General features: G+C 36.4%; 5 protein-coding genes across 5 annotated transcripts; 3 read left to right on the forward strand and 2 right to left on the reverse strand.

Annotated features, from left to right (window-relative positions):
* Positions 1–14,464: 14,464 nt before the first annotated feature.
* LOC144349704 (Golgi-associated plant pathogenesis-related protein 1-like) lies at positions 14,465–77,652 on the reverse strand. Its single transcript, XM_085494842.1, has 7 exons — positions 77,584–77,652; positions 18,307–18,370; positions 17,989–18,031; positions 16,766–16,906; positions 16,141–16,416; positions 15,519–15,596; positions 14,465–14,673 (listed from the first exon to the last, which is right to left on the reverse strand). The coding sequence occupies exons 2-7, from the start codon at positions 18,340–18,342 to the stop codon at positions 14,501–14,503; spliced, it is 747 nt and encodes a 248-aa protein (XP_085350968.1). The 5' UTR covers positions 18,343–18,370; positions 77,584–77,652; the 3' UTR covers positions 14,465–14,500.
* LOC146729784 (uncharacterized) lies at positions 62,601–71,811 on the reverse strand. Its single transcript, XM_085494843.1, has 3 exons — positions 71,789–71,811; positions 66,392–66,663; positions 62,601–63,309 (listed from the first exon to the last, which is right to left on the reverse strand). The coding sequence occupies exons 2-3, from the start codon at positions 66,641–66,643 to the stop codon at positions 63,238–63,240; spliced, it is 324 nt and encodes a 107-aa protein (XP_085350969.1). The 5' UTR covers positions 66,644–66,663; positions 71,789–71,811; the 3' UTR covers positions 62,601–63,237.
* A 5,458-nt stretch (positions 77,653–83,110) lies between the features above and the next one.
* On the forward strand, positions 83,111–86,786 carry LOC102807729 (von Willebrand factor-like). Its single transcript, XM_006816550.3, has 8 exons — positions 83,111–83,238; positions 84,366–84,384; positions 84,751–84,891; positions 85,055–85,205; positions 85,388–85,455; positions 85,783–86,027; positions 86,131–86,417; positions 86,570–86,786. Exons 1-8 carry the CDS (start codon positions 83,176–83,178, stop codon positions 86,577–86,579), a joined length of 984 nt encoding a protein of 327 aa, XP_006816613.1. The 5' UTR covers positions 83,111–83,175; the 3' UTR covers positions 86,580–86,786.
* Positions 86,787–95,427: 8,641 nt separating this feature from the next.
* Positions 95,428–101,480, forward strand: LOC146729785 (uncharacterized). The gene is made up of 8 exons (XM_085495066.1): positions 95,428–95,724; positions 96,293–97,362; positions 98,054–98,212; positions 98,618–98,697; positions 98,869–99,088; positions 99,559–99,768; positions 99,904–100,123; positions 101,035–101,480. The coding sequence occupies exons 2-8, from the start codon at positions 96,295–96,297 to the stop codon at positions 101,478–101,480; spliced, it is 2,403 nt and encodes an 800-aa protein (XP_085351192.1). The 5' UTR covers positions 95,428–95,724; positions 96,293–96,294.
* Positions 101,481–114,224: 12,744 nt separating this feature from the next.
* Positions 114,225–129,944, forward strand: LOC144352011 (uncharacterized). The gene is made up of 8 exons (XM_085494963.1): positions 114,225–114,273; positions 114,398–114,461; positions 120,553–120,595; positions 126,543–126,683; positions 127,512–127,652; positions 128,012–128,287; positions 128,833–128,910; positions 129,618–129,944. Exons 2-8 carry the CDS (start codon positions 114,426–114,428, stop codon positions 129,788–129,790), a joined length of 888 nt encoding a protein of 295 aa, XP_085351089.1. The 5' UTR covers positions 114,225–114,273; positions 114,398–114,425; the 3' UTR covers positions 129,791–129,944.
* The last annotated feature ends 14,235 nt before the right edge of the window (positions 129,945–144,179 follow it).

A 144,179-nucleotide genomic window follows, 5' to 3' on the forward strand; every position in this document is an offset into this window, starting at 1 on the left:
TCTGTCTTCTTTATCCCCATGTGTCCACCAAATATTGAATCATGGGCAATCTCCATAACACGAGTCCTCAACAGTTTCGGCACGACCACTTGACGTACCGTCTTGCCTCCTGGAACTGAACGATCCCGATACACATGATATAGCAAGCCTCCATATACCTGGAACTCGGTTGTATGGTTCTCTCTTATTATAATATTTCTTCAACGATGTGTCTGCTTGCTGCATCTCGATTAAATTGTCTTTTGTTACATGTGCTCCAGTCTTTACATCACACACTTTGAGCGGCTTCACCTTACCAGATTTCTTCGCTTGCGCTCTGGTTGTTACTGCTCCACTCACATTCCACACTGGATCCAGGTCATCTGGTGGTCTTGCTCCGGGCACATTCCCAACAATTAACTCATAGATTGGGTCCTGCACACATAATGCTTCAACCGTGCCTCTCAAATATGGCGTATCAATTTCCACCATGGCGACTGGAACCCTTCTTACAGTACGATCAACCATCAACATATGACCCATCTTTTTTGTCAACTGGTCATCTGGTACCAAGCTTTTCTTGACTATAATGCCATTACACCCAGTGCCTCTCAACATGGTCACAACTGTGTCACCAACCTTCCCTTGACCCACAGGCAAAGTCCTGTCCTCCACAACGCCACTCTGTTCCATACATGCACCATTCACAACCTTTAACTGCTCCCCTGATGCTAACAACAAATGGTCCTTCTCAACCATTTTAGGCACGTCACCGTTAATTTGAACAGCACAGCTAGCACTGATATTAGACTCCTCTTTAACCACTGCAGCTGCACCAGTGGTAGTGCAGGGTTTAACACTCTTTCTTTCTTGACCCATGTGTTGTCCACTACGGCAGAGCTTAGCCACATGTCCTATAGCACCACACTGAAGGCACTGTCCACCTTTGTCATGGTTGACATCAGTAACGCGGGATGGACATTGTACTGCTCGATGACCAACACCCTGACATACATAACACCGGATACTACTACCCTGTCCCACATCAGTATTTCTAATGGCCGTCTTATTATCGTTACGCCTCACCTGGTCCTTTGTGGATAACTGTCGACCATGTGCCACTAGGTACTGCTTTGCTATTACTGCCAACTCATCTAAATCTTTGGGTGCTCTTTCTTTAAGATAAACTGCAAGATCTTTTGTACAGGCACCAATAAACTGCTCCTTCACCATCAAGTCGGTAACACCATCATATGTTGCTGCAGTGCCTGACAACTCAACCCATTTAGCAAAATAATTCCTAAGCCGCACAATTAAGGACTCTCAGAACTTTCAGGTTTAATTTCACGGAATCGCTTCCTGTACCCATCCTCTGTGAAATCGTATCTTGTCAACAGCGCCACCTTCACACGATCATAGTCAACTGCATCAGTGTCGGACATCCTGAAATATACTTCCAGCGCTCTACCAGTCAACAGCGCACTCAATTTTGTGGCCCATCCATCTCTATGCCAACTCGCATTCGTTGCAAACCTCTCAAACCGCAATAAATAACTATCAAGTTCGTCCTTACCATCAACAAATGCAGGCAACTTTGGTGACTGTGCATCACTGACCACATTTCGTTGACCGCCAACATCAGCCTGTTGGAGCCCCGGCATTGCTGCTTGCAGCTCTAATTTCCTCAACTCAAATTCTCTTTGCTTTTCTTCCGCTTCCAATCGTAACTTTTCCCTTCTTTCCTCAATCTCCCTTTCCTTTTCTCGTTGTTCTGCTTCCGCTTCCAGCCGTAACTTTTCCTTTCTTTCCTCAATCTCCATTTTCCTTACCTCTGCTGCCCTTTCCTTTTTTCGCTGTTCTGCTTCCGCATCCAGCCGTAACTTTTCCTTTCTTTCCTCAATCTCCATTTTCCTCACCTCTGCTTCTATTTCCATTTTTGCTTTTCTCTCTTCCCTCGCCGCTTGTCTGTCAGCCCGCTGAGAACTCAATTGCTCCAAAATAAATTTCCTTTTGTCTTCTCCATTCATTCCCAGTTCATCCGCCCATTCCATCAACTCTTGTTTCGACATATCTTTCATCTCGCTGGCCATGTTGTCTTCTATATGTCTTCACTGTTCCTGGACGAGCCCCCAGATGTCACACTCAACGTAATATTACCGTGATTGGTATAGTACAGGTGTGATGGTCCAAATACCAAAATGGCAACAGTAACAAAAAGACGTCCCTGGCGGCGATGATAAAACACGAACACGGAGCCAACAGATGAGGTTTCAACTGGTACTGGTATTATTATACTCTGCAAACATCAAGTACAATAACTCGGTAAAACTCCACTACTCCAATAACTAGATACTTAAACTCCAATACAATTCAACGAGATCTCCGAATAAATTTCTAGAATGTTCCATTACCTTCTATTGCCTCCTACAGTGTTCTATTACCTATTCAACCAGTTTCTAAACAAAATCTAGAATATTCCACCCAGACACAGTACGTTTCTAGAACATTCTCAGTGACACAGGAGTGGTAAATAAGTCGTATGCGACAACATACATCTGTAAAAATCACATTTTCCATATGAATACAAGTACTAGTGTGACTGGTTTAGGTCATCAGAACAAAATGTTTACTAAAATAAACCAACTAGCAGAACAATGGATCGCTTTACCAAGAGAGATATACTTACTGAACACACATTGTTGTATAAAATAGTAAACTGTCATAGTTACATTGATATTTAAATAAACAAACATCTTCTATACCTAATTAACATATGAATAGAACTGTAAGGATTTCGAATATCAATGAAAATTTTGAAGATTTACTTATTGCAAACAAAAATAAATGGTAACATCATTTATAAGGAAACATAAATATATTTTCTACAAATTGAATAGTATGCAGCAAGTGGAAAATTTTCATAAATACTGTAGAGAGCCCGACCTACAATATACTTGTATGCCACAAGTTAGTGTTAATTAATTCTATATCTATACCAAACGATTAGTCATTCATATCACCACAGGTAATTATCTCAGACAAAGAGTCATTGGAACGCTGACCATAATAACACTTTTGCACATGTTCTCAGCAACTCATCCTCCAATGTATTATCCAAAATTGAGGTCTTGCCCACTTCATTACTCCTTCATTCAAGGTAAAACCATCTGCATAAAAATCTTCAGCTCCAACTTAAAACCACACCACGAATATTTTCTTTGCATGTTTTTGACTAGCACTGAGTAAATTAATACAGCATTCACACATGCTGAATGTACTTCTGGCTACATAATGTGCTCAGGTGGCGCTTGCTTCTACTATTAATTATTGTGAATGCCCTTTGTTAACAAACATACTTATGAACCCGTCATCTGTCGTCAAAAACTGAATACACTATGGATATAACTCTGCTTCTATCAATTTTGACTCAACTAAGTGGTCATGCAGTTTTCCCCCTTTTTAACAAGCAACCTATTTTATCATATTGTCACACGCAACGTAATATTACCGTAATTGGTATAGTACAGGTGTGATGGTTCAAATACCAAAATGGCAACAGTAACAAAAAGACTTCCCTGGCGGCGATGATAAAATACGAACACGAAGCCAACAGATGAGGTTTCAACTGGTACTGGTATTATTATACTCTGCAAACATCAAGGACAATAACACGGTAAAACTCCACTACTCCAATAACTAGATATTTAAACTCCAATACAATTCAACGAGATCTCCGATCTGATCTCAGTGCTGAACAACTCCCCTATATATACCCACACTGTCTATAAATAGACCATTACATCAGCATACATAATGAGTCTGGAACTTACTACAAATTTCTAGAATGTTCCATTACCTTCTACAGTGTCCTATTACCTATTCAACCAGCTTCTAAAAATTCCACCCAGACACAGTATGGTTCTAGAACATTCTCAGTCACACGGAAGTGGTAAACAAGTCGTATGCGACACATATATTACAATCAGGTTAAATTATTCATTTTTGTTTCGGTCAAAATCGAATAATCAGAACAGCGAATTCCTAATCGACAAAACTATGGCCAATGTTGCTAGCAACCAACACCAAAACATTGTCACAAGCTATGCACACAGCAATACTTTCTGGATAGGAACAGTACAAGTAGCGTGCAATGATATATCTTATAGTCAGACACCCAAGCTAAATCCGCCATAACTTATTGAATAAATAGAAGAAACAACGTATATATATATATATATATATATATATATATATATATATATATATATATATATATATATATATATATATATATATATATATACATACGTGGACAGAGAAATTAAGACACGACTACATGAGTAAAGTTCACTCTACAGTACTGTTTCGTAAGATACATGGAGTACCTCACTCATCAGGAGTTAAGACTTTATTAAATAAACCACCGAAACAGACTACGTTATAAGCGCTACAGATTTGCATAACAATGGAGTGTGTTTACGATATTAAAACTAGTTGTTGCATAGCAACGATTTGGCTCTGTGTCTACAGGAAGAAAAAAGCTCATTTCTTTTATTTAAACTACAGTAATGTGGTTGGAAAATTATAATATATTTCTCTCTAATACATAAGTTGCAACGTTTGCTTGAAGTATTGTATGGTGCAGCACGCGATAACACTCTCCATTTGATGTCGTAATCGATGTTATTGTCTTTTAATGACCAAGCGTATTTACGGCGTGACTTTTGTTGACAAGTTGGTCTTGGAAAGTTGCTATGTGAGTGACGTCATGATTTCAACACGCGTAGGGCATGACCAGTTGTTTTTTTAGAGGGTTTTGCTGCGCACCGCTAATGACTTTGTATTGTGTCAGCGCGTTGTTTTTTTTTGCTCCATAGGTTGTATTATTTTATAGTATTATTATAATTTTAGATGATATAAATTTCGTAGTTTAGGGTTTAAATATTTAGAGTTGCAGAGATTTTAGATTGGTCCCCCGGCCTTCTTGCAATTGGTACGAGCCTACCTAAGAGCGAGACGGAGGCAGGCGGTTATTATGGCGGATGTTGTGAGCTGACGTGCGACAAGAAGTCTCCGGAACATTTTGAATATTTCTACATTTTTGACGGACTATGTGCTCGGAAACTCAATAATCAAGCTGCAGAGAAACTCAGCGTGGATGTGACAGAAATTCCGGATCTTTTGAAGTTTTTCAAGCATCGTTTATTGTGCACGAAGAAATCAAGTTTGTGGACCGACAGAACCGCCGTTGAAGATACGTGAGTCCCGTATACTGTGTCCATAAAAACTTCAGTTGGACATATTTCGATAGTGCATGCCATATGTTTTATAATCTAAGGTTCCTTAGTAATTTCCCCGTATGAGTTGTTTTTATTGTAGCGTATAATTTTAATTTTTTGTTGCGACATTATTTTATCGTCCTTTGAATTTACCGCCCTATAGAGTACACTATCAGTGAAGAGTTTCGTGAGTACCGGATTCAATGAATAACTTGTTGCATTTATAGTGATTTTCTCTTGATTGTTCAATGAATCTGGCTACTTAGCGTTTATCGTGTGTTTTGACGTTTTCATTGTCTGTGCGACTGAAGTATATTTGGCCTTTCCGTCGCACTATTCAGCGTACCGCGCGCTCAATTTTCTGTTTTACATTTTCGGCCAATCCGGCTAAAATTGTTGTTATACGGGTTTGTGCGTTTAAGCGTTAGGGAGCATAAACCGTATTTCTATTGCGTTTGTTACATATTCCTGTATTCAATACTAACATAGATTGTTCTGTGGTATATCTTACGTAGACCCCTTTAACTATTCTTATGTTTGGCCTATTTGTTAAAGGGAGAGTACTAAATTTTTATACTTACTGACATTGTAGTAAGTTGTAAATTTTGAGTGGATTCCTGTTACTGATAGGAGAAATTGAATTGGACATTTAGTATTTTCTATTTTGAATTTACTAAGTCTAGTGTATACATTTTGCTGCTTTAGGCTAACCTATATTGATGTTGTGTATTGTTAGCCAGTGTGCAATTTTTTGTTGTTATTTATTAAATCATTCTTTGTGAGAAACTATTTCATGTGTGTTTGGTCATACACCTCCCTTGCACTGGTAAATATAGTGAAGCTGTCCATGCCATAACCCGAACCTGTGAGATAAATTTGTCTGCTTCGAGTGCCTCTACTGTGACGTTAGGGAGACCCGTTGTCACTGGTTACAAAGGTCACTGAGAGAGAGCTTACATTTTTTTGATACACTGTGGTTAAATTCGTAATATTAGCTCCGTAGTCCTGTGGTTTTAGCAGCATTTTTTTTTTGCCGATTTTTTTTTTTCGCCCTCTCGCATTAGTTTTGGGGTCTTCAGAGGATGTCATCCATAAAGTTAAATCAGTGTGGCCTTACAATGATTTTCATTCACCTGCTTTGACGGCGTGACCAGTAAAAAAATTATCGAGGAAACGATCCACGCCATTGAAAATCGCACAGCTTAGCGATAATGTTTTATCTTCACTTTTCAGTCGACGAAAAATTATACTATTACGACTTGAGTTACTTTTCTGTGCTATTCTTCATGAAGGCAGAAATAACTCGGAAATCGCCTATGATGGAACTTATTTTGCATAACCGATGACATAGTTGAACGACCAGTGTATAAAAGTTAACTTAGCTTGTGTACCCACCTCAATCTATCTCGTACATGCCCTGGCCGATTACATACAAATTCCATATAGGCACCTCCCGCGAAATGGCGTCTAACGACAGTAGTATATAACTGACTGGGACGCGGTTTTGAGTCACTTTAATTTTAGATTTGAGTTGCGGAAAGTGTTTTTGTTTATGTCACACACTTCACAATGCATCAATCGATCAATTTCAGATATTTAATCGAGGAAGTGACGTTGAGTAAAGTAATATCCCTGTCAATGCGAACCACTTTGAGGTTTTACTGCTCGTCTATCCTATCTTCTGCTGAGTAATAATCAAAATGTACTGGTTATCCGATTTTACTTTGGTCATTTATCTTTTTAAACTAGACTCTTTACTTCATATCTCCTAATAAATTGTTTCTTCTCTCAGTCTCCTTAAATTTTTGATAACATATTTGATAATCTATTTTTGTTTGTTTTTTCTCTGGCATTTATTCCTTGTCTGTAGGCAATGTTATTAGAAATGTTATATTACGTCAGTGGCTTTCGACGCTAAGTTTCGTCCAGCCCCAGAAGTTCTTATTTTTTGGCTCAACTTAGTATACCCAAATACTGTGGTTAGTTGTCCTCTTATTCCATCTTGCTGATTTTCTCTTTTATATTTGATTTGGATGTCGGTTTTTGTCAATGTAAGCCCTGGCTCAACGGCATTGTCACGCAGTGTCCTTTTATTACTGATTTTACTATACTGTAGTGTACTTATTTTGTTCGTGGGAATTGTTCTGTCTTCTTAATACAGGTATACACCAACTTCCGAAGACATACACACCTTCCAAGGTCATTTTTGATAGTCCTCGGAAAACATAATTATGCATCGAGAAAAGAAAAGAGGTCTGGAATAAACCTCAAGTCTGCATCTTTTGACATACTACAAGAGGCCGAAAGATGCATTGTGACTTATGTACAATCAAGGCACTTCTGAACAAGTTAGATATACTCCTAAAATATCACCATAGTAAGACTAGAATGACTTAAGAAGATAAGCTATGTCTATAAACTAGATCCAATTCTGGAAGATGGTGTTATCAGTGCACACACGATGAAAGGCACCCAATTGTTATACTTAAAAATTCTCCTGTAGCTAATCTAATTTGCAAGACATACACAAAACTGTTTGGCAGTGTGGGAGCAACAAGTCAGAACAGTATAAAAAGGTTTTCTTTGGATTGTTGAAAGAACAAGCCACATTTTCTGTGAAGTAGAGAATATTATAAATAGTGGGTCGACTTCAACGTTATCAGATAATCAAAATGACTTACGCCCAATCATTTAATCATTTGCTACTTCCCCAGTCCAATCAGAGTTTTCAGCCAGAATTGCTCAAAGTCATGATAATTATGTAGATGCAGACATGTTTTGAAAAAGGTAGTTGAGAGAGTATCTAACAATGCTGCAAGAAGACCAGCAGTGATTGAGACTTTGGAGAAACCTGGCGGTAGAATATATAGTTCTAATGGTAGATAATTTATTCCCAAAGAACACATGGTCGATGGGATGTGTTATTGAACCTATGAAGGGCTGAAATGACTTGGTAAGAGTGAAAACAATCTCAAATGTCCTTGAAAGTCTTGACAAGTTGTGCATAATTTTGACAGCTGATGTTTTCTGTCGTGGTACTTGACTTTCTGACGTTCCAGGGTGACTGTTTTAGTATATCTGGTTTGGAGATGCGGAAGTCTGCAGGTCGTGTTTTGCGTGCGCTGTTTGCATTGTGCATTGTGTACCCTTTCATGCTTGTGGCAATATTTTTAGCATCAACACATGTTGTTATATCTTATGGACTCATCAAATTCATGTTGATTTATTTGTCCTTCGCTTTGTTCCCTTTTTTAATTTGTGTTTTGATGCATTTGCATGGTTTCGACACTAAGCGAAGTTTATGTTGCTGGTTGCTGGGGTCTAGCTAGTATTACGGTGGGCATACATATGATTTCTTCATTACGAACTGTTGACTGTGTACAATGTTTGTTTGAGGTCATCAGCCCGTATACAAGGGATTCAGGATTATCCAAATTTGTTAGTTTTGAGCTCTACAATCTACTGCATATTTCAAAGACGTGTTGTGATATTTGTGCCTATTGTGAGGTAGTCGCTCACTGTGATGATAGTGATATTAGTGTATACTGTGCATATCGATTACGTGAAATTGTTTATTTATGTGCTTCATTTCTTGCGTCAATTGTTTGCGTCCTACATAACAGTTGGCGATGTTTTGAAGTAAGTTGTAGAGGAAGTGAAATGCGATACACGCATAGTACTTGACCAAATATAATTGACTTTATTGAACAATACTTTGACAAATGTTGTGATGTCAGCAGTTGTGTGGGTTTGCATGCCCGTAGTCTGGGGGGGGGGGGTTCGGTGGAACCCCCTAAATTTTGGAAGTGAATATATTTATGATCGTAGATTAGAACATAATAAAACAAACAGTATTAATTAAAATAAGTATCATTGTTTAAATCACTTGACTCCGTGAGGTAACTACCAAAGTAATGTAATGAGTAATGCATAGTAATGAGCATTTAGGTGGCAACGAGCTTTAAATATCAATCGTGAAGTTATGCCATCTCAGCTCAACAGCAGCCAACCAAAACAGGTTGTTATAAACAGGCATGCTTTTATTCGGGTTTTCCGCGATGGTGTAATGAAGATCGCGTTCACGCACCTGATGTTAAATATTAAAACAACATTGAAACAATAATGTAATGGTAGTCACTCTCTGAATGATGTGATGGTCCTGAATAGGGCAGTTTGTCTTGTGCTAATGTTCGCTCAGTTAGTAAAGTGTGGGGATCGAACAGGATTGACACCACAACACCACACTGTACTTTCCTAGTTTGGTTCATTAGTTTTGTATTCTTCAAGTTAATGATGGCATATCTACTGTTTTGTTTCAAGTGTATCAGCCAAATGTAGTTAACTTATTGTATTAGTACGTGTAGCCTATGTTATTGGACAATAGTGTACAGCTACGGGTTGATCATATCATTAAAAAAAATGCCGAAGATTTATCATCACGAGTTGTATAGGTCGAAGAGCTTCTTGCAGCCAACAATTTACCCCAAAGTGTTGCTTCGGCACTGAAACTATGCGATGAATCATAAATTGCAAACATATTTTTTTTACACGTTTTTTTTTTTGATGTCTCAGAAAATTTACTATATTTTTAGTGGGTTCATAAAAGGAGTTGTTTTGTAAACTACAAGTGTACATTATTAGGTAAAATAACATATTTGATTGATTGATTGAGTTGTAGTCATTGAAGTCTATTGAGACCGCTGCTAAACTGCCACTGTATGCATATTATTTTACCGCCCTCTAAAAACAGATTTACAGTGAACCAAATATATTTACATACTGTAAGAAACTTGGTAGTATGCCATTGGTTGGTGAATTTAATTTGTTTGATGCAATCATTGTGCCAACTATTTTATATGGTAGCGATATGGGGGAACGTAAATTTAGAAATCGAGAGGGTACAGATAACATTTTGCAGATATCTACCCGGTACTTAGCATTAATACATGTAGTTGTACAAACAATGTAGCGATGTTAGACAATGTGGAAGGCTGCCATTGTGCTGTGGTTATTTCAAGCGTTGTATCTCATATTGGTTAAAATTACAGAAACCCCAAAACATGTTATATCATGCTTAAACGATTAGACAAGACCGGCAGACTTGCTTGGGAAACCAACATAAAAATCTCCTGTTCAAATATGGTTTCGGCATTGTCTGGTTTGAAAAACAAATTGAAGATACTGCAAATTTCTTAGGGATATTTACTCAAAGAATAAAAAAATAGTGGCATGCATCAATTTCACAATCATCTAGGCTGTGTACTTTTGGAAAAATCAAAGTAGTATTATAACCTGGGAGATTTATTGGCAAGCAATTATAGACTAAAATATATACTGACGAGTTTTCGCTGTTTTGGCCATAAACATAATGTTGAATTAGGCAGACCCAAAAAAATACAGTTAGATCAATAATTCTTTAGTTTTTGCAGTGATACGTTCGAATATAGCATGGTAGAAAATGAAATTCACTTTCTTTTTATATGTCCATTTTATAATGATCTAAGGGCTGATCTTTTGTCAATAACCCAATGCAATTATGCAAATACTGACAGTCTGGGCTTACTTCGTCGCTACACAAACTGCCACACCATATATCAAATAGCTCTATATCTTTTAAAAGTTTTCAAGCGAAGAGATGAATATGAATTCAGCTTAACTTAGTACCATATGTTTACATGGAGGTTGTATTGTGTTTAAAACGTGCTATGCACTTTTCTACCCATTACATTTTACAGTATACGATAGGCTGAGGTCCTGTACAGAAATAAAATTACATAATACAAAATTGACTAATACTGAAAGGAATAATTGTAGACAGATTTCGATATGAAATCGTGTCACTTTTATGTGCGCTAACATCTGCGAAGAGCGAAAAATCTCGTAAGTAGCCTTCTACCTTAAAATACTTAGACATTAATGCTAAGATAAGTACAGTCTTGTCTTTTTTGTGTACAACATTTTGCCGTAGTGAATCAATGGTGTGGATGTGTTTGTCTGTAGGTGAGGAATGGCTACGGACCCCTTCTCTATTATGGTAAAATAGTTCAAAGATGTTATGTGAAATACCAACGTAACACAAAGTAAACCAATTGAATTTAAAACCGATAATATAAAATGTCTGTAATCTGTTACACACTTTTTGAATATTATAAAATTCACACATTTCACATCAAATATATAATTGTTGTTTTCGAACCCCCTATTCAAAAGTGCTGGCTACGGGCCTGGTTTGCAATGAAGGTCAGTTTGTAACATTCCTTTCGTTGGATAATTTGTGGTGTCAAGAAAATGTACTCTGTCGCTGATCTAATCTGCAGTGAATTAGATTCGCTGATGCTTAGACTTTGGATTTTTGAAAAATACGATAAATTGTTCTTCCTTACGAGTCCAGACTGCGAAAATGTCATCGACTGGGTGTTAAATGACATATCGTCTACTCTATCCATTAATAAGTTGATAAATCGTATCCATGGTAAATTTGTCTATAGTGCTTGTTGTTGAAGGTAAAATTGTTTCAGGTAATATGGTTTTTGGTGCATGATATCTTTATGAGTCGTGCAGTTCATGTAAGGCTGCATGGGTATATGCAGATACATTTAGAGTGGTGAGTAATGTGTTTGGTTGTAAACGTCTTTATTATCTCCTGACTTGATGGTGACAAATTGGGACATTTTTTCAGGACTGAGACATAACTGTGTCTTCCAGGATACCTGTTTTAGTTGGTATAGATAACAAACTCAAATGTAGTAGCAAACTCCACTGTGAGCAATTCCCATTTCAATTAAAGAATTAAAGATATCATCACGAAATTAACAAATTTGAAAGAGGTCAACCTGTATGTATAATATCAAGGCAGTAGGACTTTCACAGTTAACTTCTTGAGAAGTTTGTTGCCAGTTCCTGATACTTTGGGTTGGAAACCCCATGGTCAACTACATGTGCTTCTACCAACTATAGTATTCTACATGGTGAAGTCGCCATGTCTCCATAGCCGTGCTGCAACTTGTTTGTCAAACCGTCATCGAGACAAAATACCTAGGAGATTGTCAAACCACCATCAAGACATTAAATCGTGTGATTCAACGAACACTGTGCATGGAACTGAGTCAACTACAAAAATAGCATCTGACGTTGCACTGTTATTTCTACGTTACTGCGTTCGTCGTTATGGTACAGTGACTGATGTTAACAGTCTACAAGTGACGACATAAAACGTTATTTACTTGTATTTTCAGATTATGTATTGATTAAGTTGTTTGGGGCATTAACCATGGTTGTTTGCGTTTAAATGATAATGTAATTGTTGCTTTAATTATTTGTGGTCAAACTTGATGATTTGCATTACAAATATTATTTGAGATTATTTTATATTAAATATTTCGTTGACCACATATACTTGTGTTTCTTTAAGTGCGTTCATGTTTGTTGCCGGTGTGTGTGTTCTATCCCAAGGTTCTACGCTGGCGTTACTGTGTGTGATCATATACCAATATCAATATATCTTTACATTATTTACTTTGTGTATTTTGGGGTAAAGAACCCAACCACAAGGTCGGTGACTGTACTTTATTTAGGCCATTGCATTTCTGTATGACGTTTGGCGATTCTACCACACCATAATACTTCACCGTATAATTTACCTTGTGACAGTGTAGTAGACATAATATTTCATATTTAGCAATTTGTTTAAATATATACTGTCGACGGACTGCAATTTAAAAAGTTTAGATATAGTTGATCTGTCATTCCTCTTTGTACACCATTTACTTGTGTTGCGTTGTGTTATACTGTTCCTCAAAAATGTTGATGAATTGAGGGTGATGATTGATTGAATGAGTCTTTATTTGTATTGCATGATTATTAGGTATATGCTGCCGAACGTGACGACCCCCCTCCCGTCTTTGAAGGCGAGTACACATTTATGTAATTCATCACTAATATAATAATGAATTCTGCAAACAGAAAATAAAATAAAATGGTCCTCAACAAAAGTTAGGCAACGACAGCGACAGCGTACGGTTCGATTCACGTACAATTCGCGTACGATTCACTTTCGCATATGAGAATGCATGGGAGAATGTCTCAAAAGGCAATGAATGTAAATAAAAACATCGTCAACGTCCTTGGGTCATACATTGAGACTATATTTTTCATATGTGATTCATGATCTTTCAAATAAATGTATGCGTTTTCTCGTGTGTTTCTATAGCTGTTTTATAGCTATTTGGGCTCACGTGATTTCTGATCTGGGAATATTTATAACCATGATTTCCTCAAAAAATAGGTCGATCTCTCCTGACGAACATTATTATACATGGGCTCAAATTGTTATCTACATTTGTGTGAATTACTACTTCATGATTTAAAACGGCAAACCACATAAAACAACATTCAGTGGTTTAGTTTAGTAGTGGGGTTAGTTTGATGTTACAGCAGACATAGTCAGGTACACATATTCATGCCGTGGTTTACTACAAATTCTAAAAAATAGTTTTGAGAGATGAATTAATTCTCGTTATACTAAATTGCCAAATTTATATAGCACAGAATTATATAAATTCTGCAAGAAAAAGAAACCTTATCTTGAGCTTTCAAGGATATCGAAGATGAATTTGATCTCGGCCAGCTTGGTAAAACAATTACATTTTATCAATATAGGGACAACTGCAAAATGCTAATTGCAGAAAAGTCCAACACTCGCATGGATGCGAGGCGACACATTTTGTCGTCACTTTTGCCTGAAATTAATGGTAGAGAACGTGCTCAAGATTGTGTTGTGCTCTGAATGTTAAATACATAGGATATATTGACGAGGGCATACTGCATATCAGTAAAGGTGTTTAGAATTATCGACCTTGCAAAGTGCAGAGGTCGCCAAGGACACTCGAATTGGAGCATGAATTAAAATTCCCTAATTAAATAGTTTGCCCTTTCCGAGCAACTGACACCATGAAATATGCACATTGTCAAATTATATAAGCATCTAACTAGGTTAAAGTAGAATTAATATTACTGCAACCATTTGGAGACAAATTCTATAATGTAAGATTGTTTTTGTAAATTGATGTCGAAAGCTGAAATGGTAAAACTAAGTGGATAGGCAATTATAACTTTATAGGTAGCAGTTGTTCAGATTGGTATTCATATAAATTCATAATATAAAATTATCTTCCATGCATAGAAAAACAAGGGTAAGAAACAAATCGTACATTCGTTGTCACATTTTTATCTATGTATACTAATTAAACCTGTGGCATAGCTGTTGTAAAATTTGTCACAAGGGGTACGTTTTCAATAAAAGTACCATTAACATTGCCCTTTGGAAAAAAGTCACACACCACATATACCCACTGGCCTTCAGCAATTCCACAACCAACCCATGTGGTATTTCTCCAGACGACTTGAGTAAAAAAATCTGTAAATTAGAAAAAAATATACACTCAATATGTGTCATCGTAACACTGAACTCAGCACCTGTCGTTTGTTTGTTTCGATTGGAAGTCACGATCAACATAGTTTCAGCTGTGACATTTTCACGGTTACTATGCCATATCGGTAGTAACATTTCGTGTTAAACGACACGTAATGAAACCATATTTGTCATGGTTATATGATGAATTTAATCTATTTGTTTGATGCTTTACAATAGTACCGTTCAAATAAATGCACTTAGTTAAAATGCGTAACTTTATTTTGTATTTGTGTGTGTGACCCCTCGGCATAACCATACGGTCGCTATATGGGGAGTCTGTGATGAAGTCACACTCATTTTGGATACCAGGGTATTATATGAATTCCAAGTTTGCTGCGCTTTGTCACCATGTTGTTGTAATTGTCTTTTTCCGACTTCTTGTCCTTGTGCTATTTCATGGATTGACGTGAATTGGTGTACACGACGGGGACACTAATGTAGTTTGGCGGCCATATTGGATTACAATTAACAAAAAGGAAATGTGTGACTGTTTACGGTTAGTCACAAAGTTTGATTGCAAATTCGGATTCATATTTAAACAGTACACGCGTAGTTTTGTATTGTTGTTGGCATCTCCACATTCAACTTCTTAACATAATAATAAATAATTTAGACCAGTCACATGATTGTTATGCCTTGATTTTTGGATTTTTGTTAAAAGATCTGAAGATGTAAGGTATGTCAGATGGTCATCTTGCTAATACATTTCAAGTATTACTAAAGTGTTACTGCCTTAGAATTAATAGATATGCATACTAAACAACTCTAATGAATGTGTAACAACTCACCAGTGAGAGCACTAGGCTTCGGTTCATTCAAGTTATAGAACTGTATTTGTTGGTACCAATAGGCAACGGTTTCCATACCTAAATATATTCAGGAAATAAACTTTCTGAAAAAATAACTTGTGATATAACATGTAATATTCGTAAACTTGCAAGAATGTGAGAGAAATAGTTCAGTAGTAAGATAACGTAATGTCAATAAAGGTTACTGCTACATAATTGATTGCAGATGACAGAATCGTGATTCCAGTGATGTTTGATGATTTCAATTACATTTTTGTTTCAATGTGTTCTTAATACATTTATTTCAACTACGATCGATAGTCATATTCAATAAATACATATAATTGAAAATTAAGAGTATTTTTTGGCATTAGTAGGATGAAAATGTCTTCTGATGATAGAATGGAACAAATGCAAATTGAAATTTCAGAAAAGGCGAGAAAGCATTACTGTCATAAGTATCAATACAATCGTTACTGACTAATATATTTACTATGAAACTTATGATCCTTATTGGAAACGAACACCTAACTAAAAGTCTCATTCTTTATAGAATTGGTCAATTTTATATATTGGTCAAGGGATGATACATCAAAAATTAGAAACGCAAGATGATCTTTACCTGTTACTGCTGAAAAATAATTCATGTGATATATTTCATAGTTTCTACCAAAAGGCAAACATTGACAAGAAGGTATTGATGGTAATCCGTGTTTTAAGGCAGCTTCAGCATATACACTTGCTACACCTGACAGTACGATATCCAAAGACAAAGGTGGTACGCCATGGATACATCGATAGTAGTTAAGTGCTTCCAATAACTGGAATTTGTATTCACCGATGCTATCACGTCCTGTTTCTAGATTCGGCATTGTGCATGTGTTATTTCCCGCCATTTCTGAAAGTAAACATGGTTTTGAATAAAGCCCACAAATAAGTTTTTTTTCACAACATTCACCAAATTATTAATATCATTTATGTCAAATATATTTATGAAATTGTTGACAGTAGAACAACCTTTGTTCATTATTAGGGGTTCTCGTGGACTTGTATCATTTTTCTGTTCGCATTTGACATTATTTCAAATAAAAAGGCGAATGAAAACATTAATTTTTCTAATCGCGATTATTTCAACCCTCATAACTCTCATTGCTATCATAGCAATTTGCCTAGTCCCCTAAAAAAATGTGAGCTGGTGCAATTTCTAAATGTACTTGTAACACGTGCTTTGTTGAAATTATTCTTACCTTCGGAATTACAATTAACTTCATCACTAGAATCCAGACAATCAATTTTACCATCACATATTTTGTGTGATGACATGCATATTTGACCGTATGAACACGTATAAGGGTGATCAGGGGGACAATCTCCGCTATAAATAGCAGCTGTCAAACACAAAAATAAAAATAAAAACAGTGTTAATTGATTAAAGTGTATGCATCCTCTCAAAAGATCAAGACGTCGTATACGTTATCTACTGCAAAAGTTGAAGCACTGAAAATTGTACGTACTCATTTTTTTAAGATTCACAATTAAAAAAATAACATCAAAATTGTTGACAGAGGAGAAATAACAATTGTTTCATGGTTTCCAGACGAAATTCGATAAGCGGTCAAAACCGTTTAATGGCCAGCAAACCATGTGACCATTATTTTACTGTTGTCATTTCCCATTCGTGTGTACACTACAGATCTGCTGTACAGCATGATTTTGACAATATGTCACGATTGGAATAAGTAATTGAAGTATTTCTCTTCTAATTCAACCCAATCAAAACTACAGTCACGTATACGAACATATAAACATGTGATTTACTCTCACAACTCGCCTTCTTCTTTACGCCACTTATATAAGACGTATAATATACAGACAAATATAGCCAACTATGTATAAAATATTTTCGGGCACAAATATGTCACCATTCAGGTTAAGTAACTAAAATGACAGGCACATATATGAACATAAAACCTTGCTCCACGTTACATGGTTTACCATTTTCTTCAAATCAAATACTGGGTTATGAAACCACTGGTATTGCTATTAGAGACATCTAGTCATCATGAATATCACGAATATAATGTAATTTAACAGCTGTTTTTTGTGTGTGGATCTGGTATGTTTTCTACATACAACACTCGTAATAGCCATGGAACCTCTGGGTGAACAGCAAATTTGTACAATATCTAGCTTCTAGTTTACAATCCTATATAGTAACATGATTAATCCTGGACCTATTTAAATGAAGCACATTTGTACTGGTTGTATAACTAAAATAAAAAGCTTAGTGTCATTTTAAGAATTATTTATTGAAATCGTCATTTTTCAACTTAAATCAACCTTTTAGAGTAGCATCGACATTTTTATTTACTCGACATTTACATTATTGTTAGCGATCTCAACAAAAAAGATAATATCGTGAGTAATCAGATTGTCGTTTTCTTTTTTGTACATCACTTGTAATACTCACGCTTCAAAATCCCACTTCCAATAATCACCTTTGACAGTAACACCTGTCAACAAAATGGAATGACTATACATGAAAAGACTGATACATCTAAGACAATGAAGAAGAGACACATAAATCATGGTTTTATCCTAAATAAATGTTACAAAAGTAGCTATTTATGCGTTGTTACAATATGTTGTGTGCTATGATAATGGCATTTTCAGTTTCACCATCCCACCTCTATCTGTATATCAACTTTAACATGGCCTATTTACATATCATCAATCTTGTTTATAATTATAAAGAAGAATTACTCGGTAAGTATATAAATGTACGAACCAACAATATGTAATCTGCACATTTCATCTTCAACATGTTTTTGTTAGTCAGGATCTTTGAAATTCTACCAAAAAAAACACATCAATTTGGTTAACTTTGGTTAATTTCAATTTGATTCATATAGACATGATGTTAATCAACATGAAATATTGGTGATTTGCCATTGCGTTCACCTGCGGTGATGGCTTGACTCTATTTAGCTGCTGCTCATAGGTAGTGAATACACATAAATTGTCAGTATGAATATGAATTGTTTTTAGAATATGTTTTATATTTAGAATATGTTTAGGGTGTTTATAATATGCGGGTATGCTTTTATCTCTTCTTTAAAAGTGCAGACATTAATCTACTATCCCATTTCTGCGTCTTATGGATACAATAGGCTGCTCTGTCATTGCTTGCAAATATATTATTCTTGACAGAATGCTGATTTTCGTCAACCTATCTCACGATGCAGCGTAATATTTGTTGATCTCTTGGTTGTTCAATTATGGCTACAATTTGTGTGGCAGGTGTTGGTTATTGAGTCATTGTTTAGACACCCTGACGCTTGAAATGGTATGGTCCAAATTAAAATTTGATATGGCGGTGTCTTCTAAAAATATGGCATCAAAATGAATTCTGTTTGTTTATTACTGTTGTAGATTTTGAGTACCACTAAATATGATGTCGAGAATATATGGTATTCTGAACAAACTTTATTAATTATTGCTGGCAATATTCCAATATGAATTGGGAGCAAACTGTGACACCAAATCTAGTAGATGTATTGTTACGCTTCTAAAATAATGTTTTCAACTGTCTTGAAACAGATTAAAATATAAGGATATGGATTGTGAAATATTAAGATGAAATGGTGTCAACAAAATTAATTTGTATATAGTAAATTCATTTTAAAGAATTCAGTGAAAATATTACAAAATAATATAAATTAAATAGAAATATGTGTATTTTTGTATGTGGAGACTTGGCTGGTCCACTCAAAAATATAAAGTTGTGAGGTCTGCAGATCTTTTCTTTTTTTAATTTTTTTATTTGGGAAAAAACTGGTATTTTACAGACTGCAATCAATAAAACACTCACAGTGCAAGGCTAGTTCTCCAACATGTCTGTTCTCTTGCTTGAGTGTGAAAGTACATGGTTTAGTGACTACCTCCTATTTTTTTAAATATTAGAATTTCTTTTTTTTGGGAGGGTTCTTCTATAAAAATAGAACATACCCATTTTAACACGTAGCCAGGGTAGTGAAATTAAACGGTACCCACCGAAAAATACACAGGGTCAGAACCCTGACCAACATATTGAAATAAAGTCCAAGATTGGTCGGTTATGTACGTACTTATCCAAAATGAATTCATAACCATTTTAACACGTAGCCAGGGTAATGAACCAATGCATTGCCTGATATTAAATGTTAACTAACGTCTTAGACCATAAGTATAAGAATTCAGTAATTTTAATGAAAAAAAAAGTACATTTATCTTAGTAATAGTGACACCTGTTGTTTAGTGTGATGAACCCCCACGGTTGGGTACAGGAGCATAGAAGTTTATAATTAAAATTGTTTTCCATAAGAAAAATGAAACCATCATACATGGCCTTATAAACAGCCTTTTACTTCATAGTGGGGTGGGTGGAGTAAAGCTGTGATTATTTTTATTACTTTCTGACCATCTAGTTTGCCATTTACCATGTCCATATAAACTAAAGCTCCAGCCAATATCAGATTTGACTACTTGTTTCAAGCTATGGCACTTGGAAATGAGTGTTGTGACATGTGGCAAATGTCCAACTGTCTTGGTTAATAAGATTGCTATATTTCAACTAGAAACAGGTAAACCAGTATACCTGTATGTACGAAGCCAGTGAATGTTATTCAAGCCAAAGAAACTGCATCTATTTATATAAATACACATGGACAGAGAATATTTTCTTGGAGCACTAAATGTGACAATTGCCCTACTGTCTGTGATAAATATACCACACCAGCTACATAGTGCCCGACGAGGAGTTGGGTAGGTAGTGAAGAAAAACATTGACTGAAGCCTGGCAGAGGACTGAATTGTTGTCAACAGCAACAAACATACTGGGAAAGTCAAAGACAGTGAAAAAACAAACAAAAAAAACACACAGGCATATAAATACTAACTTTCTAGGATCTTTATTGACTCCAAGTAATCCAGAGTAGAACGAGATGAATCAACGCTATACTCCGCCATCTTTATTTTAATATTAAATGCAATCATTATTCTGTAGGGGACAACGGGTCATAACTTGAGGGGAGTTAACACCCATGATTTTTAAAATTCCTTGATCAATAAGAGTCTAAGTTACAGGGAACATTATTTTCAATTTTCAGTGGACCAATAAATGCATTTGACAGGAAAATAGAAAAACTCTACCACAACAGCAATTAGAACAGCTTGCTGCATTATAAGTATCACTTCCCTGTCAAATTAGTGGTTCATGCTTATTTGAATCTGAACATAACAGGCCAATTCTATCACACCTTGCTAGGCTTGAACTTCCATCCAATCAGAGCATTCCAAATGAACATGATTCTCCACAATACTAGAGGGCGCTCTGACCACAACATTGCCATGATCTAAATAAAAAGAACTGAATGTCCACAGTTATGTCTGTAGGTGTACCTTACCTGCATGCAAAATAAAGTCCAAGATTGGTCGGTTATGTACGTACTTATCCAGAGTGAATTCATACCCATTTTAACACGTAGCCAGGGTAGTGAAATTAAACGGTACCCACCGAAAAATACACAGGGTCAACACCCTGACCAACACATTGAAATAAAGTCCAAGATTGGTCGGTTATGTACGTACTTATCCAAAATGAATTCATACCCATTTTAACATGTAGCCAGGGTAGTGAAATTAAACGGTACCCACCGAAAAATACACAGGGTCAGAACCCTGACCAACATATTGAAATAAAGTCCAAGATTGGTCGGTTATGTACATACTTATCCAAAATAAATTCATACCCATTTTAACACGTAGCCAGGGTAGTGAAATTAAACGGTACCCACCGAAAAATACACAGGGTCAGAACCCTGACCAACATATTGAAATAAAGTCCAAGATTGTCGGTTATGTACGTACTTATCCAAAATGAATTCATAACCATTTTAACACGTAGCCAGGGTAATGAACCAATGCATTGCCTGATATTAAATGTTAACTAACGTCTTAGACCATAAGTATAAGAATTCAGTAATTTTAATGAAAAAAAAGTACATTTATCTTAGTAATAGTGACACCTGTTGTTTAGTGTGATGAACCCCCACGGTTGGGTACAGGAGCATAGAAGTTTATAATTAAAATTGTTTTCCATAAGAAAAATGAAACCATCATACATGGCCTTATAAACAGCCTTTTACTTCATGGTGGGGTGGGTGGAGTAAAGCTGTGATTATTTTTATTACTTTCTGACCATCTAGTTTGCCATTTACCATGTCCATATAAACTAAAGCTCCAGCCAATATCAGATTTGACTACTTGTTTCAAGCTATGGCACTTGGAAATGAGTGTTGTGACATGTGGCAAATGTCCAACTGTCTTGGTTAATAAGATTGGCTATATTTCAACTAGAAACAGGTAAACCAGTATACCTGTATGTACGAAGCCAGTGAATGTTATTCAAGCCAAAGAAACTGCATCTATTTATATAAATACACATTGACAGAGAATATTTTCTTGGAGCACTAAATGTGACAATTGCCCTACTGTCTGTGATAAATATACCACACCAGCTACATAGTGCCCGACGAGGAGTTGGGTAGGTAGTGAAGAAAAACATTGACTGAAGCCTGGCAGAGGACTGAATTGTTGTCAACAGCAACAAACATACTGGGAAAGTCAAAGACAGTGAAAAAACAAACAAACAAAAACACACAGGCATATAAATACTAACTTTCTAGGATCTTTATTGACTCCAAGTAATCCAGAGTAGAACGAGATGAATCAACGCTATACTCCGCCATCTTTATTTTAATATTAAATGCAACCATTATTCTGTAGGGGACAACGGGTCATAACTTGAGGGGAGTTAACACCCATGACTTTTAAAATTCCTTGATCAATAAGAGTCTAAGTTACAGGGAACATTATTTTCATTTTTCAGTGGACCAATAAATGCATTTGACAGGAAAATAGAAAAACTCTACCACAACAGCAATTAGAACAGCTTGCTGCATTATAAGTATCACTTCCCTGTCAAATTAGTGGTTCATGCTTATTTGAATCTGAACATAACAGGCCAATTCTATCACACCTTGCTAGGCTTGAACTTCCATCCAATCAGAGCATTCCAAATGAACATGATTCTCCACAATACTAGAGGGCGCTCTGACCACAACATTGCCATGATCTAAATAAAAAGAACTGAATGTCCACAGTTATGTCTGTAGGTGTACCTTACCTGCATGCAAAATAAAGTCCAAGATTGGTCGGTTATGTACGTACTTATCCAGAGTGAATTCATACCCATTTTAACACGTAGCCAGGGTAGTGAAATTAAACGGTACCCACCGAAAAATACACAGGGTCAACACCCTGACCAACATATTGAAATAAAGTCCAAGATTGGTCGGTTATGTACGTACTTATCCAAAATGAATTCATACCCATTTTAACACGTAGCCAGGGTAATGAACCAATGCATTGCCTGATATTAAATGTTAACTAACGTCTTAGACCATAAGTATAAGAATTCAGTAATTTTAATGAAAAAAAAGTACATTTATCTTAGTAATAGTGACACCTGTTGTTTAGTGTGGTGAACCCCCACGGTTGGGTACAGGAGCATAGAAGTTTATAATTAAAATTGTTTTCCATAAGAAAAATGAAACCATCATACATGGCCTTATAAACAGCCTTTTACTTCATAGTGGGGTGGGTGGAGTAAAGCTGTGATTATTTTTATTACTTTCTGACCATCTAGTTTGCCATTTACCATGTCCATATAAACTAAAGCTCCAGCCAATATCAGATTTGACTACTTGTTTCAAGCTATGGCACTTGGAAATGAGTGTTGTGACATGTGGCAAATGTCCAACTGTCTTGGTTAATAAGATTGGCTATATTTCAACTAGAAACAGGTAAACCAGTATACCTGTATGTACGAAGCCAGTGAATGTTATTCAAGCCAAAGAAACTGCATCTATTTATATAAATACACATGGACAGAGAAAATTTTCTTGGAGCACTAAATGTGACAATTGCCCTACTGTCTGTGATAAATATACCACACCAGCTACATAGTGCCCGACGAGGAGTTGGGTAGGTAGTGAAGAAAAACATTGACTGAAGCCTGGCAGAGGACTGAATTGTTGTCAACAGCAACAAACATACTGGGAAAGTCAAAGACAGTGAAAAAACAAACAAAAAAAACACACAGGCATATAAATACTAACTTTCTAGGATCTTTATTGACTCCAAGTAATCCAGAGTAGAACGAGATGAATCAACGCTATACTCCGCCATCTTTATTTTAATATTAGATGCAACCATTATTCTGTAGGGGACAACGGGTCATAACTTGAGGGGAGTTAACACCCATGATTTTTAAAATGCCTTGATCAATAAGAGTCTAAGTTACAGGGAACATTATTTTCATTTTTCAGTGGACCAATAAATGCATTTGACAGGACAATAGAAAAACTCTACCACAACAGCAATTAGAACAGCTTGCTGCATTATAAGTATCACTTCCCTGTCAAATTAGTGGTTCATGCTTATTTGAATCTGAACATAACAGGCCAATTCTATCACACCTTGCTAGGCTTGAACTTCCATCCAATCAGAGCATTCCAAATGAACATGATTCTCCACAATACTAGAGGGCGCTCTGACCGCAAAATTGCCATGATCTAAATAAAAAGAACTGAATGTCCACAGTTATGTCTGTAGGTGTACCTTACCTGCATGCAAAGTAAAGTCCAAGATTGGTCGGTTATGTACGTACTTATCCAGAGTGAATTCATACCCATTTTAACACGTAGCCAGGGTAGTGAAATTAAACGGTACCCACCGAAAAATACACAGGGTCAACACCCTGACCAACATATTGAAATAAAGTCCAAGATTGGTCGGTTATGTACGTACTTATCCAGAGTGAATTCATACCCATTTTAACACGTAGCCAGGGTAGTGAAATTAAACGGTACCCACCGAAAAATACACAGGGTCAACACCCTGACCAACATATTGAAATAAAGTCCAAGATTGGTCGGTTATGTACGTACTTATCCAAAATGAATTCATACCCATTTTAACACGTAGCCAGGGTAGTGAAATTAAACGGTACCCACCGAAAAATACACAGGGTCAGAACCCTGACCAACATATTGAAATAAAGTCCAAGATTGGTCGGTTATGTACGTACTTATCCAAAATGAATTCATAACCATTTTAACACGTAGCCAGGGTAATGAACCAATGCATTGCCTGATATTAAATGTTAACTAACGTCTTAGACCATAAGTATAAGAATTCAGTAATTTTAATGAAAAAAAAGTACATTTATCTTAGTAATAGTGACACCTGTTGTTTAGTGTGGTGAACCCCCACGGTTGGGTACAGGAGCATAGAAGTTTATAATTAAAATTGTTTTCCATAAGAAAAATGAAACCATCATACATGGCCTTATAAACAGCCTTTTACTTCATAGTGGGGTGGGTGGAGTAAAGCTGTGATTATTTGTATTACTTTCTGACCATCTAGTTTGCCATTTACCATGTCCATATAAACTAAAGCTCCAGCCAATATCAGATTTGACTACTTGTTTCAAGCTATGGCACTTGGAAATGAGTGTTGTGACATGTGGCAAATGTCCAACTGTCTTGGTTAATAAGATTGGCTATATTTCAACTAGAAACAGGTAAACCAGTATACCTGTATGTACGAAGCCAGTGAATGTTATTCAAGCCAAAGAAACTGCATCTATTTATATAAATACACATGGACAGAGAAAATTTTCTTGGAGCACTAAATGTGACAATTGCCCTACTGTCTGTGATAAATATACCACACCAGCTACATAGTGCCCGACGAGGAGTTGGGTAGATAGTGAAGAAAAACATTGACTGAAGCCTGGCAGAGGACTGAATTGTTGTCAACAGCAACAAACATACTGGGAAAGTCAAAGACAGTGAAAAAACAAACAAAAAAACACACAGGCATACAAATACTAACTTTCTAGGATCTTTATTGACTCCAAGTAATCCAGAGTAGAACGAGATGAATCAACGCTATACTCCGCCATCTTTATTTTAATATTAGATGCAACCATTATTCTGTAGGGGACAACGGGTCATAACTTGAGGGGAGTTAACACCCATGATTTTTAAAATGCCTTGATCAATAAGAGTCTAAGTTAAAGGGAACATTATTTTCATTTTTCAGTGGACCAATAAATGCATTTGACAGGACAATAGAAAAACTCTACCACAACAGCAATTAGAACAGCTTGCTGCATTATAAGTATCACTTCCCTGTCAAATTAGTGGTTCATGCTTATTTGAATCTGAACATAACAGGCCAATTCTATCACACCTTGCTAGGCTTGAACTTCCATCCAATCAGAGCATTCCAAATGAACATGATTCTCCACAATACTAGAGGGCGCTCTGACCGCAAAATTGCCATGATCTAAATAAAAAGAACTGAATGTCCACAGTTATGTCTGTAGGTGTACCTTACCTGCATGCAAAGTAAAGTCCAAGATTGGTCGGTTATGTACGTACTTATCCAGAGTGAATTCATACGCATTTTAACACGTAGCCAGGGTAGTGAAATTAAACGGTACCCACCGAAAAATACACAGGGTCAACACCCTGACCAACATATTGAAATAAAGTCCAAGATTGGTCGGTTATGTACGTACTTATCCAAAATGAATTCATACCCATTTTAACACGTAGCCAGGGTAGTGAAATTAAACGGTACCCACCGAAAAATACACAGGGTCAGAACCCTGACCAACATATTGAAATAAAGTCCAAGATTGGTCGGTTATGTACGTACTTATCCAAAATGAATTCATAACCATTTTAACACGTAGCCAGGGTAATGAACCAATGCATTGCCTGATATTAAATGTTAACTAACGTCTTAGACCATAAGTATAAGAATTCAGTAATTTTAATGAAAAAAAAGTACATTTATCTTAGTAATAGTGACACCTGTTGTTTAGTGTGGTGAACCCCCACGGTTGGGTACAGGAGCATAGAAGTTTATAATTAAAATTGTTTTCCATAAGAAAAATGAAACCATCATACATGGCCTTATAAACAGCCTTTTACTTCATAGTGGGGTGGGTGGAGTAAAGCTGTGATTATTTTTATTACTTTCTGACCATCTAGTTTGCCATTTACCATGTCCATATAAACTAAAGCTCCAGCCAATATCAGATTTGACTACTTGTTTCAAGCTATGGCACTTGGAAATGAGTGTTGTGACATGTGGCAAATGTCCAACTGTCTTGGTTAATAAGATTGGCTATATTTCAACTAGAAACAGGTAAACCAGTATACCTGTATGTACGAAGCCAGTGAATGTTATTCAAGCCAAAGAAACTGCATCTATTTATATAAATACACATGGACAGAGAATATTTTCTTGGAGCACTAAATGTGACAATTGCCCTACTGTCTGTGATAAATATACCACACCAGCTACATAGTGCCCGACGAGGAGTTGGGTAGGTAGTGAAGAAAAACATTGACTGAAGCCTGGCAGAGGACTGAATTGTTGTCAACAGCAACAAACATACTGGGAAAGTCAAAGACAGTGAAAAAACAAACAAAAAAAACACACAGGCATATAAATACTAACTTTCTAGGATCTTTATTGACTCCAAGTAATCCAGAGTAGAACGAGATGAATCAACGCTATACTCCGCCATCTTTATTTTAATATTAGATGCAACCATTATTCTGTAGGGGACAACGGGTCATAACTTGAGGGGAGTTAACACCCATGATTTTTAAAATGCCTTGATCAATAAGAGTCTAAGTTACAGGGAACATTATTTTCATTTTTCAGTGGACCAATAAATGCATTTGACAGGACAATAGAAAAACTCTACCACAACAGCAATTAGAACAGCTTGCAGCATTATAAGTATCATTTCCCTGTCAAATTAGTGGTTCATGCTTATTTGAATCTGAACATAACAGGCAAATTCTATCACCCCTTGCTAGGCTTGAACTTCCATCCAATCAGAGCATTCCAAATGAACATGATTCTCCACAATACTAGAGGGCGCTCTGACCGCAAAATTGCCATGATCTAAATAAAAAGAACTGAATGTCCACAGTTATGTCTGTAGGTGTACCTTACCTGCATGCAAAGTAAAGTCCAAGATTGGTCGGTTATGTACGTACTTATCCAGAGTGAATTCATACCCATTTTAACACGTATCCAGGGTAGTGAATTTAAACGGTACCCACCGAAAAATACACAGGGACAACACCCTGACCAACATATTGAAATAAAGTCCAAGATTGGTCGGTTATGTACGTACTCATCCAAAATGAATTCATAACCATTTTAACACGTAGCCAGGGTAATGAATCAATGCATTGCCTGATATTAAATGTTAACTAACGTCTTAGTACATAAGTATAAGCATTATGTCCACAGTTATGTCTGTAGGTGTACCTTACCTGCATGCAAAATAAAGTCCAAGATTGGTCGGTTATGTACGTACTTATCCAGAGTGAATTCATACCCATTTTAACACGTAGCCAGGCTAGTGAAATTAAACGGTACCCACCGAAAAATACACAGGGTCAGAACCCTGACCAACATATTGAAATAAAGTCCAAAACTGGTCGGTTATGTACGTACATATCCAAAATGAATTCATACCCATTTTAACACGTAGCCAGGGTAGTGAAATTAAACGGTACCCACCGAAAAATACACAGGGTCAGAACCCTGACCAACATATTGAAATAAAGTCCAAGATTGGTCGGTTATGCACGTACTTATCCAAAATGAATTCATAACCATTTTAACACGTAGCCAGGGTAATGAACCAATGCATTGCCTGATATTAAATGTTAACTAACGTCTTAGTACATAAGTATAAGCATTATGTCCACAGTTATGTCTGTCGGTGTACCTTACCTGCATGCAAAATAAAGTCCAAGATTGGTCGGTTATGTACGTACTTATCCAAAGTGAATTCATACCCATTTTAACACGTAGCCAGGGTAGTGAAATTAAACGGTACCCACCGAAAAATACACAGGGTCAAAACCCTGACCAACATATTGAAATAAAGTCCAAGATTGGTCGGTTATGTACGTACTTATCCAAAATGAATTCATACCCATTTTAACACGTAGCCAGGGTAGTGAAATTAAACGGTACCCACCGAAAAATACACAGGGTCAGAACCCTGACCAACATATTGAAATAAAGTCCAAGATTGGTCGGTTATGTACGTACTTATCCAAAATGAATTCATACCCATTTTAACACGTAGCCAGGGTAGTGAAATTAAACGGTACCCAGCGAAAAATACACAGGGTCAGAACCCTGACCAACATATTGAAATAAAGTCCAAGACTGGTCGGTTATGTACGTACATATCCAAAATGAATTCATACCCATTTTAACACGTAGCCAGGGTAGTGAAATTAAACGGTACCCACCGAAAAATACACAGGGTCAGAACCCTGACAAACATATTGAAATAAAGTCCAAGATTGGTCGGTTATGTACGTACTTATCCAAAATGAATTCATAACCATTTTAACACGTAGCCAGGGTAATGAACCAATGCATTGCCTGATATTAAATGTTAACTAACGTCTTAGTACATAAGTATAAGAATTCAGTAATTTTAATGGAAAAAAAGTACATTTATCTTAGTAATAGTGACACCTGTTGTTTAGTGTGATGAACCCCCACGGTTGAGTACAGGAGCATAGAAGTTTATAATTAAAATTGTTTTCCATAAGAAAAATGAAACCATCATACATGGCCTTATAAACAGCCTTTTACTTCATATTGGGGTGGGTGGAGTAAAGCTGTGATTATTTTTATTACTTTCTGACCATCTAGTTTGCCATTTACCATGTTCATATAAACTAAAGCTCCAGCCAATATCAGATTTGACTACTTGTTTCAAGCTATGGCACTTGGAAATGAGTGTTTTGACATGTGGCAAATGTCCAACTGTCTTGGTTAATAAGATTGGCTATATTTCAACTAGAAACAGGTAAACCAGTATACCTGTATGTGTGAAGCCAGTGAATGTTATTCAAGCCAAAGAAACTGCATCTATTTATATAAATACACATAGACAGAGAATATTTTCTTGGAGCACTAAATGTGACAATTGCCCTACTGTCTGTGATAAATATACCACACCAGCTACATAGTGCCCGACGAGGAGTTGGGTAGGTAGTGAAGAAAAACATTGACTGAAGCCTGGCAGAGGACTGAATTGTTGTCAACAGCAACAAACATACTGGGAAAGTCAAAGACAGTGAAAAAACAAACAAAAAAACACACAGGCATATAAATACTAACTTTCTAGGATCTTTATTGACTCCAAGTAATCCAGAGTAGAACGAGATGAATCAACGCTATACTCCGCCATCTTTATTTTAATATTAGATGCAACCATTATTATGTAGGGGACAACGGGTCATAACTTGAGGGGAGTTAACACCCATGATTTTTAAAATGCCTTGATCAATAAGAGTCTAAGTTACAGGGAACATTATTTTCATTTTTCAGTGGACCAATAAATGCATTTGACAGGAAAATAGAAAAACTCTACCACAACAGCAATTAGAACAGCTTGCTGCATTATAAGTATCACTTCCCTGTCAAATTAGTGGTTCATGCTTATTTGAATCTGAACATAACATGCCAATTCTATCACACCTTGCTAGGCTTGAACTTCCATCCAATCAGAGCATTCCAAATGAGCATGATTCTCCACAATACTAGAGGGCGCTCTGACCAAAAAATTGCCATGATCTAAATAAAAAGAACTGAATGTCCACAGTTATGTCTGTAGGTGTACCTTACCTGCATGCAAAATAAAGTCCAAGATTGGTCGGTTATGTACGTACTTATCCAGAGTGAATTCATACCCATTTTAACACGTAGCCAGGGTAGTGAATTTAAACGGTACCCACCGAAAAATACACAGGGTCAGAACCCTGACCAACATATTGAAATAAAGTCCAAGATTGGTCGGTTATGTACGTACTTATCCAAAATGAATTCATACCCATTTTAACACGTAGCCAGGGTAGTGAAATTAAACGGTACCCACCGAAAAATACACAGGGTCAGAACTCTGACCAACATATTGAAATAAAGTCCAAGATTGGTCGGTTATGTACGTACTTATCCAAAATGAATTCATAACCATTTTAACACGTAGCCAGGGTAATGAATCAATGCATTGCCTGATATTAAATGTTAACTAACGTCTTAGTACATAAGTATAAGCATTATGTCCACAGTTATGTCTGTAGGTGTACCTTACCTGCATGCAAAATAAAGTCCAAGATTGGTCGGTTATGTACGTACTTATCCAGAGTGAATTCATACCCATTTTAACACGTAGCCAGGGTAGTGAAATTAAACGGTACCCACCGAAAAATACACAGGGTCAGAACCTTGACCAACATATTGAAATAAAGTCCAAGATTGGTCGGTTATGTACGTACTTATCCAAAATGAATTCATACCCATTTTAACACGTAGCCAGGGTAGTGAAATTAAACGGTACCCACCGAAAAATACACAGGGTCAGAACCCTGACCAACATATTGAAATAAAGTCCAAGATTGGTCGGTTACGCACGTACTTATCCAAAATGAATTCATAACCATTTTAACACGTAGCCAGGGTAATGAACCAATGCATTGCCTGATATTAAATGTTAACTAACGTCTTAGTACATAAGTATAAGCATTATGTCCACAGTTATGTCTGTAGGTGTACGTTACCTGCATGCAAAATAAAGTCCAAGATTGGTCGGTTATGTACGTACTTATCCAGAGTGAATTCATACCCATTTTAACACGTAGCCAGGGTAGTGAAATTAAACGGTACCCACCGAAAAATACACAGGGTCAAAACCCTGACCAACATATTGAAATAAAGTCCAAGATTGGTCGGTTATGTACGTACTTATCCAAAATGAATTCATACCCATTTTAACACGTAGCCAGGGTAGTGAAATTAAACGGTACCCACCGAAAAATACACAGGGTCAGAACCCTGACCAACATATTGAAATAAAGTCCAAGATTGGTCGGTTATGTACGTACTTATCCAAAATGAATTCATACCCATTTTAACACGTAGCCAGGGTAGTGAAATTAAACGGTACCCAGCGAAAAATACACAGGGTCAGAACCCTGACCAACATATTGAAATAAAGTCCAAGACTGGTCGGTTATGTACGTACATATCCAAAATGAATTCATACCCATTTTAACACGTAGCCAGGGTAGTGAATTTAAACGGTACCCACCGAAAAATACACAGGGTCAGAACCCTGACCAACATATTGAAATAAAGTCCAAGATTGGTCGGTTATGTACGTACTTATCCAAAATGAATTCATACCCATTTTAACACGTAGCCAGGGTAGTGAAATTAAACGGTACCCACCGAAAAATACACAGGGTCAGAACTCTGACCAACATATTGAAATAAAGTCCAAGATTGGTCGGTTATGTACGTACTTATCCAAAATGAATTCATAACCATTTTAACACGTAGCCAGGGTAATGAATCAATGCATTGCCTGATATTAAATGTTAACTAACGTCTTAGTACATAAGTATAAGCATTATGTCCACAGTTATGTCTGTAGGTGTACCTTACCTGCATGCAAAATAAAGTCCAAGATTGGTCGGTTATGTACGTACTTATCCAGAGTGAATTCATACCCATTTTAACACGTAGCCAGGGTAGTGAAATTAAACGGTACCCACCGAAAAATACACAGGGTCAGAACCTTGACCAACATATTGAAATAAAGTCCAAGATTGGTCGGTTATGTACGTACTTATCCAAAATGAATTCATACCCATTTTAACACGTAGCCAGGGTAGTGAAATTAAACGGTACCCACCGAAAAATACACAGGGTCAGAACCCTGACCAACATATTGAAATAAAGTCCAAGATTGGTCGGTTACGCACGTACTTATCCAAAATGAATTCATAACCATTTTAACACGTAGCCAGGGTAATGAACCAATGCATTGCCTGATATTAAATGTTAACTAACGTCTTAGTACATAAGTATAAGCATTATGTCCACAGTTATGTCTGTAGGTGTACGTTACCTGCATGCAAAATAAAGTCCAAGATTGGTCGGTTATGTACGTACTTATCCAGAGTGAATTCATACCCATTTTAACACGTAGCCAGGGTAGTGAAATTAAACGGTACCCACCGAAAAATACACAGGGTCAAAACCCTGACCAACATATTGAAATAAAGTCCAAGATTGGTCGGTTATGTACGTACTTATCCAAAATGAATTCATACCCATTTTAACACGTAGCCAGGGTAGTGAAATTAAACGGTACCCACCGAAAAATACACAGGGTCAGAACCCTGACCAACATATTGAAATAAAGTCCAAGATTGGTCGGTTATGTACGTACTTATCCAAAATGAATTCATACCCATTTTAACACGTAGCCAGGGTAGTGAAATTAAACGGTACCCAGCGAAAAATACACAGGGTCAGAACCCTGACCAACATATTGAAATAAAGTCCAAGACTGGTCGGTTATGTACGTACATATCCAAAATGAATTCATACCCATTTTAACACGTAGCCAGGGTAGTGAAATTAAACGGTACCCACCGAAAAATACACAGGGTCAGAACCCTGACCAACATATTGAAATAAAGTCCACGATTGGTCGGTTATGTACGTACTTATCCAAAATGAATTCATAACCATTTTAACACGTAGCCAGGGTAATGAACCAATGCATTGCCTGATATTAAATGTTAACTAACGTCTTAGTACATAAGTATAAGAATTCAGTAATTTTAATGGAAAAAAAGTACATTTATCTTAGTAATAGTGACACCTGTTGTTTAGTGTGATGAACCCCCACGGTTGGGTACAGGAGCATAGAAGTTTATAATTAAAATTGTTTTCCATATGAAAAATGAAACCATCATACATGGCCTTATAAACAGCCTTTTACTTCATATTGGGGTGGGTGGAGTAAAGCTGTGATTATTTTTATTACTTTCTGACCATCTAGTTTGCCATTTACCATGTTCATATAAACTAAAGCTCCAGCCAATATCAGATTTGACTACTTGTTTCAAGCTATGGCGCTTGGAAATGAGTGTTTTGACATGTGGCAAATGTCCAACTGTCTTGGTTAATAAGATTGGCTATATTTCAACTAGAAACAGGTAAACCAGTATACCTGTATGTGTGAAGCCAGTGAATGTTATTCAAGCCAAAGAAACTGCATCTATTTATATAAATACACATGGACAGAGAATATTTTCTTGGAGCACTAAATGTGACAATTTCCCTACTGTCTGTGATAAATATACCACACCAGCTACATAGTGCCCGACGAGGAGTTGGGTAGGTAGTGAAGAAAAACATTGACTGAAGCCTGGCAGAGGACTGAATTGTTGTCAACAGCAACAAACATACTGGGAAAGTCAAAGACAGTGAAAAAACAAACAAACAAAAACACACAGGCATATAAATACTAACTTTCTAGGATCTTTATTGACTCCAAGTAATCCAGAGTAGAACGAGATGAATCAACGCTATACTCCGCCATCTTTATTTTAATATTAGATGCAACCATTATTATGTAGGGGACAACGGGTCATAACTTGAGGGGAGTTAACACCCATGATTTTTAAAATGCCTTGATCAATAAGAGTCTAAGTTACAGGGAACATTATTTTCATTTTTCAGTGGACCAATAAATGCATTTGACAGGAAAATAGAAAAACTCTACCACAACAGCAATTAGAACAGCTTGCTGCATTATAAGTATCACTTCCCTGTCAAATTAGTGGTTCATGCTTATTTGAATCTGAACATAACATGCCAATTCTATCACACCTTGCTAGGCTTGAACTTCCATCCAATCAGAGCATTCCAAATGAGCATGATTCTCCACAATACTAGAGGGCGCTCTGACCAAAAAATTGCCATGATCTAAATAAAAAGAACTGAATGTCCACAGTTATGTCTGTAGGTGTACCTTACCTGCATGCAAAATAAAGTCCAAGATTGGTCGGTTATGTACGTACTTATCCAGAGTGAATTCATACCCATTTTAACACGTAGCCAGGGTAGTGAATTTAAACGGTACCCACCGAAAAATACACAGGGTCAGAACCCTGACCAACATATTGAAATAAAGTCCAAGATTGGTCGGTTATGTACGTACTTATCCAAAATGAATTCATACCCATTTTAACACGTAGCCAGGGTAGTGAAATTAAACGGTACCCACCGAAAAATACACAGGGTCAGAACTCTGACCAACATATTGAAATAAAGTCCAAGATTGGTCGGTTATGTACGTACTTATCCAAAATGAATTCATAACCATTTTAACACGTAGCCAGGGTAATGAATCAATGCATTGCCTGATATTAAATGTTAACTAACGTCTTAGTACATAAGTATAAGCATTATGTCCACAGTTATGTCTGTAGGTGTACCTTACCTGCATGCAAAATAAAGTCCAAGATTAGTCGGTTATGTACGTACTTATCCAGAGTGAATTCATACCCATTTTAACACGTAGCCAGGGTAGTGAAATTAAACGGTACCCACCGAAAAATACACAGGGTCAGAACCCTGACCAACATATTGAAATAAAGTCCAAGATTGGTCGGTTATGTACGTACTTATCCAAAATGAATTCATACCCATTTTAACACGTAGCCAGGGTAGTGAAATTAAACGGTACCCAGCGAAAAATACACAGGGTCAGAACCCTGACCAACATATTGAAATAAAGTCCAAGACTGGTCGGTTATGTACGTACATATCCAAAATGAATTCATACCCATTTTAACACGTAGCCAGGGTAGTGAAATTAAACGGTACCCACCGAAAAATACACAAGGTCAGAACCCTGACAAACATATTGAAATAAAGTCCAAGATTGGTCGGTTATGTACGTACTTATCCAAAATGAATTCATACCCATTTTAACACGTAGCCAGGGTAGTGAAATTAAACGGTACCCACCGAAAAATACACAGGGTCAGAACCTTGACCAACATATTGAAATAAAGTCCAAGATTGGTCGGTTATGTACGTACATATCCAAAATGAATTCATACCCATTTTAACACGTAGCCAGGGTAGTGAAATTAAACGGTACCCACCGAAAAATACACAGGGTCAGAACCCTGACCAACATATTGAAATAAAGTCCAAGATTGGTCGGTTATGCACGTACTTATCCAAAATGAATTCATAACCATTTTAACACGTAGCCAGGGTAATGAACCAATGCATTGCCTGATATTAAATGTTAACTAACGTCTTAGTATATAAGTATAAGCATTATGTCCACAGTTATGTCTGTAGGTGTACCTTCCTGCATGCAAAATAAAGTCCAAGATTGGTCGGTTATGTACGTACTTATCCAGAGTGAATTCATACCCATTTTAACACGTAGCCAGGCTAGTGAAATTAAACGGTACCCACCGAAAAATACACAGGGTCAAAACCCTGACCAACATATTGAAATAAAGTCCAAGATTTTTCGGTTATGTACGTACTTATCCAAAATGAATTCATACCCATTTTAACACGTAGCCAGGGTAGTGAAATTAAACGGTACCCACCGAAAAATACACAGGGTCAAAACCCTGACCAACATATTGAAATAAAGTCCAAGATTGGTCGGTTATGTACGTACTTATCCAAAATGAATTCATACCCATTTTAACACGTAGCCAGGGTAGTGAAATTAAACGGTACCCACCGAAAAATACACAGGGTCAGAACCCTGACCAACATATTGAAATAAAGTCCAAGATTGGTCGGTTATGTACGTACTTATCCAAAATGAATTCATACCCATTTTAACACGTAGCCAGGGTAGTGAAATTAAACGGTACCCAGCGAAAAATACACAGGGTCAGAACCCTGACCAACATATTGAAATAAAGTCCAAGACTGGTCGGTTATGTACGTACATATCCAAAATGAATTCATACCCATTTTAACACGTAGCCAGGGTAGTGAAATTAAACGGTACCCACCGAAAAATACACAGGGTCAGAACCCTGACCAACATATTGAAATAAAGTCCACGATTGGTCGGTTATGTACGTACTTATCCAAAATGAATTCATAACCATTTTAACACGTAGCCAGGGTAATGAACCAATGCATTGCCTGATATTAAATGTTAACTAACGTCTTAGTACATAAGTATAAGAATTCAGTAATTTTAATGGAAACAAAGTACATTTATCTTAGTAATAGTGACACCTGTTGTTTAGTGTGATGAACCCCCACGGTTGGGTACAGGAGCATAGAAGCTTATAATTAAAATTGTTTTCCATAAGAAAAATGAAACCATCATATATGGCCTTATAAACAGCCTTTTACTTCATATTGGGGTGGGTGGAGTAAAGCTGTGATTATTTTTATTACTTTCTGACCATCTAGTTTGCCATTTACCATATTCATATAAACTAAAGCTCCAGCCAATATCAGATTTGACTACTTGTTTCAAGCTATGGCACTTGGAAATGAGTGTTTTGACATGTGGCAAATGTCCAACTGTCTTGGTTAATAAGATTGGCTATATTTCAACTAGAAACAGGTAAACCAGTATACCTGTATGTGTGAAGCCAGTGAATGTTATTCAAGCCAAAGAAACTGCATCTATTTATATAAATACACATGGACAGAGAATATTTTCTTGGAGCACTAAATGTGACAATTGCCCTACTGTCTGTGATAAATATACCACACCAGCTACATAGTGCCCGACGAGGAGTTGGGTAGGTAGTGAAGAAAAACATTGACTGAAGCCTGGCAGAGGACTGAATTGTTGTCAACAGCAACAAACATACTGGGAAAGTCAAAGACAGTGAAAAAACAAACAAACAAAAACACACAGGCATATAAATACTAACTTTCTAGGATCTTTATTGACTCCAAGTAATCCAGAGTAGAACGAGATGAATCAACGCTATACTCCGCCATCTTTATTTTAATATTAGATGCAACCATTATTATGTAGGGGACAACGGGTCATAACTTGAGGGGAGTTAACACCCATGATTTTTAAAATGCCTTGATCAATAAGAGTCTAAGTTACAGGGAACATTATTTTCATTTTTCAGTGGACCAATAAATGCATTTGACAGGAAAATAGAAAAACTCTACCACAACAGCAATTAGAACAGCTTGCTGCATTATAAGTATCACTTCCCTGTCAAATTAGTGGTTCATGCTTATTTGAATCTGAACATAACATGCCAATTCTATCACACCTTGCTAGGCTTGAACTTCCATCCAATCAGAGCATTCCAAATGAACATGATTCTCCACAATACTAGAGGGCGCTCTGACCAAAAAATTGCCATGATCTAAATAAAAAGAACTGAATGTCCACAGTTATGTCTGTAGGTGTACCTTCCTGCATGCAAAATAAAGTCCAAGATTGGTCGGTTATGTACGTACTTATCCAGAGTGAATTCATACCCATTTTAACACGTAGCCAGGGTAGTGAAATTAAACGGTACCCACCGAAAAATACACAGGGTCAAAACCCTGACCAACATATTGAAATAAAGTCCAAGATTTTTCGGTTATGTACGTACTTATCCAAAATGAATTCATACCCATTTTAACACGTAGCCAGGGTAGTGAAATTAAACGGTACCCACCGAAAAATACACAGGGTCAAAACCCTGACCAACATATTGAAATAAAGTCCAAGATTGGTCGGTTATGTACGTACTTATCCAAAATGAATTCATACCCATTTTAACACGTAGCCAGGGTAGTGAAATTAAACGGTACCCACCGAAAAATACACAGGGTCAGAACCCTGACCAACATATTGAAATAAAGTCCAAGATTGGTCGGTTATGTACGTACTTATCCAAAATGAATTCATACCCATTTTAACACGTAGCCAGGGTAGTGAAATTAAACGGTACCCAGCGAAAAATACACAGGGTCAGAACCCTGACCAACATATTGAAATAAAGTCCAAGATTGGTCGGTTATGTACGTACTTATCCAAAATGAATTCATACCCATTTTAACACGTAGCCAGGGTAGTGAAATTAAACGGTACCCACCGAAAAATACACAGGGTCAGAACTCTGACCAACATATTGAAATAAAGTCCAAGATTGGTCGGTTATGTACGTACTTATCCAAAATGAATTCATAACCATTTTAACACGTAGCCAGGGTAATGAATCAATGCATTGCCTGATATTAAATGTTAACTAACGTCTTAGTACATAAGTATAAGCATTATGTCCACAGTTATGTCTGTAGGTGTACCTTACCTGCATGCAAAATAAAGTCCAAGATTGGTCGGTTATGTACGTACTTATCCAGAGTGAATTCATACCCATTTTAACACGTAGCCAGGGTAGTGAAATTAAACGGTACCCACCGAAAAATACACAGGGTCAGAACCTTGACCAACATATTGAAATAAAGTCCAAGATTGGTCGGTTATGTACGTACTTATCCAAAATGAATTCATACCCATTTTAACACGTAGCCAGGGTAGTGAAATTAAACGGTACCCACCGAAAAATACACAGGGTCAGAACCCTGACCAACATATTGAAATAAAGTCCAAGATTGGTCGGTTATGCACGTACTTATCCAAAATGAATTCATAACCATTTTAACACGTAGCCAGGGTAATGAACCAATGCATTGCCTGATATTAAATGTTAACTAACGTCTTAGACCATAAGTATAAGAATTCAGTAATTTTAATGAAAAAAAAGTACATTTATCTTAGTAATAGTGACACCTGTTGTTTAGTGTGATGAACCCCCACGGTTGGGTACAGGAGCATAGAAGTTTATAATTAAAATTGTTTTCCATAAGAAAAATGAAACCATCATACATGGCCTTATAAACAGCCTTTTACTTCATAGTGGGGTGGGTGGAGTAAAGCTGTGATTATTTTTATTATTTTCTGACCATCTAGTTTGCCATTTACCATGTCCATATAAACTAAAGCTCCAGCCAATATCAGATTTGACTACTTGTTTCAAGCTATGGCACTTGGAAATGAGTGTTGTGACATGTGGCAAATGTCCAACTGTCTTGGTTAATAAGATTGGCTATATTTCAACTAGAAACAGGTAAACCAGTATACCTGTATGTACGAAGCCAGTGAATGTTATTCAAGCCAAAGAAACTGCATCTATTTATATAAATACACATGGACAGAGAATATTTTCTTGGAGCACTAAATGTGACAATTACCCTACTGTCTGTGATAAACATACCACACCAGCTACATAGTGCCCGACGAGGAGTTGGGTAGGTAGTGAAGAAAAACATTGACTGAAGCCTGGCAGAGGACTGAATTGTTGTCAACAGCAACAAACATACTGGGAAAGTCAAAGACAGTGAAAAAACAAACAAAAAAAAACACACAGGCATATAAATACTAACTTTCTAGGATCTTTATTGACTCCAAGTAATCCAGAGTAGAACGAGATGAATCAACGCTATACTCCGCCATCTTTATTTTAATATTAGATGCAACCATTATTCTGTAGGGGACAACGGGTCATAACTTGAGGGGAGTTAACACCCATGATTTTTAAAATGCCTTGATCAATAAGAGTCTAAGTTACAGGGAACATTATTTTCATTTTTCAGTGGACCAATAAATGCATTTGACAGGACAATAGAAAAACTCTACCACAACAGCAATTAGAACAGCTTGCCGCATTATAAGTATCACTTCCCTGTCAAATTAGTGGTTCATGCTTATTTGAATCTGAACATAACAGGCCAATTCTATCACACCTTGCTAGGCTTGAACTTCCATCCAATCAGAGCATTCCAAATGAACATGATTCTCCACAATACTAGAGGGCGCTCTGACCGCAAAATTGCCATGATCTAAATAAAAAGAACTGAATGTCCACAGTTATGTCTGTAGGTGTACCTTACCTGCATGCAAAGTAAAGTCCAAGATTGGTCGGTTATGTACGTACTTATCCAGAGTGAATTCATACCCATTTTAACACGTATCCAGGGTAGTGAAATTAAACGGTACCCACCGAAAAATACACAGGGTCAACACCCTGACCAACATATTGAAATAAAGTCCAAGATTGGTCGGATATGTACGTACTTATCCAAAATGAATTCATACCCATTTTAACACGTAGCCAGGGTAGTGAAATTAAACGGTACCCACCGAAAAATACACAGGGTCAGAACCCTGACCAACATATTGAAATAAAGTCCAAGATTGGTCGGTTATGTACGTACTTATCCAAAATGAATTCATACCCATTTTAACACGTAGCCAGGGTAGTGAAATTAAATGGTACCCACCGAAAAATACACAGGGTCAGAACCCTGACCAACATATTGAAATAAAGTCCAAGACTGGTCGGTTATGTACGTACTTATCCAAAATGAATTCATAACCATTTTAACACGTAGCCAGGGTAATGAACCAATGCATTGCCTGATATTAAATGTTAACTAACGTCTTAGTACATAAGTATAAGAATTCAGTAATTTTAATAAAAAAAAGTACATTTATCTTAGTAATAGTGACACCTGTTGTTTAGTGTGATGAACCCCCACGGTTGGGTACAGGAGCATAGAAGTTTATAATTAAAATTGTTTTCCATAAGAAAAATGAAACCATCATACATGGCCTTATAAACAGCCTTTTACTTCATAGTGGGGTGGGTGGAGTAAAGCTGTGATTATTTTTATTACTTTCTGACCATCTAGTTTGCCATTTACGATGTTCATATAAACTAAGGCTCCAGCCAATATCAGATTTGACTACTTTTTTCAAGCTATGGCACTTGGAAATGAGTGTTTTGACATGTGGCAAATGTCCAACTGTCTTGGTTAATAAGATTGGCTATATTTCAACTAGAAACAGGTAAACCAGTATACCTGTATGTATGAAGCCAGTGAATGTTATTCAAGCCAAAGAAACTGCATCTATTTATATAAATACACATGGACAGAGAATATTTTCTTGGAGCACTAAATGTGACAATTGCCCTACTGTCTGTGATAAATATACCACACCAGCTACATAGTACCCGACGAGGAGTTGGGTAGGTAGTGAAGAAAAACATTGACTGAAGCCTGGCAGAGGACTGAATTGTTGTCAACAGCAACAAACATACTGGGAAAGTCAAAGACAGTGAAAAAACAAACAAAAAAAACACACAGGCATATAAATACTAACTTTCTAGGATCTTTATTGACTCCAAGTAATCCAGAGTAGAACGAGATGAATCAACGCTATACCCCGCCATCTTTATTTTAATATTAGATGCAACCATTATTCTGTAGGGGACAACGGGTCATAACTTGAGGGGAGTTAACACCCATGATTTTTAAAATGCCTTGATCAATAAGAGTCTAAGTTACAGGGAACATTATTTTCATTTTTCAGTGGACCAATAAATGCATTTGACAGGAAAATAGAAAAACTCTACCACAACAGCAATTAGAACAGCTTGCTGCATTATAAGTATCACTTCCCTGTCAAATTAGTGGTTCATGCTTATTTGAATCTGAACATAACATGCCAATTCTATCACACCTTGCTAGGCTTGAACTTCCATCCAATCAGAGCATTCCAAATGAACATGATTCTCCACAATACTAGAGGGCGCTCTGACCAAAAAATTGCCATGATCTAAATAAAAAGAACTGAATGTCCACAGTTATGTCTGTTGGTGTACCTTACCTGCATGCAAAATAAAGTCCAAGATTGGTCGGTTATGTACGTACTTATCCAGAGTGAATTCATACCCATTTTAACACGTAGCCAGGGTAGTGAAATTAAACGGTACCCACCGAAAAATACACAGGGTCAGAACCCTGACCAACATATTGAAATAAAGTCCAAGATTGGTCGGTTATGTACGTACTTATCCAAAATGAATTCATACCCATTTTAACACGTAGCCAGGGTAGTGAAATTAAACGGTACCCACCGAAAAATACACAGGGTCAGAACTCTGACCAACATATTGAAATAAAGTCCAAGATTGGTCGGTTATGTACGTACTTATCCAAAATGAATTCATAACCATTTTAACACGTAGCCAGGGTAATGAATCAATGCATTGCCTGATATTAAATGTTAACTAACGTCTTAGTACATAAGTATAAGCATTATGTCCACAGTTATGTCTGTAGGTGTACCTTACCTGCATGCAAAATAAAGTCCAAGATTGGTCGGTTATGTACGTACTTATCCAGAGTGAATTCATACCCATTTTAACACGTAGCCAGGGTAGTGAAATTAAACGGTACCCACCGAAAAATACACAGGGTCAGAACCTTGACCAACATATTGAAATAAAGTCCAAGATTGGTCGGTTATGTACGTACTTATCCAAAATGAATTCATACCCATTTTAACACGTAGCCAGGGTAGTGAAATTAAACGGTACCCACCGAAAAATACACAGGGTCAGAACCCTGACCAACATATTGAAATAAAGTCCAAGATTGGTCGGTTATGCACGTACTTATCCAAAATGAATTCATAACCATTTTAACACGTAGCCAGGGTAATGAACCAATGCATTGCCTGATATTAAATGTTAACTAACGTCTTAGTACATAAGTATAAGCATTATGTCCACAGTTATGTCTGTAGGTGTACCTTACCTGCATGCAAAATAAAGTCCAAGATTGGTCGGTTATGTACGTACTTATCCAGAGTGAATTCATACCCATTTTAACACGTAGCCAGGGTAGTGAAATTAAACGGTACCCACCGAAAAATACACAGGGTCAAAACCCTGACCAACATATTGAAATAAAGTCCAAGATTGGTCGGTTATGTACGTACTTATCCAAAATGAATTCATACCCATTTTAACACGTAGCCAGGGTAGTGAAATTAAACGGTACCCACCGAAAAATACACAGGGTCAGAACCCTGACCAACATATTGAAATAAAGTCCAAGATTGGTCGGTTATGTACGTACTTATCCAAAATGAATTCATACCCATTTTAACACGTAGCCAGGGTAGTGAAATTAAACGGTACCCACCGAAAAATACACAGGGTCAGAACTCTGACCAACATATTGAAATAAAGTCCAAGATTGGTCGGTTATGTACGTACTTATCCAAAATGAATTCATAACCATTTTAACACGTAGCCAGGGTAATGAACCAATGCATTGCCTGATATTAAATGTTAACTAACGTCTTAGTACATAAGTATAAGCATTATGTCCACAGTTATGTCTGTAGGTGTACCTTACCTGCATGCAAAATAAAGTCCAAGATTGGTCGGTTATGTACGTACTTATCCAGAGTGAATTCATACCCATTTTAACACGTAGCCAGGGTAGTGAAATTAAACGGTACCCACCGAAAAATACACAGGGTCAAAACCCTGACCAACATATTGAAATAAAGTCCAAGATTGGTCGGTTATGTACGTACTTATCCAAAATGAATTCATACCCATTTTAACACGTAGCCAGGGTAGTGAAATTAAACGGTACCCACCGAAAAATACACAGGGTCAGAACCCTGACCAACATATTGAAATAAAGTCCAAGATTGGTCGGTTATGTACGTACTTATCCAAAATGAATTCATACCCATTTTAACACGTAGCCAGGGTAGTGAAATTAAACGGTACCCACCGAAAAATACACAGGGTCAGAACTCTGACCAACATATTGAAATAAAGTCCAAGATTGGTCGGTTATGTACGTACTTATCCAAAATGAATTCATAACCATTTTAACACGTAGCCAGGGTAATGAATCAATGCATTGCCTGATATTAAATGTTAACTAACGTCTTAGTACATAAGTATAAGCATTATGTCCACAGTTATGTCTGTAGGTGTACCTTACCTGCATGCAAAATAAAGTCCAAGATTGGTCGGTTATGTACGTACTTATCCAGAGTGAATTCATACCCATTTTAACACGTAGCCAGGGTAGTGAAATTAAACGGTACCCACCGAAAAATACACAGGGTCAGAACCTTGACCAACATATTGAAATAAAGTCCAAGATTGGTCGGTTATGTACGTACTTATCCAGAGTGAATTCATACCCATTTTAACACGTATCCAGGGTAGTGAAATTAAACGGTACCCACCGAAAAATACACAGGGTCAACACCCTGACCAACATATTGAAATAAAGTCCAAGATTGGTCGGATATGTACGTACTTATCCAAAATGAATTCATACCCATTTTAACACGTAGCCAGGGTAGTGAAATTAAACGGTACCCACCGAAAAATACACAGGGTCAGAACCCTGACCAACATATTGAAATAAAGTCCAAGATTGGTCGGTTATGTACGTACTTATCCAAAATGAATTCATACCCATTTTAACACGTAGCCAGGGTAGTGAAATTAAATGGTACCCACCGAAAAATACACAGGGTCAGAACCCTGACCAACATATTGAAATAAAGTCCAAGACTGGTCGGTTATGTACGTACTTATCCAAAATGAATTCATACCCATTTTAACACGTAGCCAGGGTAGTGAAATTAAACGGTACCCACCGAAAAATACACAGGGTCAGAACCCTGACCAACATATTGAAATAAAGTCCAAGACTGGTCGGTTATGTACGTACATATCCAAAATGAATTCATACCCATTTTAACACGTAGCCAGGGTAGTGAAATTAAACGGTACCCACCGAAAAATACACAGGGTCAGAACCCTGACCAACATATTGAAATAAAGTCCAAGATTGGTCGGTTATGTACGTACTTATCCAAAATGAATTCATACCCATTTTAACACGTAGCCAGGGTAATGAACCAATGCATTGCCTGATATTAAATGTTAACTAACGTCTTAGTACATAAGTATAAGAATTCAGTAATTTTAATGAAAAAAAAGTACATTTATCTTAGTAATAGTGACACCTGTTGTTTAGTGTGATGAACCCCCACGGTTGGGTACAGGAGCATAGAAGTTTATAATTATAATTGTTTTCCATAAGAAAAATGAAACCATCATACATGGCCTTATAAACAGCCTTTTACTTCATATTGGGGTGGGTGGAGTAAAGCTGTGATTATTTTTATTACTTTCTGACCATCTAGTTTGCCATTTACCATGTTCATATAAACTAAAGCTCCAGCCAATATCAGATTTGACTACTTGTTTCAAGCTATGGCACTTGGAAATGAGTGTTTTGACATGTGGCAAATGTCCAACTGTCTTGGTTAATAAGATTGGCTATATTTCAACTAGAAACAGGTAAACCAGTATACCTGTATGTGTGAAGCCAGTGAATGTTATTCAAGCCAAAGAAACTGCATCTATTTATATAAATACACATGGACAGAGAATATTTTCTTGGAGCACTAAATGTGACAATTGCCCTACTGTCTGTGATAAATATACCACACCAGCTACATAGTGCCCGACGAGGTGTTGGGTAGGTAGTGAAGAAAAACATTGACTGAAGCCTGGCAGAGGACTGAATTGTTGTCAACAGCAACAAACATACTGGGAAAGTCAAAGACAGTGAAAAAACAAACAAACAAAAACACACAGGCATATAAATACTAACTTTCTAGGATCGTTATTGACTCCAAGTAATCCAGAGTAGAACGAGATGAATCAACGCTATACTCCGCCATCTATATTTTAATATTAGATGCAACCATTATTATGTAGGGGACAACGGGTCATAACTTGAGGGGAGTTAACACCCATGATTTTTAAAATGCCTTGATCAATAAGAGTCTAAGTTACAGGGAACATTATTTTCATTTTTCAGTGGACCAATAAATGCATTTGACAGGAAAATAGAAAAACTCTACCACAACAGCAATTAGAACAGCTTGCTGCATTATAAGTATCACTTCCCTGTCAAATTAGTGGTTCATGCTTATTTGAATCTGAACATAACATGCCAATTCTATCACACCTTGCTAGGCTTGAACTTCCATCCAATCAGAGCATTCCAAATGAACATGATTCTCCACAATACTAGAGGGCGCTCTGACCAAAAAATTGCCATGATCTAAATAAAAAGAACTGAATGTCCACAGTTATGTCTGTAGGTGTACCTTACCTGCATGCAAAATAAAGTCCAAGATTGGTCGGTTATGTACGTACTTATCCAGAGTGAATTCATACCCATTTTAACACGTAGCCAGGGTAGTGAAATTAAACGGTACCCACCGAAAAATACACAGGGTCAGAACCCTGACCAACATATTGAAATAAAGTCCAAGATTGGTCGGTTATGTACGTACTTATCCAAAATGAATTCATACCCATTTTAACACGTAGCCAGGGTAGTGAAATTAAACGGTACCCACCGAAAAATACACAGGGTCAGAACTCTGACCAACATATTGAAATAAAGTCCAAGATCGGTCGGTTATGTACGTACTTATCCAAAATGAATTCATAACCATTTTAACACGTAGCCAGGGTAATGAATCAATGCATTGCCTGATATTAAATGTTAACTAACGTCTTAGTACATAAGTATAAGCATTATGTCCACAGTTATGTCTGTAGGTGTACCTTACCTGCATGCAAAATAAAGTCCAAGATTGGTCGGTTATGTACGTACTTATCCAGAGTGAATTCATACCCATTTTAACACGTAGCCAGGGTAGTAAAATTAAACGGTACCCACCGAAAAATACACAGGGTCAGAACCGTGACCAACATATTGAAATAAAGTCCAAGATTGGTCGGTTATGTACGTGCTTATCCAAAATGAATTCATACCCATTTTAACACGTAGCCAGGGTAGTGAAATTAAACGGTACCCACCGAAAAATACACAGGGTCAGAACTCTGACCAACATATTGAAATAAAGTCCAAGATTGGTCGGTTATGTACGTACTTATCCAAAATGAATTCATAACCATTTTAACACGTAGCCAGGGTAATGAATCAATGCATTGCCTGATATTAAATGTTAACTAACGTCTTAGTACATAAGTATAAGCATTATGTCCACAGTTATGTCTGTAGGTGTACCTTACCTGCATGCAAAATAAAGTCCAAGATTGGTCGGTTATGTACGTACTTATCCAGAGTGAATTCATACCCATTTTAACACGTAGCCAGGGTAGTGAAATTAAACGGTACCCACCGAAAAATACACAGGGTCAGTACCTTGACCAACATATTGAAATAAAGTCCAAGATTGGTCGGTTATGTACGTACTTATCCAAAATGAATTCATACCCATTTTAACACGTAGCCAGGGTAGTGAAATTAAACGGTACCCACCGAAAAATACACAGGGTCAGAACCCTGACCAACATATTGAAATAAAGTCCAAGATTGGTCGGTTATGCACGTACTTATCCAAAATGAATTCATAACCATTTTAACACGTAGCCAGGGTAATGAACCAATGCATTGCCTGATATTAAATGTTAACTAACGTCTTAGTACATAAGTATAAGCATTATGTCCACAGTTATGTCTGTAGGTGTACCTTCCTGCATGCAAAATAAAGTCCAAGATTGGTCGGTTATGTACGTACTTATCCAGAGTGAATTCATACCCATTTTAACACGTAGCCAGGGTAGTGAAATTAAACGGTACCCACCGAAAAATACACAGGGTCAAAACCCTGACCAACATATTGAAATAAAGTCCAAGATTGGTCGGTTATGTACGTACTTATCCAAAATGAATTCATACCCATTTTAACACGTAGCCAGGGTAGTGAAATTAAACGGTACCCACCGAAAAATACACAGGGTCAGAACCCTGACCAACATATTGAAATAAAGTCCAAGACTGGTCGGTTATGTACGTACATATCCAAAATGAATTCATACCCATTTTAACACGTAGCCAGGGTAGTGAAATTAAACGGTACCCACCGAAAAATACACAGGGTCAGAACCCTGACCAACATATTGAAATAAAGTCCAAGATTGGTCGGTTATGTACGTACTTATCCAAAATGAATTCATAACCATTTTAACACGTAGCCAGGGTAATGAACCAATGCACTGCCTGATATTAAATGTTAACTAACGTCTTAGTACATAAGTATAAGAATTCAGTAATTTTAATGAAAAAAAAGTACATTTATCTTAGTAATAGTGACACCTGTTGTTTAGTGTGATGAACCCCCACGGTTGGGTACAGGAGCATAGAAGTTTATAATTAAAATTGTTTTCCATAAGAAAAATGAAACCATCATACATGGCCTTATAAACAGCCTTTTACTTCATAGTGGGGTGGGTGGAGTAAAGCTGTGATTATTTTTATTACTTTCTGACCATCTAGTTTGCCATTTACCATGTCCATATAAACTAAAGCTCCAGCCAATATCAGATTTGACTACTTGTTTCAAGCTATGGCACTTGGAAATGAGTGTTGTGACATGTGGCAAATGTCCAACTGTCTTGGTTAATAAGATTGGCTATATTTCAACTAGAAACAGGTAAACCAGTATACCTGTATGTACGAAGCCAGTGAATGTTATTCAAGCCAAAGAAACTGCATCTATTTATATAAATACACATGGACAGAGAATATTTTCTTGGAGCACTAAATGTGACAATTGCCCTACTGTCTGTGATAAATATACCACACCAGCTACATAGTGCCCGACGAGGAGTTGGGTAGGTAGTGAAGAAAAACATTGACTGAAGCCTGGCAGAGGACTGAATTGTTGTCAACAGCAACAAACATACTGGGAAAGTCAAAGACAGTGAAAAAACAAACAAAAAAAACACACAGGCATATAAATACTAACTTTCTAGGATCTTTATTGACTCCAAGTAATCCAGCGTAGAACGAGATGAATCAACGCTATACTCCGCCATCTTTTTTTTAATATTAGATGCAACCATTATTCTGTAGGGGACAACGGGTCATAACTTGAGGGGAGTTAACACCCATGATTTTTAAAATGCCTTGATCAATAAGAGTCTAAGTTACAGGGAACATTATTTTCATTTTTCAGTGGACCAATAAATGCATTTGACAGGACAATAGAAAAACTCTACCACAACAGCAATTAGAACAGCTTGCTGCATTATAAGTATCACTTCCCTGTCAAATTAGTTGTTCATGCTTATTTGAATCTGAACATAACAGGCCAATTCTATCACACCTTGCTAGGCTTGAACTTCCATCCAATCAGAGCATTCCAAATGAACATGATTCTCCACAATACTAGAGGGCGCTCTGACCGCAAAATTGCCATGATCTAAATAAAAAGAACTGAATGTCCACAGTTATGTCTGTAGGTGTACCTTACCTGCATGCAAAGTAAAGTCCAAGATTGGTCGGTTATGTACGTACTTATCCAGAGTGAATTCATACCCATTTTAACACGTATCCAGGGTAGTGAAATTAAACGGTACCCACCGAAAAATACACAGGGTCAACACCCTGACCAACATATTGAAATAAAGTCCAAGATTGGTCGGATATGTACGTACTTATCCAAAATGAATTCATACCCATTTTAACACGTAGCCAGGGTAGTGAAATTAAACGGTACCCACCGAAAAATACACAGGGTCAGAACCCTGACCAACATATTGAAATAAAGTCCAAGATTGGTCGGTTATGTACGTACTTATCCAAAATGAATTCATACCCATTTTAACACGTAGCCAGGGTAGTGAAATTAAATGGTACCCACCGAAAAATACACAGGGTCAGAACCCTGACCAACATATTGAAATAAAGTCCAAGACTGGTCGGTTATGTACGTACTTATCCAAAATGAATTCATACCCATTTTAACACGTAGCCAGGGTAGTGAAATTAAACGGTACCCACCGAAAAATACACAGGGTCAGAACCCTGACCAACATATTGAAATAAAGTCCAAGACTGGTCGGTTATGTACGTACATATCCAAAATGAATTCATACCCATTTTAACACGTAGCCAGGGTAGTGAAATTAAACGGTACCCACCGAAAAATACACAGGGTCAGAACCCTGACCAACATATTGAAATAAAGTCCAAGATTGGTCGGTTATGTACGTACTTATCCAAAATGAATTCATACCCATTTTAACACGTAGCCAGGGTAATGAACCAATGCATTGCCTGATATTAAATGTTAACTAACGTCTTAGTACATAAGTATAAGAATTCAGTAATTTTAATGAAAAAAAAGTACATTTATCTTAGTAATAGTGACACCTGTTGTTTAGTGTGATGAACCCCCACGGTTGGGTACAGGAGCATAGAAGTTTATAATTATAATTGTTTTCCATAAGAAAAATGAAACCATCATACATGGCCTTATAAACAGCCTTTTACTTCATATTGGGGTGGGTGGAGTAAAGCTGTGATTATTTTTATTACTTTCTGACCATCTAGTTTGCCATTTACCATGTTCATATAAACTAAAGCTCCAGCCAATATCAGATTTGACTACTTGTTTCAAGCTATGGCACTTGGAAATGAGTGTTTTGACATGTGGCAAATGTCCAACTGTCTTGGTTAATAAGATTGGCTATATTTCAACTAGAAACAGGTAAACCAGTATACCTGTATGTGTGAAGCCAGTGAATGTTATTCAAGCCAAAGAAACTGCATCTATTTATATAAATACACATGGACAGAGAATATTTTCTTGGAGCACTAAATGTGACAATTGCCCTACTGTCTGTGATAAATATACCACACCAGCTACATAGTGCCCGACGAGGTGTTGGGTAGGTAGTGAAGAAAAACATTGACTGAAGCCTGGCAGAGGACTGAATTGTTGTCAACAGCAACAAACATACTGGGAAAGTCAAAGACAGTGAAAAAACAAACAAACAAAAACACACAGGCATATAAATACTAACTTTCTAGGATCGTTATTGACTCCAAGTAATCCAGAGTAGAACGAGATGAATCAACGCTATACTCCGCCATCTATATTTTAATATTAGATGCAACCATTATTATGTAGGGGACAACGGGTCATAACTTGAGGGGAGTTAACACCCATGATTTTTAAAATGCCTTGATCAATAAGAGTCTAAGTTACAGGGAACATTATTTTCATTTTTCAGTGGACCAATAAATGCATTTGACAGGAAAATAGAAAAACTCTACCACAACAGCAATTAGAACAGCTTGCTGCATTATAAGTATCACTTCCCTGTCAAATTAGTGGTTCATGCTTATTTGAATCTGAACATAACATGCCAATTCTATCACACCTTGCTAGGCTTGAACTTCCATCCAATCAGAGCATTCCAAATGAACATGATTCTCCACAATACTAGAGGGCGCTCTGACCAAAAAATTGCCATGATCTAAATAAAAAGAACTGAATGTCCACAGTTATGTCTGTAGGTGTACCTTACCTGCATGCAAAATAAAGTCCAAGATTGGTCGGTTATGTACGTACTTATCCAGAGTGAATTCATACCCATTTTAACACGTAGCCAGGGTAGTGAAATTAAACGGTACCCACTGAAAAATACACAGGGTCAGAACCCTGACCAACATATTGAAATAAAGTCCAAGATTGGTCGGTTATGTACGTACTTATCCAAAATGAATTCATACTCATTTTAACACGTAGCCAGGGTAGTGAAATTAAACGGTACCCACCGAAAAATACACAGGGTCAGAACTCTGACCAACATATTGAAATAAAGTCCAAGATCGGTCGGTTATGTACGTACTTATCCAAAATGAATTCATAACCATTTTAACACGTAGCCAGGGTAATGAATCAATGCATTGCCTGATATTAAATGTTAACTAACGTCTTAGTACATAAGTATAAGCATTATGTCCACAGTTATGTCTGTAGGTGTACCTTACCTGCATGCAAAATAAAGTCCAAGATTGGTCGGTTATGTACGTACTTATCCAGAGTGAATTCATACCCATTTTAACACGTAGCCAGGGTAGTAAAATTAAACGGTACCCACCGAAAAATACACAGGGTCAGAACCTTGACCAACATATTGAAATAAAGTCCAAGATTGGTCGGTTATGTACGTGCTTATCCAAAATGAATTCATACCCATTTTAACACGTAGCCAGGGTAGTGAAATTAAACGGTACCCACCGAAAAATACACAGGGTCAGAACTCTGACCAACATATTGAAATAAAGTCCAAGATCGGTCGGTTATGTACGTACTTATCCAAAATGAATTCATAACCATTTTAACACGTAGCCAGGGTAATGAATCAATGCATTGCCTGATATTAAATGTTAACTAACGTCTTAGTACATAAGTATAAGCATTATGTCCACAGTTATGTCTGTAGGTGTACCTTACCTGCATGCAAAATAAAGTCCAAGATTGGTCGGTTATGTACGTACTTATCCAGAGTGAATTCATACCCATTTTAACACGTAGCCAGGGTAGTGAAATTAAACGGTACCCACCGAAAAATACACAGGGTCAGTACCTTGACCAACATATTGAAATAAAGTCCAAGATTGGTCGGTTATGTACGTACTTATCCAAAATGAATTCATACCCATTTTAACACGTAGCCAGGGTAGTGAAATTAAACGGTACCCACCGAAAAATACACAGGGTCAGAACCCTGACCAACATATTGAAATAAAGTCCAAGATTGGTCGGTTATGCACGTACTTATCCAAAATGAATTCATAACCATTTTAACACGTAGCCAGGGTAATGAACCAATGCATTGCCTGATATTAAATGTTAACTAACGTCTTAGTACATAAGTATAAGCATTATGTCCACAGTTATGTCTGTAGGTGTACCTTCCTGCATGCAAAATAAAGTCCAAGATTGGTCGGTTATGTACGTACTTATCCAGAGTGAATTCATACCCATTTTAACACGTAGCCAGGGTAGTGAAATTAAACGGTACCCACCGAAAAATACACAGGGTCAAAACCCTGACCAACATATTGAAATAAAGTCCAAGATTGGTCGGTTATGTACGTACTTATCCAAAATGAATTCATACCCATTTTAACACGTAGCCAGGGTAGTGAAATTAAACGGTACCCACCGAAAAATACACAGGGTCAGAACCCTGACCAACATATTGAAATAAAGTCCAAGACTGGTCGGTTATGTACGTACATATCCAAAATGAATTCATACCCATTTTAACACGTAGCCAGGGTAGTGAAATTAAACGGTACCCACCGAAAAATACACAGGGTCAGAACCCTGACCAACATATTGAAATAAAGTCCAAGATTGGTCGGTTATGTACGTACTTATCCAAAATGAATTCATAACCATTTTAACACGTAGCCAGGGTAATGAACCAATGCACTGCCTGATATTAAATGTTAACTAACGTCTTAGTACATAAGTATAAGAATTCAGTAATTTTAATGAAAAAAAAGTACATTTATCTTAGTAATAGTGACACCTGTTGTTTAGTGTGATGAACCCCCACGGTTGGGTACAGGAGCATAGAAGTTTATAATTAAAATTGTTTTCCATAAGAAAAATGAAACCATCATACATGGCCTTATAAACAGCCTTTTACTTCATAGTGGGGTGGGTGGAGTAAAGCTGTGATTATTTTTATTACTTTCTGACCATCTAGTTTGCCATTTACCATGTCCATATAAACTAAAGCTCCAGCCAATATCAGATTTGACTACTTGTTTCAAGCTATGGCACTTGGAAATGAGTGTTGTGACATGTGGCAAATGTCCAACTGTCTTGGTTAATAAGATTGGCTATATTTCAACTAGAAACAGGTAAACCAGTATACCTGTATGTACGAAGCCAGTGAATGTTATTCAAGCCAAAGAAACTGCATCTATTTATATAAATACACATGGACAGAGAATATTTTCTTGGAGCACTAAATGTGACAATTGCCCTACTGTCTGTGATAAATATACCACACCAGCTACATAGTGCCCGACGAGGAGTTGGGTAGGTAGTGAAGAAAAACATTGACTGAAGCCTGGCAGAGGACTGAATTGTTGTCAACAGCAACAAACATACTGGGAAAGTCAAAGACAGTGAAAAAACAAACAAAAAAAACACACAGGCATATAAATACTAACTTTCTAGGATCTTTATTGACTCCAAGTAATCCAGCGTAGAACGAGATGAATCAACGCTATACTCCGCCATCTTTTTTTTAATATTAGATGCAACCATTATTCTGTAGGGGACAACGGGTCATAACTTGAGGGGAGTTAACACCCATGATTTTTAAAATGCCTTGATCAATAAGAGTCTAAGTTACAGGGAACATTATTTTCATTTTTCAGTGGACCAATAAATGCATTTGACAGGACAATAGAAAAACTCTACCACAACAGCAATTAGAACAGCTTGCTGCATTATAAGTATCACTTCCCTGTCAAATTAGTTGTTCATGCTTATTTGAATCTGAACATAACAGGCCAATTCTATCACACCTTGCTAGGCTTGAACTTCCATCCAATCAGAGCATTCCAAATGAACATGATTCTCCACAATACTAGAGGGCGCTCTGACCGCAAAATTGCCATGATCTAAATAAAAAGAACTGAATGTCCACAGTTATGTCTGTAAGTGTACCTTACCTGCATGCAAAGTAAAGTCCAAGATTGGTCGGTTATGTACGTACTTATCCAGAGTGAATTCATACCCATTTTAACACGTATCCAGGGTAGTGAAATTAAACGGTACCCACCGGAAAATACACAGGGTCAACACCCTGACCAACATATTGAAATAAAGTCCAAGATTGGTCGGTTATGTACATACTTATCCAAAATGAATTCATACCCATTTTAACACGTAGCCAGGGTAGTGAATTTAAACGGTACCCACCGAAAAATACACAGGGTCAGAACCCTGACCAACATATTGAAATAAAGTCCAAGATTGGTCGGTTATGTACGTACTTATCCAAAATGAATTCATACCCATTTTAACACGTAGCCAGGGTAGTGAAATTAAATGGTACCCACCGAAAAATACACAGGGTCAGAACCCTGACCAACATATTGAAATAAAGTCCAAGACTGGTCGGTTATGTACGTACTTATCCAAAATGAATTCATAACCATTTTAACACGTAGCCAGGGTAATGAACCAATGCATTGCCTGATATTAAATGTTAACTAACGTCTTAGTACATAAGTATAAGAATTCAGTAATTTTAATTAAAAAAAGTACATTTATCTTAGTAATAGTGACACCTGTTGTTTAGTGTGATGAACCCCCACGGTTGGGTACAGGAGCATAGAAGTTTATAATTAAAATTGTTTTCCATAAGAAAAATGAAACCATCATACATGGCCTTATAAACAGCCTTTTACTTCATAGTGGGGTGGGTGGAGTAAAGCTGTGATTATTTTTATTACTTTCTGACCATCTAGTTTGCCATTTACCATGTTCATATAAACTAAAGCTCCAGCCAATATCAGATTTGACTACTTTTTTCAAGCTATGGCACTTGGAAATGAGTGTTTTGACATGTGGCAAATGTCCAACTGTCTTGGTTAATAAGATTGGCTATATTTCAACTAGAAACAGGTAAACCAGTATACCTGTATGTACGAAGCCAGTGAATGTTATTCAAGCCAAAGAAACTGCATCTATTTATATAAATACACATGGACAGAGAATATTTTCTTGGAGCACTAAATGTGACAATTGCCCTACTGTCTGTGATAAATATACCACACCAGCTACATAGTGCCCGACGAGGAGTTGGGTAGGTAGTGAAGAAAAACATTGACTGAAGCCTGGCAGAGGACTGAATTGTTGTCAACAGCAACAAACATACTGGGAAAGTCAAAGACAGTGAAAAAACAAACAAACAAAAACACACAGCCATATAAATACTAACTTTCTAGGATCTTTATTGACTCCAAGTAATCAAGAGTAGAACGAGATGAATCAACGCTATACTCCGCCATCTTTATTTTAATATTAGATGCAACCATTATTATGTAGGGGACAACGGGTCATAACTTGAGGGGAGTTAACACCCATGATTTTTAAAATGCCTTGATCAATAAGAGTCTAAGTTACAGGGAACATTATTTTCATTTTTCAGTGGACCAATAAATGCATTTGACAGGAAAATAGAAAAACTCTACCACAACAGCAATTAGAACAGCTTGCTGCATTATAAGTATCACTTCCCTGTCAAATTAGTGGTTCATGCTTATTTGAATCTGAACATAACATGCCAATTCTATCACACCTTGCTAGGCTTGAACTTCCATCCAATCAGAGCATTCCAAATGAACATGATTCTCCACAATACTAGAGGGCGCTCTGACCAAAAAATTGCCATGATCTAAATAAAAAGAACTGAATGTCCACAGTTATGTCTGTAGGTGTACCTTACCTGCATGCAAAATAAAGTCCAAGATTGGTCGGTTATGTACGTACTTATCCAGAGTGAATTCATACCCATTTTAACACGTAGCCAGGGTAGTGAAATTAAACGGTACCCACCGAAAAATACACAGGTTCAGAACCCTGACCAACATATTGAAATAAAGTCCAAGATTGGTCGGTTATGTACGTACTTATCCAAAATGAATTCATACCCATTTTAACACGTAGCCAGGGTAGTGAAATTAAACGGTACCCACCGAAAAATACACAGGGTCAGAACTCTGACCAACATATTGAAATAAAGTCCAAGATTGGTCGGTTATGTACGTACTTATCCAAAATGAATTCATAACCATTTTAACACGTAGCCAGGGTAATGAATCAATGCATTGCCTGATATTAAATGTTAACTAACGTCTTAGTACATAAGTATAAGCATTATGTCCACAGTTATGTCTGTAGGTGTACCTTACCTGCATGCAAAATAAAGTCCAAGATTGGTCGGTTATGTACGTACTTATCCAGAGTGAATTCATACCCATTTTAACACGTAGCCAGGGTAGTGAAATTAAACGGTACCCACCGAAAAATACACAGGGTCAGAACCTTGACCAACATCTTGAAATAAAGTCCAAGATTGGTCGGTTATGTACGTACTTATCCAAAATGAATTCATACCCATTTTAACACGTAGCCAGGGTAGTGAAATTAAACGGTACCCACCGAAAAATACACAGGGTCAGAACCCTGACCAACATATTGAAATAAAGTCCAAGATTGGTCGGTTATGCACGTACTTATCCAAAATGAATTCATAACCATTTTAACACGTAGCCAGGGTAATGAACCAATGCATTGCCTGATATTAAATGTTAACTAACGTCTTAGTACATAAGTATAAGCATTATGTCCACAGTTATGTCTGTAGGTGTACCTTACCTGCATGCAAAATAAAATCCAAGATTGGTCGGTTATGTACGTACTTATCCAGAGTGAATTCATACCCATTTTAACACGTAGCCAGGGTAGTGAAATTAAACGGTACCCACCGAAAAATACACAGGGTCAGAACCCTGACCAACATATTGAAATAAAGTCCAAGATTGGTCGGTTATGTACGTACTTATCCAAAATGAATTCATACCCATTTTAACACGTAGCCAGGGTAGTGAAATTAAACGGTACCCACCGAAAAATACACAGGGTCAGAACCCTGACCAACATATTGAAATAAAGTCCAAGATTGGTCGGTTATGTACGTACTTATCCAAAATGAATTCATACCCATTTTAACACGTAGCCAGGGTAGTGAAATTAAACGGTACCCACCGAAAAATACACAGGGTCAGAACCCTGACCAACATATTGAAATAAAGTCCAAGATTGGTTGGTTATGTACGTACTTATCCAAAATGAATTCATACCCATTCTAACACGTAGCCAGGGTAGTGAAATTAAACGGTACCCACCGAAAAATACACAGGGTCAGAACCCTGACCAACATATTGAAATAAAGTCCAAGATTGGTCGGTTATGTACGTACTTATCCAAAATGAATTCAAAACCATTTTAACACGTAGCCAGGGTAATGAACCAATGCATTGCCTGATATTAAATGATAACTAGCGTCTTAGTACATAAGTATAAGAATTTAGTAATTTTAATGAAAAAAAAGTACATTTATCTTAGTAATAGTGACACCTGTTGTTTAGTGTGATGAACCCCCACGGTTGGGTACAGGAGCATAGAAGTTTATAATTAAAATTGTTTTCCATAAGAAAAATGAAACCATCATACATGGCCTTATAAACAGCCTTTTACTTCATAGTGGGGTGGGTGGAGTAAAGCTGTGATTATTTTTCTTACTTTCTGACCATCTAGTTTGCCATTTACCATGTCCATATAAACTAAAGCTCCAGCCAATATCGGATTTGACTACTTGTTTCAAGCTATGGCACTTGGAAATGAGTGTTGTGACATGTGGCAAATGTCCAACTGTCTTGGTTAATAAGATTGGCTATATTTCAACTAGAAACAGGTAAACCAGTATACCTGTATGTACGAAGCCAGTGAATGTTATTCAAGTCAAAGAAACTGCATCTATTTATATAAATACACATGGACAGAGAATATTTTCTTGGAGCACTAAATGTGACAATTGCCCTACTGTCTGTGATAAATATACCACACCAGCTACATAGTGCCCGACGAGGAGTTGGGTAGGTAGTGAAGAAAAACATTGACTGAAGCCTGGCAGAGGACTGAATTGTTGTCAACAGCAACAAACATACTGGGAAAGTCAAAGACAGTGAAAAACAAACAAAAAAAACACACAGGCATATAAATACTAACTTTCTAGGATCTTTATTGACTCCAAGTAATCCAGAGTAGAACGAGATGAATCAACGCTATACTCCGCCATCTTTATTTTAATATTAGATGCAACCATTATTCTGTAGGGGACAACGGGTCATAACTTGAGGGGAGTTAACACCCATGATTTTTAAAATGCCTTGATCAATAAGAGTCTAAGTTACAGGGAACATTATTTTCATTTTTCAGTGGACCAATAAATGCATTTGACAGGAAAATAGAAAAACTCTACCACAACAGCAATTAGAACAGCTTGCTGCATTATAAGTATCACTTCCCTGTCAAATTAGTGGTTCATGCTTATTTGAATCTGAACATAACATGCCAATTCTATCACACCTTGCTAGGCTTGAACTTCCATCCAATCAGAGCATTCCAAATGAACATGATTCTCCACAATACTAGAGGGCGCTCTGACCAAAAAATTGCCATGATCTAAATAAAAAGAACTGAATGTCCACAGTTATGTCTGTAGGTGTACCTTACCTGCATGCAAAATAAAGTCCAAGATTGGTCGGTTATGTACGTACTTATCCAGAGTGAATTCATACCCATTTTAACACGTAGCCAGGGTAGTGAAATTAAACGGTACCAACCGAAAAATACACAGGGTCAAAACCCTGACCAACATATTGAAATAAAGTCCAAGATTGGTCGGTTATGTACGTACTTATCCAAAATGAATTCATACCCATTTTAACACGTAGCCAGGGTAGTGAAATTAAACGGTACCCACCGAAAAATACACAGGGTCAGAACAATGACCAACATATTGAAATAAAGTCCAAGATTGGTCGGTTATGTACGTACTTATCCAAAATGAATTCATACCCATTTTAACACGTAGCCAGGGTAGTGAAATTAAACGGTACCCACCGAAAAATACACAGGGTCAGAACCCTGACCAACATATTGAAATAAAGTCCAAGATTGGTTGGTTATGTACGTACTTATCCAAAATGAATTCATACCCATTCTAACACGTAGCCAGGGTAGTGAAATTAAACGGTACCCACCGAAAAATACACAGGGTCAGAACCCTGACCAACATATTGAAATAAAGTCCAAGATTGGTCGGTTATGTACGTACTTATCCAAAATGAATTCAAAACCATTTTAACACGTAGCCAGGGTAATGAACCAATGCATTGCCTGATATTAAATGTTAACTAGCGTCTTAGTACATAAGTATAAGAATTCAGTAATTTTAATGAAAAAAAGTACATTTATCTTAGTAATAGTGACACCTGTTGTTTAGTGTGATGAAGCCCCACGGTTGGGTACAGGAGCATAGAAGTTTATAATTAAAATTGTTTTCCATAAGTAAAATGAAACCATCATACATGGCCTTAGAAACAGCCTTTTACTTCATAGTGGGGTGGGTGGAGTAAAGCTGTGATTATTTTTATTACTTTCTGACCATCTAGTTTGCCATTTACCATGTCCATATAAACTAAAGCTCCAGCCAATATCGGATTTGACTACTTGTTTCAAGCTATGGCACTTGGAAATGAGTGTTGTGACATGTGGCAAATGTCCAACTGTCTTGGTTAATAAGATTGGCTATATTTCAACTAGAAACAGGTAAACCAGTATACCTGTATGTACGAAGCCAGTGAATGTTATTCAAGTCAAAGAAACTGCATCTATTTATATTAATACACATGGACAGAGAATATTTTCTTGGAGCACTAAATGTGACAATTGCCCTACTGTCTGTGATAAATATACCACACCAGCTACATAGTGCCCGACGAGGAGTTGGGTAGGTAGTGAAGAAAAACATTGACTGAAGCCTGGCAGAGGACTGAATTGTTGTCAACAGCAACAAACATACTGGGAAAGTCAAAGACAGTGAAAAACAAACAAAAAAAAACACACAGGCATATAAATACTAACTTTCTAGGATCTTTATTGACTCCAAGTAATCCAGAGTAGAACGAGATGAATCAACGCTATACTCCGCCATCTTTATTTTAATATTAGATGCAACCATTATTCTGTAGGGGACAACGGGTCATAACTTGAGGGGAGTTAACACCCATGATTTTTAAAATGCCTTGATCAATAAGAGTCTAAGTTACAGGGAACATTATTTTCATTTTTCAGTGGACCAATAAATGCATTTGACAGGAAAATAGAAAAACTCTACCACAACAGCAATTAGAACAGCTTGCTGCATTATAAGTATCACTTCCCTGTCAAATTAGTGGTTCATGCTTATTTGAATATATATATATATATATATATAGAGAGAGAGAGAGAGAGAGAGAGAGAGAGAGATTTGAACTGAGTTAATGTCAATGGAGGAGTTATAATGATTAATATAAAACTGTCAAAAAAACTTTAGAATGACCTGACATTCTATTCTATCACACACGACGGCACTCTGTGCGCTCCTATCGGGCGCAGCTATACGCCACAGTTCGCATTAGAGTACTAAACACACTCGTGTGACGTGCATATGCCTTCCAAAGCACATGTCACTATAAACTTTGAGCCCCAAACATATAGTACTTCAGTAGTTTAGGATGCACTATAGATACGACCATGGGGGCGCTGTTCATACTCGGATGCGATGACGTCATACGGGGATGGATGACGACACAATGGGGACCGTGCATAGATTAGCATAAATGATGACGTCACAATGTAATTCGTGCATGAATTAGCATAAATGAGTGACTATGGCCTTAATTTGCATGAGTATGACGTCACAATGTGATACTGTGAATGCATTTCCAAACATAAAATAGATGTGAATACGAGATCGTAACGAGGTCATCGTGAATACATTTGCATAAATTATTTTTTAATTGGGCGAGCATGGACGTCACGAAAGATTTTTCAGAATGTATCGTAGAGGGCGCTCACACACACATGCAGGTGTCCCATGAATTGTGGAGCCACCATTGGATTAACTTTTAATATAGTTGAATTAACTTTTAATATAGTTGCGATATGAACTCGATTAAAACGCGTTCCTATATAGGGTTGCGTTTTAATTGGAGTTTACAATGCAATACAAAGGAGAATTGCACTTTAATTAAGTTTAATTAAACTAGAGTTGAATATCCTGTGACTGAACATAGAAATGTTTGCGAAGCTTAGGTTTAGTATCGGGGTTAGGTATGGTACAATTATATTAATATAAACTGAACCATACCTTCCCCGATACTAAACCTAAGCTTCGCAAACCTGACTTAAATTCGATTAAATATTAATATAAATTATGAAACATTGTACAAAGGGCTCCACTTTGTTTGTGTATGTCTGGACTACTGACGCTACTTCTACGTCTACACCAACACACACACACACACACACGCTAATAAATACACGTCATTTTGAAAACTAACAGAGTTTATTACACAAAAGATGGGTAAAACTACTAAGATCAGTGACATGGAATATACATTTTTTTTGTCAATGAGTAAATAATAACAAAAATGGAATAAAACTGAGTAATATAAGAATAGAAATGAGTATTCATTTTCAAACACGATTAAGTATTCACAGAACCAGAATCGATTATATAATAATAATCCTAATAATTCTAATAATAATAATAATAATAAAAATAAAAACAATAATAAATGGGATAGGGTTAGGGGTCAGTAGAAAACACACTGAGTGTCTTACATTTCACTGTACTACAGAGAATGACTGATAATGTATGATTGGCATGCTTATTCTATATATGCTGTTTTATGGTGTCAAAGAGTTGGGAATCCATTTCGCGTGTTGATAACGTGATTTCACAGCAGACTAAACACATTTCGTGGTTTGATTTATATCGCCGAAAGAGCATACGGGTATACTGCTTGGAAAATTTTCAAACCAAATCTGGATGAATGCGTTGAAATTCATCGTAACACATGGCAATTTTACCACTATCAATTTCGGACAAAGCTTGGTCAATGTAAAGACAAATACATTAATCTGACTATCTTCATCGGCAAATCCATAAAATGCTGCTTTGTGAAGGATGTTCTATCTCACACCTGAGGCAATTGGCTTGAATTATACGACGTACTTGTGTAGAGATGAATTCAGCGACGATTTTATAACCAGTTTTTTTTGGTTTCCTGTTGTCTGTGAACAAATACAAAGAAAATATTTATATACAATTTCATGCATAATAATGTTAATCACTGGTAAACGTTTAGCAGATTGAACTGTATTTACATCAGTCTCAAAAGTATCAGTTTGCAAACTCGCTAACGAATTGACTAAACTGCCTGGAATAATATTAAAAAGAGAGAAAAGAGAGAAAATTTATGGTTCGATAAAGAGTGATCGGCAACTAAAAAAGAAGTATTACGTGCACTAAATCAGTTTAGAAATTCTCAAAATGGGAAAAGTTTGGAATATTACTTAAAATTAAAAAAGAAATATAGAAAATTGATTAAGGAGAAAAAGTTAAATTATCTGGAAATGAGACAAAATGAACTTGTAAACTTAGCTGCTTATTCAAACTCACGGCAATTTTGGCAGAAATTTCGACAACGAAACGAAAATGTGTCTAAAATTATTACCCAGAAAGAGTGGCATGATTATTTTAAACATCTGTTTAATAACAATTTTATAGGGGATGAGGATATGGCGGATTTTTTTGATTCAGTAAATGATTATGTAACAAGGTTAAATTTTGATGACATTGAGAACACAGAGGTTGATAATACTGACCTTGACTGCCCTATCACACAAGAGGAAATTAAAAAGAGCATAAAGAAACTAAAAAATAATAAAGCCCCTGGGCAAGATGGAATTTCTTCGGAATTTTGGAAAGATGCACCACAGAAAATTGTTGAAATGTTATTTATTTTATTTAATGTATTACTTGAACAAGGTTATTTTCCTGAAAAGTGGGCAATTGGATTAATAACACCAGTGTATAAAAAAGGGCATAAGGATAACCCTGAAAATTATCGGAGCATTATGCTTTTAAATGTTATTAGTAAAATATATATGAATATCCTGACAGAAAGATTGACAGTATGGTTTGATAAATATAGTAGAATTGTTGAAAATCAGAGTGGTTTTAGAAAGAAACGAAGCACATTAGATAATATGTTTATTCTGAGCACAATTATTGATAAATATGTATTTCATCTCAATAGTCGATTATATTGTGCTTTTATAGATTATGAAAAAGCATTTGATAGGGTCCACCATATTTCACTATTTTATAAATTAACAAAGGCAGGAATGAGAGGCAGACTATTAACAACTTTGTTCTCAATGTATACACATGTTAAGGCAGTAGTTAAAACCCCACATGGTGTGACTGATCTGTTTAAAATTGGAACAGGCCTGCAACAAGGCTCAGTTATTTCCCCATTACTTTTTTGTTTTTATATAAATGATATAGAAAAGGCTCTTACACAAGGTGTTGAAACTGTAATCTATGTAAACACTTTAAAATTAATGTATCTATTATATGCTGATGACCTCGCATTATTTAGTAAATCTCCCATTGGTCTACAGCGTCTTCTAAATAGATTAGCAAATTACTGTAAAAGATGGAGGTTAACAGTAAATTTGAATAAATCAAAAATTGTTGTTTTTCGCAAATCGGGTAGACTAAAGAAATCTGAAAAGTGGTTTTGGAACGGGAATGAAATTGAAATAGTCTCAAAATATAACTATTTGGGGGTTCTTTTTTCTAGTTCAGGTATCTGGTATCAGGCCCAAAAACACATTGCTGAACAAGCAACGAAAGCCATGCACAGTATTAAAAGTATTCTTTACAAATATGATGGGTTCAAACCAGCTATTGCATTTCGTGTTTTTGACTGCAAAATTCTCCCAATCCTGCTTTATGGCAGTGCAATATGGGGAACATTTAAATCTTACGATATAGATACAGTTCATCATAAATTTTGTAAATTTGTTTTAGGGGTACACCCAAAGGCCACAAACTCTGCTGTGAGGGGGGAGTTGGGAAGACATCTAATTAGAACACATGTGAACAAAGAAATAATTCGGTATTGGTTAAAATGTATAGGTGGTGATTCCTCTGTTTTAGTAAAAGAATGTTATGGCTATCAATATGACAGGGTACAAAGGGGATTCAATTGTTGGGCAACATATGTTAAGGATTTGTTATGTAATTTTGGTTTTGCACACGTATGTGAAAGCCAGTATGTTAATAACCCAAATTGTTTTCTGCTACAGTTTAACCAACGGTGTCTAGATATTTCCCAGCAACAGTGGCATGATCAGATTGGTAATAGTTCAAAATTATGCACTTATTCTAAATTTAAAAAATTATTAGCCGGGGAAAAATATCTGGATTCTATTACTATAAGTGTTTTTAGAAAATCTCTCGCTTGTTTTAGAATATCTGCACATGAGCTCATGATTGAAAAGGGAATACCACTTGACCAAAGATTGTGTCCTCTTGGTTGTAATCTCATTGAAAACGAGTTCCACTTTCTATTACAATGCCCCAAATTTGAGGAAATTAGAACTCGTTTTATACACAAGTTTTACTATTGCCCAGCGCTTGAATGGAAATTTATTTTGCTACTGCAATCTGAAAATACACATATAATACAAAATCTTGCAAAATACGTATTCTACTCTTTACAAAAACGTCATAGTTTGTTGGAGGGAAATTTAACTGAAATATAAATTTAATTTGGTATTCATAGGTGAAGTATAAATTTGTAATATTCAGACAAGCAGTAGCAGTGATTATTCTTGTCAAACGATTTATTTATTTGTGTTACATTTAAGTGTGTACATTATGGCCTATGGCCAATGGTACTGAATAAACATATATATACATATACATAAACTGCCTGGAATTTGATAGTCGTGCCACTCTGGACGAATCTATATAACAGCAGGGTGAGAGGGATCATACCTACATCTTTTTAGTCGCGTCCACTCTGGACGAATCTATATAAACAGCAGGGGGAGAGGGGTCAGGAAAATGAGCAACAAATATTTGGATTTTGAAATAAACGAACATATCTGACAACACAGTTGATTTGAGGTAAAATGTCATTCAACACTCTGAACTGGTTCATAATTAAGGATACATCGCGCTTTGTAGGACAGCCGTTATAGTACTCACGAATATGTATACAAGTATGCTGGTGAAACGAGTTTACGGTGACGTACAGATTTTTGACGGGGCACAGCAGATACGTGTAAATGTTCTCACCTCTTGGAGGTACCTGGCTGTTGGACGTGTTACATAGTCGTCACCAGCTGATGGACGCGTTGTACCACTGTCAGATGATTTAGGTGTAGGCAGCGCATTTGTGACTTTGCATCGTTTAATATGGCGAGTTGAATTTTCAGAAACATCGGGCTGTGGTGTAGCAGTAGTAGCGGTACTTTGATCATATGTCAAAGGTATCACGTCCTGTACTGAGAAATCATTTAGGTATGTGTGGAGCTGATTCGAGACCATCTTGCAGCAATGGTAGTCAACTATAGAAATGAATTGTAATACTCAAATCATGTGTTCAAGTTCTAAATCTACGTCGCTGATTGGACGTTACACCTAATTGGGGTGGAATATTTATTCAGACAAGTTTTGAAAAAGACAAGCCACAAGCACATTCCACAGAATCATTAAACTTGGTGATGACGTAGATAAACGTCCCAAGGTTGTTTTGTTTACTAGAAGGATGAAAGATGAACGCTGATGAACGCATCTGCCTGGCACCATAATCCAATTTTATCAGACCACACAGATGTTTATAGTAAATTAAACATATCCCATCTGTTCCTGTATCCAGGGGAATATGAATGTCTGCTATCTAAGGCGTTTGAGGGTGTCAGGCCTGTTATCAAAAACACAAATTCGTTCGAGCATATTTAGACTGTGAATTCATAGCTCCAACATGTCTAAACGACCTACACTCATTACATGGGATGAAATGACGTCTACTGATAAAATAAGGTAATGGATTCATTTTTACTTTCTGTTTTCATGTTGTAAACATTAGCCATTAGTTCGAGTTTTTTTGTTTTTTTGAAAAACAGGAGGAAAGCGTCTACCCATGAGTCTTTGCGTTTTTAAAGAATACGTTATCGTTTTCATGCTATGAGAGACATTCTGATTTTGTTATAAATTGGCATAGAAAATAGTAAGTCGACGTGATTGTGCGACTCGCCGAATGTCGATTATTGCACTAAGGGTCGCAATGTCACTCTGCATAGAGCACAATTCCCAGTGGTTGGTTGGTCCAAAAGCATGAATCCCAATGGTCTATGCCCATAATATTGCTTCTCATTTACAGTGTAAGGGTTGATAAAAAATTAAGTTCTAAATGGTAAAAATGATACGGTAAAAAAAAGTGTGCAATCACTATGTACCGGCGACATGCGCACTGTTTGGTGATCAGCAAGCACATGGAAGACAAATTGTGGGACCAAACAAATGAAAATTAAACAAAAAGGCGTTGGTTTGTGGTATGAATGTAATTATTTTTGCATCATAATGGTCAGTATTTTGATGATTCATTTTTATCTTAATGTAGCGGGAAGGAAAATTTACTTTTTTTTCTTGATTTTTCAATAATTGATAAAACGGTTATTTTGTACCTTGATACATCATCCCAGCTTTTCGAAATTTCGGAAAGACCAGTGCTCAAAGGCTAACACTACTACCGTCTCATTAATATTTGCATAATGATTATACTAGTTACATGTGATATGTATAATAGTACTCTGTTGTTGACGATTTTGATATAACGCATGACAAGCTTCCTGTTGCAAAAATGCGTATTTATCTAACGTCCATTGTCAGCATTATTGTCTGAGAAATTGTTTTATTTTCCAAGTCTATATTATACTTTAACATCACCATCTTACTAACGCAATGATGCCAAAGGCAAAGAAAAATCTGCGACTCTGTAGCCGGTGAAAAATTACAGGACTTTTGCATTCACCTCTCATTTACGCAATTTATATTTATTTTTCAAGAATTTTTCATCAGAATCGCAACAGACTGCAAGCAAGTCTAGGTCATATTATGACCAACCTCGCTGAAATATTTGCATCAACGCGAAAGAGTTTCAACTACTTAACCGATGACAATGCCGATACGTCAGACCGTTGAGGGATGGTGATCACACAAGAAAGTGAGTACAGGAAATCTGTTGCTCGTCGACATTGGCCAAATAAACAAAGCCATCATTTCCGTTTATGCAGAGAGCGTGCACCCAACTAATTATCCGCTGACACTGCCGTTTTAGTGTTCTATCTACAGCAGTGGTTTCAATCCATTGACACAGCCAGTCTCCAGCCAGCAGCATAGCTACTCCAGATTTCAAACAGAAATTGAAATTTCTTATTAAATCTGGCTCCAGTTCACACATAACGTAAGTATACTTGGTAAAACATGTGAAGTCCATTGAGATTCCTTTTTTTTCTTTTTTTTATAGTTCTACATGTACCTGGTCTGTACCCTATATATGGAGAAATGAACACGCCTACCCATCGGGGGTTACTTATTTATTTACTTACTTACGTACCCAACTTAAACAATGAAAACTATATCTGTTGAAATGCCCCTTGGTGCCGGAAAAACACGTGAGAGGAAGCGACAGTTTGATACAAAGATCGCAGACAAGTTGAGAAATTCCAAATCTGTCATTGAAATCATTTCCGATGACCAGTTGTCTTGCGCAAGAGCGATCGTGGTCGCCATATGGCACACGCCACAAAAGACGAGAATCTACCATCGGTGTGAAATTCTATGTAGAAAAAAAAATGTCAGCTACTCTATGCAAACCATCAGAGCTAGAGAACTTTTACGAAAGATCAGAGTCGAACAGGGTCCATGTGGCATCGAAGAGATTAAAAATTCCAGAGCATGTTACCTGATTTCAGAATACACGTATTGTCGCACGATCATTTTGACTCAATTATCTTTTTGGGCGATGCTGCAGACGGTTCCAAAGACATATATCTGTTTCTGAAAACTAAACACTACAATGTCATCACAAAAATTACCAGTTTTCAGGGAAAATCGGACCTTATTACGTAGATGGATATGATGCTTCTACTGAAACATTGTATGAGTACTACGGTTGTTACTTCCACGGTTGCTCAAAGTGTTTTCCCAGAAGGAATGAGACGAATCGCAAGAATGAACTCAGTATGACCTCCCTCTATGAATTTCAAAATTTTCAAAAACCTGATGAAGAACAATCACAAAGTCAAGAGGTTTGTCGGAAACTTAGATATCCCAAATCTTATCAGAGGCAGGGAGGCTTTCCTCGGCGGTCGTACTAATGCCCTGTGTCTGTATTAGGAAATCAAGGAAAGCGAAAATATTGGAGTATGTTGACTTTTTCAGCCTCTACCCATACATCAATAAGACCTCGTGATATCCAGTTGGCCACCCGACAGTCGTAACTAAAGACTTTATAGCCAAACCAACGGACTATTTCAGTATTATCAAGTGCGACGTTTTACCTACGAGGAGATTGTATATACCAGTTCTACCTTTCAGGGTGAACAACAAATTGATGTTCCCACTCTGTTCCAAATGCGTGGAAACCAAGAATTACGACAAATGTCACCATGGTGTCAATGAACGCCAGCTGACGTGTGTTTGATGCACTCAGGAATTGAAAAAGGCATACAAAGTTTGGCCTTACAATGAGTCGGCAACCTACAATGCTGAGACTGGAGAAGGAGGGTTGTTCACCAAGTACATCAACATGTTTCTGAAAATTAAACAAGAGTCTTCCGGCTATCAAGAGTGGTGTCGCACCGAGGAAGGCCGAACCATCTACATTCAAAGATACTGTGAAAGAGAAGTTATCGTCTTGGACAGAAGAAAGATAACCACCAATCCAGACCTCAGATCTCTCGCCAAGCTAAATCTCAACTCGTTCTGGGGAAAGCTGGGACAGAGATCAAACTTTGGACAGAGCACGTATGTAGAAACGGCCGCCAAACTGTTGGAAATGCTGATGGATAGTACAAAGGATGTCACAGATCTTTCTGTCATCTCTGACGAAATTGTCTTGTCCAGCACTGCGATAAAGAAAACCGAAGCACCCAATACGAACGTTGTACTGGCTGCCATGACAACGAGCCATGCCCGACTTAAACTCTACAGTGTTCTGGAGAAATTAGGTAGTAGGGTCTTGTACTTTGACACAGATTCAATCATTTACATCCAGCAAGCTGGAGAATGGGATCCATCGACGAGTGATCTCAGAGATTTGACGAGAGAAATAACTCTAGCGAATAATTACATAACACATTTCGTATCTGGAGGACCAAAGATTTACGCGTACCAACTACACAAAACAGACAAAAGTGGAATCCAAACAGTGTGAAGTGAGAGGGTTCACCCTCAATTACAGAAATAAACTGGAAATTAATTTTTACTCCATGAATCGACTCATTCGAAGAACAAGCGGTCCTCTGCATGTCAAAGATCCCGGAAAATAATGCGCAAGGGAGATATTTAATAGAGAAGAAGTTAAAACGTAGTTTAGTGTATGACAAACGGGTGATACAAGATGATTACTGTACCCTCCCATACGGCTTCAAAAAAACAAAAAAATATATAAATAGAAGTGAGATCGTCGGTTACTTACCATTCATCCATTTGAACTTTGAACAATCACATTGACATGGGCTCTACCAATCACATTGACATGGTACATTCTTACAACAATACCCATCACAAAAGTATAAATACCAAACCCTCACTCGTTATCTATGCAAACCAGAAAAAGGTCAGATACATATTGTACGGTGATCTAAGCACAGAGAAAAAGGGGAGGAAGAAGTAAAAGAAGATTTATAAACTCGGTGACAGAGCCAGAATCAGTAAAACCAAACACGTTTTCACGAAATGGTACTTGTCCAATTGGACCGAAGAGGTATTCACATTGTTGGACGCCTCAACACACACAACCACCTGTTTACAAAATTTCAGATTACAACGGTGAAATGTTGGAAGGTACTTTCTACGAAGAATAACTTCAGTAATAGTAAAGGACGATGATGCATTGTATGTTGTGGAGAAAGTGCTGCGCAAGAGAAAACGTAAAGGCCACGTAGAATATTTCGTTAAGTGGCGTGGGTATGATGTTTCGTTTAATTCTTGGATTAGGGACTTGCAACGTTTATAAATACGGTTCACACACTCGATGACCCGATTCATTTCAAAGTTCATCATGTCGGGGAAGGATTTCTTGTTGATGCTCCCTAGTAATGGCTCGCTCGATGTGTTCCCAAACAAAACGTTGACAAAATACACTGTCAAACTACCAAGAACGCTTTCGTTAGATAGCAATTGGGTAGTAGAGTTGGCCAACATCCACTACCCAAATTCGTGTTACAACGTCGTACATGATGAAAATAGGATCTTTCACGATGCCTCACCCAGAGATCACGGAGAACTGAAATTAAATCGATTCAAGAAAAGGTCTGCCAAATGAAATACTGGTGACATATAATTCGAGGTCAAGGAGTATGACTGTAGAGGCTGAAGAATGAGCTCATGTAATCTTGATTGGTGGATTTGCCATACTGTTAGGATTTCCCTCAAATTACAAACGAAAGACGCACTAGTCCCTACCTTGCTGATGTTAGAAGTTTGTATTCTCTCTACGTGTATTGCAATATAGTCGAACACCAAATGGTCAGTGACGTTCCCGTACCTCTCTTGAGAATAGTCAACGTTGAAGGAACCCACGGAGATAGCGTCATTCTCACTAACAACAAACTTTACTTTCTCCTGTTTCGAACGTCAACATTCAAGACTGTGGAGATATAAGGTCTGATACGGGGAGAAGGTGCCATATCAACGTGGACGTTTTTGCAAAGCTTGTCCTTCACTAGTGTGAAGAAAAATAAAAATGAACAGACATCGACCTTACACTCATCACGTGGGGGTTTATAGAAATGACTACATGAATCAGATTGGACGAGGATCTGTATTTTCGGGCGCGAGACTGCAACGCAGATATGGAATCGGAAGTATGTTTTCTGGATTGGCAAGATCGGCCGCACCTCTGTTAACACAAAGTCTGAAAGCAGTGGCAATACCACTGCTCGATGCCTGGTTGGGTATTCTATGTGATGTTGTACAAGGGAAAAACTTTAAAAAAGTGGCTTCGAGTAGAGCAAAGACTGTGGGTCATCAAATTACTTCTTCAGTATTGAGCAATTTATTTGGAAGACCATCTCAAACAGGGCGAGGAAGCACTATCAAAAGGAAGAAGAAAACAACGAGATGTGTCATTTCTTCCAAGGCTAAGAAAAGGAGAAGATCTCCGGATATATTCGACTGAACATCATGGCTTTTGTACACGAACATTCCTGCGAATGCACAAAGACAGAACTCGATCTCTCTACTATTCCTCTGACACAGACAAGTATGAAAAAAGGAAGTAACAAAGAGGTAAACCCACTCACGAATATAGCTGATGGTCCAATAGAATTCGTAATACCTTCGGCCGGAAGTGACTACATCGATATTGGTTCTACGCTTTTGCACATCAAGGCTAAAATCACGAATGCCAATGAAAGTAATTTGGCTGCGGACGCCACTGTAGAGCCTGCGAGTTTGTGGTTGCATTCCCTCTTCAATCAAATCGACGTGTAACTAAATGGAAAGCAGATTTCGGACGCATCTCCCACCTATTTTTACAGAGCCATGATCAAAACGCTAGTGAATTATGGAGGGGGCGCCAAATCAACGCAGCTTGGTGCGACGATATTTGAGAAGGACACCACTGGAAACATGAATGTCTCAACCCGAGTGCCGATGATGGTGACGTCGATACGCATATATATCACTCAGTAAGACGGTCGACATGATCGAACGAATACACAGAGACATATTTTTTCAACCAAAGTATTTACTCAATGAGGTTAGTTAGACTGAAATTACATCGAAGTAAAAATCAGTTCTGCCTGATCAGCTCAACCGAAAATCCCGCATTCAAAGTAGTCATCACCGACGCTATTCTCCTGGTGAGAAAAGTCAAGTTGAGCCCCAGTGTACAACTGGGACACGTCGAAGCATTGAAACAGAGTACTGCATCGATCGATGGGTTATGAAAATCGCTTCCATCCCGGCTGGTACAATGTCATTAAACAAAGATTTGATGTTCCTTGGTCAGTTGCCCAAAAAGATCATCCTGTGTCTGGTTTCTAATACGTCTTTCAACGGATCCTAAGAAACCAATCCATTCAACTTCCAGAATTACGGTATCACATCACTCGTCGTTAGAGGTGAGCAAGTTCCCGCAAAGCCATTGAAGACAGACTTCACGGCGAGTGGTGGCAGAGGTTGCATCATGGCTTATTACACACTATTTACAAGTACAAATAAAATGGTTCAAGACCAAGGCAACGGCATCACTCAAGACGAATATCCCGAAGGGTACACAATCTTCGCATTTGACCTCACTCTCGACGAATCAGTCAGCGCTTATCACCTCAATTTGATACAAGAAGAAAAGATTGGTCTTGAGATTCAGTTCAGACAAGCATTGGCTAGGACTGTGTCCGTTTTGATTTATGCTGAATATGACAACGTTATCAAGATTGACAGAGACAGAAACGTATTGACCGATTTCTAGCTGCAATGGACACAAATCAACTGGATCGTATTCTGTTGACTAATCCGTACACTAGAAATGTGTTCTTCAGCGTTTATGCTAGAGATCAACTGCCTAAGGCAAAAGTGTTGGAGTATCCCGCAGCGTTTGTATCAAACACCAATGACAGTAGCGGAGATGGGACGCATTGGGTGGCTTTTTATCTGAAGGATTCCTACCATGGAGAATATTTTGACTCGTACGGTTGTCAATCCTATTACGTGGAATTTAAGAGATATTCCAATAAAAACGTTTGTACTACAAGCTCTGTTCTCTACAGTGTGTGGTCAATACGTCCCGTATTACTTGCTGCGCAGATGTCGAGGGGAACCTATGAAGTCCGTAGCTGACTCTTTCACGCATGATAGACATTTGAATGTCATTTATGTGAACAGATATAGCGAAAACGTGACCACATTCAACCTCCCTATTTATGACAAATATTTTTTCCCATGCAGTTTTACCAGATTACTTATACTTTTGAAATTTCACATGTATACCCACTTTATATAACTATCGATTTCATATTATTTCTCCTTTTTCTTTTTATCACAGATGAGTGATTTTGATTCTGATCAGAAAATGTATTTCAACCATTTTAAAATGTCATATTTTATTCTTAAATATTACTAGTTATATCATTCTTATATATTACTTAGTTTTTAATCTTTTTTTAATTATTTACTCAGACAAACAAAATATATATATATATATTCCATGTCACTGATCTAGTTTTACCCATCTTTTGTGTAATAAACTCCGCTAGTTTTCAAAATGACGTGTATTTATTAACGTATGTGAGAGAGAGCACCCTCTATTCTGAAAAATGTTTCGTGACGTCCATGCTCATCTAATTAAAATATAATTAAAAACAATAACGTGTGTATATGTGTGAGAGCGCCCTCCACGATACATTCTGGAAAATCTTTCGTGACGTCCATGCTCGTCCAATTAAAATATAGTTAAAAAAATAATTTAAAAAAATAATAAAAAAATAATTTATGGTAATTTATGCAAAAATATTCACGATGACCTCGTATTCAAATCAATTGCATGTATGCAAATGTATTCAGAATATCCAATTGTGACGTCATTCTCATGCAAATTAACCCCTTTACGGCCATGGTCGCTCATTTATGCTAATTTATGAACGAATTTCCATTGTGACGTCATCCCACCCGTATTACGTCATCACATCCCAATATAAACAGCGCCATCATGGTCGTACGTATAGTGCACCCTAAACTACTTACTTCAGCAGAAATAAGGATCTGACTAGATTAGCTGTTTATAAATAAGTTTGACAAATAAGAACTAGTTCAACGAATTAAAATAAACCCCAGACTAATATATTGTATATCAATCTATTTTCTTTAGGAAGATTCTCATAATTGCCATATAGGTATACATTGTTATTATTATTATTATCTGGCTATTGAAGTTACTGTGCCAGTTGCTACAAATTGATTACCTGATTCCACACACGTCTAACCTCATTTCAATCGGTATTAAATCAATATGTGCTGACACATGCCTAATTGAAGTAAAGCTGAATTGTATTGCATAGGCATATCATATTACAAAACAAACTCGCCCTTGAACCAGTTGAACTAAAAATTCGGAGAATCGGCAAAGAATCGGTGAATTACAAAACAAAGTGGGAACCACTTGTTGCGGCATAATATAATCAGAAACAACCCTTATTTGACCGAGTACGCCAATGGATGTTGTTCACTGACTTCGGCTTGAGATAAAGCAAGGAAAAACTTTAGGAAGCATTATGAACATCACAATATTTATGTATGTGTATACATATTATATGTATGTATATACATATAATTTGTCATCATTTTTAAAATGTTAAAAGTGTCGAACCAATTGATTTCTATATTGCTTTATATAAGTGATGTTAAGCATGCTAACAGGTACAGTAATTCTATATTCACATCAAAAACAACCCCACTTGTATGTGACGTATTGATACTGAATTATATCTGTTTGAGGTGTTTGTGTGGTGGGTTATCAGTTGAACAAGATTAGCCCATGAGCTATATATTTTTATCAGTACTACTTCTAGGCAAATGCTACTCGAGGCAATAAGCGATTGTATAATGTGTGGGTGGCTGGGTGTACGGTACATACGCAACGATTTCTCTATCAATGAACAGGCCAAGTTTATTCACCTAATTAGAACCAAAATGTTGGTGGATTAAAGTTGTTGTTTAGTGAGTAGATTTAATTTTATTTTTTCTCTATTTTTTGATTTGGAAGTAAAATATAATTTGCATATGGCAAATTTAAAATTATTATGAATATGTTAATGTTTGGCATTACATCATCGGTGAAGGCAATATTATATACTGGGTAGTGGACGGAAAATTGTGAATCGAAATGTATATTTATCATGCAGTTGATATGAACTTATATTTTGTCCTGCGATGAACACTTCCTACATCCCCGAATAAAGTAATATTGGTTCACGCAATCAACAGTTTTCGATTTGGTCTCAAAATGCATTCACTTTAGAAACGGTTCGTGAAACAGCACATACATAAGGTGATGTTTGTGAACATGATTCCTGGATTAAAATAGGCAACATATGTTAATAAGGTATTAGTGTCAGAACGCACTTCAGTCATGCACACCGGACCTAAGATTGACGCTCCTAAATAAAATTAACTTATGACGTTTCACTAATTGACGTATATCTATCATCAAACTTCAATTTGTTGCTAAACATTGTGGGTTTAACCAATCATGTTATTGCATGGCTGTTTTAGGACTCAGTCTGACCCACGTACGTGGTTTTAGAAGTTTAAACATTGAAATGAGAAACCATATACCGATTTATTTAATTTTGGGACACATGGTTTTACGCCAAACATGTTCAGTCCCAGGTCGACAGATCTATGATAATATTAATCTTCTTCGAGACACAATTTCATACGCCAATAATATTGGACTAATGAGATGCATTTGATTAGTAAGACGTAACATAAACAACTAGAAACGACACGTGATACGTACATATTCATACCTTGACTGAAGCGCGTTAACCGTTAGATCAGTGAGTAAAGTACGTTTAAAATATCAACAAAACATTATCCGTGCAAAATATCGAGCAGACGATGTTTCTTTTAAAATATGTTAATGTTATGACGCTATCAATTTCTTTACAATAATAAAGGTGAATCAAATCAGTCGTCGTTTGATTTGTTTTTCAATACTGGACGGTGACCAATTCCGAAGTCATAAAACAAAAAAAAGAACAGCAAAAAACATGCCTTCGCAAATAATTCAAAACTCTTCAGACTAGCAAAATAAAATTAAACAACGACCCAAGTATAACAATCATGTTATAATAAGTTTACAGGATAAGTAACAGTTTATTATAAATCATTTCGACTTTATTGAATTAATTTATTCGTGGTCGTTGGGAATAATAACATGTATCGGTTTATACAAATCAGAAAACATTTTTACCTAACATTTATCTGTTTGTACTCTATATTCAGTGTTTTGACTTGATTCATCAGTTATTATTAGTGAATAAAGTCGTACGTGGTTTTAGAAATTTGAACATTGGAATGAGGTCAAAATGCCTAATTGTTTATTTTGTAAGGCTTGTTAATATGTAAACGCAAACACAAGTCTGAGCGTATAACCTTATTAAAAAGCGAATGGAACATAATTGACATGGTATATACATCTATCTTGCTATTGAAAGAACACAATACGTTTGGGCTTAATAAATGAGTAAACCTACCTGGTGTGGCACTGAAACTCGTAACAGCAAGGATAACTAGTAACTGTAACTGTATTTGCTGAAATGCTCTTAAACAGTCAATGTTGTGTAGGAAATGGAGTTAAGCGATCTTCTAACTGATATGTTTTGTCAACTCGCTCAATTATAAAGATTATTTTTGTTTATAGATTTATTCATTGCCTGACAGTATACACACCAAAATACGCATTAAAATATATATTTTATTGTTACAGCTTATACACATTTCCATTACCATCCTTTTCAATCCATCTTTTAGCTACACTAACAATTAATCCCCTGTAATAAAACCTAAAGCCCTATATTATTACCAACAAAACATATTTCATCTAGCCAAAATTTGATTAAGGTGGAGATGCAGGTTCGTGGGCACTTAGGATTGAATTTTTTTTTTTTTTTTGCTTTTTATTATCCAAAAAGTATTGGCTATAGACTGTTGAAATTTCGTAGAATTGTGAAAAGTGGAACATATTCAAAAAAATATTTTAAAATATAGATAACAGGTGCAAACATTATCTCTTTTGAATGCTTAGCAAGATTTGGCAAGGCTGTACATAAATAATTAAAAAAAACATTGTGAAAAAAAGAAATGATGGGATCTCCATATTATGCACTGTATTTAACTTTTTACAAAACGATAATACATTTAAATTTGAAACTGTAACAGCCATTTTAATTATGAGCATTAGCAAACTTCTTACTGAGTGAATTGTTATACAATTTTTAGTGCACAGTGCTTTGACCTTTTGTTTTGAAATTTTCTCAAATGATTGACAATGTGTTTATCTTCAAAACGCCATCGGGGCATTGTTTTTAGTTGAATAGAGCAATCGTACAGATAACTAGCCTGGATGTTAATTTATGCATAAACTTGAAGTAGTGAAATTTGAGCTGCTGCCCTACAAAATTGACAACTGGTAGACAGTTTTCAAGACGGCACTTTCTTCATAGTAAACAGATGTACCCATAAACCAATTTTGACAGGAAACAGAAGCATGGTTTAGAAGCTAATTTTTTTTAATCACTTTTGACCAAAAAATCCCATTTTTGAGCATATTTTAAACTACAGTGTCCATAGAAATAAAATACTAACAAAACTTTAAAATTCATACAATAAGCTTTCCGAAAATATATAGTTTTGTGGACAAGGGCGGTCATCTTGGTTTCCTAATTAATTAATTAAAATAAATAAAATCAGGTAAACTGCATCTCTACCTTAAATGATGTGAAAACAGCCGAATGACATTACAAACATTATCCAGCCAGGAGAACCATATACTGATTTATATAAGTTTGGGACACACGATTTTACGCCAAGGATGACAAATAACTGTAACTGAAGCGATTGCCTAACTGATATGTTTTGTAAACTCGCTCGATTATAAAGATTGCGTTTTTACACAGTTTCATTCATCACGTGACGAGTGTCCCAATTCCAGGCATGCAGAAAAAACAGGCATTAATAGTTTGACCACTGAGTATGCTATATAGCACTATATTATACATAATTAAATATGAATAATAAATGAATGCATTCATTCACTCATTCATTTTTTCGCTCACCCACGTAGTCACATACACACCAAAACACGCATTAATTCTAACCTTAATCAGAGTTGACATGCAACCCTGATCGATCATATTTTATTGTTACAGCTTACACACATTTCTCTCACCATCCTTTTCTAACAACCCATCTTTTAGCTACACTAAAAATTAATCACTTGTAATAAAGCCCTATTTTACTACGACAAAACAGATTTTATCTAATCCTACAATTAAAGGATGGAACAGATGTGAAATACAGCTGAATGACATTATAAACATTATCCAGCCAGAAGAACCATATACTGATTTATTTAATTTCGGGACACATGATTTAATTTAATTTTTCAAACGCTTTAAACAACCCCACGTAGTGAATTGCGAGCAATTATAGACAGTTGGGATTTTTTTTATATCATAACTGTAATCGTAACTATATTGTATAATTATATATTCGTGTACATACGCTCACTTATTTTAATTTTAAATTCACCATACTTTTATCGTTTTTTTGGTAATTACAAGAACACACAATCAACTGAAACAAATAATACCTCCAGCTTCCGATCGCCATACACGCGTTTACTCGAGTCACCTCTAAGCACACGATCCGAAAGTAAAATCAGAGAGAATATTTCATGAACTACTACGATTTAAAACATTTATAATACGGCCAATCACTGCATGAAAATTCGAATTTCCGTCGTAACCGCATTCCGGATTAGTAATGTGTTTTGCTGTACAACTGTTGTTTACATTTGGGTAAATAAACATTCGAATTTTCCTTGCGTAACCCTCAAAAGTGAAACGACGTAAATTTAGAAGTTCCTAAATTTTACGCTGAACTTAAAGAACTGATATACTACTACATTGCCCGTTGTACATTTTCAGCGTAAATTGACGGGCAACTCTGAGTTTAACGTTGTTTTTAGAGGGACTGTGCACTGGCTAAGAAACTTACTATCCTGTTAATAATATGCAAAAATCTGTAGTCATTTTAACTATGATTACTAAGTACAGTAACTAGAAAATTATATATGCAAGTTCTACGGTTATAACACAATTCCAAAGCAAGTGTAGATTGCAGAATACCAGGAAGTACCACAGAGTCCCATCGCTATAACTATCGTTAGTTTATTTTTCTCAAGAACAATGTCCGTAGATGTGCATGCGTTGTTTTTCATGTCGGAAACGCCTTGCCAAAATGAATAGATATGAATATAATAGTAAATCGCCCAAATAAACGTTTACATTTTAACAAGCCTTACAAAATAAACAATTAGTTATTTTGACCTCATTCCAATGTTTAAACTTCTAAAACCACGTACGACTTTATTCACTAATAATAACTGAATCAAATCAAAATACTGAATATAGAGTACAAACAGATACATTTTAGATAAAAATGTTTTCTGATTTGTATAAACCACGAATAAATTAATTCAATTAAGTCGAAATGATTTATAATTAGCTGTTACTTATCCTGTAAAATTATTATGACGTGACTGTTATACTTGGGTTGTTGGTCAATTTTATTTTGCTAGTATGAAGAATTAAGAATTATTTGCGAATGCATGTTTTTTGCTGTTCTTCTTTTTTTGTTTTATGACTTCGAAGAGGTCATCGCCCAGTAATGAAAAAGAAATCAAACGACGACTGATTTGATTCACCTTTATTATTTCAAAGAAATTGATAGCGTCATAACATTAACATATTTTTAAAGAATCATCGTCTGCTCGATAATTTGCACGGATAATTTATTGTTGATATTGTAAACGTACTTCGTACTTTGACTCACTGATTTAATGGTTAACGCGCTTCAGCCAAGGTATAAACGTGTACGTATCACGTGTCGTTTCTAGTTGTTTGTGTTGCGTCTTACTAATCAAATGCATCTCATTAGTCCAGAACCAGACGTACATGACAGATTAGAAACGCATATAATAGAATATGTTTATCCGTCTTTCAGAGTGAAAACACAAATATGCGTAATAGCTACCCATGCTGCACCCTGTCAAAAAAACTGTTCTTGATCGAGGCAAACGATACCATGGGTTATGTTATTATTATTGGCGTATGAAATTGTGTCTCGAACAAGATTAATATTATCATAGATCTGTCGACCTGGGACTGAACATCGTTGGTCAACATGAATAATATTTCCTATGACAGACTTAAACCTGAGTGAGAGTATTTTAGTGATTTTTTTTTGATTTTTTTTGTTATGAATGTTTTTTTTGTACCCGGCGACAGTTCTGGACATTGAATGGCACTGTTGTCTCTCCTGAGTTTTTTGTATGTGCAAGTTGCAAGTGCTGACATATAGTGCATTTTGCCACAGAAGCCTTATTCATGTTTTGGGACTACACACATGACAGGGCTGTGCGGCCACCTCTCTATCAAATGACAGGATTTGATTTGAACTTGAATGTTATTTACCGTTTTCTCTGCAGTTTATTTTTTATGACACTTATTGTATGTGATTTCGTCTGTTGATAAATAAATCCTGTATGATCTTTCTTCGTACGAGACAGTGATGACAACTTCAAGTTTGTCCTCGCAAATCATATAAACTTGTCTCTGGAAAGACGTAACATGCCTGAGCTCGGGTTTTATTACAGCCCAACGGAATTATCCTGATTGAATTTACTACACGCCCGTAAGGATTTAATGCCGTGTAATAGTCTCTTTGTAGTTCGTTCGGGAAAGAGGTGGATATGTTCTGGTCAGTGGCCAGGGAATCAGAAGTCACCGGGTTTGAGGATGAAGGGGAATCGCTCACTCGACTTGCCTGCTTGAGTTCAGGGATCACAACGCATGTGTCACGAAATCAAGACTCATGCACAAATACACGCAAAACTCGATAGATGACACGTAGTTATCGTTGGTTTCACACTCGTTTATTGGAATAAAACACTGAGTTGGGAAAGCACACGAGGTTTTTGTTTAGTCGTGGGAAATCCACGACGACCAAATGACGCCTAGTATTAATTTTCATATTACTGTCTTAGTGCGTTTAACATGTTGGTCTGAAGGCAAATGATGGCAGCCGTTTCATTACTAATTCAAACATGCGATGCTAAACTTTTTGATATGCGAATTTAACTCATGACAGCCGTATCAAGAACAGCATTTGAAATATAAATAAGATAAAATACCCATAGTGGAAGGTTTTACCAATGGATTACCAACAGTGCTAAATCTGATCGTACACGCCTGTCTACAGTTTGCAGTGAATCTAAATATACAATTACGCTTCAACTGACCCAGGATGCTGGAATGATGATATGATCACCGACAATATCAAAAATAGAAGTTACATAAGCCTCGATAGTAACGCCGGCAATCCAAACTAATCCAATGTTTGCCGGTCAAACCCCCGCAAACAGGTTGAGACGACTTATTGTGACGCGAAATAAACGCAAATCAACCAAACAATGCAGCAAGAGGAAGCACAAAACACTTATAGAATGCCTTAATAAAGTTGAACTACTCACACGAGTCTCAGAAAACAGAAAAAAAGTGGCTTTTTCAGGAGCTCAGGAATTGTATTCTCATTAACACACATACATACTATGTACAAACGCAGACACACTAATCGCGAAGATTACCATTGTGTGTAGTTGTGAATAGCTCAGTATACCGATATTGTGCAACGTTATGTTAGAACGAACACTCGTACATAAATGTATGTATGCATTTGTGTTGATATTTTGAGTAGACAGTTTTGATTAATTCATCTCAACGTATCGGAATAGCTTGTACATGGTCTGAGCTACCTACCATTCCCAGCATTCTCCACGTAAAGAATGGTATTGAGCATGCGCGAATTAAATCTCTTGCGTTTGCACTTTTTTATTTGGCCAATGGAAATGCTTCCAAATGGAGGGATTATAGAAACACGAGCGTCAGCAAAAAAAAATAATCTTTAAAATCGAATGAACAGATCAAATTCATCAGTTGCATGATTTTCTTTCTAGAGTCTCTACATAACATTTCTTATTGAAGAATATTGTAGGAAAGACATCAATGATGTTACGTTTACTATTAATCCTTGCGGTAACCAGTCTGATACAAGCAGCCCCGAACGAGGTGGGTTTACTCTTTTATCAATCTACGACGTATTGTGTATATGAGTACTATTAAGTTTATTTCACTTTTTTATATATTATACCGTCCTTTGTTGCTTAGACAGCGTTACACCAATTGTAATCTTACACTGTGGAAATTTAACTATTGGTCTGTTTCAGTTTCTGGTTTTTGGGGGGGGCGGATACGTAATGACATGTTATATAAAAACAAACGATAACATTCTTAAACAAATTAGAATCATTCATGATACGTACACGTTAAGACTTTTGGCATCAAAAGTGTGCAGCATTCATGTAGATTCAGATGTTCTGAATGCAATTTAAAATTTACATTTACATCACTAAATCAACGACCGCAGTCCATTGTCGCACACTTTTCACACGCAAATAGACAAAAGCGCAATATTTGGTTTCAGAATTAAATGTCGCATAAGGCAGTGATACCATCACTATATGGATTCGAATTTCAGCATTTTCAAACAAATTTGTTTGGGTATTACGACTGAGCAAAACATTTTAATTAATTTATCTGATTAAACACGGTTTTACTAATTTTATGTCGTATTGCTGTGTTCATTTTCAACGAGCGGTTTCTAAAATATATATATATATTATATTAGGAAGGTAGTCGATTGTTCCAGGTGAGAGTGCTCGATACTAAACGATGAGTTTGTAGAGCAGATTTACATACGTGGACAGAGACATTAAGACACGACTACATGAGTAAAGTTGACTCTACAGTATTGTTTCGTAAGGTACATGGAGTACCTCACTCATCAGGAGTTATGACTGTATTAAATAAACCACCAAAACTACCTTACGAAACAGTACAGTAGAGTCAACTTTACTCATGTAGTCGTGTCTTAATTTCTCTGTCCACGTATGTAAATCTGCTCTGTCCAGGTATATATATTATAATTATAATTATAATGTAATTACTTGCCCCAATATCACAATATGTCTTCTTTAAAAATTGCCATGTTTCTCCAACAGAGGTACGCATTGATGCAAATTGATCTCATACATGTTTATTACACAACTATTTCAAAATTAAACATGAAGTTCAAACGATGATGCTTCCGGGAATGCCGAAAATCTAACCTGTATTCTTTTTTTCTTTTTATAAAGAGATTTGTCGAGGAGACGAGTAAGTACATATTCTTCATTAGCAATACACTGGTAGTGCCATATCAGTTTAGAAATCAATAACTATGATATCAATAGTTTACAATCAATAGTTTACAACATAAGTCGATTTAAATGCATCTCGAATGATACAAATGTCTGCACGGTGTTGGAAAGTACAAAGTTTCAATGCTTAAATTTAAGCTGTTGTGGTATATCTTTTGATTTTAATATTAACACATTGTATCAATACAATTGTATTGGTTAAATAAAAGCAAAAGTATTATCAAATATTCAGCATCTACACCGAATATGTACTTTTCTTTAGTTGTCAATGTATATTGCTTTATTTGTTAGTTATTAACTATTAACCGTGTTTGATATGCAGGTCCCTCAAACGTATATAGAGTTGTGGAAGGCCCTTTAACTTGGAATGATGCTAAAGCCAAATGTGAAGCTATGGATTGTAAACTAGCACAACCCAAATCTGTGCAAGCAAACGATGCTTTAAAGGCACTACTTGTCAAAGGTATATTTACAAACATAAATATGACGTTATTGCAGCAAGGATGTCTAACCAATGTCTCTTACGGTTTTTAATGGTAAAACAACAGAGCTTAATTGCAAGTTTCGTAGCTTGTACTTGCCCACTGATTGTTTTTATTTGCCCCGTTTTTTTTTTATTTCATTAGGTTATTATTGGCTTGGGATAACCGATCTGAACCACGAAGGGCGATTCACTTACTACACAGACGATCAAGACATTGTATACGATAATTGGAATGCAGGAGTACCAAACAATGGAAATGGAACCGAGCACTGTGCTAATGTAATACTGCACTCGTAAGTGAAGTAAAGTCACTTAAAACATAGAGCGGTCAAAAGGAATGCTGATATATTATAATTTGTAGTAACTGTTTCCATTGTTTCTGCATTTCACTCAATAATATCAATAACCAATCTCGTTGAAAAACATTTTGTGTCATATGCAGTTATATTTCAGTCAATTAATTTATATTTGACAGGACTTTCAATTATTCAACATGGTTCACCAGTAACTGTAGCGAAGTAAACGAAGGTGGAATCTGCGAGTGTAAGTATAGTAATTGATCTTTCATATCAATAATATCAGTTACACTATCATTCGAATGTATAAGTGGCATCTCACTCCTCTGCCAAATAGACAATTTTGGTAACATACATTCGAATTTATTTATATGTCATATTTATTTATCAATCAATGTTTCAATCTGTATTCTGTTTTTATAAAAAAAAATGACATACGGCACTAGAAAATAAAAGAATGATAAAACATTTTGAAAATAAGGAGCCATTTTTTAGTTTTTCAACTTGTATATCACTCGTGTCATGTACATATGCAGAACAATAGTACATAACATGTGCGGTAATGTTTTATTAGGTCGTACTAGTGGTGCAAGTGGTGATCCTCATATGAGGACATTCGATGGGCGTGCATATACATTCCAAGGCATATGTTGGTACACTCTGTTCAAGGACTGCACCGACAAGTCTCGTTTTGATGTTACAATCATGTTTGAACCAAGAGAAGATAGTACACCAGACCAAGTCAGAACACGAACGATCGCATTCAACGTAACTGTTGGAAATCAATACGCAATCGTTAATGGACTTGATGTAACTACTGTAAGTTGTCAATATGTAGCATTGTGGTATTTAAAATAAAATTCTCCTTTTTTTATGAATTTAGCTATCATAACAAAATACTGAATAAGTATTTATTCCACAGGGAAGTACGGGTGGAAAGATGACTGACGCAAAAGTTATAACAATCCAGCAAGAAGATAAGAATATTAAACTGCACTTCACTTCAAAAAACACGACATTCTCTTTTAATTGGACTCTGAGATTGCATGCATTGGATGTATCCTACAATGGCTCGTTTTACAAAGGAAAATTATGCGGTCTGATGGGTAATGCAGATGGTGATACTCGCAATGACTTTCAGAATCCAGATCGTAGCATTGCCAAAGACGTTCTCGAATTTGGTGAAAGCTGGAAAGTGAATGACAAAAAGTAAGTGCTTTGTATATTTCTGTATATTAAATAAAATGAATGCTCCACTAACATTTATTACACATTATTTTGAGATATTACAAAGATAATTTTTATTTCAGTATTCTGACAATTCATAAAGCTAATCCATTTTCTTTATTCTCATGCTATAGGTGTTTCTAGGAATTCTACAACTGACAAAAGGACAATGGTTTTTAGAAATCTATATTTTTCTGGTGATGGCTATATATGAAATACACAACAATTCTGATATTGCGATTTGAAATTTTACAGCATGAGTATAACCAATGACACTATCAACTCTTCGGGAAATTAGTGGATATGTAAAAAATGTAACAAGGTTAGTTAATAAAAAGATGTGGTAAAGCAGACGTTTCAGTTTTAATATGTTGCAAATACGATGGTTTATATTTAGTGTCAACAATTGCCATTAGAATTTCAGCAACTGCAAGTTGATGGTTTCCCCATAATGCTTAGTACGTAACAGTCATATCATAATAATCAACTGATTATTCGAAAAGCACGCCAAATAATCGCTTTGTACCCAAATAAAAAGAACATGAAATGAAATCAACAACTTCGTGTATCTTCCGAGTGAGCTCAACATTCCAACAACACACCGCTAGTCTGATTATCAGACAATATGTACTGCATTATCGTCGATATGTGTTAACAGAGGTCACTTACAATTTGTCATTGTGAAAGTTATGTTATGTTATGTTTAACCCGACAGCCACCATATACCGTGTATACAGTTCCCTTAAAAACAATTGAGTGATTATTAGTACGTGTAAAATATTGGGTGCACTTACACCAATTAATTATCCATTGTGTTGCTTAATGATTAGTTTGGTAACAAATGCAATCTTTAATGACAAACCATTAAATTAAAAAGTATCGGTGCCATTGAAACACGATTATAAGACGCATGAGCAACATTGAACGATGCGTTACAATTTATAACAATATTTTTGTTAAATAATGAGCTGATGAGAATTTGTGGCACGTATACATATGTGGGGTATCTGTGTCTCGTCTCTGGGCGCGTGATTCAATTTGAATTCAACGATATGTGTTTTCGGAACTTGAAATTAATAAGATAGAAGACCTGTGTACCGAATGTGATGGTATAGTTTGAATATATTTGTCTGTTCAATTGATTGTGTACAATACAATACACACAATGGTGTCAGGTATTAATTTTGTATTTTTTGTTTTATTATATACTATTTACCTTAGAACAAAAACCATTCAATTGATTGGTAAACCTAATTAATTGACTTCACCTGTTTACTTTGATCAAAAAGAAAAACATTGTCCAAATTTCTACAAAGTCGTTCCACGTTTTCTTGTTTTTAGCAGTAATATTTGCAAAAACCAGACATCATCATAAACGAACTGAAATATGATCCCATTGCTATCAAAATAACGCATGTAATCGAGAATTATCGCGCATTACACATCCCACTGATTTAATCAAAAAATCTATTTGTAATGTTTGTAGTACGAATAAATCCTATCTGTAGAAACCCTATTTAACTCTAACCGTTGGAAAACTCTAACCGTTGGAAAAAAAAGCTTCCTAAATAAAAGGAAAGCTAATATTTGAAGCAAAACAACAAAAGGTAGTCACTGAACTGAGCAATTTCACACTAAAGCAAGGGGAGTGGGACATGTTGGTGAACTAGTCTTACGTGGCTATGACAGAACCCCACACCCTCCCCGTGGCTTTCTTTGCGTTTGGAAGTTATTTTCACGAGTGATGCGGTGTATCCAGCAGCCGTACTTTCACGAGCGAAGAGTATGAAACGTTCCGAGATGCATTTTTGGGGTACAAAATTTCGTCGCCATGACGGACTTCAGCAGACACAGACTTACGATTGTGCTACTGAAATGATGAAATTTTCTACACCAACTTAGTAGTTAACTTATAATTATAACGATGTAAACTATAAATACTAATTTAACAATGCGTTGTACTAAAATATAATTCCCGATTTTTCAGGTATTTTCCCGAACTATTATGACGAACGCAGACAAAATGGCTGACGTCGCTAACCTCAACAAAAATGCGTTATTTTATTATTGAAATTAGTTATGATAATCCCAGTTCCACATTAAAATACCCGAACAATAACGTAGTAACAAATGCTAATGTAACCCGGGCTTACTTTAGGCATGCTAGACCCATAATACATTGCATTGGTGCCTATTGTTTGACTTAAATCGTATAAATATGCACCATGCAGTTACGTGATATAGCGCCCTCTTATGGTACACTTGTGCTACCTAGCATGGTTTTCGGCAGTTAGTATTTTTTGTGATTTATTATTTATTGTATGCATTTCGACTTTGTAATTCAATAGTTTTGTAATTTTTTGCGTACTATCTATTATACGTGACGAGTTATGAAATTGTTATTCTGGAACATTCTGGAAGCGTTGCACTGGAGGAGAGAAACAATGAACGGCTCTCTCTCTCTCTTCTTGGGGTTCGATCTGGCAACGTCGTACTGTGCCGTCGGGGAAGATTGTGTGGCCGCTGAGTGGAGATCGGAAGCGGATCGGGGATTCCGGGACAGAAGAGGTGCCTTAGAAGAACACTGTTGTTGCGGTGCACCGATGGACTTCTAGTTCAACCCGTGTGAAGTTGTTGTAACTGGTAGGTGAACTGTAACCGTAACTGTTCGAAAAGGGGCCCGAAACTTCTTTGATTGCAGTCGAATGTTGAACAATTATCACGTGAACTGTTATTGCATCGAAACCTTGTGAATTACATCATTATAGTTTTTTGTTGGTAGTGAGAGCACTTTTTCCTGTGTAGTTTTTTGTGCGTGGCCGCCAAGATTGCGTCATCCCCCCCCCCCCCCCGTTGCATGTCTGTGAATTTTCCTAATTTTTCCCGTGAGTTTCCAGGGCCGTTTTGACCGCCGCTTGTTGTTATCACTTTAGGGAATTTTCCACTGCATGCGTATATCGTGTTAGACCTTTGTAATGTGTTGTTTCGGCTGTTTTTTGGCGAGATTCGTCTTGGTCACTCTTTTGAGAAACCACGGCGAGTCTTCTATTTTTGGCGGCGTGTTTGGGGCAGCGACGCACTCTCTTGGTAGATTGTATAATCTTTTACCGATTGTGTTGTGACACTGTGCATTTTGATCATTGTATTTACCCCGCCTTGTTTGTGTACGTGGTTGGGTGCATGCATGTGCGTTTGTGCTGAGTTGGCGAGTTAGTGTTTACTGTGTGGACGTTGTTAACTTTTTTATCCACACGCCCTGCTTCTTGTGTAGCGTGGGGCTGGTGTGGCGGCATTTATTGCTTTGTTCAGGCATTTTATTTGTACAGCAGTTAGGTGTTTCATTGTATTCGGCGTGAGTTTTAGGCACTGCCAGGTTAATTTAGTTAATTTATAGGCAAGTTCCTGGCGGATAAATTTTATGTGGTTTTATTTTTCCAGTGACAAGGTGCCACTGGGTTAATTTGGTCAGTCTGTTGGATTGGCTCAGTTTGTTCATTGAGCTGGTTTATTCGGCCAGATCCTGTCGGATTACTATTGTATACCTTTTTTGACTCCCATGTGCGAAGCACATAATGGAAGTCTTTGCAGTTAGTGTGTCTGTATGTGTGGGTGGGTGGGTGGGTGTGTATGTGTGTATGTGTGTCCGACTGTTCCACTGTTATCTCAATAACCATACATTGGTTTTGAATAAAACTTGGTGCATAGATGCTCTGGGCCAATGCGCAGATTTGATTAGGTTTTGGTAAAAATCCATGCTTGTTAATTACCTAATTTGCATGATAATTAGATATTTTTTAGTGGTTCCATGACTGTTCCACTGATATCTAAACAACCACTCATTGGATTTTGATGAAACTTGGTACACAGATGCTCTGAACTAATGCTAGGTTTTGATTAGTTTTTGGTAATAATCCGTGGATACTAATTACCTTATTTGCATAATGATTAGTCAATTTTCGGTTTTTCCACTGATATCTCAAGTACTAATCATCACATTTCAATGAAACTTGGTACATAGATGTCATATGACACTGCACAGACCTGATAGTTTTTATGGTAATATCAATACATATAATTACCTAATTTGCATAATTAAGTAATTTTCAGCTTTTGATATAAGTAGTGAGCATTACATTTCAATGAAACTTGGTACTTACATACTCAAGGACTATGCAGAGATTGATTGTTTCGGATAAATATTTGTGCATATTAATCACCTAATTTGCATAATTAGTTAATTTTCAGCTTTTTTACGGGTATCTCAAGTACTAATCATCGCATTTCAATGAAACGTGGTAGATAGATCCTTTAGGACTATGCAGAGACCTGATTAGTTTTAGGGTAAATAATTGTGCATATTAATTACCTAATTTGCATAATTAATTTTCAGCTTTTTTACGGGTATCTCAAGTACTAATCATCACATTTCAATGAATCTAGAATTATGCAGAGACACAATTAGTTTTCGGTAAATATTTGTGCATATTAATCACCTAATTTGCATAATTAACCAATTTCCAACTTTCACACTGATATCTCAGGTACTAATCATCACATATCAATGAATGTTTGTACATGGATGCTGTAGAACAATAGACAGACCTGGATAATTGTGGGTTAAAATCTGTACATATTAATTACATAATTTGCATAATTAACCAATTTTAAGCTTTCACACTGATATCTAAAGTACTAATTATTCCATTTCAATGAAACTTAGTACAAAGATGCTCTAGGACAATGTACAAACCTAATTAGTTTGGGGTAAAAATCTGTTCATATTAATTTCCTAATTAGCATAATAATTCATAATTTTTTGGTTCTAATCACATTTCAATTAAACTTGGTACATAGATTTTTTGTTACATTGCGCAGACCTTATTAGTTTTACACTCAAATCTGTTCATATTAATTTTCTGATTTGCATAATTAGTTTTCAGCTAAGTAATTTCAAATTATATTTAATGTGTCTCCAATACTCTCAGCACATGGGAGTTCTTTCTAAGCTTTCTTTGATTTATAGTGGGCTTTGCTTCATTCTGTTATGTTATGTGGTGAGGTTAATATTGACATTATTGTATTAAATCGACAGTATACTCGTATCTGAAATATGTAACTAAAATATATGTGTTGGCTGTTTTTTGGGGGGTTGACTGATTCATTCCCTGGCTGTATCTACATACCAACTTCTCTACTCCGGACCCTCAAGTCTGTTTTTGGTACGTGAGACAGCCCCTGTAATCGGAGGAGGAAGACGTCTATTGGTATCCTGCGGAGTTTATTTAGATTGGTGAACGAAAGTTTCATCATCTGCCTCGCCCCTTCGGAGTCCCATGAACGCCGGAGGGCGGGGTGGCACTAACATTTTAGAACATGCGGTACAAAATCCCATGGTCAAATTTGATTCACAGACAAACTATTGGTATTTTCATTTTTTTAGAACAACGAAACCTCGAGTATCACAAAACATTTGCACAGAGGTCGGTGATGCTTTTACGTCGATCTTCCGGTTTAATGAGCTCTATTTCGTCAATTGAGTGGACACACATAAAAAAACAAATGGAGATAGAAATATAGGTGATAACGTCATAGTGGTTGGACACGCATCAAGGTAGCATATCTAAAAATAGTTTCCTAATCGTTCTTATAGTAACCGTGCTGAAATGTATTAGATGTGCATTCTGTGTCAGAGGGCCATGCATGTCCACGTGCATAGATGTCAATATGTATGGTGTTAAGTACAAAGGAGGCGGTAAATGAATGAACAAACATGACATCATGTGTTAGAGGGCTGTAGTCAAACATAGTGTTAAATAATTTTCAGAAATTTCCTGCAAAAGACAAAAAAATGTTTTGTGAATAATAAAACCACTCTCTCTTTAAGAATGTAATATTTACACGAGATATGAACACTACTTATGTTTGCCGTTGATGGCGGGCTTACGATGCTGGAATAAATATTGTTAACCATATAGCGGTTAACTATTGTCTGTTCGAGGTGGCAAACAGACGCCCATGGTATGTAGGGTCACGTGACAAGGGGTATTTAAGTGGAGGACAGGAGGTTGAATGTCAGTCTAGGCCAGACTACTATGCAGTTTTCGACGGTTTCCTTTTCTAATCACACTTTTCTCATTCCTGTGCTTCTCGTGTTAATCATCATGAGTCAGGCATTGCGGCACTATCATCCCAGCAGTAAACTTTTAACATCACAACTATTTTTTTTTTTAAGTGCAATTATAAAAGACGGTTGATGGAACTAGCAAGATTCCGTAATGTTGATGCAAGCTTACCAAGAACCTAGTCACACGCACGCAACTGACCACCAACTTATATTATTCATGAAATCACAAGCGAGACAAGAACAAATTATTGAACCTCACGAACATTTTGCGTTCCAGGGATATTTTAGCAAAATAATTCATGACTTTTAAAAATATAGTAGTTGAACCAAATATACCAAATACATACGTTGGCGTAACAACCTTTTTAACTATCGATTTCTTCGTTCGTTATTTTTCCAAAATCTGCCCACACTCGCTGCTAGAAAGATAATCATCTGACCACTTTCCATTACACACCATGACATCTCAAAGATTATGTTACTGATTTTGAGGATGTCAAAGTGAGTTAGTATTATATCATTATTGGATGTACGTAAAGAAAGAAAACAGTTTACATTCAGACAATTCCCGGAATGTCAAACAAATACAAACCAGGATAAACAGCCATTGTCAATAGAGTAGTAATTCAGTTCCACACTTGAGAAATATGTTGCATATACAGGTCATCTCTACACTGAGACTTCAATTTGCATTTTGATGATCCACATAATTTATCTTTATTTAAATGCTATTCTTAAGGTAGCGAGACTATTATTTGTGTTGAAAATTACGATTTTCACATTTATTTATTAATTGATGAAATGCACCATAAACTTTCATATGATAAAGTCAATATAACATAGAATGTCATGTAAGTTGGTTAAAATGTAGATTTTCTGAAGGGAAGCAAGGCAGCCTTAGTAGTGTTTTCCAAAATCAACAACACAGGTTTAATCTGTGTGTCTATAAGTTTCAAAGATAAACTCAAGACAAAGCAATGTTAGGATGTGTTATCAGTAGCTATCTGACACACAATGAGTGTTTCCAAACATTTGAGTGGTTTGTCTCCGCCCCTGTTTGTTTCACAGATAAGTCATTTGCATATAAATGTGTCAGACACAAGGTCACACAGCCACTGAAAAAAATCATTGATTTTGGTGTTTTCATATGCCGAATTTATCCAATTATAGCTATCCCATTCCTTTATTTTTTTGGTTTCCAATAGCCTTACACATTTGGATGTCCCTACACATGGGAAAACAAATTGATTGTGCCGATAAACAAGCTTGTAAATCTTTGCTGTTACTTCATGGACGTTTTCTAGGAGTTTATGTTTTTCAAAATACAAGGTCTTTAACAAAAAATAACGTATACTTATTGTCGTCGGATTAACACAAAATTTTCACAGCTTTAAGGTGACAATGAGAGGAACTTGAATGTGTCCAGACAAACTATTTCATCGATTATTTACCAACGAGTTGTGGTTTGAGTTGGGGGAAATGCGACTAAAACAGTAATTGAAATTCAGGACACTATTTTTTAAAACGTGTTGCTTGAATAAAACTAACCAGACACATTCAATTTACCAGACTATTGAACAACTAGGAAAAGTGAAAAAAATACTTCTTATCGCCAGCATAAATGCGTAATTTTTTTTTTTACAGAAAAAGTAATTTTTCACCTTTGATTGAGTAACGCGTCGTAGAATGCAGATACGGGCATGCAAAATACACTTGTGAAAAGCTTAAAGTCTGGCGATTCTAAAAATATATACTTTCCCGGGTCTATTTGTAGTCATTTAGTCACAATTAGAAGATGAAAACAAGTATGCAAATAATAGTCCCGCTACCTTAAACATCCAACCCACACCAGAGGTACTGGGTATTATTCTTATCAATGCTAGTGAAGACATCAAGTCTGTCGATGCTGATCCCCTACAATTATTTGACCACTTTCCAGTTCACAACATCACATCTCAATGATTATGTTACTGATTTTGAGGATGATGATCAATTAATGCCCACTATTGATTATTGCAATAGAGTATCTGATTTTCCTCAAACTTATAAAGAAGCAATAGAATTGTTAGTATTGGAAGATAGCAATGAGAGATGAGATGAATTCCCTGAAAGAAAATGATACCCTGACCTCATTACCACCAGATCCAGAAACAGTTTCTATAACATGCAGTCAAGGCAGGAATGTGTAGCATATGTCACCGCTTACATCGTCAGAAATAATGGGACAATATGGCAGCACTTGTCAAATTTGCATATCCATTGTTCCACTCTAACGCAACATACACGTAATTGAAGTAACACAGAGTTTGACAATGTCTATAAAGAAAACACACATATCTACCTTTATTGATGCGTGAATCAATTTTGTTGGGCTTGAAATCGATAGTTATAGAACATACATATCCATTAACAGTCAGATAAACTAAAATCTAACAAGTCTCTCATGCTGAAATTGCCGTAACTTTGTGCGTTTTTTTGCCTAATGAATGTCAATTCCCACGCTTACTTACTGAAAATACGGCTTTTTAAAACTAAAAAAAACGACCTTTGGAGTTGCGAAACAACTTTTGTCGGGCTTGTATGTTTTACATCCGCGTGAATCCTAGACACAGCAAGGTAGCACAAATAAAATGCGGCGTAATTCGTAGCCTCATTTAGTTTTCCGTGCGGTCGATTTTCGACTTGTTTCCCCGCCGCTGGGTAGCCAGATATTCTAGGAATAATTGGATTAGTAACAGGAAGTAAGATTTATTTGTTTAAAATACCGCTATCTTGAACCAGTGTTCGCTGACTAATTTCGAATTCTGTACTGCTATCGCCATTTTGTTTCTGGTTTGACCTGTGTCAAAGTTTAACTTGTCTGTCGCTGCAACCTCGGAAGTGGTCTAGTCGTACGATGTACTAGTCGTCTGGAACTGTATTCGTCTCATCAAAACAATGAAACCATCGTGGTCGACAAACGGTCGATCAGCCAACACGAGTATTAAACACAGTGTCTTTTGTTTCATTATGACTGAAACTAATGTACGTGTGAAACGATCGTCATATTCGCTTCGTGTTTTGAACACATCGCATCGCACAGACTTGAGCTCTATTTCCCGAACCTTATTTCGATATTTATACCCGGATTCCTACATCTCCGATTCATCGCCGTTATCTGCCAAGGTACGTAATACATTATGTAACACGAATTAGTAATTGTTTGTTACGGATGGGCCTGTTACAATGCCTTCCACACCTTTCTGTTTAGAAGTTTTTTCACATGACCCTTCAATGCGGGTGAAACGAGTGATGTTTGACGTGTACCCTCTAAATGATAGCCTGTATTTTCTGTTTATTTACGGCAATTCGCAATTATTAATAGCATGATGGAATTATTATTATTGGAGTAATATTATAATCTTAATACAGGTATGTCCGTATTCTGAATAGGAGCATGGATAAACATGCTCTCTCATCTTCATAGTACATGTGTTTAATAATTGAATGTATTTTTAATGGAATGTTCAGAAAAAAAAAGCTACTGATCTGGTGTATTTAATGTATTTTTAATAGAATGTTCAGAAGTTTGTTTAACTTTTAAATTTACATTAAAATAATTGTTTTATTTCATTTTTTTCCATAATCATTCTAAAAATTGCATGCATAGTGACCACATTATTTTAAAAAAGACTTTTCAAGTAAATATTTTGAAATAAACCCTGTATTAATTTATGAAACATTTTTTTTTCAGAAATGTCAGATAATATCCATTCATTATATAACAGGCTGAAGTTTTCAGAAGTATTTATTGGTAATACTGAAATCAGTCAGTTGACATGTACTCTCCAAGACGTTTGCGAAGTCGTGTTCGCATTACATGTTAAGTGGAAGACCTTAGAAGAGTGGGCAAGGGAGTTGACTGTGGGTAGCACAAAGGAGATTGAAAGAAACTATATCAAACTAGTTAACTGTTCAATTCCTGATGGAATGTTCAAACTAAACGAGCAGTCCAATCGCCTTGGACCAGTGTTCAGAAGCAAGAGCCAGGCAGTGAAGAAGACTCTGTCTTTAATCAAAACTACTAAAAAGAAAAAAGAAACAAGAGAAAAGGTGTGGAAATGCCACATTTTCAAAAATGACTTGCTTAATTTTACAACTGTCATCAGTGAGCTGAAAATGTGCCAAGAACAAAATGCCACACTTAAAGATGCTTTTACACAGCTATCTGATCAGAGACTGCATAACAAACACCTTAAAAACTACATTGAAATATTAGAGGGACAGACAATGTGTAAAGGGAAGAAAATAACTGATGTAAAGGTGAAACAAAGAAAGCGGAAATTGAAAGAGCTTCAAGGAAAAGCAGGAGTAGCACTGTGGTTTATGAAAAGCTTTGGTATATCTGTAAAATCCTTAACAACAAGTGATGGTGACAGTGATATTATATTCGACTTCGCTAATGACACCATAACTGATACAAAGTTAAAAGAAACAACAATGCATAATCAGAATTTGACAGATGTGCCTGTAACCTTGTGTTCACAGACAGAAGATGAACAGTTAAAAATATTTGAGCTGCAACACTTACTAGACAGATTTTCCATATCAAATGAGGCATACCATGAAATTACTATGACTGAAAGTGGAAAAGAGCTGCCTAGAAGTTATTTGGTGAAGCAGTGTAGAAAACAGCTAAACGATATTACCCACATTCAACCTGTGCCTGAAGGATATGGTGCCCAGAAATCATTTAAAGAATTGCTAAGGAGGGAAATTGATCATCTTATGAAGGAAGAAAACAACAATGTGGAAGAAGTCAAGGTAATGTTTTTTTTCTTTTTAATTTAAATGTCACAATGATAGCACATTTCTGAATAACCAAAATATACTAGCTGTTCTTTCATTGCTTACAACAACAAGTCTGTATCTGTTAATGCTATGTAGTGCCAACGTTTTATTGATTTTTATGTATGCAGCTTCTGTGTATATAGTGAGCCCCTGATTCAAAAGAGTTGCAATAAATAAATAAATAAATAAATAAATAAATAAATAAATAAATAAATTAATACATGTTATAATAAAGAGTGCTACTAAAAGAGCAGGCTTTTGTTTGGAGAAATTTATATTTAATTGCTTAGGCATTATTATTGGCACATTCATGTATGGTATACAACTTGAATTAATTTTTATTTAAATTGTATAGGTGAAAATAAGTGGTGATGGAGCACAAATGTCAAGAAGTGCAAACTACAATTTTCTCTCATTTTCTTTACTGAATAGAGGGAATATAGTCAAGAGTGCAAAAGGTAACTGACATGCCTGTATTTATTTGATACACCTGCACAGTACTGTACTTTTCACAAGTCCTTGCATTTTCATTGTTTTATAATTAAAATGCATTTAGTACAAGATTCATGAATGTCACTGTGACTCCAATTAATGAAATTGGCAAGATATTGTGTTTAAAATTACATTACTAGGGCTAAAATGATTTTAATTATTTTTGTTTTAGGAAATCATAGCATGTGTGAAGGGCCAAGAGTGTTATGAAACAATAAAGACATCATTTAAAGATGTAATATCTGAAATCAATGACATGGTTTCTGATCCGTATATAGAAGTGCATGGAAAGAATGTCAAATTAATCTTTTACCTTGGAGGAGATTACAAGGTATGTATTGAAATTGTTTCATTTTTATTGTTGTTGCATGTCATAGTGTGTATCAAAAGGTTGGCAGATTCTATGCAAAATTTAATGTCCCCATCTCATGTCATTCAAAAATGGCTGGTGAGCTAAAAGTGAATCTCCTGAACACAGCATAGAAGTGATTAGTAGAGAGATTCCATTCACGTAAAGTGATACAAATTGTGCGAGTGATACTTAGCTCTTGCCTTGCTTTGTGTGAATGATGGGTGATCAACAAATTTTAATTTTGTAAATAATGTTGTATGTCTATTTACTTCAATAACACCAAAAATAAATCAATATTTTGGTTGTTTAAAATGTAAATATAATGTGATTTTAATGTGAATAATTTTAGTGAATCAGTTTCTTCTCTTAATAATTTTTTTTCAGTTTATATTAATGGTTCTTGGCCTTAAAGGAGCAACAAGTGAATTTGCCTGTGCTTGGTGCCATTGTCCAAAGCAAGAAAGGTAATGATGCACCTACATTGTAAATTATATGATTGCAATATCTCAAAATTTCCACATTTATTCGACTCTTTTCAGAGAAGTAATTTATTATTATTTACAAAACATTTTCTCTCATGAATTTGGGCTGGTGAGATCATTTACTTATTGATTGAGTATTTTTTTTGTTCGCAGACATGACATGGATAAACCAGATGAATACTGGAGTAATCTACCTCACTGCAGAAGTTTGGAAACTCTTCACAGTTTGAAGGGACAATACTCTATTCATAGAGATCCACTATTTGCAATTCCACTGGAAAATGTTGTCGTGGATGAGTTGCACCTATTACTACGAATCACAGATGTGTTATTGAGAGCAGTTGTTCTGGAATGCCATGAATTAGAATTAAAGGTATGCTTTCTTACTATTTAAATTAGTATTGGTATAACTGGTATACCTTTCTTTATACTTTTTATTTGTCTTCTTCCTCAAATGTTATACACACACACACACACACACAAACCAATATAACAGGCTTTTTCCCAGCAAGCTTAGGTTAGCCGGGTCACATTCATGTAGCACAATACAAACATGCAAATATCAACCAAAGTTCCATCGCCCGTGCCTATTTTGTGCTACCATGATTGCTATAGTGAGGCAAATTTTACTGACCGGATGCCCTTCCTGACGTCACCTCCTTTAGTCCCTTTTCTACATGTAGTACTGGTTCTACATGGTTATCAGTAGCAGGTAGCAGGTAATAACCTGACCTGACCTGACAATCCTCAAATGATATACAAAAAAAAAAATTGCAATTGTGTGTGTGTGAATTAGAAATTTACTACAAATGTTTATAATATGTATTTGTAATTGTTTTGCAGGAAAAGAACAATGCACTAACATCTTTGGTCAAGTGCATCAACAATAAAATACATGTGACATTTAATGTATGGGTGAAAAAAGGATCTGGAGATTTAGACTGGACGAGTTTGACTGGAAATAACAAAAAAAAAGTACTGCAGAAATTGCCTGATTATTTTGAAGATTTGTTATCTCCTAATACTTCGGAAAAAGTAAAGGCAGTATGGCAAGTAAGTATGTTGTTTTCATTCTTACGTGTATTCAAAAATCAATACAAATGATTTTGAGTAAACAGAATGAGAAATAAATTCATATGATATATTGTTTTTTGCCCTTCAATCTCTACATTCTTATTTTGATTTCAGAATTTTAGTAAGCTTTATGATTTGATGAAATCCTGTACTGGGTCTGAATATTTAATCTTTCAAGAGAGTGCCAAAGATTGGATACGGCTATTCCTGACTCTGTCTAATCAGCGCACTGGATATCAAAAAGAAAGGATTACACCGTACATGCACATTCTTGCCTACCATGTTCCTCAGATGATAAAGATGCATGGTGATATTACCCTATTTACTGGTCAAGGTTAGTAAATATGCTAGTAAATCGGTAGTGTCTCTACTCTCCACACTAACCTACAGCGACACTGCTATTTGGAATCACTCTGTCCTAAAATTGAACATAGTCATTTGATTGGTTGAATTTTAAAAGAGGCCAGCCACCTTTGCTTGTCAAATAAATAGATGTTCGACCTCTATTTTGAATAATGACAATGAGAAAGTTCATGTCACTTTTCACATTGGAATGGTGCCGAATTAGGTCATGTAATTTATGCTGATATAATTTGGTTTACTAACAGGAAGTGATTTTCATTGGCCATTGCAAAAGTCCAATGAAATTTAAATGTTTGTGGGTGGAAATAATTTTGAATACTAAATGTAGTCCCAGGAGGTTAGGGTGGAGTGTGAGCGATAACACGTCCTCCACATCTGGGGGCTGTAGAAGGGGAAATATTCACAGTGTTTAATTTTAGCGGATTTTATGTTTCGGGGATGTTCACTGGCATGTGAGGAAAGCAATGCAGTCTATAAGAAAGTTTGTTATTTAATTGCTCCACTGTCCCCATTAATAACAATTTGGTGACTGGTGTATTTTGCTTATTGGCAGTGATGAGAAATCTTGTTTTGTGGTACATGTATTAAATCTGATGAAAAATCTGTTACACATTTAGAACAACTTGCATATATGTAAATAGTTTATTATTTAATCAATCCACTGACTTAATTGTGGGTGATGTCGGTTTATATATTGTATTATGATGTTTGTTTTTTAATATTATAAGAATTCTTGGACATTTTTCGCAACGATAAACAAACACACACACACACAATTGAGACACAATGTGTTCACTGACTCGCATAGCAACCAGAAACATGACTGTATTACCATGTTGTGGGAATTACAAGGTTAATTTATTAATTTCGATTTATATTTAGGAGTGGAAAAAATAAATGACGATGGGCGCAAAGTTTATTTCAGACGAAGCAACAAGGCAGATGCACCTACAGACATTCTACGATCTGAAAACAGGCAAGATGCACTCGATGGCTTCTCCAGGAAGAGCAGAGGGTATGTCAAACGAAAAGCAGAGTACTGGGAAGAGGGAATATATAGTGAAAGAAATTCAAGACCATGTATAAGTAAAACAAATGCAGTAACTGATCATGGTAACTACATAGAAAATAACAACACCTCCGAACTGCCGACATCAAATCTACAAGAAAAAATAGCCTCAACATCTGAGCCACATGTAATAGATAAAGCGTTTGTCCTCAAGTTGAAGGTGCCTGGTCTAAAGACTCATTGTCGCGTAAACTCTCTATCAACCAATGGGAACAAAAAAAAACTGCAGGAGAGATTGATCAAGGCCTTGAAACTTTAATTACCATTAAGCTGCCATTTTGTTTATATCAATTTATTTTTTGTAGCAGATACAAGTATCTATTTATTACTGGGAGTTTTTATTTTTAGTTTTTCTGTCTAATGTTTTCAATGAGTTGTTCATTATTTATATATTACTGTTCTGTCTCAATATAATATTTTTTTATTAGCTGTTCATTGTGATAGTTACAAGTATTTATTCTTTTTTTTTATTCAGATTGTCTGTGTCAATATAATAGTTTTTTCTCAGTACATTGTAGTTTATTATGGCAGATACAAGTATGTATTTATTATTACTGGGGTGGTTCAGTTTTTTCGTCTGAATTTAATATTTTTCATGAGTTGTTCATTGTGACAGCTGCAAGTATTTATTTTTCTGTTTAAATGTATTTCCATTTATAGTTCATTTTGCACTACTCATTTTACGTTGCCAGTTTTGTGTCTTTATGAAATAAGATCATATAATGGAAATGTGTTTGGATACCTATATGTCCTATAAATAAATTTACTCAAAATATGCGTATTGAATTCATGATTCTGTCTTAATTAATACTAAGTGTAGACTGAAGTAATATGTATATATACACACACGGTAGTCTTTTTTGGGAGGATGTGATGGCCCTGAAAAGGGCCGTTTTGTTTGTGTGAATAGATCACTAGCACCATTCCTTAGTTACTCTAACAGTAACACATTCCATTTTGTAGACTTCCTTGGTGACGTCTTCTTCACTCACATAAATATGAGGCTTACTAGTCTTCAGAACAGCTCTCATCTCCATGGTGATCACTTTACACTTAGTGCCAAGTGGTGTGGTATATTCAAACCATCCATCTGGAAAATATGTTGAAATGAATATGTTTTTATCTGTGGGGTCAAAACGCCATAGACGTTTTCGATACTGCTGAATGCCAGTATCCCCACCAAATAAAAATTCATAAACATCACGACGCATTGGGATGGTTTCAGAATATACCACCTTGAGTGGCGCACAAAGTGCTTGTCTCACCACAAAGATCAGTCTGTCTACAGATTCTTGTACCCAATGTCTACCAGGTGACTGCCTTGACTGCCACCTTAATAGGGCACCAAGGGGTATATCATCCTCCGGCAACCACAACCATTTACTGGAAGGCTTCATATAGTCTGCCAACAGATACAGTGTAACCCTTCCTAGCATTCTGGTACCAGCAATGTATGACATAACAGTCTGAGACATGTTGCTAGAATGGAGATAACTGCTCACTTCTAAGAGATTATACAGCCACAGAACAAAGGATTACCTCACCCATTGTTCACAAATTCAAGCTGTGAACTACTTAACATAACAAAGGGCACTCACGAGTTTGAACAATGGACCATGAGGGCCTGTGACATCATAGCTATTCCTGAATAAATTAGCATGTAATTACTAGAGTCAGACAGGAAATGCCCATATGACCAAATTCTATTGAGCATTTCTGGTGATGATATAGAGTTAACAATATAACTACAGAATTGCTGAAAAGAGGCTGTGATAGCTGTATTAAAGCGTGCACAGTACATGAGGATTAAAACCATTTTTGTGAGGACATAAAATAAAATGATAACACGTGTTGTTGCTGTTTAGCCACTCAACTGTAAACAATAATCAGGTCATATATTTTGATCAAAATGTTATACATCTATATTATCTGAAACCATGTTTTAGTGTAAGAAATTGGGGTATGACTTCACCTGCAAAAGCGTCTAGCTGTCTAGTTCACCAATGATCCAGATCATGATAGAGTGTGTATGCGTCGTTGAGGGCTCATTTTCCTTAGTGTCTCTGTCATATTTGACTCGCCTCGGTACAAGGGCGATGTGTTACCCGAACCAAGGCATAAACCCCTAGTGAAACCCGCCCTCAAATTGGAGTGCACCAAAGAGATGAATGACCGAAAATGCTTGGATATATAAAGTACTAGTAAATGACGAATGAGGTGGGGGCGATTTTGTACAAATAGCCTTGATAAAAAGTTGAAACAATAAAAAATAAAAATATACAATAAATTAAAAGTAACTAGAAGAAATTGAACAAAATGACTGGCTAAATAGGTTCGAGATAGCTTTGCTGGGAAAATTAAAATCGTGAATGTGCATACGACAAAGTGATAAAAACAACACAACCAGATGCAACTGATTACTGGTGCAGAACTACTTATTATAACACCATGTGTATATAAACACTACATCTTTTCCACCTAGAATAACACGATTATATATATCTTGAAGGTATCAACTTCAAATCAGGCATTAGATGTTGTTAAATGTCATCTATGAGTAAGTTTGCAGCATTGCAATAACTCAACTGGACAGCAAATGTGCAAAATCGTGAATTTGTAAGTTTGAGTAAAAGACGAGTAAAATCATGAAATATAAATACACAACATAAACAAAACACATTAAACTATTACAAGTTCACCCTCTGAATGGATATTCAGCATCCAGTTCCCTATGCTAAGTGATGGTCTCTTGCAAGTAGGACGGTGGCTTGCGTTACTGAAACGAATAACGTGATGCAGAAGGGGTAGGTGTGATCGCAGCATCATCACTAGTTATCAGCTGAGATATTATTTTCTTCCTCATATATTTGTGTTGGGGGTTAACATTTGAAAGTCTTAAAGCATGCTGAGTTATCGTTATATTATTTTCACTTCTTGTAGCAGTAATCATGCTGCTTTTCCTAGCGGAGACTTTATATGCTTTTGTGTCATATGGCAAAACTTGTCTCGGAATGTACTCTTCACGTCTGGTTAGTATGCTATCGCCAATTGAAATAGGATGCAACATTTTCACGAGCATCAGCATTGGCTTTCATTTGAAATTTTCACATGTCGTCAAGTTGAAATACAATCGCATTATTGGACTTGACCTCAACATCTGGTAGACGTGTTCAAATGATCGATTAAGTTTTGATTGAGTTCTCCGAGTGGTTCATTATTTAATGAGTGTGGTGTAGCACGATAATTTCTTACGAATCGGTACAGTTCCTGTTTGAATGAGTTGTCGTCAGTGTGAGCTGAATTGTAGACTATTTTGATAATCTTCATTCGACTTCCCTGTTGGCTCTGAGCCATCTTGAGGTAATTTTGCTATGTTTAAATCCCAAATAATTAGCAAAAGTTTAAAACTCTGTTCTGTTGAAAAGTGGTCCATTATCTGTGCGTACAATTAGTGGTGTAAACAGTGACGAGAATTTGTGATCTAATGGCGGGATTATTGTTCGGGCAGACGTTGAACTGATAGCTTTAACTTCAGGAAAACGACTGTAGTCAACAGTAACAATGAGAAGGTTTTCTCCTGTTGCGACATCAGCGAAATCAACACTTAGCCATGGTCCACTGATATGGCTTGACATGCAATGCAGAAGTTAACTGTATGTTCAACCATTGCATAGATTTGTGGAAACCAGACCTTTTCTCGTACGAGTTGTTTGGTCTTTACAATCCATTGATGGGCTTTATGTACTATATCAACTATCTAGTATTTGCAAATGATAATATGAAGTACAATTGTGTAATATACCCCATGTGACGGCTACTGAGTGCCCCTTTTACAGTCCGAGAATATCTCTGCTCTACTGGTGCTGGCTCGCAATTGTAATAGAATCTTGATCATTGTCACCACGCTGTGTTACAATGGCTTCTAGTCTAGTTAGACTAGCATCGACAAGAACTTCTGTTTTTTGGTTTGAATCAAAGTATGCTACAGTGCAGTCGGCCACTAGTTTTTTTTTTATTCTGTTGAGATCATTCTGGTTTTTTTCACTCCAATTCCACTTTGGTTAGGTCTCGTAGTGTTTCAGACATAGTAGTAAGATCTGAAATGAAATGCCCACAGTAATGACTTTACCTTTGCAGCGTTTTGTGGTGGTGGAGAATCTTTGATTGTAGATACATCTATTGGATCAGGCGAGACACCATTAGGACTAAATATACAGCCGAAGAATTCTACTTGACTCTTTTTGAACCTAAATTTGTCTTGTTGAGAATTGTTCTCATGTGAGCATTGTAAACAGGCATCTAGTCGTTCATTGTTTGTTTCTACCAAATATAAGTATGTCGTCACTAATATTTAGTCCTGTAGTGCTAACTAGTATTGACACAATTCAGCAGCTGAACAGACACCAAAGACGCTTGTTGCGAAGTAATCTATTGTGAGTAAAGAAGACAGTTAAATGACGAGACATTGGATCAAGTTCGATTTGATGGTAACCAGCATGCAAGTCATGTTCGGAAAATAGTGTTTCTCCATTCAGATCCGTAATTATGTCATCTAGTGTTGGGATTACATGTCTTTTTCTTTGAATTGCTTTGTTGACTGCACTCATTGTAGGTAATAAGCGTGTCACCATATTATTTGGTAACTACGAAAATCACTGTTAGTGGTTCTTTTGTACCATATGCGTAAATGTGAATTTTCTGTTTAGTATTGAGTTCTGGTTTCTCAGGTAGACTGTTGTAAGTTGCATAACTGAGGTAGCACCCGTATCAATAAGCAATGAACACACATTCCTTCTCAGAAATATCTACTTTATGTTGAACAACTTTAATTTTGACATTTTTGGCAGTCGCATTACTCATTTTGGATTTATAGTATACTGGAAAGTGATTTTTTAGATGGGATATTCTCCTCCACAAAAGAAACAGGTCTTTATTTCACATCTACTCATTTGGGGTTGATGTTTATGGAATCGTTGTTTGGGGGAGTTTCATATTATTGATTGCAATTCAGAAACCTCTAACGAATAATTAGTCTTATGTTTTGCCCTGTGTGCGTGCGTGCGTGCGTGCATGGACCGATTAAGTTCAAACTTCACTCATACATCACACATTATATGGGACATATGCACATGCATTTTTTTCATGATCCGATTAACGATAGCCGAATAGCGGCCATTTTAAAGCCGAAAATGCATTGAAATCGCACATTTTCACCATTCCGGACCCGGATCTCAGTTATGCATGGACGGATTTTGTTCAAATTTGGTTCATACATTAAACATAATAGGACCTTGATGCACGTCTTTTTTTTCGGATCAAGTTCGAAATGGACGACTGGCGGCCATTTTGTTAAAGAATTCAGTTCTCGATCCGTATCCGAGACATGTCTGGATTGATCAAACTTCACACACACATGGTACATCATGTCACAAATAGATATGTGCATTTCTTTCATGATCCGCTTAACAATAGCTGAATGATGGCCATTTTAAGGCCGAAAATGCATCAAAATCACGTATTTTCACAATTCCGGAACCGGATCTCAGTCATGCATGGATGGATTTTGCTCAGATTTAGTACAATGTGTTGTACATATGCAGGTGCATTTCGGTCATGATCTGCTTTGAATGTATATGTCACTCAAATATGAACAGAACGGGGACGTGTCATTGACAATGACTTGTTTGTGATTTAATTTTCTGATTTTTGTCATGGAATTCACAATGTTGTAATCTTTTGCTTGGAGCATGTCAACAGTTTCCCCCATCCTCTTCATCCTCAATATTATGTTTCAGAGAGAAGTAATAATGCTCGCCTCTGTTTATTCTCATTGACAGTTAATTTCTCCCATCTTGAACCAGCTAAATCAGTATCTGATTTCCTATATACATTGGAAGTAGATTATAATGTATATAGTAGAGGGCGAAAAGTATATTAATATGAAGATTAACTAACCAAATTTAATAAATAACTAAAGGGCATCCGCGAAAGTGGTACCGCCAAAAGCAACCTAATGCCAAACAGAACGTCTAAGTCTAAAAAAATAAGTTTTGGAAAAATAAATCAGGTTAAAAAAATGTATAAATAAACAACTTGGCCAACAAAATCATATGTGTCTAGTTTTCTGCCAATAATAATTGTTTAATCATTTTTTTGAACGAGCTGCGTGAGATAATTGACAAAATTTTAGCCGGGATTTTATTCCATATTTTTGCACCCGAGTATGTCATCAAAAACTGGCCAAATGTTGTACGGGTATATTCAACAACATGATTTTGAATGTGGAGTTGTCTGGTTTGATATGAATGATGGATAGGTTTGAAATAGTCATTAATATTATGGGCAGAATTATGGTGGATTAAGTCATGGGTGAAAGTGCAGGTGCAGATATCAAGGATGTTTATTTTTTTGAATAAAGGGGCCAAGTTTTCAGTGAACGAACTAAACGTCATTGCGCAAACTAACATTTTCTGGGTCAATATGGAGCAATAGTAATCATATTGCTATTGAAAATGAGTCAGTTTCAGGCGCTTGTATGTTCATTGTGATAACATTAGTAAGCTGAAGACCCAAACCGAGAAGCGTAGTCAAGGGATCAAATGATGTAGTAGGAACCCTCCTAACTTGATTGTGGATAGACTGCAGGATGATCTCAGAGAGCGCATGAAAGCCATGGTAACATGTAGTCTTGCACGCAAAGAGTCACCATGGTGATTCCTTGCAGGTTGTATGATATATTTTTCACTTGTTCTGAGAGCGTCTCTGTATCCTGATTCCACCTGGAGGTATTTGATTACCTCGGGGTAAACATTGATAGATTTGTAGACCAGGCCTTCAAGAGCGAGATAGGTTACAAATACAATTACATCATGGGGATACACATGTAGCGGTTGAATTTGTGTGGTGTGGTAGACAAATCAGAGCATTATTGACAGGAACTGTCATCTGAAGCGAGTGGAGTAAAGTGGAAGTGGCTAGATTATTTCCTTCTGCATGTGGTTGTTCATTGTTTGTGGTGCACATAATTTTGAAAACAATTATGTGCTGTACTGGCAGCCAGCGTAGTTCTTTAAGGATAGGTGTTAAATGGTCATTTTTCTTCTTACCCATAGCAATTCTGGCTTGATTTGTTCTAATAGCAATCCATAGAGAACTAGAAAAAGTTTCATATGTCCAATTTTACGAAGGTAAAAAAAGATAGAACGACTTGTTGCAGCTATATGTGTTTCTTGACTCTGCCAAATAGATTGTGCTTGACCCAACAGAGATGTGGTTTATTTGGCTCTTGATCTTATAAGCAGCACGTTTTGTCACATTAAGATTTAATTTATTTTCAGTCTACCATGATTTAATGTTACAAACTGATGTTTCGAATATGTGATTTTAGGATAAAGTGCCGGATGGGGTATAGCTGGTTATCATCTGCATATCAGAGGAAGGAGAAGTTATGTTGTCTGATAAGCTGATTCCTTGGTACTGCAGAATTTATAATGTGTGCTGTTGAATGAATGCTATCAGTTTTAGACTGATGTCGTCTACTGAGACAGGAAGTCAACCATTGTAGTGGAATATGCAGTGATACCAAGATCGGACAATCTTGAGTCAAGTATATCATGGTCAATTGTATTGAATGCTGCTGAGAGATCAAGTAGAACAAGAAGAATGGATTTACCAGAATCAAGTGACATGCATATACCATTATGGACTTTTAGAAAGACTGTTTCTGTGCCTTGGAATTTTCTGTACGCAGATTGCAGTGGTTCAAGCAGTGAGTGGTCAGACAAGTATGTGTTCAATTGGAGTGCTACCACCTTCTGAAAAATGTTTGACAAGAATGGCAATGTTGATACAGGTCTGTACGTCATTGCATACAAGTGATGATTATTTCGGTATTGGAGTAACAACTGCAGATTTGAAAGAGCCCAGCACTAAGCTCAGTTGAAGTAAGGCCACACTGATTTAATTTTATGGATGACATCCTCTGGAGAAAAACTGCCAAAAAAAGAAAATCCTGCTAAAACCACGGGACTACGGATCTGGTATTACGAATTGAACCACAGAACAGAGTGTATAAAAAATAAACAAGAAGTCTTTTTTTGTAGGAGGCACATGTTGATGTACACATCTCGTACTGTATTATTGTCACAGGTATAACCATTTCAGACAAGCTCTAGTACATGTAGTCATGATGAAGTACCTTCAGTCAGAAACACTGCATTCAAGGTACAGCATGAACACCATTTTCAGTACAAGTCAAGGCGGAATGTAAATATCACTACTTTATAACAATAACTAACAAAACATTGCACTGTGTGTGCAAGCAAATTATCCGAATCAGAAAATGAAAAAAAAAAATTTCTTCACCTCGAACGCGGACTTCGGCCGAGGAGCTTCCTCTGCTTTTGTTGCAGTTTTGTCGACTTTAATGCGAACAAAGCAACCGAACTGACTTGTCGCCTGACCAACTTTAAGGCCACCATACACCTCCACTCCTCTCCAATTTCTCTCATCGTTGCAGAAGAAACGCGGGACAGCCACTCTGGACTATATGTCCTTAAAGTTGTCTGGACGAAACACGCTTGCCGCTATCAATCTCTCGTATAGCTGTGTAAACGTCACATCTCCGTGGCCGACGTCAATTGCGTACCAGTCTACAACAATCCCTCCGTTTTTCTTCTGAACTTTTATGCTCACGTATTTTGGTGGCGTGGTCGCCATGTTGGAATCAATTACGACAAAATTGGCACGTTTTGAGGTAGTTCAAAACGAGTTTTACAACAAGCCACGCTTTGGAACAATATGAGTCGGCATATTCCGGGCAAACAACCGATCTGTGGAGACTCATCGTCGGAGATTTTTTTTTTTTTTTTTTTTTTTAAAACAGCCGAAAACTAATGCGCGCGCGGATGTCATCCATAAAATTAAGTCGGTCGGGCCTAAAGCAAGAGTCTTTATACATTTCTTCAAGTTAAAATTTTATCGGGGTGCATGTTTTAGATGGTGATTTGACAGTGTGAAATTGATAAATTCAATGCAATGCGAATGCATTTTATTTGTTGATAAAGTAATAACTGAACTATTCGGCAAGATCATGGGGTGAGATGGAGGCAGGCTTCTGAAGTGATGCACCAGATAGTGTAGAATAAATGTTGAATAACGCTTATTAGTCCCTAACATTTTCTTCCACTAGATTTGTGTATTAAGCACTCTTGGATTTCTAATATGTTTGCACTCTTATTTGAAGATTTGGTGGTGAACTTCGAGTTTGGTATTTCACCATTTGGTTTCTGCCAATCTACATTTTTTCTTGGCTCCATTGATCCCAGTAGTGTACCATTTAGTGTCTGGTCAAGCAGTGATAAGACGTTTCATTAATGGAGCACGTTTTTAAAGAAAGATATATGATAAGAAGGCAGTCTGCAAGTCAGATACGGGTTGGTGAAGACCAGATAGAAGTGTGTCTAAATCTGCAGTAAAATCTTCAAATAATATGGATGCAACATGGTGATATAATAATTGACGCTTAATAAGAGGTGCTTTCTTGAATGTCAAGATGGTGTGAACTGGAAAGTGGTCAGAAAATTGTGGGGGTCAGCATTGACAGACTTGATGTCTTCACTAGCATTGATAAGAATTATACCCAGTACCTCTGGTGTGGGTTGGATGTTCTCCCCGTTGTTTAAGAATAACATTTAAATAAAGATGAATTGTGTGGATCATCAACATGCAAATTGAAGTCTCAGTGTGGAACTGAGCTCATGGAAAAACTGAGAGACTGTAAATTTATTCTTTACGGTTGGAGGTGGGCGAAAGGATGATTAACTTGAAGATTGTTAACACGATTTGTGTATTCAGATGAATTTGTTTTAAAAGTAGTTTTAATGACTCTGATTAGTCTAAATTTGTTGAATGCTCGAATGCCTCTGTGTGTAGCTGGTTTTGATTGTAGGTACAGTGATTTTACTGTTTTCCACACAGAGATTGGAAGTTTTGAAATGTATGAATCTTGAATAGGCGAAGAACAGGTGTGTAATTCATTGTTCATAAGTGAGTGGGAAATTACTACATGAATAATTTAAGTTATCTAAGCCCTTAACTGGACAATATACCTTGAATAACAAATAGCACTTTACTGGACAATAGGCCATGAATACAAATTAGGTAGTTGTACAGAACTTCCTTTTTCATTAAATACGAAGTCAATTTTGATGCTAGAAACTGCTAACTTGACACTGGGATTCTGTTGAGATACATGAACAAGATGCGAGTAGTTGAGAATAAAAAACAAATCACATGATGCAAAAATTGAAAAATCTTAAGAGCTCAAGAGGAGGCTGCTACACAAGCACACATCATAATACATTTGACCAGTGTACCAGATATTTGCACATTTACAATGTCTATTAACTCATTTGTTGTCTTTATAATAATTGTGAACCAGAGTATAATGTCTATTGATGTATTCATGGGCTAGTGAAATTGTTACATATCTTGTCTTAGCTGAATAATTGTATTGTAAACCGCTATTGTACATCTAAGCTTACACATTGGCTAAGAGTGTATAGCTCCTTCTAAACTATTGAAAATTGTGTTGCAGTAGGGGTTTGAACCCAAAACATAAACTACAGCTATTCCAATTTCAGTTGTAGGTTCTGGGGCAACAATACAACGCGTACAACATATGTTTTTGTATTATGTATATAGCGCCCTCACTCAACAATAATTAATTAGAATAAGTGGTTGGTCAAAAGTTTCACGAGTCAGGTGCATCTATTGGCTAAGCTTGTTGTACATAGAGAAAATAAGTATAGGAAATGCAGCCTGATATTTGTTGCTTTTTTGGTTCAATTATGGCTAAAATTTATGGGGAGGTTGGAAGATATGTTTATTGTCTGTTGAGTCATTGTTCAGACACCCTGCAGCTTGAAATGATATGGTTCAAATCAAAATTCGATATGGCGGTGTCGTCTAAAAACATGGCATCAAAATGATTTCTATTTATTTATTTATTTACTGTTGTAGATCAAATAGAAGCATATGGATTGTAAAATATTAAGATTAAATAGTGTCCAACACATTAATTTTTAAATGGTAAATTTATTTTAAAGAATTCGGTGAAAATATTATAAAATAAAATTAATTAAATAGAAATATTATGTGTATTTTTGTATGTGGAATCTTGGCTGGCCTACTCAAAAATGAAGAAGTGAGGTCTACAGAGAGAAAGAGAAAAAACTGGTATTTTACAGACTTCAAACAATAAAGCACTCACAGTGCAAGGCTAGTTCACCAACATGTCTCATGTGAAAGTACATGGTTTGGTGACTACATCTTATGTTTTCAAATGTTAGAATTTCTTTTAGTTGGGAAAGTTCTTCTATGAAAATAGAACAGATATAATGAATTAATTTTAATATTTTATTTTAATTTCAACACTATGTGATTCACTGCCTGAGAAATCGTATATTTCAGATATTCAACTACGCCTAGACTGACCTGACCCCCCATGGGTACTAGTTATAAGTCCTGCCACAATATATTTTGAGGTAAGTGCACTGTATCGCACCATTAATGTCAGCCAACACTTGTCACACACATGTTCGCTGCTTGTAATATTGTAATGAATTAATTTTAATATTTTATTTTAATTTCAACACTAGATGTGATTCACTGCCTGGGAAATCATATATTGCACAAATTAAACTGCGGCTAGAATGACCCTCCCCCCCCCCCCCACGGCTACTAGTTTTAAGTCCTCTCACAATATGTTTGTTCAGGTAAGTGAACCTTTTGCCTTCATTAATTAAAGTATCACTTGATGTTCACTGCTTGTAATATTGTAATGGATTAATTTTAATACTTTATTTAATTTCAACGCTAGATGTAATTCACTGCCTGAGAGATCGTATATTGCAGATATTCAACTACACCTAGACTGACCCCCATGGGTCCTAGTTATAAGTTCTGCCAAATATGTTTTGAGGTAAGTGCACTTTATCGCACCATTAATCTTAGCCAACACTTATATATATATATATATATAATCTGTTCTATTGTTTTTTATAGAAGAACCTTTCCAAAAAAAGAAATTCTAATATTTAAAAAATAAGAGTCACTAAACCATGTACTTTCACACTCAAGCAAGAGAATAACAAGTTGGTGAACTAGCCTTGCACTGTGAGTGTTTTATTGTTTGCAGTCTTTGAAATACCATTTTTTTCACAAATAAAACAATTAAAAAACAAAGAACTGCAGACCTCACATCTTTATATTTTTGAGTGGGCCAGCCAAGTTTCCACATACAAAAATTAACATAATATTTCTATTTAATTTTTTTTCATAATATTTTCCCTGAATTATTTAAAATTAATTTACCATTACTTTGTTGGACACCATTTCATCGTAATATTTTACAATCCATATTCTTATATTTGAACCTGTTTCAAGACATTTTAAAAATTTATTTTATAAGCATAACAATACAATGACTACATTTGGTGTCACAGTTTGCTTCCAATTCATATTGGGATATTGCCAGCATTAATTAATAAAGCTTGTTCAGAATACCATTTATTCCCGACATCATATTTAGTGGCTAGTTAGTTCTCAGGACCCACAACAGTAATAAATAAACAGAAATCATTTTGATGACATATTTTTAGAAGACACCACCATATCAATGTTTGATTTGGACCACACCATTCTAAGCTGCAGGGTGTCTAAACAATAACTTAACAACCAATAAACACATCTCCCAATCACCACAAAAAATGTAGCCATAATTGAACAACCAAGAATGCAACAAATATCAGGCTGCATCGAGAGGTAGATTGACAAAAAAACAGCACTGTGTCAAGAATAATATATTTGCAAGAAATGACGGAGCAGCATATTGTATTCATATGACCAAAAATGGGATAGTAGATTAATCTCTGCAGTTTTAAAGAAGAGATAAAAGCATACCCGCATATTATAAACACCCTAAACATATTTTAAAAAAGATTCATATTCATACTGACAATTTATGTGTATTCACTACCTATAAGCAGCAGGTAAATAGAGTCAAGCCATTACCGCAGGTAAAAGCAATGGCAAATCACCAATATTTCATGTATATTAACATAATGTCTGTATGTATCAAATTGAAAGTTAACCAAATTTATGTATTTTTTGTAGAATTTCGAGGATCCAGGCTAACGAAAACATGATGAAGATGAAATGTACAGATTTCATAATGTTGGTTCGTACAGTTATATACTTACCTAGTAATTCTTCTTTATAGTTATAAACAAGTTTGATGATATGTAAATAGGCCGTATTAAAGTTCATATACAGATAGAGGTGTGATGGTGAAACTGAAAATGCCTTTATCATAGGACACAACATATTGTAACAATGCATAAATAGGGCGGGGCATTAGAAACCAATATAATCTGTGTATAATATTTTCGGATTGAGCTGTTTATGAACAATTATAGCTTGAAATTTATCATTATCTGTAGCTGTTGTGTCATGTCAAAGAAAGGAAGAGATCATTATTTGTCACAATGTATTATTTCTGGATTTCTTTATCAGTGCATTCTCATTAGTGCTATACTGATACTGTATTGCAGCCTCACCAGTATTGTGCAGTGTTGTCACAGGAGCGGGGTTAGCTATGATGGGGGAAATAGTCAAAGATATAGTCGAGCAAAATAAACAACATCCAACTATAAGTTCGCACCAATACAATTTAGATCACAGCTACAGTCTAACACCCCCACTTGATACAATAAAATGTAAAACTGTATATAACTGTTACATAAGTTATTTTCCAAATAATAAATTGTTAAACCTTTGTAGTTTGAATTTGGTCTTTATATCAACCACATATCACGAGTAGTACAATACACAATACCTATTTTACCACTATTTACTTCACTGCAGATAAAATGGTATAGGATGTCAATACCTTTGGTGGCTAATGACACTGTGCCTTGGTTATCCTCCAGTATATAGGCAGCACTATATTTATAGTCTCCAGCAGTGTCACCCAACAATTGAATAAGATACAAACTCTCTTGAAAAGTAGCGGCTAGTGCAATATATTTAGCCTCACATGATGACCGGGCAACTGTAGGCGGTTTTCTTGATTTCCAGAAAATCAAAGGACCAGCTTTTGACAAGCTAAAACAATACCCAGTTGTACTACGTCTATCATCTGTAAATGATGCCCAACCAGCATCACTATAACCAATTAACTTCAGAGTTTCACATTTTCTATAACACAATTCATAATCAAGAGTGCCCTTTAAATGTCTTAAAACATGTTTACCTGCCACCCAATGTGTTGTGACAACTTAGTAACAATCCAAGCTATATCTGGCCTAGTACATATCATGGCATATATCAAGCTACCTACTGCTTCACGATATTTTCTGGAATCTACAAATTCATCACAATCACAATCAATTTTCTGGTCAGAAGGCATTGATTTAAGCTTTCAAAACTTTCAAGCACTTTACATAAGTATCTCTTTTGATTCATTTTTACAAAATTGTCACCTTGTTCAAAATCAATGCCCAAGAAGTAGGAAAGTATACCTAAATCTTTTATTTTGAATTTTGCATTTAACATTTGACATCATTCATTAGTATTTCATTAATTGCCCCTATAACAATTTTATCTACCCATAGAAGTATGGCAATCATTTCACTCTCTACATGTTTTATGTACAAACAATGGTCAACAGAACTTTGTACAAAATCACTTTCTAACAAGTAGTTATGCAACAAATTGTTCCAAACTCTACCAGACTATAACCCTTAGCCACATAGCTTGCTTTATAAGTTTGAGAACCGTCTGAACTCTCTTTGACAGTCTATACCCACCGACCCCCCCCCCTCCCCACTATTTTTCTGGTTCTGGATCTGGTGCCAATGAGGTTAGGGTATTATTTTCTTTCAGGGAATTCATCTCATCTCTCATTGCTATTTTCCAATACTCACAGTTCGGTGATTATATAGCTTCCTTATAAGTTTGAGGAAAATCAGATACTCTATTACAATAATCAATAGTGGACATTAATTGATCATCATCCTCAAAATCAGTAACATAATCATTGAGATGTGGTGGTGGCTTTCTTTCCCTTGCGGGATATCGTACACTTTTGCTACCCCAGTCTCAGTATCATTTTTAGGGTCTCCTATATATTAAGCTCTCTCTCCAGTATTAGGTACTACTTCGTGTTTATATCCCTCTATGGATTGGCCTTTATTACTTTCTGACCTACCAACACAAGGTGATTTGTCACTACTGATATTACGTCTTTGTTTGTCAAATGAAGATGACTACATACTATCACTGTGTGTGTTCATTTCACTAATAGAAGTGCCCTCTCTAATGAATTTCACAACTCTATATTTAAAACATTCTGCCCGTTTCTGGAAAATACACTAAATACGCTGGACTACCCTTATCATATTCCACACAAAAAACCTTTGTGCATCGTGTATCTAGTTTCTTAACATTTTGTTTATATGCATACTATTCGGATACAAATACTCTCATATTTGACAAGTCAGGCTTATGGCATGTTGGAATAAAGTATGGCGTTTGATTTATAAGCTTATTAAAACGGAGATTTCGTATGTATACAGACGTCATTACTGCATACGGTCACATTTCTTTACTTAATTTAGACTGAGGGAGTAAACGCTGTCGCTCAGCTGTTCCATTCTGATGAGGGGAATAAGGCGCAGAAGAATCATGCCTTATTCGGTTCTTTCCAAGAAGCACATTGAAAGCTCTTGAAGTAAATTCTGAACCATTATCTGACCTAATACATTTCTTATTGCCAAATGGGGCCCCGAGTCGACTATGAACCTTTCAGTAGCAGCCACAGTATCATTTTTACATTTCAGAAAGTATACAAACACCGTCCAATAACAATCATCAGTGTACACCATGGCGTATCTATAACCCTCTTCAGAGATTGGGTATATCGGTCCCGCTAGGTCAGTAAGTACCAACAATAATTGAGTAGTTCAGCGAACACGTGGTTTTCCACTTCTACTTTGGGTCATTTTGCCACGCACACAAATATCACAACCATTTGGCTTAAAAGTTTTAACAGTTTTCTTCATTCCCTCAACTACATTTTCTAATCTCAAAAATGCAAAGGTTGATTTTGATATGGTTGATATGGTTGTATATACTATTGTATGGCATAAATCCTCTTTGTAATATATGAATACTTTTTTCTTATTTGCAAGTTTCTGAAATGTCTCCTCATTTCGGACCATCACACAGCTGCAATACAGTCCTGGAGTATTGTAATTTATATCGTCACTTCCAGTCATTGCCAATATTTGTTAGGTAGTAATTAATTTATTGACCAGTAATCTAATAATGAGTTATATAATTCATTGCTTACCTATGACTTACAAATTGTACTTGGGGGTACCAGGTGTGACCTTGTGGTGCTCCGCATGCCGTGATCCACAGTATGAGGCGTTCATCATTCTAATCGTCATACTATAGGTGTTGGTTGCACTTAGTGTCCGCACATGTATAAAAGCGATCGCATTGATAGGGGACGTGCTGGATTTTCGGAACCCACAGGACATCGAAGAATGCTTAGAGGCAAAAAAAAAACAATGAAACATTCTCAGCGAAAATCTGTCTGGTGCCACACTGAACACCAAATCCTGAATCCTTGTCAGCACCAAAGAAGAGTGATCCGTGTTCGGGTATTGGTAGAATCTACACTACAAGTCTTGAAATTACAATCAAATCAATTGAATCAACGTAACACCAATACTATACAATACACTACTCAAATCTAGTCTTATGCGTACAAGTATTATGACTATAACCTAGTCAATGTAATTTATTAGTATATACCGCAATTCTTTTTGTCATACAATATCGATTCGAGTCATAAATACAGAAGTACAATTTAGTTATAGCATAATGTTCACAATGTCTGAATAGGAACTGCCATCAGTGTGTACCGGCCCCATACATCTATATACAACTGTCATTCAAATTTGTACAGATTCTGCATAGACTTGCATGCATATTAAACAATTTACAGCATCAGTGCAGTTAACTGTCAATCAGGTCAGTGAATATTGTCCCAGTTATCACATATCGAATTCTATTACTTTATAACACTGATCACAACATCTAATCGTAATGTCATTCACGCTGAGCAACATGTTCTGGTTTTCATTCTGGTTTACAAGATCGAGATCCATCAGCTCCTTTTATATTGTTTTAATATATCAACTGTAACTACGTTTAACATGGCAGAATAATATGCTGTTCAGTGTAGCTTCCAAATCATGACCAGTGACCACTATTGCCATGCCTATGATTGAGCCTATGTGAAAGGGTTCATGTTAGCGTGAAGATCACATTACATCACTAATGGAACTAGTTGTTGAAAAATTCACCTCCTAACTAATAACTCGGAAAAAACAACTATTACTTCCGGAGAGCCATTTTAGCATACCTGGGGTTTGGAAAGTTTCAGCAGCACTTATATCGAAGCTGTTATTGTATTGTACAACCCCAATTCATTGTTCTGTGGGAAAGATGTTTGCCTACTTCAGCACAATTACAATGGTTGATTCATTTAATTGATACTGCAGCGAAAATGCAATGAGTTTTGAAGGAAGGTACATGGAGTGCAGTTACATGTATTACATCAGGAGCTGATAGATCTTAAAAGCCACACGTCATTCGTCATATGGGTAAAAATAGATATATTACATGCCCTACCATCAAAGAACAGCCACTTGAATTAGTGTACTTGGTAATCAGAACAATTGTTCGAATGGTGATAGAAGCATGAAAATTGGCACAAATATTCTTTATAGAATATACTTTTAGAAAAAACGTGTTGGCCAAAAAATCCAAAATGGCCACCGAATTCAAGATGGCCGACATGAGACAACCAAAATATCACTAATACTCGTTTAAAAGCTTTATAATGACCTACCATTTAATTTGTTATGGATGAAACACATTTATATCATCTTATAAACATAAAAAGTATAAACTTCTGATAATTTCAGTATGTATAATTTTATACCGCTACATACCACACTCTATTTTCATTCTTAGAACAGTTTTATTAAAAAAAGTTCAGCTATAAATGCAACCTCTTTTTGTCAGTCATTTTACCATATTTTAAAACATTTGCTATTGTTTATGCCACGAACAATGAAATCACACCCAATAAAATAACAAAAACAATATTTTGTATATAATAATATTATTTGTTTCAGTTCTGATGACATGTGTTCCTATAATATTTTAAAGTCATTCTTGTTCCATCGTCTTTTTCAGTCGCATGTTTCAGATGTACAAATGCTCTGTACAAAGTCCACCTCTTCATGTGTGCAAGAAATGCTTTCTCTGTCATTCTGGTCGTTATCTGTTGTTGCATACACAAGGCCACACTTCATAGTCTGCAGTCTAGCAGAGGAAACAGTTTTTGGTTTTTTTCATCATTCTGTAAGAAATTTAGCCAGTTTTTTGGTATTCTTCTAGTTTTAGTCACCTTCCTTCTGCTTCCCTTTCCTCTTAGAGCTCTTGTGTAGACTTTGAGACTGTCGGACTTGTACTGAACAAATAGAACATCAACAAGTTTGTACTGACAAGTAAAGTTTTTCCTGCAAAGTTGATGTCTGCATACTTCTGAAGGATACAAAAAGTGGACAAGACCAGACCCATCAATTAAAAGAGCCTCTGCATCAGGATCCACTGTTTCAACATTGATAAGCTCCTCAAGAGCAAGTGCTAGATATGATGTTTTATAGGTATACACACCTCCATTGTTGCTGATGGATGCATGAACATCACTGAAGTTTGACACTGATTCCTTTTTATCACTTTTTATAAGCTGATCTTATTGATTCTGATAGGAATACATAGTATTAAATCCGGTTTGTTATTATTTTATTTGAATGTGTATTGTGCTTATTATTTTAATCTGTCGCTATAAAAGTTTCATCTTGCCTTCTCGACGCCTCTTGAGACCATTTCGAAAGCCTGGCCTAGACCAGTAAATCACGTCTAGAATACATAGTTATAAGGATTACAATATGATAGCGCATTATGGGAAGACTGCCATGTCACATAGTTCCAAATATGAAACATTAGAATATGCACTATATGCCAGAACTTGTTATTTGCGCGAACAAATTCAGAAAACACAAAAAAAGCATTCCATTCAGACCACCTACTTTTGTAACATTTATTTTATTAAGCCCGTGATTCATTGTCTTAGATGTATCAGTTTTTTTTTTTTATGTATATTCTTATTATTATTTTGTTGACAGGTGTTACTGTCAAAGGTGATTATTGGAAGTGAGATTTTGGAGCGTGAGTATTACCAGTGATATGCGTCCACAATGCTTCAGTATAATACATTGTTTAGGGTTTCAAGTCTGTTTGCTACTGCAATCTAGACATGGTTGGTGCATGATTGCCAAATAATGTTTACACATGTGCTTCATTGGTCCAACTTACCTTCACTTTAAAAAAACGACCAACTGATTACTCACGATATTATCTTTTTTGTTCAGATGGCCAACAAGAATGTAAATGTAGAGTAAATTCAAATGTCAATGCTACTCTAAAAGGTTGATTTAAGTTGATTTAAGAATGATGACAATTATTGACGATTTCTATAAATAATTCTCAGTGGCGAATTTAAAATGACACGAAGCTTTTTAATTTAGGTATACAACCAGTGGAAATGTGCTTCACGTAAATAGATCCGGGGTTAATCATGTTAATATGTAGGACTGTAAACTAGCAGCTTTCGTACTATGACATTTTATGTTCATCCAGAGGTTCCATGGCTATTAAAAGTGATGTATGTAGCGAATTAAGGTTAAGGTTTCTCTAATAGCAAAGTTAGAGGTTTCATAACCCAGCATTTGATTTTCAGAAAACGGTGTTACGTGGAGCGAGGTTTTACGTTCATATATGTGCCTTTAATTTTACTTAGTTAAACTGAATGGTGACATATTTATGCCCGAAAATATTTTATTCGTGGATGGCTTTATTTGTCTGTATATTTTACGTCTTATATAAGTGGCGTAAAGAAGAAGGCTGAGTTGTGAGAGTAAATCGCATGTTTATATGTTCGTATACGTGACTGTAGTTTTGATTGGGTTGGGGAGAATAACTTCAATTACTTATTCCAACCGTGACATATTGCTGAAATCATGCTGTACAGCAGATGTGTAGTGTATGCACGAATGGGAAACAGTAAAACAATAGTCACATGGTTTTCTGGCCATATGGAATTAAACGGTTTTGACCGCTTATCGGATTTCGTCTTGAAACCATGGAACAACTGTTATTCCTCATCTGTCAACCATTTTGGTATTATTTGCATATTAGTACGTACAATCTTCAATGCTTCAACTTTTGCGGTAGACGTATACGACGTCCTGATCTTCTAAGAGGTTGCATACACTTTAATCAATTAACACTGCTTTTATTTTGTGTTTGGCAGATGCTTTTTATAGCGGAGATTGTCTCCCTGATCACCCTTATACGTGTTTATATGTCAACTATGCATGTCGTCACACAGAATATGTGATGGTAAAGTTGATTGTCCGGATTCTAGTGTTGGAGTTAATTGTAATTCCAAAGGAAAAAATAATTTCAACAATCCACATGTTACAAGTACATTAAGAAGTGCACAAGCTCACATTTTTCTAGGGGACGAGGCACATTGTTGTCAGAGCATCCATGGTATAAGGGTTGTAAAAATTGTTATTACCAAAATTAATGATTTTTATGACCTAATTTGAATTGAGTGATTCTATAACCTAGCATTTGATTTGCGGAAAACGGTAAACGATGTAACGTAGAGAAGGCATGCGTGTAGTGCCGGGCTAAGTTCGTGTTTCATGTTCATATATGTGCCTATAATTCCAATTACTTGTTTGTAACTGGGTAGATCGTTTTGACCAGAATTATACTTATACTTATAGATCTCAGAATTATACTTATACTTATAGATCTCACGTTTATATGATTGTATATATTTAATTGGACTGCATTAGAAGAGGATGACTTCAATTATTTTTTTGTATAATTATTTTGCTGTACAGCAGATCTGTAGTGAATATACGAATGGCAAATGAAAAACAATTGTTACATGGTCTGCTGGCCATATTTAATTTACAAAACATTGCATTAAACAATTGTTACTGCTTATCGGATTTCGTTTGGAAACCATAAAACAAGTATTATACCCCATCTGTCAACCATTTGGTGCTATTATTTATGATGAATCATTGCGTAAAGAAAGTACAAACTAAGTACAATCTATGTGCAGCATAAATTGCCTCAAACTTTGCATTAGACTACGTGTACAACGCCTTGATTGGTCTTCTGAGATGCATAGTTTAATCAAATAATGACTTTCAGACGATCTCTTGAGGGCGCTGCCCGCGTGCTGCGTTGGTCTGTGTGTTCTTGGACTGTTTCGTCAGTCTACACGTTGCCACGTAACACTTTGCAGCATTTTGTTTTATTAGCATCGTTTCCCACGCTATGGAAGACCATTCAGTTACCACGGTTAACAGCTCCTTCAAACCAACAACGCCTAACTGAATCAATCTATCAGTTCACTAGTTTCACGAACGATTGGTTCGCTAAAAGAAAAACATCAGGTATCTTACGAACAGATAAAAAACGCATCAGAAAAAATAAATAAAAGGCACAGAAAGACAAGAAGTTGAAAATCCCAAGGTTTTTACTCCAGCGAGTCACCCCTCCAAGTACCTCTAGTTGGCTGCCCAAAACTTTATCAGTTAACAAGAAAGCTGTCGCTCTGCTATTGTATTGGGCGGTTCCTTAATTGAATACTGGCGACAGTTATTGACTAGATCAAGATACCAGTGCGTTGTGCAGTGATTGCGAGTCTTCTACAGGTGTTGGGTCGGATAGGCTTTGTTCTATTTGCGTGCATGTGACATTTCTCCTGTTGTATCTAGGCGTAGCCCTTCAACGGTTAGTTTTGCCTGGTTTTGGATTAGTGTCCTACACTTAGTTTTAGACAATTCCTTAGATTTCCGGGACTAATCTGTCATTGCCATTTTGCTCGCTACCGCTGCTATCAAGGGAAGTTGCATTTAATTATATATTGTATACATGCTAACCTCCATGTTTTAAGAACAAATTTCACTGTGAAGACATGAACACTTCTCGGGAGATGTTGAAGCCAGACCAAATCCTATTCAAATTTGATTTTAAATCCGGGAATCACTGTATCGATATTTTCTCTGAGCACCGCAAGTCCCAGGGTCTGCTTGACATTATAGTTATAGGTTATTTTCAATTTTTTGCGTCCTGTCATCCGGTTTAAGCTCGGTTCCCTATATTTTCACCAAGATGCTTCTTCCATTGGTAAGTAAGTGGCGGGGGAGGGCGAATCTATATAATTTTGTATTTTTGTCTGGGGCAAGAGATACCTTTTATTTCGCATCTCTATGCGCTGCCGAGGTTGGAGCGGATTCGAGATCGTTTGGGTTTTAAGAAAGTGACAGCTGGTCAGATTCACACGCAGCAAGGTTTCAGCTAAACACGTGACACACGCTACCGGACAAAACATATCTATGCAGTTAAGTGTAGGTAATATTACACTGCTGAAAAGTAGGGCTTTTTACAAGGAAATTAACCAGTCAGTATTCAGTACCGTGAGTCAGTCGAAAGCCGCATTTGTGGAACTTCGGTTTTGGAAAGTACGGTCACGTAGTTATGTCGCACACCTCTCACAACATGTTTAGTATATTCGGACGCCTCAAGCGTCGTATTTGGGGGTATTGTTGTCGAGTATGGTGATTCTATTGTCCACGGTATATGTGATGAGACGCAGGTGTGAAAGGTCGCAGTTCAACTTGGAGATAGCCGCAGGTTAAGGGTCTGAATGTTGTCAGTCACACTGTTAATTGGTTCACAGACTTTCAGAATGTTGTGTCTATTGTACACAAAGGAAGTATATTGTAAGATATTGCGCTGGCTATTTTTAGCCTTTGCAGCCGTTTTGTGATTTTCGTTGGATAGGATACCAAGGGGGGTTTTCGGGCGGCAGTCGTCGTGTTGCGTCCTATTCGATATGGGACTCATAGCGACGTATACAACGCGTGTAAAATACATTATTTATTTACGTATACATAAAATTCGAACACGCACTGCGCGACGACCACCGCGCTTTAACGCAAGAGCAGATTACATTATTAAATGATCGACTTCGATGATTGGTCAATTAATGTACATCTACATATTTAATGCTTTAAACGCTAAATGGGGTTCTTTTCATAGAATTTTAAATTCGCTAGATTTAAGTCCCGTTTTTGATGGCATGCACGGAGACAGTATACGCTACTATATCCGGATGGTTCGCATTTTGCAAGATTCATTACTGACTCGCTCGACCTGCCAACAAGAGCCGGTACATTCATTGCCGAGAGCTCGAGGGGTTAACACTGTTTTTTGCATGCTGGCTCTACTCATTGATTTTGAATTACAGTGAGACAAAATCCCACTGAATTTTATTCAGAATTAGTTCGTGCTCCATACGTAATTAACTTTCCGCTTTACGCGAGATGCGGCCGACCAGATTGTTTATTCATATACTTGCCACGGTGTTACAAGATTGGAAAAGCTATTCGTGCTCGGCTCGAGTAGCCAGCTGGGTCCATAGTAGCAAATTAAATGATTTTTTGATATCAGCCCATATCCCGCTTCACAGGGCGGCAATGATGTCACATTCTTATGTGCAAATGTTATTTTATGTTAGTTTGTTCAGTTATTAGTTATTATACATTTGTCACTTTTTCCCGGTTACGAATATATTTAAGTCTGAGGTTTGGCAGGCGTTGAGGATATTGGACCAACCTTACGTTCATGTTGTGTTATACTGGCCACCCAGATTTAACTCGACTGCTAAAAGTTACACACATGCATTTAACAGGGGAGGGCTATGTTAAGTTTGTCCAGAACATGATTTCCAAGTGCTTCAAGTCCAGCTCGTCCACTTGTCGATGTATCTGATTAGCTTGACTGAGGGCGCTCTTCTGAGTGTTAGTACAAAGCAACAGCCCTTTTGTCAAAAGCATCGTCTAGTTCGTAATGCGACTTCTCGGTTACCAAGAAGTTGGCTGTATCGGCTTCAATGATTCACAGCCTTGTCGAACACATTGAACATTTACTTTACCATACATTTCCCACATGTTACAAGTACATTAACAAAGTTAACCAGCTTTATAGGGACTAGGCAAATTGCTATGATACCATCCTTGGTATAAGAGTTGTAAAAATCGCGATTAGCAAACATTTTAATTTGACCTATTATTTGCTTTTTTATTTGAATTAAGTGCTTTCATAACCTAGCATTTGATTTGCGGTAAACGGTCTAACGTTGATAGCGTCTGCTTGTAGTGCCGAGCTAAGTTTGTGTTTCAAAACTGCATGGTGACATATTCGTCCCCGAAAATGTTTGTAACTGGGTAGATCGTTTTGACCAGAATTATACTTAGCTTTATACGTCGAACACATTAAACATTTACTTTACCATACATTTCCCCTTCCGTTTTGTGTCAATTTGTGTTCATGGCAACGGGGTGATACTATGATTACCAGTGTGTGCGTGGTTCTATGGTGTGCCAGTGTGGTAAATTGTAAACATATTTCTTTCGGCACGCAGTATAGCAGGAAATGGATGTTTAGACGGTTTCTAGAGGGCGCTCCCCGTGTACATTGGTGGCTTGAGTTTCGTCAGTCTACGCGTTGCCACGTAACACTTTTTTTTTGGTTCCTTTCATTCGGTTTTGGGTAGCTAGTAAGCAGTATATTGTCGAATTTTAAATAACAGCATTACTTGTTCATTGCAGTAATCATACTCGTAGCTATACAACTCGACGCATAACCAGGGGTGAAATCCGCCATCTTTTCTGGTGCATTCGAACATGTAGCGGTACCGATTTTCAGAAATGTTTCAGTCCCGTCATTATTCGGGTTTTTATTTCCGTTTTTTCTGCACTGCTCATGTACCGCTTATGGGGTTCGCAGTTTTTCTATTTTTGGTATGATCCTATTAGTTTTATTTACTCCTTTATACGAATTTACTCGACAAATTCGATAATAAATCTGGGACCGTGTGCTCGTGTCAACGGGACTACACGCTGATTACCAGCTTTTGCGTGGTTTTATGGTGTACTGGTGTGGTGCATGACGTACACAACGCCTAGGTTGATCTGATTTGTTACAGTCTAAGAGAATAATACTTATATTTGTTGTTTGGCAGATGTTTTTTATAGCGATGAATGTCCTCCCGATCGCCCTCATATGTGTGCAAATGGTCGACAATGCATTTCGTCGCAAAGAGTGTGTGATGGTACATTTGATTGTCTTGATTATAGTGATGAAAATAATTGTACTTCCAAAGGTAAGAATAATTCAAACAAATCACATGTTACAAGTGCATCGAGATAGTTAACCAGCTCTCATTTTATAGCGACTAGGCAAATTGCAATGGTAGCATTCTTGGTATAAGAGTTGTAAAAATCGCGATTAGCAAAACTTATAATTTGACCTATCATTTGCCTTGGTTTCATAACCTAGCATTAGATTTGCGGTAAACGGTCTAACGTTGAGAGAGCCTGCTTGTAGTGCCGAGCTAAGTTTGTGTTTCAAAACTGCATGGTGACATATTCGTCCCCGAAAATGTTTGTAACTGGGTAGATCGTTTTGACCAGAATTATACTTGGCCTTATACGTCTGTCTATTATACGCTTTATTTACGTGGCGTAACGGAGGTCGAGTTTTGAGTTTAAATCTCATGTTTTTAAGTTCGTATATGTGACTGTAATTTTAATTGGGCTGCATTAGAAGAGAATGATTTTAATTATTTATTCCAATCACACATATTATGCAAATCCTGCTGTACTGCAGATCTGTAGTGTACACACGAATGGCAATTGACAATAGTAAAACAACTGTTACATGGTTTGCTGGCCATATGGAATTTAGCATTAAACGGTTTCAACCGCCTATAGGATTTCGTTTGGAAACCATAAAACACTTGTTGTCAACCATTTTGGTGCTATTTTCGATTATGAATCATTGCGTAAAAAATGACGAACTAAGTACAATTTATATGCAGAATGAATTGCGTCAACTTTTGTAGTACATGACGTATAGAACGCCTTGATTGATCTTCTGGGGTATTGCATAGTCTAATCAGATAATACTGATTTTATTTTGTGTTTGACAGCTGCTTTTTATAGCGATGAATGTACCCTCGATCGCCCTTACAAGTGTGCAAACGGTCAACAATGCATGTCATCAGACAGATTATGTGACGGTAAACATGATTGTTCTGATCATAGGGATGAAGTTGATTGTATTTCCATAGGTAAGAATAATTTCAACAAACCACATTTTACAAGAACATTGAGAAAATGCACCAGCTCACATTTTCTAGGGAACTAGGCAAATTTCTATGGTAGCATTTTTGGTATAAGGATTGAAATTATCGCGATTAGAAAAATTAATGCTTTTATTTGCCTTTTAATTTGAAATACTGTCAAATGCGAACAAAAAAATGCTACCAGTCCACGAGAACCCCTAATAATAAACAATGGTTGTTCTTCTACTGTCAACAATTTCAATATGTTTGAATCGTAAATCACGACATAAATGATAATAATCATCTAGTAAATGAAAAAAACAAAACTTATTTGTGAGCTTTTTCAAAACCATGATTACTTTCAGAAATGACAGGAAATAACACATGTACAATGCCGAATCTAGAAACAGGACATGATAGCATCAGTGAGTACAAATTCCAGTTATTGGAAGCGCTCAACTACTATCGATGTATCCATGGCGTACCACCTTTGTCTTTGGATATCGTACTGTCAGGTGTAGCAAGTGTACATGCTAATGCTGCCTTAACACATGGATTACCATCAATAACTTCTTGTCAATGTTTGCCTTTTGGTAGAAATTATAAAATGTATCCCGTGGATAATTTTTCAGCAGTAACAGGTAAAGATCATCTTGCGTTTCTAGTTTGTGGTGTAGCATTCCTTGACCAATATATAACATTCTATAAATTGTGGGTGAGTAATGGGAAATTAGCCACAGACAAAATGTTAATAGTCCTAAAATAGACAACACTAACGAATGAGACTTAGGTGTGAGAAGACTTCGTTTCTAATAAGGATCATAAGTTTCATAGTATGTATCCTAGTCGGTTACAATTGTGAAATCACAAAACTGCATTGACACTTTCTCGCCTTTTCTGAAATTTTAATTCGCATTTGTTGCTGATGAGAAAGCTATTTAACAGCAAAAATATGACTATCGATCGTAGTAGAAATAAGCGTATTAAGATCAAATTGAAACAGAAATGTTATTAAAAACAGCAAACATCACTGGAATCAAGATTCTGTCATATGAAATTAATTAGGTAGCAATAGCCGTCACTGTTGTTACGTTATCTTACTACTGAACTATTTTCCTCCCATCTTGTAAGTTTACAAATATTACATATAATTTTTCAAGAACTTGTATTTCCTGCACATATATAGGTATGGAAACCGTTGGCTATTGGTACCGACAAATGCAGTTCTATAACTGGGATGAACCGAAGCCTAGTGCTCTCACTGGTGAGTTGTTACACATTCATTAGAGTTGTATAGTATGCATATCTATTAATTCTAAAGCAGTAACATCGGCAATTTAGTAATACTTGAAATGTATTGGCAAGATGATTTTTTCTATTGGTGAGTGAACCATGCAATATGATAAATTCGAGAATATATATATTACAAGGCGAAACTACACAAAATTATCATATAACCATAGATGGTCATCTGCAATTTGTTTAGATTTCTTTTGACAAAAATCTAAAAATCAAGGCATACAAATCACGTGACCGGGCTAAATTATTTATTATTGTGAAGAAGTTGAATGTGGAGGTGCCAACATCAATACAAAACTACTGGTTAAAATGAATCCGAATATTTGCGACCAAACTTTGTGACCAACAGTCAAACAGCCCCTTTTGGTTAATTTTAATCCAATATGGGCACCAAACTGCATTAGTGGACTCGTCGTGTACACCAATTCACGTCAATCTATCACGTCAAATATATCAAATTCATCATATAACCATGACAAATATGGTTTCATTGCGTGTCGTTTAACACGAAATGTTACTACCGATATGGCATAATAAACGTCAAGTTTTCCGTGAAAACGTCACAGCTGAAACTATGTTGATGGTGACTTCCATCGAAACAAACAAATGACACGCGCTGAGTTCAGTGTTACGATGGCACATATTGAGTATATATATTTTTTTAATTTACAGATTTGTTTACGCAAGTCATCTGGAAAAATACCACATGGGTTGGTTGTGGAATTGCTGAAGGCCAGGGAGTATATGTGGTGTGTGACTTCTTTCCAAAGGGCAATGTCAATGGTACTTTTATAGAAAACGTACCCCGTTTGACAAATTTTACAACAGCTCTACCACAGGTTTAATGAATATACACAGATAAAATTATAACAACGAACGTACGATTTGTTTCTCACCCTATTTTACTATGCATGGCAGGTAATTTCATATTATACATTTTTATTAATACCAATCCGAACCACTTCCTACCAATAAAGTCACAATTGCCTATTCACTTAATTTTACCATTTCAACTTTCGAAATCAATTTACAAAAACAATCTTGCATTATAGAATTTGCCCCCAAATAGTTACAGTTATACTAATTCTACTCATCCTAGATAGATGTTTATATAATATGACAACGTGCATATTGCATATAGATAACAGTTCGTAATACTAGACCCCATCATCCTAAACTTCGCTTAGTGTAGAAGCAATGCAAATGCATCAAAACACCAATTACAAACGAAAAAAATGTGAACGGCAAATAAATCAACATTAATTTTATGAGACCATCAAATGTAACAACATGTGTTGTATCAAAAAGAATGCTACAAGCATGAAAGGGTACATATTGCGCACAATGCAAAGAGCGCACGCAAAACACACAGCCAAGATACCCCACACAGCTACACGACCTACAGGCTAACGCATTTCCAAACTAGATTTCCTAAAACAATTACCCTGGAACGTCAGAAAGTCAAGTACCACCACAGACAACATCAGCTGTCAAAATTATGTCAATAAGACGTTCAAGAACATTTCAGCTTGTTTTCACTAAGTCATTTCGGTTCTTCATAGGTTTGATAACACTTCCCATCGGCTACGAGTTCTTTGTGGGGATGAGATATCTACCACTAGAACTATATCTTCTACCGCCAGGCTTCACCAAAGTTTAAACAACTTCTGGCGTGCAGCGTAACGTTGTTAGATACTCTCTTAACCACTGTTTCCAAAGCGTCTGAAAAATAATTCTGGCGGAAAACTCTGATTGGACTGAAGAAGTAGCAAATGATTGAATTATTTGGCGTAAGTCATTCTGATTATCTAATAGCTGTGAAGTCGGCCCACTATTTATAATATACTCTACTTCACAGAACAATGTATATACTGTTCTGACTTGTCGCTCCCACACTCCCCTTAAAGGAACCCAGCTGGAGGGTTGAACTCCCATTTAATATTTCTTTGTTGTAATGCTCCAGAGATTATACTATGGTTCCACCTATTAATTTCACCACGTATTCATAATTGGCTCTGACCAAATTTGACCCATTAGCCGACTTCACAAACATGACCTGTCTTGTTTGCACCATGAATCTTCACAATACATTGATGTACAAGTCAGTAGTGAGCGAATGAGCCACTTCAAGATGTATCGCTCTGGTTGCCAATCATATAAACACAACACAATATCTCAATACTCTGAATGTTGAACTGTTATGGGCCCAAAATAATCCTCACAACTACGTGTGAAAGGTGGTTAATCTGGTGTTAAACGGTCCGCAGGCAAACTTGCTAAACAACTCTGGCTTGATATCTGTGGCAAACAATACATTTTTAGATAATTTTTCGAATGAGTGTATTTGCACAGAGGATTCAAAAGCCCTACCTTAGCTAACATCGCATTCCTTCCCAGGTGTCATACAGCTTTGTGTATGTCTCGCAAATTAGATTTGCTACAGGAGAAATTTTAAGTATAACAATTGGGTGCCTTTCTTCATCTGTGCCAAGCGTCATCTGCTGGATTTAATTATATTTTCCGATGGCTATGAAAAAGGTCCTTGGAAGATGGTATATATCTGTATTTTTGTCAAAAAGACAAAACAATCGCAACTAACAAAACAATTCGTACACTACAGTATAGTCAAATCAGTAATAAAAGGGCACTGTGACAATGCCATTGAACCTGGGCTTGCATTGACAAAATCAGATATCCGAATCAAATATAAAAGAGGAAATCAACAAGATGGAATAAGAGGCCAATAAACCATATTAAAACTAAAACTATATTTGGGTATACAAAGTTGAGCCAAAAAAGTAGAACTTCTGGGGCTGGACAAAACTTAGCGAAGAAAGCCACTGACGTATAAGTAATATAACTTTTCTGTTAACATTGCCTTAGAGGATAGGAAGTAAAGAGTGTAGTTCAAAAAGTTAAAATGACCTTATTTTAAGTCAAATCGGATAACCAGTACATTTTGATTAGTTATTAATCAGCAGAAGATAGGATAGACGAACAATAAAACCCCAAAGTGGTTCGCATTGACAGGGATTTTACTTTACTCAACGTCACTTCTTCGATTAAATATCTTTAATTGATCGATGCATTGTGAAGCTTGTGACATGAACAAAAACACTTTTCGCAACTCAAATTAAAATGACTCAAAAACGCGTCCCAGTCAGTTATATACCACTCACTGTTTTTAGACACCATTTCGCAGGACGTGCCTATGTGGATTTTGTATGTGATCGGCAAAGGCATGTACGAGATGGATGGTGGAGGTAGGTACACAAGTCAATTTGACTTTTATACACTGGTCGTTCTACGTAATTGAACCCTGTGTCTATGTCATCGGTTTTGTAAAATGAGTTCCATCATAGGCGATTTCCCAGTTTTTTCTGCCTTAGTGAAGAATAGCCCAGAAAAGTAACTCAAGTCGTAATAGTATAATTGTTCGCCGGATGAAAAGTGAAGGTAAAACATTATCGCTAAACTGTGCGATTTTCCAGAGCGTGGATTGTTTCCTCGATAAAACGCATCTTTTACCAGTCGCGCCGTCAAAGCAGACAAATGAAAGTCATTATAACTGATGTATTCCACGACAATATAGACACAAGTATTCACCTGCACAAAATCTACAGCAAGCATTTACACAAAATGGTCAAAGAAATCGGCCTGATTTTAAACGTAGCGAGCGTTTTCTCTGCATTGAAACATGTATATTCTTCACATGTCCAATAGAAAGTGAGCAAAAAATGAATTCTCTGAATAATCCAAAATCTTCGCTTATGAATGTGATAATAATATCATTCTCTAATATTTTTCATGTTACGTAAGAGCTTGATTGTTTCCCAGCTTCTGACGTAAGCAAAGGTGAATAATATGCACTAAAAGGTTTTTCTTTTACTGCGAAAGCACGTGTAATGCGTGAAGGGCGCGGATCAAACATTTGCCGCAAAAATTGAATGATTTGGTTTTAAAATTGAATTTATATTTTTATATAACTCAATGTCGAAATGCCATAATTTTGAATGTCTAGTTACATTTTTTCAATACAGATAACTAAATTGTTATAATGGAAAATACAATCCACTGATTATTCGGGAAACAGACTTGTGTTTGAAAAAGCCTTTTCGTCAAATTGTTGATGATAATAGTGCACAACTTGTCGGATCATATTCTGCAAATATTCATTTTTTTATCACATGTCATGCAGTAGCAGTGACATAATTATATTAATAATATATGTTCCCTAAGTGATACTAGTCACCCAAATACCAAAACATAGCTCATTTAGTGAGTATGTTAATTATTTGACATGATCATGTGACAATATACTAGATTTGTTTTTTTAATAAACTGATTGACTGATGTCTCTAGTTTTGGCAAGTCAACTGGGAACCATACCTGTTTGATTAGTTTGTAAAACTATGGTCCAAGACAGTGAAGTTGTTGCTCTGCCATACCTTATATTTACCCTACGTGACGAGTGAAATCCAAGTATATCAAAATGTGCACACAGACATGGGGCAGCCATGTAGTTTCCCCTCTACCGCATTACTAGTTTACTAATTTATATTAATGCGGCTAACTATTAATTGGATTATGTTACATTGTATCCAGGTCGAATTTATTACACTATATACTATATCTATATCACCTTGTGTGGTTTATTGTGCAAAAGTTACTAATCGTTCAACTTTTATTATATCTCCCCTCGGCACCATGTGTGTGCCTATCCCTTCTGTCCATGACACCTGCCATCGAATGACTGTATCAGTTCTTTGTAGTTCTGGGAAAAGTTCTCACAACTATAAAAATAAGCTGTGTGGATTCTTTGGAAACTCTTATCCGATAAACTAATAGATATAGTTTACAAATTAATGCAATGACCTTTAAACAGTGTTTTTTTTTTACATATTGTCCGGTAAAAGATGACAATAGCAAACAATAAAATCAGTGGATCAACGTTCTGTAAAAGTTAAATTTAGAGAGTGATGTAATGTAATCCACAAAGTAACTTCTTGAATGACCTCAATATTTGTGCAGAATGTATCGAAATACATAAATTCTGTCATTGAAAAAAATTTCCCCATCGAAAATAATGTAATATAAACATATGTATTGACATTAAATTAACAACATTTGAATGTATAGCATGAAATATATACCATATTTGCTTTCTTTACTCGCAACCATCATGTCAATTCACTAATACAGAGTATTAATAGTTATATATATTATATATTGCATATTAAACAACACGCAGCGCAAATAAAGTAGTTAATGAACGTGCAACAACCTACCAGTAAGGTTTGGGTTCTCCGCAGTTATAGAAGTTATTGCTAGTAGTTGAACAGTTTCCCTGTCTATACAATATAGAAAAAGATCTTCTATGATAGAGCATTGCCACATACTTACTAAATGTAAGAAATTTACTTTTGAGCAAAGAGTTGACGAGAATTACCAATGTGACTTGCATCTTCGAGAATTAAATTACTCTCCAATCCAGTGATGAGAATGCAACAGACAACACTCACAACATCAGTTTTAACTCGTCATCTAGGAAAAAAACACTGCAAGACTTTAGTAATAGAAGCTGTTAAGTAAAACGTGACACTGTGAAATGTGAACTGTTACAAATTACATAAAAGTACATATTGATTTAATTGATGTCTGCAATTTTTTTGCCAGATTCTTTCGTATAAGATGTTTGTCAGATATTTCATGACAATCAATAAATAATCACCAGCTGCCAATGAGATTGAATGTGTCTGACCTGACCCTACTTACTCGGTGAGTGTATATTGTGAAGCAGCATTACATTCTTAATTCGTATTCTGCAACTATTTCTTCATTACTCGTACACAATCTCGACATATGATGGTGTATATATTCGTCAGAATACGGTACCTCACACATTTTCAAAACTTGAGAGTAATTTAAAGATGACAGAAGGGTATTCAAAATGAACTTCACCTGTTACTGCTGGAAATGGTCCTGAAGATTTGTTTTCTCCGAAAGGCCAAAATTTACAGTGAAATAATGCTGTTGAATCTTGTACTAAGGTAACATTTTCATATACTCTTGCTGCTTCTGACAATACCGTGTCCCAAATCAGAGGTGGTACGACATGCATACATCGAAAGTAGTTATGTGCTTCCAATACCTGGCGTTTGTATTCACTGATGCTACCGTGTCCTGTTTCTTGCATCGGCATTACGCATGTCATACTCTTTGTAATATCTGGTTTGAATAAGCTCTCAAACAATTATCAGCCCCTTTTCCCTGATACTATGCGTGATAAACAAAAATATAAACTGACGTTTCAGATAATGCAGTAGAATTTGATTAATCTATAATAACCCAATGCTCAACACAAGTTTTTAGTCTAATCTTCAACAGTATCAATGACAACATTTGGACATCTGACAAAACAATTATGGTCACAGTTAATACAGACTGAATATAATAGGGAAAATTACACTTTAATAGTATATTCGGCTGATTCATGATTCCAACAGTAAATTTTCACCCTAATGATTAGGTGATCGGTCATCTGCACGAAGCTGAAAAACACATTGTGAATACATAAATAAATGGCATAGATTCATTGTATTTATGCTTTATGGTAGTTTCCTATTATCCAGTTTTACGTTTTGTATACTCTTACCATGTTAGTTAAGATTATTCTTACTAGTGGAAAAAAATTCATTTCATAACTATGACCTCACAATCAAATATACAATGAATAGATGCAGATGCAGTGCTAATTAAACTATGCAACGTAACAAGTGGTCAATCAAGATTTTGTTTCATTATATCTTCGATATGCGTGTGCATAATATGTGGCGTTTTTAAGACCATCTCTATAGTTTTATCTACACTGGATGTTTTTCAAGTCATTTTGTGGTCAAAGTCATGGGGCTAACACGAATCAGGAATGGATTTTCATTTTTTAAATATTAGTATTGCAATTGTAATATATTTTCGTTTTTATCGGACAGGCTTCAGTCAGTCAGTAACTTGTTTGATTTGTATATAACACATATTTTGAGGCAGCTATTATCTCTTTAAAATTTACAATATGATCTCCAAATATTGTGACTATTGTTTCACTAATTGATCACCAGGTGTATAATATACATATATACAACATTTACTCTATTACTTAAGTATATGCTAATTGTTGTTGTATTCTGCCTTCTATGTTTCATCAGTATCGTTTTTATCTTGTTATTCAAATATAGTTTTCCTCTTGATAATCTATAAAATAACTGCAGGGTACAATGATTCGCTTTATCAATTTAGTTTTGGTTATTGCTTAAATGAATGTCCCAAGTTCTGCTTGAACTCTGTATACAAACAAGATCGCGACTACAGGCATTAATAAGGACATCTAGTTTTAGTAGTTTAAATGAAGACAAATGTTTGGATGTCATGAATTCTTATTATTTATTTTTACATTAATTTGCGTAAGTGGTTTAACGAGGTGCGCCCTCTGTGGCAGGATGAAAATACACAGGTGGAGCTAAGATGGCGGAGTAGCTAGCGAGGACTAGTGGTGAGTGATCTGTCGTACTTGTTTTGTTATAGCGTTCCTTGACATATGGTGGCTCGTCCGGGATTGTGTTATAGGGATCCTGTGGTATTTTATTTCTGTTTCTTGAATTTCAAGTGCTGAAGTTAAGCCAGAAAATTTTGAGAAAATTCGCGAACATGTGTCCCCCCCCCCCCCCGAGGTATAGATAGCAAAAAAAAATCTTGTTCTTCAGGCGATAATTTGATCATTGTAGATCACTTGCTGTGACAGTGCTGGTTGGTATCTCTTGGACACCGTACATCTTGTGGGGTAGTGGACTTAGCTTAGCACTGTGTGAGATATCAGCTGATGTGTCCGTCTTTTCGAAACTAATTTCTAATTGCTACGGACATTAGTAGATTTAATGTAATATAATAGTTTTGGCGAGTTTATTAATGGTAATTTAATGATTGTCATAAAGGAGTAAATTTTGTATCAATAATCATATTTGTATATCACTAGGACGAATTGTACGACATAGGATTAGTCATATTATAACTGTGGAGAGCTGTTTATTATATTTGGTGGTACATAGCCTAAGGTGTGTCTTGGTCGGTGAGTTTTTGGTGTGTACAATTCCATTTTTAAAAACAATGAACGTACGTGTCCAGTAATAGTATTATTGATATAGGTGTTTTATTTGAGATTGTGTATCTTTTCAGATTCTAAGCTTGGTTTGGAAGGTAAAGATTTGTTAGATTTCGTAACTCAACAACAGAATATAGAGCGCGAAGAAAGACAGAGGGAACGTGAGTCCAAAATGAGTAGAGATTGAGAGAGGGCTTGAAGAGAAAAAGAAGGCTATGCAGCTTGAAGCTGATAGAAAATAACAGCAGGTTGAGTTTGAAGAAAATGAAGCTCAGCGAAAACACGAGTACACTGATTTAGCAAAATCACCTAAGCTTCCTGCTTTTGTTGATGGGAAGGATGAGTTGGATAGCTATTTGTTGCGTTTTGAGCGTTTTGCTGCAAGCAATGAGTGGGATAAATCCAAATGGGACACGTCAAGTGCGTTGTTAACTGGTAAAGCTTTAGATGTATATTCTAGGCTTTCAGATATGGCAGCATCCAATTATGGGTTGGTTAAAGAAGCTTTGCTAAAAAGATATGAATTGACGGAATGGTGAGAGTTGTGATCAGTGTATAGTCAGGCTAAAAAATTACTTTCTTAAGTGGATTGAGTTGTCTGGTACGGATAGGTCATTTAATGCTGTATGTGACTTGATAATTAAGCAACGGTTTATTGATTCTTGTTCCAGGGATTATCCATGCGCATGCGCGAGAAGCAGCCTAGAACTCTTCATGAGTTGGCTAGTATGCTGACCGTTACTTAATTGCTCATGACAGTTGACCTCCCCTTGCGACTACCCATGTCTAAAATCTCAGATGCCGGGTGGTTAGGAAATTAATTCTGATGTTCAGTGCTATAAATGCAAAGTGTATGGTCATATGTCTCGAGAGTGCAAAGTGAGGCCTTCACAGGGTTACGGGGTCAGATGTTATAATTGTGGCCGTTTGAAACACAGATCTGTTACATGTCGATTTTCAACAAGGTTTGGTGATAGGCCTAATGTGAAAAAAGTCGGTGCTGCTGTGGTTGATTTAGGTGGTGATGCAGAACAGGAAAGTGAAATTAGTGCAGTATGTTTAGTGCAACCCAAGTTCACAACCAAAGCTGATATTGAATCTTGTATTGATGGTGGTGAGCTTTTGTTGGCGGAAAGAGAATACCACTAGTCCATAATGCCTGTTTCCAAGAATCTGTTAAATCTAAAACCAAAATGCCTGTGGTGAAAGGAAGGATTGGAGAGAAAGTGGTTACCACACTGAGGGTCACTGGTTGTAGTGGTGTGGTAGTAAAAGGAGACTTTGTTAGTGACAACCTGTACACTGGAATGTGTTGTATGCACGTACTGTACCTATAGCTAAGCTATATGTAGACACCCCATATTTCACTGGTGAGGTGGAGGCACAGTGTTTGCCTGATGATCCTGATCCACAATGGCAAGAAATTTGTGCTGTGGTTACTCGTGCTATGGCTAAGAAAGGTAACAAAATAGTACCTTTGTGTGTACATGACAGGGGTAAGTCATAAGATGTAAATAGGGCTCAGCTAGTAAAATTGCAGCATGACTATCCATCTCTCAGTAAATATTGGTCCTTGAAGGAACCTAAGTTTAAAGGTAACCAGGAAGTTATGTTTCTGCAGAAAGGCGGTATACTATACAGACAGTTTACTCATCCTCGTGTGAATCAGGGTAGGTCTGTTAAGCAGATGGTTGTACCTATGCTATTGCGTACCCAAGTCATGATGGTGGCGCATGATTCGATAACGGGAGGGCATATGGGCGTAAAGAAAACTAGTGATAGAGTCCTGAGCAATTTCTACTGGCCAGATATACATGGTGACATAACAAGATTCTGTATATCTTGTGATATTGTCCAGAGAACGGTACCTAAGTTCCACTTCAGAAGATGCCACTGATAGATGTGCCGTTCAAAAAGATTGCCATTGATTTAGTTGGTCCTATTCACCCTCCTAGTGAAAAAGGGCGTAAGGACTTCTTGACATTAGTAGACTATGCTACCAGGTATCCAGAGGCAATACCCCTGAAACATATCAGTACAGAGGATGTAGCCGATGCACTGGTTGATATGTACAGTCGCCTAGGTATACCAGAGAGATTTTACTCAGTTTGTGTCAGAGTGTATGTGTGAAGTTTCTCATCTGTTGAGCATTAGACAACTGTCAACCACCCCTTATCATCCAATGTGTAATGGGCTGGTTGAAAAGTTTAATGGTATGTTAAAAGCAATGTTGAAGCGTTTGTGCAGTGAGCAGCCAAAGCAGTGGCACCGCTACATCAATGCATTGCTATTCGCCTATAGAGAAGTGCCCCAAGAATCAACAGGTTTTGCTCCATTTGAGCTGATGTATGGGAGGACTATCAGAGGTCCTATGCAAATTTTCAAGTAATTCTGGACAACAGAGACTGAGGAACCGAAAATTTCAAATAGTTATCAATATGTGTTTGAGTTGAGAGCACTTGGACGAGACACTGAAAATTGCACAGGTAGAGATGCAGAAATCCCAGCAACGGTACAAGCACTACTATGGTAGGAAGGTGAAAGTTAGAAGGTTTCAACCTGGACAAATGGTTCTTATTCTACTACCAACTGATAGTAACAAAGTGATAGTGTGATTAGTGTAAATGACTACAGAGTAAAGGTACGTGTAACGTACAAAACATATCATGCTAACTTGCTGAAGAAGTATATTCAACGAAGTGAGCAGAGTAGTGAAGCTGATGACAACCTGCCTGTCTTGGGCATTGCTAGTGCAGCTGTCATAGAGTATGAAGAGTCTTTAGATGAAGATGCTGTAAAGGATGATGACTTGTTGTTGCTGAATTCTTGCATGTCAAAAGAGTCAGTAGCTGACGTGAAATATGGCAGGAACCTGACTCATGATCAGGAGCAATCAGTTCTCTGTCTAGTGCACGAGTATAAGCACATATTTACAGACCTACCTGGCACTACCAACCTTATCCAGCATCGTATTCAATTGCGAACCGATGAACCTATAAGATTGAGGCCTTACCCAGTGCCATTTAGTGTGAGAGAGTCTTTGAAAGAGGACATTCAAAGTATGCTGAAAATAGGAGTTATGAAGGACACCGAATCCCCATATGCATCACCTGTCGTGATAGTACGCAAAAAAGATGGGTCGAATCGTATATGTATTGACTTCCGAAAGCTAAACAAGGTAACAGTGTTTGATCCAGAGCCAATGGTGATGGCAGATGATACAGATTTTGTCACCCAAGATGGTACCTACGAGTTTTTGAAAATGCCATTTGGAATGATGAATTCTGGTGCAAACCTGGTCCGTGGTGTCAGAAAGATGTTGAGTGCGATGTGTGAGGTGGTTAGTTATGTTGACGATATTTTGGTTCACACCATCACTTAGTGTGAGCATTTAACTGCACTCAAATAGTTGTTCACCAGGATGGCTGATGCTCAGCTTACTGCTAGACAATCCAAGTGCATAATAGCTTCTGATGTTATTGATTTCGCCAGTCATCGAGTTGATCACGAGGATTATGTAAAAAAGGTTAGAAATGTTCCTCGGTCCACGTCTAAGAAAGAAGTCAGGCCGTTTCTTGGTCTAACTGGGTTTTACAGGAGTATATACCTAACTATGCAGCTATTGCAGTACCATTAACTGATTTAACAAAGAATGGCCAACCCATCAAAGTTATGTGGGGAGAAGCACAAGAGAAGGCTCACCGAACTCTTATTCACGTAATAACCAGTAAACCTATATTGAGGTTGCATGATTCACACAAGCCTTACGTGTTGCGTACAGATGCTTCTGATGTTGGGATTGCAGCAGTCCTGTTACAAGGTCATGATGGAAAGTTATTCCCTGTGAGTTATGCTAGCAAGAAGTTGTCACAAAAAGAATAGGCATATTTGACTATCGAAAAAGAATTCTTTGCGATCGTGTGGTCTGTAGAGAAGTATATGATGTATTTGTATGGAACCCAGTTCATTCTCCAGACAGACCATCAGCCGTTATTGTATGTTGACAAGGCTAAATTCATCAATGACAAAGTAATGCAATGGGCAATGTTTCTGCAGAACTACAGATTTATCGTTGAATGTATTAACGGCTCAGATAACCATGGAGCTGATTTTCTAAGTAGAGCAGTTTAAGGACTATGTAACAGAATTCATCTCTTGTGCAGAAACTTTATAAGTTTCCTCTTGAAAGAGGAGTGATGTCATGAATTCTTATTATTTATTCTTACATTAATTTGGTAAGTGGTTTTACGAGGTGCGCTCTCTGTGGCAGGATGAAATTACACAGGTGGAGCTAAGATGTCGGAGTAGCTAGCCAGGACTGGTGGTGAGTGATCTGTCGTACTGGTTTTGTTATAGCGTTCTGTGACATTGGATAAGAGTTTCTATGTACCAAATTTCATTGAAATCATTTGAAATATTTATTGATATTGAAAAATCCAATGTTATCTGAAATAAATTATTAAATTTATGTCACCGGGCCACGCGATATATTATATATATACAAGGCAACAGCCTCGTCGGAGACTCTGCCCCGGACTGACCAAGACTCTCGGCTTGTGGAGCTCTCTATGGGACCAAGGACTTAGACCGTTTATTACGTATCAAACTTAACCAATTAAAAAAAAGTTTAAAGACATAGGGCATAACCTTCACACATTCAACATAGCCAATCACACTAAGTACTGGGCACGTCGTTTCTTTTGATTAATCGTTCACTATATTAATAACTGCAAAGACCAACTGTCAGAAATAGCGGTCCAGATGGCGACGGTTATATCGTAATTAGTTCCAAATCACTGAGTCAAGTTCTGTCCAGGACCTCGCATGAGCCTAAATGATGACAGATTTAACACAGTCATTCACTAGTAACCAGCTGATTCAGTCAGTCAACAGATGCGCGAAAACTAATTCATGACATAGCACGTTAACAGATCGTCACCTATGATATTTACGTTTAGCCACTTTATTCAGCAAAACTTCACACGACAACAGTTTGCTCTATTCTTCAAGTTGTCACTGTGCTGAATTACAATTAAATACACATTACGAACGTATTAACACATGCCACAAAACGTTTTGCTACTATGGGGATTTATGTACATTAATGAAACTAAAATATGGCTTCAGATAATATAGATGTATACCATTTTGATCACAATATATGACCTGATTATTGTTTATAGTTGAGTGGCTAAACAGCAACAACACGTGTTATCCTTTTATTTAAGTCCTCACAAAAATGAACAATGCTTCTAATCCCCATGTACTGTGCACGTTAATTCCAGTAATAATAAAGCTATCACAGACTCTTTTCAGCAATTCTGTAGCTATATTGTAATCTTTAAAATAAGCGGTGACATATGCTACACATTCGTGCCTTGACTGCATGTTAACTCTGATATTTTGGAGTTGAGTATTATATACGTCAATGTTAAACATGTATTAGTGTCTATGATGTGTAATAAATAACGTATAGTATTAGCTTACGTCGACATGTAAATGGTGTGCCTGTCAGTGGCATTAAATGAATTGTAGTATGGTCTCCTCTGACTTTAACGAAGTATTTGGTGCGCAAAGATCAAATTCATTATCATTGCCGATTTATATCTCATTAGCATAATCAGTATGCACGTGACAACACACGTACTCCTTTGTTGTTACCACCAGTGTGGGTGTTGTTGACCACGCATACAATCGCCATGTATCGTTTAATGGTCATCCTGACATTACTGGCCTCAGTTATAGCTATGCCAAATCAGGTAAATAAATTGTATTTTTTCATATCAGATGACAGGTAGGTAGGACTGCATCTTCTATTTAAATTAACGTTTTTCTTGTAATGACTGAGCAGATTTTTCACAGTCAGAAATATTTTTTGTTTTGTTTTTGTCGTTTCGTACAATTGCAATTGATAACATATATAAGGCAACATTGGCAGCAGGGACAATAGTAAGTTACAATGACAACGCGCGGCCTGTCTACAAATTTAATGTGATTTGGGTTTGTGTAATACATTGTTGGCAAATCTTGTATCCCAGTAACGGACATAGCTCAGTAAAACACCTTTCAATAGAGTTAGGAAATAATTTTGATGGCTCCAATGAGAAATTTATGTGAAATATCGTTTACTTGAAATTACTGTGACAAAGATGTACATGCGCAATTCAGATCTCTGACTTTTCAAACGGACAAGTGAATGCCTACCACCAGTGATATCTGACATTACTGGCACATTTCTGAAATAATGACACGCAGGGAAGACGAAATAAGTTGCTAGATGTCTATTTCTGTGGGTCATTGTATTTACAGCGACCAGTTGTATTTTTACATGTTTCAGTCATAGGTGAAGATGGGATACATTAGTAGTAATTGTGGTAAATTATGATTAACAGTTTCTTTATTTTGTTCTTTAGGTCTGATTTAGTTTGCTTTGATTTGGTCATTATACCCTCCATAGCAATGAAATGAGGGTCGTGGGTGTAAAAATATTAATATTACTCAAGTCAACATGAGTTCACTCAAAGCTTTTAATACATTTTACTGTTTTCTATAAGCAACACTGAAAGTCACGACTAGTATCGTGTAGTAGAATTGCGATGTAAGACGAGTGTACCGATATTACTTCCTTCCATTCTCTTATTCTACTATACCTATACTCCTATAAACACACAGCATTGTTTGAATATGTATACCCCTAGATTAACTTGTATTTTGTTGTATTTTGTTGTAAATATTGAATACCATTCATTTTCTATTCAAAACTAAATTTGTTGGAAGCTTGAAGAACGTTTTCTATTTAATGCAGATTGCCAGCAAAGACTGAATATGAGACGGTCTTTGGCGGCACCATTTCATTGGCAATATCCCCATGAAGCATATACAACTAGAGTAACTTAAAAACAACATATATCTGATTTTATTTCAGGGTCTGGCTGAAAAACGAAACAGTAAGTAACGAATTTAGATTAAATAGTTGCACATGGCATTTTATAACTTAATCATTTACCAATAATGCTATGCATTTGTCAAATGAAGTATTTTACTTTTAATTATGTTATTAGCTTAGCTTATGCCTGAATAAC

Source organism: Saccoglossus kowalevskii, chromosome 21 (genome assembly GCF_978046115.1).
Source record: "Saccoglossus kowalevskii chromosome 21, keSacKowa6.1, whole genome shotgun sequence".
Classification (NCBI taxonomy): Eukaryota; Metazoa; Hemichordata; class Enteropneusta; family Harrimaniidae; genus Saccoglossus; species Saccoglossus kowalevskii.

Coding starts and splice junctions, on each gene's coding strand:
- LOC144349704 (XM_085494842.1), bottom strand. CDS start 18,342: ATGTTGAAGATGAAATGTGCAGATTACATATTGTTG. Junction 16,907..17,988: donor TGGAAGTGGGATTTTGAAGC/GTGAGTATTACA, acceptor TGTGTTTGACAG/CTGCTATTTATAGCGGAGAT. Junction 14,674..15,518: donor GAAGCCTAGTGCTCTCACTG/GTGAGTTGTTAC, acceptor TCTAATTTACAG/ATTTTTTTACTCAAGTCGTC.
- LOC146729784 (XM_085494843.1), bottom strand. CDS start 66,643: ATGGTCTCGAATCAGCTCCACACATACCTAAATGATTTCTCAGTACAG. Junction 63,310..66,391: donor CAGCCAGGTACCTCCAAGAG/GTGAGAACATTT, acceptor ATTTGTTCACAG/ACAACAGGAAACCAAAAAAA.
- LOC146729785 (XM_085495066.1), top strand. CDS start 96,295: ATGTCAGATAATATCCATTCATTATATAACAGGCTGAAGTTTTCAGAA. Junction 97,363..98,053: donor ACAATGTGGAAGAAGTCAAG/GTAATGTTTTTT, acceptor TTTTTGTTTTAG/GAAATCATAGCATGTGTGAA. Junction 98,698..98,868: donor CATTGTCCAAAGCAAGAAAG/GTAATGATGCAC, acceptor TTTTGTTCGCAG/ACATGACATGGATAAACCAG.
- LOC144352011 (XM_085494963.1), top strand. CDS start 114,426: ATGATGAAGATGAAATGTACAGATTTCATAATGTTG. Junction 120,596..126,542: donor TGGAAGTGAGATTTTGGAGC/GTGAGTATTACC, acceptor GTTGTTTGGCAG/ATGTTTTTTATAGCGATGAA. Junction 128,288..128,832: donor TAATTTTTCAGCAGTAACAG/GTAAAGATCATC, acceptor GCACATATATAG/GTATGGAAACCGTTGGCTAT.
- LOC102807729 (XM_006816550.3), top strand. CDS start 83,176: ATGATGTTACGTTTACTATTAATCCTTGCGGTAACCAGTCTGATACAA. Junction 85,456..85,782: donor CGAAGGTGGAATCTGCGAGT/GTAAGTATAGTA, acceptor ATGTTTTATTAG/GTCGTACTAGTGGTGCAAGT. Junction 86,028..86,130: donor ATGGACTTGATGTAACTACT/GTAAGTTGTCAA, acceptor TTTATTCCACAG/GGAAGTACGGGTGGAAAGAT.